Below are 144,179 nucleotides of genomic sequence, written 5' to 3'. Positions count from 1 at the left end.
TCCAGCAAGACTAGGGCCCTGCAGGATTTGACACAGTTCTACAGGACCTGTTTATACCATGCAAAGAACAAAAAAGCTCATGCCCACCCACTTTTCTCACATCATGCCCAGGCCCCAACATGGCCCTTAGAAAGAAACATATCACGACGTATCAACTGTGAACTCTTTTTGGGAAAATAATATTTTTTCATGCAAAATTCGACTTATGAGATGGCAGCTGGTGAATGTTGTTTTGCTGATACGTGACATCCTTTCTGACACCCACAGCATGGCGACTCCGTGCCAAACGGAATGCCAAGCTCCCACAATGCCAATAGCTCCAAGGCTGACATTTCCAAAGTGTAGTGGAAGTCAACAGGAGGTTTAGAAAGACTATTTCACTTTGCACTTTCCTACCGCAAACATTGTCCCACACCGTGGGATCTTAGACGGTAATGCTAGTAGAAGCCAAGGAGAACTGAGCTCTATTGTTCCTTTTGAAATACTGTTTTAGCATCTTGAATGACTGTGTCGTTCCAGGCAGCTATTCTTTATGGGTACACAATGGAAGCAGTGAAAGCCAGCACCGGGCCGGCTTCCTCACCGTTTCACCTCTACACATTTGGAAGTCCCAAACACAAATTCTAATGTGTGTACATCCCAATCTATTGGACAGTTTGGAGTCTACAGTGTGGTGTAGTGTGGTGTAGTGGTTTAGTCTACAGCGTGGTGTAGTGGTTAAGAGCGGTGGTTTGGAGCAGTGGACTCTGATCTGGAGAACTGGGTTTGATTCCCCGCTCCACAGGAGTGGCAGAGGCTAAGCTAGTGAACTGAGTTGGTTTCCCCATTCCTCCACATGAGCGGTGGACTCTAACCTGGTGAACCAGGTTGGTTTCCCCACTCCTCCACATGAAGCCAGGTGGGTGGCCTTCCAGGAGTAAACCAGGATGCTTTAACACTCATTTGAAATATCCATTTACTTTAGGGCAATGGTCTATGGTCAGCCAGAGTATAATGCGTGCTCAGAGAGTATGGTGTACCCAATTTTGGGGTATCCTTCCAACTTTGTGAACCCCAGCTTATTTTAGCAACCTAACACTCCCTTGTTACTGTAGAGCTTTTATGCTTGCTCGCCTGAATGCCGCTCCTTTGGTGGTGCTAAATGAAAGATATGCTAACTTACCTTATTCAGATAGATTTTGTCTATGAGACCTGAAGAGAGTTGACACACTATCTCATATGATATTGAAATGTCCTCTATACAATACTTACTGTGATCAGAGGATTACCGCTATTTTAATTAAATTACCTGCCTCTGTACCAAAACACAAAGTAGTCCCCTTTCTGCTGGTGGACAGAGATGCAAAAATAACACTGGCAGTGGCCAAGTAACTCTGTACCATATTTTCCTTCAAGCAATAAAGGCTCCCCATTTACTACTGAAGATCTTTGGGTCACGGGAGCTTGAAAGGAAAGTGATTTTTTTTTTTAAAGAAAGAAAAAGCCTGGATGTATCCAAATGTTATGGAGGGGTATCCCTCCATCCGCCTGGTGGGGGCGGGGGTATCCCCTCCTCTCCACACCACCCCCCGTTGACCAACACAGCTTTGTGCTGCAGCAATAGAAAAAAACCCAGGGCTGCATGTGGCACTACATCACTTACAGTAAAAAAAAGCGGGGGAGGACAGTGGAATCACTACAAATCTATGGTTTTACCATAGAGCTTCTGGTGATTCCAAGAGCTACCTACTGACTTCCTTTTTTTTTTTTACCCAGAAGTGACATGGCACTACAGCAGATGTTGTGCCCGCCCCCATCTACAACCCTCCTGCCAATTGTCAGGCATGCTAGATATAGTTATACAAGGGCTAGGGTTGCCAGGTCCCTCATCACCACCGGCAGGAGGTTTTTCACGGGGAGCCTGAAGAGGGTGGTGTTTGGGGAGGGGAGGGACTTCAATGCCATAGAGTCCAATTGCCAAAATGGCCATTTCCTCCAGGGGAACGGATCTCTAACAGCTGGAGATCAGTTGTAATAGCAGGAGATCTCCCGCTAGTACCTGGAAGTTGGCAACCCTAGCCTGGTGCCTTAATATGAAGTAACTGAAATGTAATGCGAGCGTTAAATGTGATAAACCTTTCAGATACCGTTTCTCAGCAAGCCTCTCTCTGCTTGGCTTGTGCAGAGGCCTTTTTTCTGCGCCGGATTGCGGGTCGCTCCCGGTTACCCATGCAACCTCAAGATTGTGTCAGCTTCATTTATTCCTATTGGCAAAGCAGTTAAGAGCTCGTAACAGGGTGACAGGTTGGGTTGACCTAGTCTGCTAGCGAGTGCTACGGCCCTGGGAAAAAAAAACACAGGAGGGGAAAAGCTGTCAGGCTAATTGGGGTGGCTGCCACAAACATGTGATGTAGCAGCCAGAAGGGACTTGGCATGGTTGCCTAGGAAAAGGGCCAACCTGGAGAGAAGGCTGAGGAAACTTAACAAACTGCCTGAAGACCAAACACTCCAAACTTTCCCCAAAAGAGTAAAGGTTGGACGGAAGGACATGTGCTAATTCTCTCCTAGAACTTGTTTTGGGATAATCCCTTCCTAACAAAAAAATTCCTCTGAGCAGGGTTGCCAACCTCCAGGTATTAGCTGGAGATCTCCCTCTCTTTGCTTAAAATCCTCCAAGGAAGGTTCTTCATTTATTCACACCTCATTTTACTTTCCAAAGTGACAATAACAGTCTTACAGTATTTTCGTTTATTTAACAGTCTTTGATAATTAACTCCTCAAGAGCGGGCGGGGGGGAAAGCTGCCTCGGCTGGCTCACGGGCCGGATAACAGTCCTCAAGGGGCCGGATCTGGTCCCCCGGGCCTTGTGTTTGACACCCCTGCTCTAGCACGTATAATGCTATTAGAGAATCTCATAGGTCTACAGTTTCTTTCAGAGAGAAAGTAGCATTTTCAAGGCCAACCCAGCAGCTGCGAACGAAAACTCAGTCGCCCAGTTAATTTCGTAAGCCAGTCCTCAAAACTGCTCAGACACAAAGATAATCCATTCATTTTACATCACCAGGCTCACCATTTTGTTTCATCCGCAAACCTCCCCTCTATGGCGTTTCCCCCCCTTTTCCTGTTTAGGATTGCATCCTAGTAGACGAGAACCCCATTAAGCTACACACCTGCCGTGGCTTTATAAAAAGAACACTTTATCACAGATTACCTTGCATATAGAGCAGCGGAGTGGAGCTGGAGGACGGATTGGCGCTGGAGAATTTATGCAAGGATATTAAGCAAAGGCGCTTAGTGCTGGGTTGTGCGATTTCCCCCCTCCCCATCTTTACAACTTGCAAATCCATCAGCGAAACTGATTAATAATGACGAGTGCAAGGCAACCGTTTAGATGCCGCCCCTCAATAGCGAACAATAAATATGATCACCAACTGTAAAGCAAAGAAGCGTCAAAAGCAAATGGACACCAATAAAACTAGGGTTAAACCATTCTCTAAGAGGGAATGCGGACAACATGGTAAATGGCTTCTGCATAGGGTTGCCAACCTCCAGGTGGTTGCTGGAGATCTGCTATTACAACTGATCTCCAGCCAATAGAGATCAGTTCACCTGGAGAAAATGGCCGCTTTGGCCATTGGACTCTATATGGCATTGAGGTCCCTCCCCTCTCCAAACCCCGCCCTCCTCTGGATCCAGAGAGCATGATTAATGGCTTCTGCATAGGGTTGCCAACCTCCAGGTGGTAGCTGGAGATCTCCTGTTATTACAACTGATCTCCAGCCAATAGAGATCAGTTCACCTGGAGAAAATGGCCGCATTGGCAATAGGATTCTGTGGCATTGAAGTCCCTCCCCTCCCCAAACCCCGCCCTCCTCAGGCTCCACCCCCAAAAACACCCACCGGTGGCAACCTTAAACCCCACCCTCCTCAGGCTCCACCCCAAAAATCTCCAGGTATTTCCCAACCTGGAGCTGGCAACTCTACTTCTGCTGGAGGCAGAGCCAGCCACAAAATGTCAGAGTGAGGTTATGGATAACTGTAATGGGAACTCTTCAACATTTCAGGCATAAGTGCTGTTTAACCCACTACCTTTTAAAATGAACATATTGTTTAAAAATATTTTCCTGCTTTCATTCAGTCACACAGTAAAGAGCCTCATCCTATGGGCGGCAGCTGCTGCTGAAGCAAAGTTTGAAAAGTCTGCATAGCCGAATGGCTCTCCAATGGCCAATCAGAAGCCCTGCTGAGCAAAAGCCCCACCTGACCCCGCCCGTTTTTTGAGAGGGGAGGGACTTCAATGCCATACAGTCCAATCGCCAAAGCGGCCATTTCCCCCCGGCGAACGGATCTCTATCGGCTGGTGATCAGTTGTAATAGCAGGAGATCTCCAGCTAGTACCTGGAGGTTGGCAACCCTCGCAACAGGAAAAGTGTTAGCGGGCGCCACATTTGGGACCCCTGCTCTTCTGGGCCTCTGCACATGCCTAGTCGGTTGTGTTGTTTGGCTTGATGGGTTTCAGGTTTAGCAGGCGTGAAGTCAGGTCCGTCTGCACGTTCTACTCCTTTCGCCTTCTGCTTTTCAAACATGCCGAGCGGTTATAAATAAACATACCAGCCGTGCAATCTGGCCCGTGTGGGAGTTTCACATTGTGTTTCCTGTATGCCAATATAACAGAAACCCTGGATTTATGTGGGGACAGAAGAGATTCCCTTCTGCCTCGATCTTTCTCGTTCCAGTAGTGATAGGGATCTCTCCCCCCCCCCCCACATCCTCACCACATCATAATTTACCGGGGATTAAATATTGTGGGGTTTCAAATAAACCATCCATTTTATTTGCCCCGGTGGTACCAAAGGAAACTCGCCCGCTCTCTTCTTTGCCAACACATTGCATTCAAAGCGAGCAGATTAATGATGCTTATAAATAAATAAGAATCTTCCATTTACTGTTAATGGAAGACCAGCTGGCATCCTACTGTTGAGCCGGAGGGGCAGGAAGGGCCGACAGAGATTGGTGATCAGTTGCTGAGTCATTTGTCATTTTCTCTCGCCGCTCCTAGATTTCCGCTGCAGTCGGGACGCATAGATCTCCCCCCCCCATGTTAGTTATCACACCCGCCTCACCGAGAAAGAAGTAATTAAAGTTTCATATGCAACATTTAGACTATCTATGTCTCTCTAGAGGCCGTTCAAAGGAAATTAGGGAAGAATGAAGCAAGACACACACACCCCAAAAAAAGAGAGAGAGCATTTGATAGCCAATTCTAATCTTGTCAAGTCTGTATGGAAAATTGAAAAGGAACCTCTTGGGGTGGGAGCTGCGCACTTCCGACGGATTTCGGTTTAATTAAATGGGACACACGGAAAATTGTGGAGTTGTTCGGTGGAAAAGCTGCAGTTTTGGTTGATTTGTTCAGTATTTACACTGTTCGCTCAACTGAGCCAGCATGGTGTAGTGGATTAAGAGCCTTGGACTCTAATCTGGAGAACAGGGTTTGTTTCCCCACTCCTCCACATGAGCAGTGGAGGCTGATCTGGTGAACAAGGCTGGTTTCCCCACTCCTCCACATGAAGCCAGCTGGGTGACCTTGGGCTAGTCACAGCTCTCTTAGAGCTCTCTCAGCCCCACCTACCTCACAGGGAAACAGAATGGAGCAGATGCAGATTTGAGCAACAAGTAGGTTGCCAACCTCCAGGTACTAGCTGGAGATCTCCTGCTATTACAGCTGATCTCCAGCCGATAGAGATCAGTTCACCTGGAGAAAATGGCCGCTTTGGCCATTGGACTCTATGGCATTGAAGTCCCTCCCCAAACCCCGCCCCCCTCAGGCTCCACCCCCAAAATCTCCAAGTATTTCCCAACCTGTTTTTGGCAGCCCTACAAGGGCCCCAGGTTACTTCTGGGCAACGTTGGGCCACAGCATAGACTTGCTCACACTAATGGAGCAGAAACGAACCAGGCTGTAGCATTTGCTAAAATAATGATTTGAGCTGCTTCTTTAGAATAGGAAAGAAAATCTCCTACTGTCTTTCCCCCCAAGAATAAATGGAATGGAATAGTCTTCCAATTGTCACCTGAGATGGCTTGCCAACCCTAATGGGTTATTTTCTAGGTTCTGTAAGGGCCTCTGTTAAATTTTCCTCTCCCAAGAGAATGTACAATACTTTCTAAAAAATCATATGCTGGGACTTCTTAGAATTCAAACCTGCTGGTGCTCTCCCTACTACTCCTGGATGAGTTCAAACCATCACAAAGTCCTCCAGGCAACTGTGAGAGTCTCCAGGGACACATTAAATTGGAGAAAGTAGCACGTGCCCTTCTCTTAGGAATGGATACAAAAATAATAATGAAAAGAAGAGTTGTTTTTTATACCCCAATTTTCTCTACATTTATGGAGTCTCAAACCAGCTTACAATTGTCTTCCCTTACAATTGTCTTCCCTTACAATTGTCTTCCCATGGCTAGTAGCCATGAATCTGTCTAATCCCCTTTCAAAGCCATTTATGGCTGTGACCATCACTACGTCCTCCAGCAGCAAAATCCACATTCTAATCACTCGCTGTGTAAAGAAGTGTTTCCATTTGTCTGCCCTAAAACTACTTCCCATCAGCTTCTCAGCATTACTACGCAAAATGTAGTAGTAATTACTACTCATTAATTACTACTCACTAATTTTTGACATTTTAACAAAAGGTATTAAAACAGTTGCTGGTTTTAGATTTGCTGCAATGGACCGATATGGCTGTCTACATTTTTGGGGAATATTTTTTCATGTTTTCTACCTAGAAAGCCAAGTTAGTTTCTGTGGATTCATTTGAAAGACCCATATATGTAGAATTAACATAATAATTCATGATTGACACGTTTCAAGAAGAATGAACTGCAATTTTTTTTTAAAAAAAAACACCAAATGGCATATATTGTCTATGGAGTCACAGAAATATCTGGGGCCGTAATCCACAAGAACTTCCGTTCTTTTGCCCCCCCCCTCCCACTAGTCCTCTAAAAAACGGTAATAAACAATATTTGAATGCCTTTTATTTCCTGTATTTATCTAATGGGGTATTAATGTGTGTTGTTTTGTGTATTTAAATAAAGCTGGGGATTACCCTATTTAGAAAATAAATTGGTTTTTTTTTAAATATTCATAACATGAAATAATAATTTCCCCCCTACAGCAGTTATTGCTTTTAGATCATGTTTTTAAACAGGTAGGATAATTGTATCCATTGCTATCCAATCAGATCTAGGTAAGAATGCATTATTGAAACAAGTAATATGAATGTAAATGGTTCCCATTGAATTTTTTTTCATAATGAGCATGACGTTAAAATACTGTATCTCATTACCCAGATCTCCCTAAATACAAAAATATGAATATTGCAGTCATATATTTAAAGATGCTCTCATGTTCCCAAATGAATATCACAATTGCTTTTCATAATCTCAGAGCATTTCCGCTGTTTAAAAGCCATCTTTCATCGTAACGGTGACTAAATAATCTCTAGGAAATATTCAGCAATGTGATACATGAAACCAATTATCCCCCCCAAACTATTCACTTTTCCTTTTATCTGCCTACCGAGTCCACCGAATGAATCCTAACAACGCCTCTTCTTAGTCAGATTATTATTGTCTGTTGTGTGTTCGCTTTTCAACAGATTTCTAGTTGCAAAAAAAGCAAAAAAAGGGCGTTGTGTAGTACCTTGCCAATTTATTCTAATATACTAGGAGGAAAGCAAGAGGGAGGGGCTGTGGCTCAGCAGTAGAGCATCTGCTTGGCATGCAGAAGGTCCCACGTTCAATCCCCGGCATCTCCAGTTAAAGGGACTAGGCACGTAGGTGATGTGAAAGACGTCTGCCTGAAACCCTGGAGAGCCACTGCCGGTCTGAGTAGACAATACTGACTTTGATGGACCAAGGGTCTGATTCAGTATAATATACACCAGCATGGTGTAGTGGTTAAGAGTGGTGGTTTGGAGCAGTGGACTCTGATCTGGAGAACCGGGTTTGATTCCCCACTCCTCCACATGAGCGGCGGAGGAGGGTAATCTGGTGAACTGGATTTGTTTCCCTCTTCATTACACATGAAGGCTGCTGGGTGACCTTGGGCAAGTTACAGCTCTTTTAGAACTCTCTCAGCCCCACCTACCTCACGGGGTGTCTGTTGTGGGGGGGAAGTGAAGGTGATTGTAAGCCAGTTTGATTCTCCCTTAAGTGGTAGAGAAATTTGGTATATAAAAACCAACTCTTCTTCTTCTTCTTCTTCTTCTTCTTCTTCTTCTTCTTCTTCTTCTTCTTCTTCTTCTTCGCATGCAGGAGGTCCCATGTTCAATCCCCAGCATCTCCAGTTAAAGGGACTAGGCAGGTAGGTGATGTGAAAGACCTCTGCCTGAGACCCTGGAGAGCCACTGTCTACTTAGGCAGTATTGACTCTGATGGATGAAGGGCCTGATTCAATATAAGGCAGATTCATATGTTCATATGAGAGCCACTTAAACACCTACAGAGGTTGAAGGTTCCAGTCCTGACGCCGAGTCTTTAAGAAATGCAACATTCTGTTGGACAGAAAATTTATGCCGGGATTCAGATGCAATTCAATAACATAGGTTGGGTGCCAATTTGAAATGGATGGCACTCAAAATTGGGGGGGGGGATTGGTTTTCAAATGTTGCGATACTATCGAGCCCCCTATGTTTGGCTGCTATTTCCATAAGCTTTCGTTTTGGAATTGAGTGTTCTTCCTTTGTTGCTGAGACACTGTTGGAAACCAGCTCGTCTCCAGTCCAGTAGATTTCCGGGGTGTGAGCTTTTGAGAGTCAACAGTTCTTTTACCAGATTTTATTGGAAATTGCCGCATGATTTTAGAAATACCACTTCCACCCTTCTGTAACGTGGCTAAGGCTACATCAGGGAGGCAGTGTATGGATATCTGGTCTTTCCCCAAGTGTAAGGTGCCTTCTTCCAGCCATTTTGATTTATGGTAAGAAGCAAATGCACCATTTGGTAAGGGGGGGGGGGAGAAGAAGAAGAAGAATAGCTTTTTATATGCTGACTTTCTCTACCACTTAAGGAAGAATCAAACCGGCTCACAATTGCCTTCCCTTTCCCTCCCACAACAGACACCCTGTGAGGTAGGTGAGGCTGAGAGAGCTGTGACTAGCCCAAGGTCACCCAGCTGGCTTCATGTGTAGGAGTGGGGAATCAAGCCCAGTTCTACAGATTAGAGTCCACTGCTCTTAACCACTACACCATGGTGGCTCTGTTGAAGTGCCATCTTCAAGTACAAGTACACCTTCTAGAGAAAACAGGGACATACCAAAGGAGGAGGAGGAGGAGGAGGAGGTTTTTATATGTCGACTTTCTATGCTACTTAAGGGAGAATCAAACTGGCTTACAATCACCTTCCCTTCCTCCCCACAACAGACATCCTATCAGGTAGGTGGGGCTGAGAGTGTGTGACTAGCCCAAGGTCACCCAGCTGGCTTCATGTGTAGGTGTGGGGAAACAAATCCAGTCTTCTTCTTCGTCTTCTCAAAAGGACTTTCACACTCAAGAGTTTTGATTATTGAGTAGAAGGTTTTCTGTAGTATATCATAACGTGACCAATGCTTACATCATCTTAAGGTATCCAGGCACAAAATCTGGACGGACGAAGTCTCACGTTGCCGCACACCTGGTGGAGCACACCGCTCTCTGTCTAGCCCACCGCTCTGTTGTCGTTGGTTCTTGGGTGAAGAAGACCAAGGCTTCGAAAAATAACTTTTGCAAAGGGCAAGAGTATGTTGTTTGCTACCGTTCACCAAACTGTAATTACCCAGGCCATTGAACGGCTTTTAAAATTAGAAGCGAGTGCATAATTAAACAGCCGGGCTGTTATCTGAGCCAGTAATGGAGTGTCGGAGACTTCAGTGCCAAGCACACTTACTTGGAAGTAAATCCCTTTAAAATCAATAGAAATTGCCTCCAAGGAAACTCTGGGGCCCAGGCTGTTGCAAGGCTAATGTCGAGGTTGCTCACAATTGTGCGTGCACCCTTCAAACCCTCTCTAGAGGACTGTGGAGGTTTACATAAGTTGCTGACCTTAGTAGAGAATTCGGCTTAACCGTGCCGGGAAGAAGATGAAACCATCTTTAAACAACTTTGCGCTCTTGAGGAATAATACTGGGAAGAAAATGTCTTCCCATTCACTCTGTGTGAATTGACTTTGCTGTTTCCCTGCTAGGGTTGCCATCTCTGGGTTGGGAAATACCTGGAGCTTTGGGGGGGCAGAGCCTGAGGAGGGCAGGATTTGGGAAGGGGAGGGACTTCAATGGGGTATAAAAAGGGTTGCCAGCTCCTGGTTGGGAAATACCTGGAGATTTTTGGGGCGGAGCCTAAAGAGGGTGGGGTTTGGGAAGGGAAGGGACTTCAATGCCATAGAGTCCAATGGTCAAAGCAGCCATTTTCTCCAGGTGAACTCATCTTTATTGGCTGGAGATCAGTTGTAATAGCTTGAGATCTCCAGCTAGTACCTGGAGGTTGGCAACCCTAGGTATAATGCCATAGAGTCCACCTTCCAAACTGGCCATTTTCTCCAGGGGGACTAATCTCCGTCACCTGGAGATCAGTTGTAATAGCAGATCTCCAGCCACCACCTGGAGGTTATTCAAGAATAGTGCAGTCACTATGGCTTTTAAAGAATAAGAGATTTTTTTCACCAATGACACACCAATGTGTGTCCATATTCATGGAGGAGAGGGGTATTCATGGCTGTTAGTTAAAATGGATACTAGTCATGCTGCATACCTATTCTCTCTAGTATCAGAGGAGCATGCCTATTATTTTGGGTGCGGTGGAACACAGGCAGGGTTAATGCTGCTGCAGTCGCCTTGTTTGTGGGCTTCCTAGAGGCACCTGGTTGGCCACCGTGTGAACAGACTGCTGGACTTGATGGGCCTTGGTCTGATCCAGCAGGGCCTTTCGTATGTTCTTATGTTCTTAATGTGTAAACAAGATTGATTAATATGTATTGTTCATAGACTGCCTCAGCAGCATAATGAAAATCATACAAATAAACAGCAATGTCCGATATGTTGTATGCACATATGGCAGAAAAATATATCATTCATCAAAAAAATAACAATAACCATCAACAACAAGACAGGATTCCGGTATGTACCCTGTTTCAAAATAAATTTCCTCAGTTGGTGAGTATAATAGTCCCATAAATAATAATTTTTTAAGGTTTCTTTTCTTTTGCAGGTTGCTTGCTTCGGCGTTGGGTTTTTGACCACCTGGAGGTTGGCAACCCTATCTGGGAGGGGCAGAAACATCATTTGGCAAAAACAGCAAGGATAAGACATTAAAAATTGTCCCAATGTGGGAGAAGCTCCCCAAGGCGATAGTTCAAGGCCTAACGTCTCCTTCTGGAAATTTGGAATTCACACAGTGTTTCTGACTTTTCATTCATTTGTTTGCTTTTAAGGTTATTGTTGTAGCAGTGTTATTTTATATGTATGTTTTCCAGTTTCAACCTTTTTTTTTTTTAACATCACATGTATATTGTACAAGATTTTTACTAATTGGTGGCGAGCAGCCTTTAGCTCTGGGGATGATATGAGAGATGAACAAACACGGCCGCCTGTCTGGGATTTGCCAGGGAGGCTCCGGGGCTGCTCTTGCTGTAAGCGACGTGTTGGCCCGACGAATACGCTTCTCGGAGAATACAAATGAGGGGGACATTGCAGATGAATGTGGGAGAACGGTGAGCTTGCGGCTATTAAAGTCCCTTCACCATTCGACAGTATTCATGGCAAGAAAACCAAGACAAAATCCCCACTGTCTCAGCCGGCGTTTAGCTATTTTCCAAGGAAAGGTTGGTCCAAGAAAAGTGTGCACGGACACTTTTTGAATCAGGAAAGCCAATTCCTATTGTCACTTCCTCCCCCCCACCTACTGTAGTCACATCACTTTCCCTGTATCAGATAGGGTTGCCAGCCTTCATTTGGCGGCTGGAAATCTCCCACTATTACAACTGATCTCCAGGCGATAGAGATCAGTTCATTTGGTGAAAAGGGCCACTTTGGCAATTTGGGTGAAAACGCATGTTGGCTTTAGCCTCCTTTATTCCCTGTTTCAGCCAGGATTCAGCCAGGATCGAACACATGCATTTCGCCAAACGTGCATTCGATCCTGGCTAAATCCTGGCTGAAACAGGGAATAAAGGAGGCTAAAGCGACTATGTGTTTACACCCTATGGCATTGAAGTCCTTCCCCTCCCCAAACCCCGCCCTCCTCAGGCTCCGCCCCAAAAACCTCCCACTGGTATGTTATATGTTGATATGTTAAGGGAGAGTTCAACCCCAACTAAAGTTGAGAAAGCCAACCCTACTGGGGCTCCTACTTGGGGCTCCCCAATCCCCATAAATCAGACCCATACTCCACTCCCTCTCCACCCCTTCTTGTCTGATGATCCACTGACAAAAGATATGTAGCTCTGGTTTAAGAAATACCTGGAGATTTTGGGGGTGGAGCCTGGGGAGGATGGGGCTTGGGGAGCAGAGGGACCTCCACGGATTATAATGCCATAGAGTCTTCCCTCCAAAACAGCTGTTTTCTCCAAGGGAACTTCTTGATTGCCTGGAAATCAATTGTAATCACGGGAGATCTCCAGGTCTCTTCCTGGTGGTCCCTTCCAACTCTAGCCAGCGTGGTGTAGTGGTTAAGAGCAGTGGTTTAGAATGATGGAGTCTGATCTGGAGAACTGGGTTTGATTCCCCACTCCTCCACATGTGTGGCAGCTGGGTGACCTTGGGCAAATCATTCTCTCTCAGCCTCACCTAACTCACAGGGTGTCTGTTGTGGGGAGGGGAAGGGAAGGTGACTGTAAGCTGGTTTGATTCTGCCTTAAGTGGTAGAGAAAAACCAACTTTTCTTCTTCTTCTTCTTCTTCTTTGATTCCATGATTTTAGGTGCCACCTGGAGATTGGCAACCCTACTTCACAGCCAAATGATTTGCAAACCCCTGCATTTCAGGGAGGGGCTATGGCTCAGTGGTAGAACCTCTGCTTGGCATGCAGAAGGTCCCAGTTTCAATCCCCGGCAACTCCAATTACAGGGACTAGGAAAGTGACTGGAAAGACCTTTCTCTGCCTGAGACCCTGGAGAACCACTGTCGGTCTGAGTACACCATACTGACTTTGATGGGCCAAGGGTCTGATTCGGTATAAGGCAGCTTCATGTGTTCATGTGTTCCCCACTTAGGCATGCAACTACGATATTATTCAAGAGCCATTTGCATGAGGATTTAGCCTTCCATTATCCGATCAACCTGCGCTTAGAAAGGCACATTTTTTAAAAATTTAGTTTGCAAGATCCATCTTCTGGACACTGGAGGTTGGGTGGGGGAGGTAGTTGTGAATTTCCTGCATTGTGCAGGGGGTTGGACTAGATGACCTGGTGGTCTTTTCCAACTCTATGATTCTATGATGTGAACATACTCACTCTTGCAGCGTGAAGCTTATCCTATTCAGGAACCTAATAAAGCATCTGTATGTTACAAGATGATGGTGCTCGTTGGAGAAGGATTCTCAAAAGTGACGTTGGCTTCTGCAGCATGGCTAATTCGCTTCTCCCCCACCCCCATTCCCCTGGGTGGAGAAAGCCATTGATATTCAGGATTGTGCTGAACGTTTCTCACTTTGCAACATTTGCTGTGTTTGTTTTTGCCATTGATCTAACTGCATGTCGGCAAAGGAAAACACAGTTGTTTGGCCTTGCTTTCCCACAGTGGGGAGATTAATATCACAGCGGCAAGAGAGAGACGGCCGCCATCTCAGAAACTGCAGAGGAACGTAATCGATAATGAACTTTGGATGCAGGCCTGTGTCCTTTTGGAGTAGGAGAGGCGGAAGGTTAGCGGCGAGAGGAGAAACCCTGAGCATGACAAAAAAAACCAACCCTTGCATGTCTTATCCTTCCCCCTTCTCCTAGGCCAATTTTAGGCACAGGGCCAAGCAAGGGATGGCCCCTTGCCCTGTGCCAGGTAGGCAGGAGTTGCCACTGCTGCCAAAAGCCAGCTGCCTGAATTCCACACGAAGCAAGCACAAGCAGTGGCAGGAACCTGCTCTTCTTATTTCCTCCCCTTGTTGGGGGGGGGGGGCAGGGCCTTGAGAAGTTGGGGCCCCACCCAGCATGAGTAGGGTTGCCCTCTTCGCCACCAGTGGGATGTTTTTGGGGCAGAGCCTGAGGAGGGTGGGATTTAGGGTTGTCAAGTGCCTGGTGGTGGTGGGTAAAATCCCCCCAATCCACCGGGCCTCCTGCTGACCAGCTGAGGGCCAGCGGGCACCCCGGGCACGCACGCACAATGAGCCTACGTTGCTTCAGGGTTTACCCGGAAGCGATGTGGACACTTTAGCAACTTCGGCCGAAACTCTTTCAGCCAATATTGATAGAGCATCCGCATCACTTCCGAGTAAACTGGAAGTGACAGAGACGCGTGGGCACGTGGGCGCATTGTGCCAGGAGCGCGCGTGCACCGCATGCTCCAAGAAACCTCCCACCCATGGACTAACAGGAGCTGGTAAGCCTAGTGGGGTTTGGAGAGGGGAGGGACTTCAATGCCATAGAGTCCAATGGCCAAAGTGGCCATTTTCTCCAGGTGAACTGATCTCTCTCGGATGGAGATCAGTTGTAATAGCAGGAGATCTCCAGCTAGTACCTGGAGGTTGGCAACCCTAAGCATGAGGCCTAGGTTGGCTGGCAGCTGACACATTGCCCATTGGCTAAGACCAGCCCTGACTAGGGTTGCCAGGTCCCCCCTCACCACCGGCAGGATCTTCACTGTGGTGGTGCTGTGTGCGTATGGGGGGCGGGGGGCGTTGATAGGTCCAATACTGTCACTTCAGGGTTTACCCCGGAAGTGATGGGGACGCTCTAGCACATTCCTCCCAAAACTCTGCGGTTTTGACAATGCTATCCTGAACGTTTCCCTAACAATGATTCCTATAGTCGCCAACTCTAGGTTGGGAAACTCCTGGAGATTTGGGGATGGAGCCTGGGGAGGACAGGGACCTCAGTGGGGTACATTGCCATAGAGTCCACCCTCCAAAGCATCCATTTTCTCCAGGGGAACTGATCTCTGCAGTCTGGCAATGAGCTGTAATCCCAAGGGATCCTCAGGTCCTACCTGGAAGTTGGCGTCACTGATTCTCCAGTAATATAAAGAAAGTCTAGGGAAATGCACCGTACCGTGTAGCTGGTCAGATTTGCAAAACCAAAACAGAAAGGGGAAGAAAAATTGTCAGCCCAGAAAAACCAGGTAACCAAGAAGGCCTACATAAAGCTAATAACAGAATGAATCCTAATAGACCACACATGTTAAATTAACAAAGATTTAATGCATAACGAATAATTTAAAAATTCATTCAAACCAGACCTGTTTCAGCTGCAATGCCTTCCTCAGTGGTACAAATTATTAAACTATGCACCATAAAGTGAAATTATTCAAAGTACAAAATTTCTGACCTAATTATTTTGTGAATTATGTATAAAATTTAATAATGTACTCTACAAAATTATTAATCTGTAATCTGTAAATACCAATGAATAAGGCCTGGAGGCCGAAAGGTGTTTTGTTTTAATGGAATGTTTTTTTACTATTTGTTATGCATGAAAATTTAATTTCACATATGTCGCTCATTAGTATTTATTCTGTTATTAGGCCTTTTGTCAAACTTCCCGTGCTAGTCAGATTTGGCCATCAGAAACTATACGGGTGGCACCCCAGGAAAGGGCCTTCACGATCGTGGCACCCAAACTTTGGAACTCCCTGCCCAGGGAGACTGGTCTGCCTCTTTCTATCAGCAGACTTTTTTCTTCTGTTTAGCAATCTCTCACTCACTTTTATTAGCCCCCTCCGTTTGTATTTTTGTATGTATTTATGCTTTTGTTTGTATTATATTTTGTTTGTTTAAAATATTTGATGTGTTGATATTATGTTTTGTTTGTTTTAATTTATATCTATATCTATATATCTATATCTATATATATGTATTTGAAATGCTTTTTAACATCTGAAACCTTTTAATGTTTCTTTCAATGTCCTCTTTTTCAGGGACCCTAAATTGGGTGAAAAGGTGGCCCAGAAATGTTTCAAATAAATAAATATAGTCACATGAACACATGAAGCTGCTTTATGCTGAACCAGACCATCAATGCCAGTATTGTCTACTCAGACTGGCAGCAGCTCTCCAGGGTCTCAGGTGGAGGTCTTTCACATCACCTACTTGCCTAGCCCCTTTAACTGGAGATGCCAGTGATTTAGCCTGGGACCTTCTGCATGCCTCACTCCTACACATGAAGCTTGCTGGGTGATCTTGGGCTAGCCATAGTTCTCTCTGAACTTTCTCAGCCCCACCTACCTCACAAGGTGTCTGTTGTGGGGAGAGGAAGGGAAAGGAATTTTAAGCTGCTTTAAGACTCCTTAAAGGTGGAGAAAATCGGGGTATACAAACCAACTCTTCTTCTTTAAACACACATGAAGTTTCCTTATACTGAATCAGGCCCTTGGTCCATCAAAGTCAGCATTGTCTACTCAGACTGGCAGCGGCTCTCCAGGGTCTCAGGCGGAGGCCTTTCACATCACCTAATTGCCTAGTCCTTTTAACTGGAGATACCAGGGATTGAACCTGGGACCTTCTGCATGCCAAGCAGATGCTCTACCACTGAGCTTTGGCCCATCCCCTGTAGTCAGGGTGTTATCATTCACCATATGATCACTGATAGGCTGGTATCGTGTGATGAAAGAAAAAAGAGGGTGAGGGAGGAAGGGAGGGAGTAGGGAAAGAAAGAAAGAAAGAAAGAAAGAAAGAAAGAAAGAAAGAAAGAAAGAAAGAAAGAAAGAAAGAAAGAAAGAAAGAAAGAAAGAAAGAAAGAAAGAAAGGAAGGAAGGAAGGAAGGAAGGAAGGAAGGAAGGAAGGAAGGAAGGAAGGAAGGAAGAAAGAAAGAAAGAAAGAAAGAAAGAAAGAAAGAAAGAAAGAAAGAAAGAAAGAAAGAAAGAAAGAAAGAAAGAAAGATGCATCAGATAGGAGACCAATGTCAGCAAAAGGAATTTTAAAATCAAATTAAGGGATTGGAGGTAAACATTTGTCACACACTTGCAAAAATATGACATTTGCCACAAACAAAATGGCAACAGGTGAATATTTAATCCAGCCCTGTTTCCCCCAAATTTCCAAGTGTTGGCTTCTACAGAAGCCCTCCTTGACTCCACCTCTCCTCTTGTCATTGTGATGTTTGCTCAGATGAATCCAACGGACCGTGGAAGTTATGTGTTCTGTGCCTTCTCTTCCGGAGCCAGCATTAACCATATGTTCCTACTATGAAAAGCTGTCGTTAGACATTTTAGAGGTACCGATATTCGTTAAGGTCTGTTGTTATTCTTTCTCAATGGAATTATGATCAGATGGCCAGGGGAGAATGGAGCTAAAAAAATCAAAGGGACCTGTCAGAGATTAGTTCTGGAAATTTTTAAAAGCTGGTCTTGAAATACAAACTTTTTGACCCTCACAACAGTGTGACTGTTTCTCCTTGTTCTTTAGGGTTTTAATTTTTTTAAAAAAAAAAATCTTAACATTAATTAATCCAGCTACTGTTAGAAAGAACATACGACTTTCCCCCTTGTGCACCGCATTGCGCAAATGATAAAGTTTGGAATTTTGGATTTCCCTCAATACAAGCAACACTGTCTGAGAGTCAGGGGTCATCATGAGTCATCTGTACTGTTGTCCCAGTCTCATAAGAGCATAAGAAAAGCCCTGCTGGATAGGGTTGTGCAAAAAAAAAGAATTAGGTAAATTTCTGGTTCAGGTTTATTGGGCCTGATTTTTTTGGTAAACCCAAAATAAGCCGAATACCCATACCAGTAAATATCAGTATTCACCTTATTTCCGGGTTTACCAAAAAGAATTGAGCCTATTATAGTTTTTATGGGGATTTTTTGAAGCTCCCGAGGAGGCATTTTTGGAGGTAGAGTCCCCAAATTTGCAGCTTGGCTGCAAGGGACTCTCCCTAGATGGACACCGAAGTTTGATGAACTTGGGACCGGAGATCCAATTTTACGGCCCCGCAAAGGGATCACCCCATCCTCCAGGCTTTTGCAAGCCAATCAGTTTTCAGGTTCAGAAGTTCAGCGTTGCTGAGGACTGGTGGAAAGAGCCGATTGCCAGGCTGGTGCCTCAAGGTCTGGGGGCTGCCTTCATTCCTGGGGCGTATAGCATGAAGTCCATGCAAATTATCTTCCAAATTATGGGAAAAGGCTTAAATGCAAGAAAAATAAGCAACGGAAGACATTTCTTTTGGTAGCAAATGACATCCTGTGAACAGTCCTTTACTGTAGTAATCAAAAATCTGTCACTGTGCAGGGAAATGAAGCCTCTACTTGGGGTGACGTTCTTTTACAAAGCAGGTTTTCATGGAGGGTGGTTTGATATTGGAGCCAGCCAAAGTCTCGACCATGGGGGCTGTCTGAAGGAGATTGCTCATCCACGTGGATGAAGAAATCTCCTTTGGAAGCCTGGTGGTAGCAGCAGTCGAAGCTGGCACCTCTGTTCTTGGAGGTTATATCCCTCCAGAAGGGACTGGGTGAGCCCCATCTTTTAAATGACTCTTCTGCTATGCAAACTAGTCTTCTGTTGGGTGATATACCTGGAAAGTTGGTCAGACCAAGTTGGCTCCAATTACTTGATCCCCATCTCAACAGGGCCCTAACTATGGGGCCCTAACAAAACCAGATTAAAAAAGAGATAGAAAAATGGGAGAAAACACAGAGTTGTGCCTTGAGCAAAGGTGAATAGCTTAACCCAAAAAAGTCGAATATTTATTTGGCTTTTTCAGGAATTGCGTATTTGGCTTCGGGAAGATGTCCAGTAAACCCAAAGCCTAAAAATTACAGAAACAGCTAATTTCAGGTTTATCAATACGCACAACCCTACTGCTGGATCAGACCAAGTCCCATCAAGTCCAGCTGTCTGTCCACACAGTGGCCGACCAGGTGCCTCTCGGAAGCCCACAAACAAAACAACTGCAGCAGCATCCTGCCCTGTGTTCCACAGTACCTCATATAATAGGCATGCTCCTCTGATCCTGGAGAGAATAGGTATGTGTCATGACTAGTATTCATTTTGACTAGTAGCCATGGATAGCCCTCTCCTCCATGAACATGTTCAATCCCCTCTTCAAGCTTTCCAAGTTGGCAGCCATCACCACAACCCGGGGCAGGGCGTTCCACAATTTAACTATGTATTGTGTGAAGAAATGCTTCCTTTTATCTGTTTTGAATCTCTCACCCTCCAGTTTCAGCAGATGACCCTGTATTCTAGTATTATGAGTGATGGAGAAAAGCTTCTCCCTGTCCACCCTCTCCATACCATGCATAATTTTATAGACCTCTATCATTTCTCCCCTTAACAATCCTAAGTGTTTTAACTGCTCCTCATAGGGCGATTGCTCTAGGCCCCTGATCATTTTGGTTGCTTTTTTTTGCACCTTCTCAAGCTCTGCAATATCCTTTTTTAGGTGTGGTGACCAGAACTGTACGCAGTTTTCCAAGTGTGGTCTCACCATAGATTTGTACAAGGGCAATATGATAGCAGCAGTTTTATTCTCTATTCCTTGTCTAATTATGGCCAACATGGACTTTGCCTTTTTCACAGCAGCTGCACAGTGGGTTGACATTTGTACTGAGCTATCCACTACCACCCCAAGATCCCTTTCTTGGTCTGTCACTGCCAGCACAGATCCCATTCCATTGTTATTGGTGTTGTTGGTTTAATAACAGATTATATTATTACACAAATATCTTTTTTTTAAAAAATGCTGATGGCTGAGATCAGCTCTTGTTCCCTGAGCTGTGCAACTAAAACGCTTCTGTGCACTCCGGTGTTGCCTTGAGAGCATGGAAGCTTGTGACGTAATGAAAAAGACAACTAACTCTATTTGAAATCAGTCTTTCCAAGGCCCCAGCGCAGGAGAAAAGCACAGTCACACCGGCTTCAGTGTGTCATGACAGTGAATGGGCAGATCGAATTTGGCGGAGAGATTCAGCGGTGGAGAATTTCGTGAGCGCACCTAATGACTTGGAGTGGACCCTTCTCTCCTGCATAACTGGAGTTCTAAGCAATGCAAATGAACATCACCCTTATTCCTCCGCATTCCTCAGAGCTGAAATCCTCGGCCTTCTTCTGCTAGTCTGGGAAGGCAGCCCATCTGCTTCTTAATTATCCTTTATTTCCCCCTTGCGGTTTTCAAATCTGAGCCAAGCCACTTCTCGGAATTCCCTTAAAACTTGGCTGTTCAGCTATTTTTTCTTATGTTTTCATTAATGCTCCCCCCCCTCCCTGTAAGTTTCTTATCCACTTTCCTGTTAAAATGGAAGAAAATGTATTGGACAATTTAATAGGATCTTTGTCAGGATTAATTAAATGGGTTCTGATTTGGGGGCTATAAATTCAATGGACTGAATCCAACCTTGAGGGCACAGAATGCAGTTTTTCTTTCATTCCTATCCATTCCAGTAGCCCCCACTCCCTGAATGATCATTCCTGGGGTCATGACATCCACACAGAGAAAGAAGTTAAGAAACAGGAGAGTCATACCTATTCTCTCTAAGATCAGAGGAGCATGCCTATTATTTTAGGTGCTGTGGAACACAGGTAGGATAATGCTGCTGCAGTCTTCTTCTTCTTCTTCATTACCATCTGGTTGCAACAACAACAAAAGAATTAATTCAGATGGCATTAAATCACAATTCTCAATTCCTTCCTTTGTAACTCTTCCAAAGGAACTATGGATGATGGATGGCCTTGCTTTAGGATTAATAGAACGTCTTATAGATAGTCTTATAGCACTGGTGACTAGATCCATCACGGGTGCTAAGACATTGTAATGACGAGCATGGAATAAATATCTAGCAAGATAATAGATTAAAAGGCGCTTGTACTTCTTTGTCTTTCAATCAGCATGCCCACCCCCCAAAATGACACAGGCAGGTATATTCCCTGTTTAATTTATCTGCATATTCATAATCGTCTCAGGCTTATGAAATTGTCAGCGCATATGCACTGCCAGGAACATTATTTGTAGGTAAAGAACATTGACTTCTGCACAACCAAGTACCCATCTCCAGGTGTTGCCCAACCCAGAGCTGGCAACTCTGCTTAAGGACCGCTTCCTTTCATATGAAGAAGAATAAGAGTTGGTTTTTGTATGCCAACTTTCTCTACCACTTGAGGAATAATCAAACCGGCTTACAATCACCTTCCCTTCCCCTCCCCACAGCAAACACCCTGTGAGGTAGGTGGGGCTGAGAGAGCTGTGACTAGCCCAAGGTGACCCAGCTGGCTTCGTGTGTAGGGGTGGGGAAACAAATCTAGTTCACCAGATTAGCATCAGCCGCTCATGTGGAGGAGTGAGGAATCAAACCCGGTTCTCCAGATCAGAGTCCACCGCTCCAAACCACTGCTCTTAACCACTACACCATGCTGGCCCTCCTACACAACCATTGCAGTAATCTCTGGGGACTTGGCTTCAGATGACCCCATCATCTGGTGACAACCTGAGAAAAGGGCCTTCTTGGTTGTGGCACCAAATCTGTGGAATTCCCTTCTTCAGAGATTTGTCTGTTCCCCTCTGACACTATGTTTTACTGGTGGGTGAAGACTTTTTTGTATCATTAACGGTTTGCTGATGGACCCTCCTTCCTTTAAGCTGTTGGTGGTGGAAGTGATGCACATTTGACTACTCCCCCTATGAGTGGGATGTCAAGAAGCAGCATGCCAAGAAAAAGGACTCAGCCTAACGTGGTGTGCCAGTTTTCTTCATGCGTGGTGCCTTTAAAAAAAAACTGAGCCAATCCAGCTGTCCATTTAGCCCATTAATTTTCTCCTCTGATTAGCACCACTAACCAACAGAGTTCCTTCACAGCCCTGCTAATGGAGGTCTTCTCACCAGAGATGCTCAGAAGTCAACCTCTGATCTTCTGCATGCATCATGTATTAATGCTATTCCCGGAGGTACAAAGTGGGCTGCCGCTACACAGAAGCAAAAATGGTTTGCAATGCTGCATACACATTTTGAGTCACAAACAAATCTTGGAGGCCATCGAAAGAGAGCCTTTTACTCAACAACAACCAAACGACAGATGTTTTGAACATGGCGAATTCAGGTTTCTGTTGCATCTTTGGTAACATTTGCAGTATCCCTGCTCCAAAGAAGGAGGAGGAATTGGTTTTTATATGCCGACTTTTTTGCTTCCTTTAAGAAGTCTCAAAGTAGCTTACAATCACCTCTCCTTCCCCTTCCCACAACAAACACCTTGTGAGATAGGTGGGGCTGAGAGGGTTTGGAGAGAACTGTGACTAGCCCAAAGTCATCCAGCAGACTTCATATGTAGGGGTGGGGAATCAAACCTGGTTCTCAACATTAGAGTCCGCTGCTCATGTGGAGGAGGGAGGGATGAAACCCCCTTCACCAGATTAGAGTCCGCCTCTCATGTGGAGGAATGGGGAATCAAACCCGGTTCACCAGAGTAGAGTCCGCCGGTCATGTGGAGGAGTGGAGAATCACCGCTCCTAACCACGACATCATGCTGGCTCTCTGAGCCATGGCCTCAAAGACAATACTTACCAGCAACAGACTTTTACACCTATGTCCTTTCATTACATGTTCATTCAGGAACAATTTGAGGGACTGGTTAACTCCCCTCCCCACTGATCCGGCCTTCTTCTTCACCTACACAGCAGTGCATCATTTCTGGACCATCGCTTCTATTATTAAAAATGTTCTGTCTCCGAAAGTAATCTCTCCAGTCTAGGTAGTGCTTTCCCGGGACTATTTCTGGCGACTTGCAATAAGGTGTCGGTGATGATGAAGCACCGTATCCATCGGCAGCAGCACTTCCCTAAACAAATGGATCGCAGGAGGTGACAGAACCAAAATGCTATGTTTTCTAAATATGATGACTAAATAAAGTGAAGCCACTGGTCTTCAGAAGCGGGTTTATGAGTCCCATGGGGTTGTCCACAACCACAACCATATTAATCATCTCTCTTCTCCTGTTCATTCCTCCCCACCCCCACCCCATCCCTTTAGGGTGTCCTTCATACCTTTCAAAGATCACGCTGTTATTTCCCATTGTGTCGCTGGGAACACTTATGTGACTGACATTATCTTTCTAACCAGAGAGCATTGAGTAATTGGAGACAGTATAATCCAATGCAAAGATCATTACTGTGTGGGCTCACAACGCTCCGAAGGGCTGTCCAACGCTTCGGGCTGTTTAGCTTGGAAAGAAGGTGGTTAAGGGGAGACATGATGGAGGTCTCTAAACTATGCATGGTATGGAGGGAGTGGACAGGGAGAAGCTTTTCTCCCTCTCCCATAATACTAGAGCACGGGGTCATCTGCTGAAGCTGGAGGGTGAGAGAAAAGGAAGCATTTCTTCACACAACGCATAGTGAAACTGTGGAACTCCCTGCCCCAGGATGTGGTGATGGCTGCCAACTTGGAAGGCTTGAAGAGGGGAGAGGGCATGTTCATGGAGGAGAGGGCTATCCATGGCTACTAGTCAAAATGGATACTAGTCATGATGCATGCCTTTTCTCTTCAGTATCAGAGGAGCATACCTATTATATTAGGTGCTTAATAGGGTTGCCAGCTCCGGGTTGGGAAATACCTAGAGATTTTAGGGTGGAGCCTTAGGAGGGTGGGGTTTGGAGAGGGGAGGGACTTCAATGCCATAGAGTCCAATTGCCAAAGTGGCCATTTTCTGCAGGTGAACTGATCTCCATCGGCTGGAGATCAGTTGTAATAGCATGAGATCTCCAGCTAGTACATGGAGATTGGCAACCCTAGTGTTTAGCCACCTTATTTCTAAGATCAACAGCTAAATATCAGCACATAGTAACTTGCACTTGAACTGTGAAGCAGTGTACAAAGTGCCATCAAGTTGCAGCCAACTCCAGGCGACCTCCATGGGGGTTTTAAGGCAAGAGGCATTGAGAGGTGGATTGCTATTGCCTGCCTCTGTACATCAACCCTGGACTTCCGTGGTGGTCTCCCATCCAAGTACTAACCAGGGCCGACCCTTCTTAACTTCTGACTGCTGACCACATCAGGCTAGCCTGGGCCACCCAGGTCAAAGCATCCAGGCCTGAAGTAGTACTCTCCATTTTATCATCCCTGGAATTGATAACTGCATGTTGTTGCATGTGCAAATTAGGCCTTGTCAAATGGCTCTCAGATAGGGTTTCCAGGTGCCCCCTCACCACTGGTGGGAGCTTCGTTGTAGTGGGGCTGGAGGGGTGATCAGCACAATAATGTCACTTTGTGGGTAAACCCAGATGTGACTGGGACGTTCTAGTACATCCCTCCAAAAACTCTAGGGCCATTTATGTAGGGTCGATTCTGATGCTTGCTCAAAGCTCTTTTTTTAAATGTGACCTTTAAAAAGCCTATTCACGGTCCCCAATGCAAAAGGAGAAATTCCACACACACCCGGTCACCTGCTGCTTTTCTCCTTCGTTTGCATAGCCACTGGCAGTGGTCATTTGCATAGCTAAGCTGTGCTTGTGATTCTGCATGCTTCCTTCAGTGAATGCTTTGATGCGGGGGCGGAGCAAAGACAAAAGACAAAACATTAAGAAATGTGAAGCAGGTATTGTTGTGACCCAATTATCCGTACAGTCCAATGAAGACAATAGGGAGGAAGTTGGGTTAATGCGCCGGCTTCACAGTCACTTCCTGAATGATGATTCAGCGTGACAAACTAAAACTAAAAATAAAAAATGCGGGGCACTTCAGCCTGGAACATGCTGCTAATTACCAATCATAAATGGCCTATGGAAACCATAGAGTTTTTTGGGGGGACGTGCTAGAGCGTCCCTGTCACTTTGAAGTTTACACTGGAAGTGACGTTAATCATCCCCTCTTCAGCTGGCCTGCTTCTGCCCGCCACTAGCTGAGGGGCGGCGGGCAGCCCCCTTAATTGCCCACCGTTTAAACTGGCAAAAATGGATTTTACTACTTTAATTAGTGAGTTATAGAAACTAGTTTTAATATTTTCATATTTTACTGTTAATAGATATTTTTAAAACTGTTAAGACACTTCTTCGGAAGTCGGGTGATGGGTCACTTTTTTAAGGTGGGTGGTGGGTCGAAGGGGTATCTTTTTGGTTTTCATGATTTTGTAACTACGAATGTATGAATAAGTATGTATAAATACTCTTTTGTATTTTCTTATGTTGATTTTCTTTTTATTGAATTTGTTTGTTTTTGTTTTATGTGTTATGTTATAAAATTAATAAAAATGTATTAAAAAAATTGCCCACCGTTACCTGGTATCTGGCAACAATGTGTGGGCTGAGTCCTCCAGAAACATCTACAAAGCACTGTGGAGGTCGTCCTGAGTCAGCAGTTTTGCTTTGTGGCCTGTGTGATTTGTCTTTACAGCAGAGACGCCGCTAGGGCAGTTGTGAAGCAGCGAACCGGTGGTTTTGCTGAACATCGCTTACAGCTGCGACTTGAACGCATTCGCCACGTTGTACTAGACAAAGAGAAACTATTAGGAACATTTTCTTCATGAGCCAGTGTGGTGTAGTGGTTAAGAGCAGTGGTTTGGAGCGGCGGAGTCTACCCTGGAGAACCGGGTTTGATTCCCCACTCCTCCACATAAGCAGCGAAAGCTAATCTGGTGAACTGGATTTGTTTCCCCACTCCTACACATGAAGCCTGCTGGGTGACCTTGGGCAAGTCACAGCTCTCTTAGAGCTCTCTCAGCCTCACCTACCACATAGGGTGTCTGTTGTGGGAAGAGGAAGGAAGGTGATTGTAAGCAAGTTTGATTCTTCCTTAAGTGGTAGAGAAAGTCGGCATATAAAAACCAACGCTGCTGTTGCTGCTGCTGCTGCTGCTTCTTCTTCTTCTTCTTCTTCTTCTTCTTCTTCTTCTTCTTCTTCTTCTTCTTCTTCTTCTTCTTCCCCACCCTGGCAAGCAAACAATGGGGCATGTCAGTTTGTTTTCCTGATGCACACCCAGTTGTCTTTTATGTTCTCTCTGTGTGTATATGTTAAATTTGTACACTGGTAGGTCAGTGCTAAGTGTGTAGTGGCTAAGTTTCCATTGTGGCAGTTGTTTGGTCCTAACTTGGGTCATGAAAAATCAAACTTTTAATGTCCTGACATCTGGGATGAGGATGTGCTCGTCTCCCCCCCCCAAAAAAAAAACCCGTTTCCAGTTAATAGTTCCAAAGTTCCCGTTAATAGTTCCGAATAATAGTTCCCGTTAATAGACCCATCCTTTGTCAGAAGCATTTCCACACAAGGGGCTGAAAATGGCCTCTGAGAGTCTTTTGCATTGTTTATGTTAACATCTGCTGGTTCACGCGGAAGAGGAAGAAAGGAGAGGAACCGCATTCTGCACAATGTGCGTTTTGTAGTTGCTTGAAAGAGTCACTGTAAGCCTCATTTGTGAAAACACCCTGAGTATAGCAGACTTTGCTGGGATTTTCATAGGGGTTTTCATGCCCTGACCTGGATGGTCCAGGATAATCCAATCTTGTCAGATCTCAGAAGCTGAGCAGGTTCAGCCCTGGTTAGTACTTGGATGGGAGACCACCAAGGAAGTCCAGGGTCACTATGCAGAGGCAGGCAAGGGCAAACCACCTCTGAACATCTCTTGCCTTGAAAACTCTATGGGTTCAGCATAGGGTTGCCAGGTGCCTCTTTGCTACCAGTGGAAGGTTTTTGGGGCGGAGCCTGAGAAGGGCAGAGTTTGGGGAGGGGAGGGACTTCAATGTCATAGAGTCCAATTGCCAAAGCGGCTATTTTCTCCAGGTGAACTGATCTCCGTCAGCTGGAGATCAGTTGTAATAGCGGGAGATCTCCAGCTAGTACCTGGAGGTTGGCACCCTAGTTCACCATAAGTATGCACTTTCCACTACCACCATTCATGGTCAGCAGCCTGATAGCTCACCCTCACCCAGTCTTGTCAGAGCTTCAGGGTCAGCCTTGGTTAGTACTTGGATGGGAGACCATCAAGGAAGACTGGGCCTGCTATGCAGAGAAAGGCAATGGCAAAACCACCTCTGTTCATCTCTTGCCTGGAAACCCCCATGGTCCTGGGGTTGCCATGACTCAATTGCGTTTTGACAGCACACACTTACTCTTATTCATCGCCATCACACTGTGGAGTCTAAGTTATGAGCTGATCTTCAAGCAGGTTTCTAGTTTACATCGGGACAACAAAATGGGACAAGTTTACATCGGGACAACAAAACGCAGCATACAAACAAGGATAAAAGAACATGAAAGATACTGCAGACTTGGCCAGCCTGAGAAATCAGCAGTGGCTGAACATGGACTGACACAAACAGGACACAGGGTCTTATTCCAAGACACTGAAAGACTGGACAATTCTACCAACTATTTTGTCAGATTGCACAGAGAAGCCATTGAAATTCATAAACATCAGCACAACTTTAACAGAAAAGAAGAGAGTTTAAGAATGAATAAGGCTTGGCTTCCTGTCCTGAAAACCTCCAGACTAACAAAGACTACAGTCCACAATAGCCATGCAGATTAGCTTTGGATTGCACACATTATCAGATCACTTCAGGATACAATGGTTCCATATTAACATACCACACCCTCATTAGCACATTATCTTGATACTTACAGGATAATGATTAGCACATTACCTTTGATACTTTTTGCAGGACAATGATTCAGCTCAACCCAACCCCTTTCTGACTATATATTACTCTTCCTACACACTTGACACTGAGAGACACTGTCCTTCAGTGTTACTCCTCTGAAGATGCCTGCCACAGCTGCTGGCGAAACGTCAGGAAAGAAAATACCAAGACTACGGTTACATAGCCCAGATAACCCACAAGAACCACAAGAACCAAAGGACCATAACATCTGAAATTCACCTAAAAAGGACAGCCCAAAATGGTTATCCTAAATTCCATTCACGTTGTTTACAGTCTGTACTTTCATGGTGGTGGTGGTGGTGGTGGAAAGTGCCATAAAATCACAGCTGACTTATGGCGATCCTGTAGGGTCATCAAGGCAAGAGACGTCCGAAGGTACCAGTGCCTGCCTCTGCGTAGTGAGCCAAGACTTCCTTGGAGGTCTCCCATCCAAATACTGATCGTGGCTGACCCTGCTTAGCTTCTGAGATCTGACAAGTTTGGGCTATCCTGGGCCATCTGAGAGAACTGTGGCTGGCCCAAGGTCACCCATCAGGCTTCATGTGGAGGAGAAGGGAATCGAACCTGGTTCTCCAGATTAGAGTCCACCCCTCTTTACCACTACACCACGCCAGCTCCTCTGTACTTGCATAGCTCTTCCAAATTTGTAGTTAGCAAGAAAAGCCAAGGGAGTCAAAATACTGTGAAATGTGTTAACTCCGCTTTGCATTTATACAATAGATGCAGCCAATTTCTGCAGCCCAGCAGGTAAGGAGCCTCCAGCTCCAGCTGCGTTAAATCCAAAAAGTATTAGCAAAAAATGCAAACTAAAATCATTAGAAGTTTGCACCACTCCATGGCACATCGTATATTATCCCCTGTAGTGTCGGATCAAGTAGCCGAGATTTAGCACACTGTTAGAACTTATTTTCATTCTCCTACACCCATCATATTCTCTCCTCCCGTTATACCAATTAGCGGTAATTATATAATTACATTCCATAAAAGTCATGCAAAGATGAGAACTTAGCTGCTTGGGACCCATTAGCCACTTTTTAAAACTTGTTTATTACAGTTTTTTATTTCTGACCACACAGGGGGCAGAAGACAAAGAGTCCTCAAGCAGCGTTTTTAAAAAAATATCCTACATTATTTACTATACCGAGCTCAGATGCCTTTTGTCAAAAAGCATATTGGCTTTTATTTTGGTTCAGCTGCAATATAACAGGTGGTAGGATGAGATTAAAGCTCCTTATCTCTTCCATACAATCCATAGACCGCTAAGTACGGTAGGTTTACATTTGTTTCTGTGTTGTCCACAAATCTATCGAGCCCATCACCAGTCTCCCGTTTAATAGACATGAAGCATATTTATATGCCTGAACTATGAAACAGTCTGGTGAGCAAAAATATGAGGAAGACCCAGCTAAGCACGGGACAGAAAGGCCTTTTATGCAAGGCTGTTACCCTCGCAGTCACCCCGCCGATTGCTTTGAGGCTTTGCTTTGATTAGGCTTGCATTTTCTGACCATCAGAGGTTGCCTCGCTGTCCCCGCACATTTCCGTACACTTTGGCGGTGTTTTCTGGATGCTGTTTCAGCCAGCATCCAGAAAACATGACCAAAACACGATCAAATGCACAGGGAGAGCAAGGTGACCTCTAACGGATGGGAAAGGCGTGCATAATCAAAGCAAAGCCCTGAAGCAGCCATGAGGGTGACAGCGAGGGAGCCACGCATAAAAGGCCAAAGCGCTGTGATAAGAAAGGGAGCCTTAATAGTCCCACATGTTGTGTCCCAGGGTAAAGTTGGAGTGTACAGAATATAGCAACCTTGCTAAAGCAGAGTCCTCATTACATGTTACACAACCCTTGTATCAGCATTATCCTTTGTAACTGCTCCTGGCACTAGGATTGCCAGCCTCCAAGTACTAAGAAACACAGAAACAGCACTGATGGCTAACTGGAAATATAATCAATACCCAAAGGCAATGAATGACAAGAAAATGAAATGTACAATCGCCCAGTCATAAAAAGGCACAAAAATCAAGGAACAGTACAAGGTCCAAAAAAATAAGTCCACACTATTGGTGAAGCACTCAAGGCGAGGTACGTGTAGCTCTGCTCCAGGTGTAAACATCTACCAGAGCACAGGTGCAGATGGAGTCGGAAACATCCAACGGTGACTGGAACAAAAGCAAGCATCACAAAGATGGTGATCAGATAGAAGAATCCCCAAGATGGGAACCCGGTATAAATCCCATTTTGCTGTTGCTTTGTCTATTGGGAATTAATCGCAATGGATGAAAATCTATCACATTGCTAGGTGTGTATACATGCTATATTCAAACGGAAGGCCTTATTTTTCTGGACCTTGTATTGTTCCTTGATTTTTGTGCCTTTTTGTGATTGTGCTATTGTACATTTCATTTTCTTGTCATTCATTGCCTTTGGGTATTGATTATATTTCCAGTTAGCCATCAGTGCTGTTTCTGTGTTTCTTACAACCTCCAGGTACTAGCTGAAGATCTCCTGCTATTACAACTGATCTCCAGCCAATAGAGATCAGTTTCCCTGGAGAAAAAGGCTGCTTTGGCAATTGGACTCTATGGCATTGAAGTCCTCTCCAAACCCTGCCCTCCTCAGGCTCTGCCCCAAAAACCTCCCGCCGATGGTGAAGAGGGACCTGGGAACCCTACCTGGCACTGCATCTGTCTTGGTGTTTGGAAGAACTTGAGGAATGAGTGATCCAGTGTGACCAACTTGTGCTTGGTCTGCAACTGAACATTAGCTAGTTGGTGCCATCACCATTTTAACTACTCTCTGATTACCAGTCAATGAGCGACATTGAGAGGATGCTACCAGAGGTCTTACATTTTTGGATGCAAAACATTATCTTCTGTAAAATAAAAATCGTGTTTACAGTTTTTTAAAGTATCTGTATGTGATATCTCTATCACTTTACATTTGCTGCTAAAAACCTGCCTCTCTTCATAGATTACTCTTTTAGCGTATCGCTCTTTCAGCTTCAGCTCAGCAAGCAATTTTTTTATCTGTGGGAGGAGACAACTGGGAGGATTGCCTTCCTGCTACCATTACCCTTTTTATGTGAATATAGTGTGACTCCACTCTTCTCTCCACCTGTCTCACAGGGCCAAAAAAAGAGAAAAAGGTTGACAGAAAACTCATGGGTCATTTATGCAGGGGAAGTTTGTGTTTGGTTTGTTGCACAACGTTCTGATACGAATTCTCAAACATCATATGCATGAGGGCTCCCCCCCCCCAAGAAATTCCAGTAGTACCTTGTGATTAATTATCCATCCCCAGTGAATCATGGAGTCCCTTCCCCTGAAAACGCAGTCTTGTTGCAGTTTACTTGGAGGGGGCAGGCCAGCTCCTAAAGGGACTGCTCCCTGTCTGTGCATGGGCTTTTGCAAAGCTAACGATTCCTCCCCTCCTTTCTTCCACAGCTCCCTGCCAGGAGCTGTCTTCCAGCCTCTCTTTGGTTGGGGCCTTCCTGCACATTTCATGAAGGTTTCACTCCCTCTTTTGTGCTTTGCTTTGATGGAAGGGGTTGGATGGGAGGGCCAGACATGTGGGAGGGAGAAGCCAGAATGGGAGTGGGGAGAGAAACCCCAAAGTTAGGACTATGCATGGAAATGGCGGGGATTTGCCTCGCTCTTGCCTCAAAGCAGAATTTAAATTTGTTATAAAACAGCATCCTAGAACTGTGGGGGAAGAACGATGCTGGAGCAAAGTGACATTTAAAAGTTGGTACAATCATGAATAATGCAAAGGAAACCTCGAAGCAGTCCAGCAGGGATGGCGAGCTAAATACCCCTGCATAAATGGCCATGGATTGAATAATGAAGCCCTAAGGAGGCGTGGTTCTGCTGAATGCCTGTATGAGGAAACCCCTTATGTTATCCTAGGCAAGCTATCTTTAGTTCCATCCTGGAAGGAAGACAAGGTATAAATTTAATAAATACTGCAAAGGAATCAATGCAGCCAGGTACCGTGCCATCTTACAGCTCAATGCTAGGCGGGCCACTAAAATCAGAGCTTCTTACCCTCCTGGGTTAAACTGAGGCTATCGTATTTTGGTCACATTATAAGAAGACAAGAGTCACTGGAAAAGACAGTCATGCTAGGAAAAGTTGAGGGCAGCAGGAAAAGAGGAAGACCCAACAAGAGATGGATTGACTCAATAAAGGAAGCCACAGCCCTCAATTTGCAAGATCTGAAGGCTGTCAAAGGTAGGACATTTTGGAGGACTTTGATTCATAGGGTCACCATGAGTCGGAAGTGACTTGGCGGCACTTAACACACACACACACAACCCTCCCGGATCCCTCCATCCCTTTCTAGACATCTTCCTACCGAAATGCAGCTCTGATTTGATTTTCATTTGTGAAACACGAGTCAATGAGGATGCTATTTGTAAACACCCCACCAATTTCCGCCTTCGTTAGCATATATCCGATCTGCCGCTAATTAAAGTGGCCTACAGTGTTTAGACGGAAATGCTAGAAGTGTTGCTCCATGTATCCCCATTCTCTGACATCCTTTGTACCGCCATTACATAACTGGCTAAAAGGCATGAGCTTTGCATACTTTCAGACTATCAATGGCAGTATTGGGTTGAGGAAAGATAATTTTTAATAAGACCCTTTCCAACGCAATAACAGTCCCCGCTCTTCCTGCTCTTGGATGGGAGCTCTACCAGTCTAATGATAGGCTGCTGCTAAAGGGGTGGTTAGATCAATCAAAGATCGATACAAGAGCTCTGTTTCACAGTTTGGACGATTATGCTCTCTGTCAGCTGAGGAGAGAGGTTGATTTCGATTGATTCATTAGACCTTTGTGTGCTCAAAGGCAAGTCGCCCTACTGTAGGCGTCGGCTCACTCCAAGCTCTGAACTTAACAAAGGGAGCGAATGTCACAGCTGTTATTTTGGAATTGGATTGTAGCTGCTTGATTTGAGCCTCCCTAAAGCTGCCTCCCAGGTAACGTAGCTTAATCTTGCGCTTGGAGGATTACAAAGGCGATTTATTTATGAGATGGGTACCGAAAGCGAGTGAACATGCAGGGGTACTGTGGAGGGTGGAAGACCATAGGCCAGAAAGCTGAGAGCATGGGGAATCCAGCACTGTGTGGGACGGCTGCATTTCAGATACTGACAATTTCACACATTGATCTACACTCATTAGCCACATCGTTGGCTGCAGGTCTCTAAAATGAAAGGTTTAGAATAGAAATTCTCTTCACCAATTGCAGTTTGGAAAACAAGCTGGAGGCCTCCAATGAAATGCCATAGGGAGGGAACAAGCTGGGACTCCACCGTCCCCACAAAAGTTTCCCTTTCTAGAATTCTCTAAGCTTGTTGCTTTAACTGACAGTCAACAGCTCTCAATATTCTGTGCCTCCTGGGGTATATTGAGATCTCATCAGACCTTTCTCCAATTTTCTTTTTGTTTTGTCCCCCAAGTGTATCAAAACCCTGTCTATTAATAATAACAATAAATGTCTATTTATATCCTGCCCTCTCCCAGCAAGGCCAGGCTCAGAGCGGCTAACATCACAGCTTAATTGCTAGGGTTGCCAGGTTTGGGGGGGCAGAGCCTGAGGAGGGGAGGGGAGGGACTTCAATGCCATAGAGTCCAATTGCCAAAGCAGCCATTTTCTCCAGGGGAACTGATCTCCGTCGGCTGGGGATCAGTTTTAATAGCAGAAGATCTCCAGCTACTACCTGGAGGTTGGCAACCCTATTAATTGCATGTTAAATACACTCAACCATGCAAAAGTTAAAACATTCTAAAGCAACACTGAATATCAAAAATTCTCTCTAAAGCTATGGCGCCATATTAATTCCCTGCAGGGAGAGTTGGTACTATGGTGGTAGGGTTGCCAACCTCCAGGTACTAGCGGGAGATCTCTCACTATTACAAGTGATCTCCAGCAGACAGAGATCAGTTCCCCTGGAAAAAATGGCCTCTTTGGTCATTGGACTCTATGGCACTGAGATCCCTCCCCTCCCTGAACCCCACCCTCCTCAGGCTCTGCCCAAAAAACCTCCCGCTAGTGGTGAAGAGGGACCTGACAACCCTATATGGCGGCCACCATCCAAACATGATGCCATATATTGGTGGGAGGAGACGGACACAGAACAAAATGTATGGTAGAAACACACACGAGGAAAGGAAGGGGAAGGCATAGGGGATGGTCAATAAAACAAAGGGGTAAGGGAAAGAATGGAAAAGAGGGGGAGAGGAGGCCAGCTGCTAGATGAAACCATCGTTGGCTTCAACCATGCCTGGTGGAACATCTCTGCCTTGAAGGCCCAGAGGAACTGAGCTAAGTCCCTCAGGGCACAGGTCTCATTAGACAGAGAGTTCCACCAGCCTGGGGCCAAGGCCGAGAAAGCCCTGGCCGAGGACAGCCAGACACTTTTTGGGCCACTCTTAATGGCCTGTTTTGCTGTTGTCATGGCAATAACAGAGACCAGGATCTTTTCTATTAGAACTGATTATACTCCCCATTTCAGAAGAAACAGCAGGAGCAAACCCCTGACTTTATATCAGAGATGCCTGCATAATCCCAAAGAAGCAGAGGTTATTGTTCATAGCAGCTCTCCTGTTCTTTCGTTATGCAATCATGTGTTGGAGAATTACTGCCTTTTGTAGTCCCTGACTCCTGAAATAAAGTCTAGTAGAGTTCTAAGGACAGTTGACTGGATGACTGACACTCCTTTGACAGGATAAGGAAGGAAACCCACTTTCTCCCAAAAGAGCTGGGAGATGAGTGGGTTTGCCAGCTCCAGGTTGAGAAATACTTGGAGATTTTTGGGGCACAACCTGAGGAGGGTGGGGTTTGGGGAGGGGAGGGACTACAATGGAGTATAATGCTATACCTAGGGTTGCCAACCTCCAGGTAGTAGCTGGAGATCCCCTGTTATTGCAACTGATCTCCAGCTGATAGAGAACAGTTCACATGAAGAAAATGGCCACTTTGGCAATTGGACTCTAAGGCATTTAAGTCGCTCCCCTCCCCAAACCCCACCCTCAGTAGGCTCCGCCCCCAAAATCTCCCGCCATGGCGAAGAGGGACCTGGCAACCCTACTTGGGTGCTTTCTGCTGCCACTGTGCTGGGGTGTGGGAGAAAAATGAGCCAGGAAATCAGGGATGCCAGTCAGCATGCTGATATGCTGACATCACTGTCGGGATATTGGAAGCCCAGTTAAACCACAGAGTTTTTCCCAAATGCTGCAGTGTCCTTGATGATGCACTGAAGTCTAGGGCTGTTGGAAAAAAAAATCGGTAAAGTTCAGCTTCGGCAAAATTCGGCCCTTTAAAATTCAGGCCGTGCCGAAGTCCAAACTCCCCCGCTTCGGATCCGTGAAATTCGGTGCGAGATCCGGAGTTCAGGGGAAAATTCGGCCCCCTGCGCGCCTTCATGGGCTTCCATGAAGGCACGCGGGGTGGGGGGGACAGATCTGCGCCTCCCAGCTGGGGGGCGCAGATCTGTTTAAAGAGCCCCCCGTGCGCCTTCACGGGGCTTCCAGGGAAGCCCCAGGAAGGCACGCGCGGGGGGGGGCGAACCCCAAATCTGCTGAATTTATTCGCCGAACACCCTGAAGTCGGCGAATTCGGCTCCCCCGTTTCCCGCCTTTTTTTTAGTTCGGTTCGTCCCAAACTAAAAACCGCCGAATCGGGGGAAATTCAGCTGTTTTTCGGTTCAGCACGAACCGAATCAACAGCCCTACTGATGTCTCTATGCATTGTGTGAAGAAATACTTCCTTATATCAGTTTTGAATTTCTCACCTTCCAGCATCAGCAGATGAACCCACATTCTAGTATTATGACAGAACATGTCCACCCCCCTCTTCAAGCCTTCCAAGTTGGCAGCCATCACCACATTCTGGGGCAGGGAGTTCCACAGTTTCACTATGCGCTGTGTGAAGAAATACTTCCTTTTCTCTGCTCTGAATCTCTCATCCTCCATCTTCAGGAGATGACCCCACGTTCTAGTATTATGAGAGAGGGAAAAAAGCTTCTCCCTGTCCACTCTCTCCATACCATGCTTAATTTTATAGACCTCTATCATGTCTCCCCTTAACCGCCTTAACCAGCTCCGGGCCTGAGAAGGCTTTCTTTGCACTATGCAATTCCAGTAGCTTCACAGCATTGCACCCATTGCTTGGAAACATGCAATGGCATTAATCTTTATTTCGTGTTTAAATTCAGATGACCGAGAATCAGTAAGAGACCTCTGGGGCAACAGGACTGTTCCCTACTTCACCTATCTAAAGCAGAGGCATTTATTCACCCTTAGTAGCTAAAGCACAGTTAATCAGGATAATTGTGTTGACACTACCCAAGCTCAGGCCATTTATTATAGTCCATTACTACATCAAACAGTTGGTAGATAATAGCTTCCTATACCATATACATTAAAGCCAGAATTAGAAATGTTGAGACCTGGAAAATTTGAGCCATCGACGATGACGATTAAAATGCCTTGCTGTCATACAGCACTTTTGGTGTTGAAATCGCTCCCGTACTTTGTAAAAATTCTCACAACAGTCTTGTAAGGTAGGTCACATTTTAATCTCCATATTAAGGGCATGAGAGAGGGCCAAGGTGGAGAAGCAGTGACTTGCCAAAGAAGAAGAGGTGTATTTTATAGGCAGACTTTTTCTACCACTTAAGGAAGAATCAAAGTAGCTTACAATCGCCTTCTCTTCCCCATCCCCACAACAGACACCCTGTGAGGTAGGTGGGGCTGAGATAGTGTGACTGGCCTAAGGTCACCCAGCTGGCTTCATGTATAGGAGTGGGGAAACAAACCCAGTTCACCAGATTAGCCTCCGTCGCTCATGTGGAGGAGTGGGGAATCAAACCCAGTTCTCCAGATCAGAGTCCACCGCTCCAAACCACCGCTCTTAACCACTTCACCAAGCTAGCTCTCAGTGTCGTGCGTTCTTGAAATATCTCTACCTGAGTATATTTGTTTGTTCAGCTATCTGTTAGGAGGCTGGTAATTTCTCCCTGCGACATTGCTCTTGTCAAAAGCAAGAAACAATGATCCCCTCGAAATTAGCAAACAGACTGTGACACTCCGAAATTTCATTCCAACGAGCCAGTACTTCCTGTGTGGGTTTTATGTATGCACGACATTTGAGCTGGCAAGTAATAAAACTGACAGAGCAGCCTACAAAATGAAAGTTATACACTCAAAAATAACATGCAGCCAGTAGTGAGGCTCAGTGTAGCTTAGGGAACCGCCAAGAGCAAGAAAAATGAAGGAGCCGTGATGCAGTCCTTGTAAGAATTTGAAGATAAGAACACAAGAACATAAGAAAAGTCCGGATGGATCAGACCAAGGTCCATCAAATCCAGCAGTCTGTTCACACACTGGCCAACCAGGTGCCTCTAGGAAGCCCACAAACAAGACAACTGCAGCAGCATTATCCTGCCTGCGTTTCACAGCATCTCATATAATAGGCATGCTCCTCTGATCCTGGAGAGAAAATAGGTATGCATCATGACTAGTAGCCATTTTGACTAGTAGCCATGAATACCCCTCTCCTCCATGAAAATGTCCACTCCCCTCTTAAAGCCTTAAATTTGATATTTTCCTTAGGAATCTCTCCAAGATGAAATCAGTGACTTCAGGTTGATTACCAGCAATGGTCCTGGGAGAGTCCCATTTGGCCCATTGGGGAAATCCACATGTACACTGGTGGGTTCCCCCAATGGGTAAGGTTGCCATCCTCCAGCTGGTGGCTGGAGATCTCCTGGGATTACAACCGATCCCCCAGGCGCCCCAGATTAGTTCACCTGGGGAAAATGACCATTTGGAAGGTGGACTCTACTATACCACATTGAAGTCCCTCCCCTCCCCAAACTCCACTCTCCTCAGGCTCCACCCCCAAAATCTCCAAGTATTTCCCAGCACAGAGCTGTCAATTCTACCAAAAGGTAGGGTTGCCAACCTCCAGGTGGTGGCTGAAGATCTCCCGATATTGCAACTGACCTCCAGGCAACAGAGTTCAGTTCCCCTGAAGAAAATGGCTGCTTTAGAGGGTGGACTCTATGGGATTATACCACATTTATGTCCCTTCCCTCTCCAAACCCTGCCCTCCCTACCCGCCCCCCAATATTTAATGTCAGAAAAGGATGCAGGAGGTGGAGACCTGGTTGGCCACAGTGTGAACAGACTGCTGGACTTGATGGACCTTGGTCTGATCCAGTAGGGCCTTTCTTACATTCGTATGTGCTCCAAATCAGGCATAGGAATTGGGAAGAAGGTGCAATTCATATGTGCCTGCTGTGCTCAGGACAGAGGGTGCAGACCCCAGACTCAGCCTGTGTACCCAGTAATGTGCATACTAGAAATTCATGAAAACACCAGTATGGAGTGGATTGCAGCACTAGCCTTGAGGCATCATGCGTGTCATCAAGTCAAAGCTGATTTAAGGTGACACTGTAGAGTTTTCAAGGCAAGAGATGCTCAGAGGTGGTTTGCCATTGCCTGCCTCCATTTGGGCTAAGGGAGTTCTGAGAGAACTGTGACTGGGCCAAGGTTGACCAGCAGGCTTCATGTTGAGGAGTGGAGAATCAAACCTGGTTCTCCAGATTAGAGTCCACCACTCATGTTGAGGAGTGGGGAATCGAACCTGTTTCTCTAGATTAGAGTCTGCCGCTCATGTGGAAGAGTGGGGAATCAAACCCTGTTCTCCAGATTAGAGTCCACCACTCATGTTGAGGAGTGGGGAATCGAACCTGTTTCTCCAGATTAGAGTCTGCCGCTCATGTGGAAGAGTGGGGAATCGAACCCGGTTCTCCAGATTAGAGTCCACCACTCTTAACCACTACCCCGTGCTGGCTCTCAAGCCATGTTAAAATAGAAATGTAATTAATGTGGATTGTTATACATACACTATCCCCAAAGCTGTTGCTAAAGAAAGAAATATGTGATGGGGGATTTGAGGTATGAAATAGAATGGTGTGAATTACCAAAAATAAACCATTTTTAAAAAGCAGAGCAATATTTTTGTTTGTTTGGCTTTTACAAGTAATCATCAGGGGAAATTCCTAAACGAGCTCACACAAGATTAAATGGGAACAAAACCAAACCATTTTAAATAGCCATTTTAAAACACACACACACACACACACACATAAATACACAAACAAGCTATTGCTGTGATCTCTTCAGACAAAATGAAACCATTTCTGCATAATATCTAATTGACATAATGTAGCTGTAAGCCAATTAAGATTGATTCCAAGTCATCAATATTCCAAAACAGCTAATGAATGTGAACACTATTAAGGCTGAGCATGAAAGCGTAGTTGGTTTCCTAAATGAAAAGCTCTGAATTTATATTTCAAGGTATCTGTCACAGTAGGGGCTGTAGCCAAAGGGGAGGCATGAATGCATGAAGCTGCCTTATACCCTTGGGCCATCTAGGTCAGTATTGTCTACTCAGACTGGCAGAAGCTCTCCAGGGTCTCAGGCAGAGGTCTTTCACATCACCTTCTTGCCTAGTCCCTTCAACTGGAGATGCCGGGGATTGAACCTGGGACCTTCTGCATGCCAAGTAGATGCTCTACCACTGAGCCCCAGACCCTCCTCACAATCGGTCCATCAAGGTCAGCACCTTCTACTCAGACTGGTAGCCTCTCTCCAAGCTCTTAGGGAAAGGCCTTTCACCTCACCTACTACTAGGGTTGCCAACCTCTAGGTACTAGCTGGAGATCTTCTGCTATTACAACTGATCTCCAGCTGTTAGAGATCAGTTCACCTGGAGAAAATGGCCCTCTCCTCCCCAAACCACACCCTCCTCATGCTCTACCCCAAAAACCTCCCTCCGGTGGCAAAGAGGGAACTGGCAACCCTACTTATTACCAGATCACTTTTAATTGAAGCTTCCAGGGGTGGGGGGACTTGGGACCTTCTGCATGCCAAGGCGATACTTTACCACTGAGCCACACCCCTCTCCTACCATTGGTCCATCAAGGTCAGTATGGACTACTCTGACAGGCAGCAGACCTCCAAGCATTTAGGGAAAGGTCTTTCACATCACCTACTACCTGATCCTTTTTAGTATGGCTCTATTTGTTTGAGCAAGCAGGATATGCCACTTCCAAAGACTTTCCTCTGAAGCAGCGGCTTCCTGTACTACATCCTGCTATTCCTACATCCCTGGTTTGTGGACAGTTTAGGAGGGTTTGGAAACTAGAAGAAAGGAAGAAAGTTGCATCCTATGCCTTTGCTCATTTTCTTTCTTTCTTTCTTTCTTTCTTTCTTTCTTTCTTTCTTTCTTTCTTTCTTTCTTTCTTTCTTTCTTTCTTTCTTTCTTTCTTTCTTTCTTTCTTTCTTTCTTCCAGCGTGGTGTAGTGGTGGACTCTAATCTGGAGAATCAGGTTGGTTTCCCCACTCCTCCACATGAAGCCAGCTGGGTGATCTTGGGCTAGTCACAGTTCTCTCTGAACTGTCTCAGCCCTGCCTACCTCACAAGGTGTCTATTCTGGGAAAAGGAAGGGAAGAAGATTGTAAACTGGTATGATTCTCCTTTAAAAGGCAGAGAAAGTCGGTGTATAAAAACCAACTGTTCTTCTCTTTCTTTCTTTCTTTCTTTCTTTCTTTCTTTCTTTCTTTCTTTCTTTCTTTCTTTCTTTCTTTCTTTCTTTCTTTCTTTCTTTCTTTCTTTCTTTCTTTCTTTTTCTTTTGATGCAGGCCAGCATCCAAAATTTGGCTGTTGCTGACATTCACATGGGAATGCTAACAATACCAGTTATGTTGAGTGAATGTCCAAAAATCCATTGAGCTATCTCTGAACCCTAAATAGGGCTGCCAACCTCCAGGTACTATCTGGAGATCTCCTGCTATTACAGCTTATTTCCAGCCGATAGAGATCAGTTCCCCTGGAGAAAATGGCCGCTTTGGCCATTGGACTCGATGGCATTGAAGTCCCTCCCCTCCCCAAAGCCTGCCCCCCTCGGGCTTCGCCCCAAAAACCTCCCGTCGGAGGCGAAGAGGGACCTGGCAACCCTCACCTTGAACATTGCTTCACTATGGCTGGTGGTGTTTATTTGTGCGTAGGTCAAAATGGTGACGTGTACGTATGTATCTATTTGGGGGCATGCTTCAATGAATATATAGAAACATAATGCTATTTGTTATAATAATATACATATTAGATATTAATGAAGCCACTGGAAATATAATTAGTTCTTGCTTGAGTGTGCATCGGTGTTGCATTAACTTGTTTATGATCCTTTTTCTCTCCTCCCCTTAGAAGGGGTATGTGGCTAGCTGAAGTGCATGCTTCTGCCTTTTAGACACTTGAAAGGCAAAAAGCTCATTTTCCAGCACATTAGAGTGTTTATTGTTCAAGCAGATGCTATTCAATGCGAACAAATAAAAACGTCAGAAAAAAAATCTATTTTCTTCTGTTGATCAACTATTAGCCATGGCTTAAAACCACTTAAATACTGTAGAAAGGAACATATTGTTAATGTTAACATGGGCAGTTGAGTGCCGGCTGGTTTTGCCATTCAGGAAATAATGGTAGCAGAGAGCAACAAAACTAATCTTCCCGAATCTTTCGGCCCCATGCATGTTTAAGCTTCCATTTGTTGAGTAATGCATTGTAAGGGCGGGGGGAGGGGGGACAGTTACAATCCTTTATTGCAAAATCAATACAAAATTACTTTTGCAAAAGCAAGATCTCTCTCTCTTGCTGCTCGGGCTGCAAGCTTTGATTGATTTAATCGGGTCGGGTAATCAAATAAATTTCCGTGATCCATCTGTGAATGGCAAATTCTCATGGCAAGGCAGGAGCACACAGCTGCACTTTCTGACCAAGAGCTGTTGCAATAGTTCCTTCAAGAAGAAGAAGAAGAAGAGTTGGATTTTATATGCCGACTTTATCACTTAAGGAAGACTCAAACCGGCTTACAATCTCCTTCCCTTCCCCTCCCCACAACAGACACCCTGTGAGGTAAGCGGGGCTGAGAGAGTGTGACTGGCCCAAAGTCACCCAGCTGTCTTCATGTGTAGGAGCAGGAAAACCAACCCGGTTCACCAGATTAGAGTCCATTGCTCATGTGGAGGAGTGGGGAATCAAGCCCGGTTCTACAGATTAGAGTCCACCACTCTTAACCACTACACCACACTGGCTCTGAAGTGCCGTCTTCAAGTACAAGTACATCTTCTGGGGAAAACAGGGACACACCTAAGAAGAAGATGAAGAAGAGTTGGGTTTTTATGACGACTTTCTCCACCACTTAAGGAAGAAATTCTTAGAGTGTTGCTATGACATCACTTCCAGGTATGTAACTGGAAGGAACATTGGAGCGAAACCTCTTTTTGCCTCATTTTGCTCCTGGGCAGGGTATAGAAGGAGACTTGGCCACCTTAGTGGCATCCTAAGCAGAGAGACATACTCAGCTAAGTCAACTGAAGACAACTGGCTTTGAAGGGAGCAACTCTGTTCAGGATTGCATGGTTAGAGGCTACATTTTGGCTGTTCCACAGCAGCTCTTCGAAACTATGTTTCCGTAAGGTGTGGAAATTCACTGGTCACACAGTGAATTGCTTGGCAACATTATCCAATCCCTCCTTTTTATAACTTACGCCAATGATACCCCTCATTCTGTTATTTTCATAATTTAACAGTGTGAGTTCAATTAAATATTTGTTTAAAGAGTATTATGCGCACCAAGACAATCGTGCTTCTGTTTTTAAAACTGACAATTAATAAGGTGTGCAATTACGGGGAGGGGGGAGACAAGGAACAATGTAATTAATTTGAGTCACTTCATAAATAAAGTATTTTTTTTTGCATTGTTCCCTGAATAAAGGCATGTTGGGACCATTTCAATGAACTGCTAATAATGTACGTGCAAGGAACAACTCGTTCTAAAAACACTGTAGATTTATATAATGGTAATTAAAAAGAAACTGTCAAGACTGTGCTATTTTCTTGTGATTTCCGTGAAAACAATAAACCACTGGATTTAAAAATACTTTTTTTTTTGTTCGTTATGAGCGTCTAGTTTCAGTCGTCAAGTCGCAGGAATGATGGCGGCACAATAAAGCATTTAAATTACTGTGGTTACAGAGGATTCTGGAGAAAAGCTTCAGAGGGTAGCCATGTTGGTCTGCAGTTAAAGAGCTAGATCTGAGTTGAGACCAACAAGATTTTTGGGGTATACACTTTCGAGAGTCCAAGCATCCTTGGTGAGAAGAAAGAGAGAAGGAGGAGGAGGAGGAGGGGAAGGAGATGGAGGAGGAGGAGGAGGAGGAAAGAAGAAGGAGGAGAAGGATAAGGGGAAGGGGAAGGAGAAGAAGAGTTGTTTTTTATATGCACATTTCTCTACCACTTAAGTAAGAATCAAACTGGCTTACGATCACCTTCACTTCCCCACAACAGACACCCTGTGAAGTGGGTGGGGCTGAGAGAGTGTGACTAGCTTAAAGTCATCCAGCTGGCTTCATTTGTAGGAGTGGAGAAACAAATCCAGTTCACCAGATTAGCTTTCGCTGCTCCTGTGGAGGAGTGGTGAATCAAACCCGGTTCTCCAGATCAGAGTCCACTGCTCCAAACCACTGCTCTTAACCGCTACACCATGCTGGCTCTCTGTGTATCTTCTTGCAAAAATAGAGCCTGTTTATTTTAATGGTTTTCCTCTATCAATAGTGATGGAGAATCAGGGTATAAAAACCAGCTCTTCTTCTTCTAGCTGCTCCATCCATTGAAATGAATTAAGAAAGTCCAACAGGCAAGGGAGCTCCATGTGTACATAGGAGCTCTTAGACCCCTAAAACTACCTTGGAGCTTCATAGAGACATCATCATGACCTACAGCATGGTGTCATGGTTAAGAGCAGCAGACTCTAATCTGAAGAATTGGGCTTGATTCCCCACTCCTCCACATGAGCAGCGGACTCTAATCTGGAGAGCCGAGTTTGATTCCCCACTCCTACACATGCAGCCTGTTTAGGGTTGCCAACTTCCAGGTACTGGCATTCACATGGGAATGCTAACAATACCAGCTATGTTGAGTGAAAGTCCAAAAATCCATTGAGCTATCTCTGAACCCTAAATAGGGCTGCCAACCTCCAGGTACTAGCTGGAGATCGCCTGCTATTACAACTGATCTCCAGCTGATAGAGATCAGTTCCCCTGGAGGAAATGTCTGCTTTGGCTATTGGACTCAGTGGCATTCAAGTCCCTCCCCTCCCCAAACCCCACCCTCCTCAGGCTCCGCTCCCCATAACCTCCCGCTAGTGGCAAAAGGGGACCTAGCAACCCTAAGCCTGCTGGGTGACCTTGGGCTAGTCACAGTTCCCTCTGAACTCTCTCAGCCACACCTACCTCACAAGGTGTCTGTTGTGGGGAGAGGAAGGGAAGGTGATTGTAAGCTGGTTTGATTCTCCTTATAAAAGTAGAGAAAATTGGCATATCAAAACCAACTCTTCTTCTTTCCCGTCCAAACCCTTCAAGGCCTTTTGTATGGAAGGTCCCTCACTGCAGATCTTACACAGCAGTTTCTCCTTTATGAAACCATTTGCTGAACACAATTCCAAGGGCCTCGAGTCCTTCAAAAGAAACCCTTCCTTTTGAATAAATCCTCTCTTTTTTTACCCTGCCGTTCAGAGCTTTGTTTGCCATGCAAAGACACAGATTAGTAACCGAAAGCATGACAACCGACAGGACCTGACATCCATTATGGATTTCCATTCAATCCTGACTCCAACTGGCTTGGCATTGAAACAGACTTGATCCAAAGTGTCCTCGCAGGGAACAGCGAAGCTTGATAGATTCAGAATTAAACACACGCTTTTCCTGCAAGCAAGAACAGAGTTTCTCCGCGAGACCTCTGTGCTGCTTTGAAGGAAGAATCGCTCAAATCAAACAAGGACAATTAAGTCCAAAATATAGCTATTGAAATTGGTATACCGCAAGAATGGCATATTGAGTCAACGTCAAATGCTGAGCTTAGGTCTACTGGGTGTGTGTCGAGACAGTAAGCCATTAAAAACCCAGATGTCCTATTGCTTAATATAATGATACCTACAGATGTGACGTCAAGTTGCAACTGAATTATGAACTGCCAGATTCAAGCGCCGTAGAGACCGACAAGATTTTCAGGGTGTAAGCTTTCAAGAGCCACTGTTCCCTTCATCAGCACTGACTCTCGAAAGCTGAAACCCCGAAAATCTTGTTGGACTCTAAGGTGCTTATGGACTCGACCCTAGCTGTTCTACTGCAGACCAAAATTGGCAACCCTCTGAACTGACCACAGTGAAATAAAGTATGGGGAAAGGTATGGTTTAGCTGTGTTCTCCAATAAACCCTTAATCCCTGCGGTGTTTTTTTTGTTTTTTTTTAACAAGCAGAAACATATAAATATCTGATCTACAGTTCTCAGGGATTGTACCAACGTGGTGTAGTGATTAAGAGTGGTGGTCTGGAGTGGTGGACCGGGTTTGATTCCCCACTCCTCCACATGAGCAGTGGACACTAATCTGGTGAGCTGGGTTGGTTTCCCCACTACTCCACATGAAGCCAGCTGGGTGACCTTGGGCTAGTCACAGTTCTCTTAGAGCTCTCTCCGCCCCACCTACCTCACAGGGTGTCTGTTGTGGGGAGGGGAAGGGAAGGCGATTGTAAGCCGGTTTGATTCTTCCTTAAGTGGTAGAGAAAGTCGGCATATAAAAACCAACTCTTCTTCTTCTAAGGAATCCATCCTGCCACAGTGTAGGGAGAGGGATGCCAACTTCTCGTACACATATTGGCTTCCTGACCTCCAATTTGTTCATGGGGCTGCAATTTGCCTTCTTGAAACAAAAAACCCTGGTCCCAATATAGGGCAGAAGGAAAGACGGAAAACAGAGATCTTTTATGCATGGCTGTTTCACTCACCATCACCCCTCCGATGACTTCGGGTCTTCGTTTGGATTATGCATGCTGTTTCTGACCGTCAAAGGTCACCTCGCTCTCCCCCTGCATTCACCCACATTCTGCCTGCATTTTCAAACTCGAGATACAACACGGGCAAAACGCAGGGAAACGCAGGGGGAGAGCGAGGTGATCTCTGAATCGGAAACGGCATTCACAATCCAAAGAAAGACCCGAGGTCATTGGAGGGGTGACGGCAAGTTAAACAGCCATGCATAAAAGACGAGAGAGAAAGAAGACGAGCTAAAGCCTGGGGTTAGTCCTCTTTCAAACACACCATATTCCAGTAATAGTCTTTTATTTGAGAGGTCTTGGGAATTCTTTAAAGAGCATAGTTGAATGGGCTTTATAGATAAAAGAAGTGCCCAGACTTAGATGAGATGGTTAAAATGATTCCACTGCTTGCTGGTTTCCAACTGATCACGGTCTATTTAATACAAAGGCCGAAGGTGAGGAGCCACACTGTGGAATTTCTGCAGTGAAATACATTCCAACGAGAAAAGAGACTAGAAAGTATTATTAAGAACATAAGAATGTAAGAACATAAGAAAAGCTTTGCTGGATCAGACCAAGGCCCATCAAGTCCAGCAGTCTGTTCACACAGTGGCCAACCAGGTGCCTCTAGGAAGCCCACAAGCAAGATGACTGCAGCAGCATTGTCCTGCCTGTGTTCCACAGCACCAAAGATAATAGGCATGCTCCTCTGATCCTGGAGACTATAGGTATGTGTCATGACTAAGACCATAAGAACATAAGAAAGGTCATGCTGGAACAGACCAAGGTCCATCAAGTCCAGCAGTCCTCTGATCACACAGTGGCCAACCAGGTACCTCTAGGAAGCCCACAAGCAAGACGACTGTAGCATTGTCCTGCCTGTGTTCCACAGCATCTAATATAATAGGCATGCTCCATGGATACTGGAGAGAATAGGTATGCACGTGGATTGTCTGAGGTTATGTCATTGCAGTTTTCCTCAGATATGCTCCGTCTTAGGACTATGTGGCCCTTCCCCAACCCTACTGTTCCATTTCTGTAGCCAAAGTCGATATATGGGTTCGGGTCTAATGTTAGATTCTCTGTTGCTTCACTTCGCTAATTAGAATAACAAATCTTCACAGCAGCCCTCCTTGGATTCATTCTTATCACCATCAACTAATTAAAACAACACAACTGGGGGAAACTCATTAAACATCAGCTATATTTTCTGTATAATTATAACCCTAAAAGGGGGGGGGACCTCAGACGTTCCCCAGAGGAACTGTTGCCTCTTCCACCGACTTCATAAAATTTGAGTGTGCTGGATGTTGGCCACATTTCTCCTCTTGCCTTTTGGCCAGGAGGGATAGCCAGAGGAGCATATCCCTGAGAATGACCATTCAAACTAGAGTTGTCAGGTCCCCCCTCTGGCCACTGGTGGGAGATGGGGGTAGGGTTGCCAGATCCAGGTTGGGAAACTTCTGGAGATTTGGGGGTGGAGCTTGGAGAGGACAGGGACTTCAGTGGGGTACAAGGCCACAAAGTCCACCCTCCAAAGCATCCATTTTCTTCAGAGGAACTGATAGAGAGCCACCGTGGTGTAGTGGTTAAGAGTGATGGACTCTAATCTGGAGAACTGGGTTTGATTCCCCACTCTTCCACTATGTGGCAGAGGCTAATCTTGTGAACCGGGTTGGTTTTCTTACTCCTACATATGAAGCTAGTTGGGTGACCTTGGGCCAGTCACATCTCTTAGAGCTCTCTCAGCCCCACCTACCTCACAGGGTTCCTGTTGTGGGAAAGGGAAGGGAAGGTGATTGTAAGCTGGTTTGATTCTCCCTTAAGTGGTAGAGAAAGTCAGCATATAACAACCAACTCTTCTTCTGCTTCTTCTTCTTCTTCTGTCTGGGGATGAGCTGTAATTCCAGAGGATCCCGAGGTGGCAAAAGGGGACCTAGCAACCCTAAGCCTGCTGGGTAACCTTGGACTAGTCACAGTTCCCTCTGAACTCTCTCAGCCCCACCTACCCCACAAGGTGTCTGTTGTGGGAGAGGCTTCAATGCCATAGAGTCCAATCGCCAAAGCAGCCACTTTCTCCAGGTGAACGTATCTCTGTCGGCTGGAGATCAGTTGTAATAGCAAGAGATCTCCAGCTAGTACCTGGAGGTTGGCAACTCTACTTGGAAGGGAGTGGGATGGATATTGGTTATAAAACAGAGCCCTATAAAAATAGACCTTTGCAAAAATAGGAACTGAGGCCAGCTCAGAATGGTCAAGGTAAAACTTGCAAGAAAAGAAGCACAAGAAAGAACCAATTAGAGCAAAGGCTTTGCAGTAAATAAATCATTAAATATACTTCAAAACATTGTAGGAACATTATTTCCTGAGATGCATATTAACGGAGAGTGGAAAGGAGGGGGGTTACCACACTTTGTATTCCCAGCGATGTATTAAGAGTTTGAAAATGTTGTAAAAAACATCGCTTTAAAAGGGTTTTTGGATACCACGGCTTATAAATGGTTGGAAGACGTCTTCACAGCTAAAGGGGCCAAACAAAGTGCGAACAGTATTTTTTATAACGTTTTCAAACTCTTAATACATCGGTGGGAATACAAGTGTGGTAACAGCCGAGAACTTCAGCAAGCTATCAAAGTAGATCCCCCCCACCCCCGGCGTTTAAAAATAAAATAAAATAAAATCTGTCTCCAGTCATTACATAAAGGAGATACAAAGCTTACTAATGTGCCTGCATGGGTTCTCTCCCTCTCTTAGAACAGATGTAGACCTTTTGGGTTTGTAAGCAAGGTAATTTTAAAGATTGATTTAGATGAGATGATAAGGTTGGTTCATACATGCTGCACCAACAACAAAGGGGAAAATACTTAACCCTAAACTTCAGAATTAAACTGTTCTCTTCCAGGAACCAGACTAGTGCTAACTAATTCAGTTTAGCTGTCAAGCTCTGTTAATTATTATCATTATTATTAACTTTAGATGCTCACTGCACATGAATAGAATGAACTAATTTAAAGTGGTCCCTTTAAAATTTCGTCGGGTCAGTAAACTGATGAAGATTTCGAAACAGGTCCTTGCTAGCCCGCCTTGGACCTGGTCATTGACTCCAGCTTTGACTACCTTTTCTTCGTGATCATTTGGATACACTATGTATTGATACACTTTGTATTTATGCAATGTAATAAGCCCTAGTGGCCATTGTAAATGTATAATATTTTTTTCAGGTTGTTATTATTGGCTTTCAGCCTTGTGAGGCTAATTGTGTGAGCTATAACACAATATCAGCTAACTCTTTATCATTTGGGTCTTAAGCCCTGCGAGGCAAATCGTGTGTATCTCAACACAATATCGATAAATTTTGGTTTGGTTTTGGTTACATAAAAACAGCCCAGTCTCAATTGGAATTGTTTATTTATTTATTTTTCATAAATCGATTATTATGAGCCACGCGCTGCCGCCTTTCATAACCTCCAGGTACTAGCTGGAGATCTATCTCCTGCTTTTACAACTGATCTCCAGCCGATAGAGATCAGTACCCCTGGAGAAAATGGCTGCTTTGGCAATTGGACTCTATGGCATACCTCATTGAAGCCTCTCCTCTCCCCAAACCTTGCCCTCCTCAGGCTCCACCCCCCAAATCTCCAGGCATTTCCCACCTTGGAGCTGGCAACCCTACCAGAGAATCTGGGATATGGATGCCAACCTCCAGGTACTATCTGGAGATCTCCTGCTATTACAACTGATCTCCAGCAGATAGAGAGCAGTTCCCCTGGAGAAAATGGCCACTTGGGCAACTGGACTCTATGGCATCGATCTCCCTCCCCTCCCCAAACTCCAACTTCCTAAAGCTCCGCCACAAAACTCTCCAGGTATTTTCCAACCTGGAGCTGGCAACCCTAGCCTAGGAAAAACCTAGGACTTCCCTGGGACTGTGTTGGAGACCACCTTTCCAGATAATGCACACCTCTTTTCAGCTCAGATACTGGTGGTGTGGGCGTGGAGTCCCGTGTGCCATGTCTTCAGGCACCCAGGCTGAAGGGGTAACCTCTGCCGTTTGTTCAAAGGCAGGCCCAAAGCCAGAATTAAGTCACTTTGAACTGTGTTTTGCCCTGCAATTATGTTGTGTCGTGCACAAATTGGATAATTGCTCACACAAATGGCATTTTCACACCCATCCTCCAGCCTCCATTAGTGATGCCTAATTACCCCCATTCTGAATGGTCAATTAAGTGAGTGTTGGGTGCAGACATGGGATGCTGTGACTTGCACACACCTAATTGTATGTAGCAGACTCTGACTCATTTATGTACAATATGACGTGTGGTAGGTACATGTACGAATGAGAGGGGAGCCCTGTAATTATTGGTGAAAGGCTGGAATTACATTTTACAAGTACTTGGTACTTGTTCGACACATAATTCTCTTGTTTTGTTAGCAAATTGTATCAGATTGTGGAGCGAAGAAGAAGAAGAAGTGGTTTTTATAGGCCGACTTTCGCCACCACTTAAGGAAGAATCAAACCAGCTTACTATCCCCTTCCCTTCCCCTCCCCACAACAGACACCCTGTGAGGTAGGTGGGGCTGAGAGAGTTCAGAGAGAGCTGTGACTAGCCCAAGGTCACCCAGCTGGCTTCATGTGTAGGAGTGGGAAAACAAATCCAGTTCACCAGATCAGCCTCCACCGCTCATGTGGAGGAGTGGGGAATCAAATCCCTCCAGATCAGAGTCCACCGCTCCAAACCACCGCTCCAAACCACTACACCACATTGGCTCTCCTTTATAGATCTTTAACTAGGAGGGAAAAAAAATACATATCTCTATATATCCCATTTCACTTATAATGGTAGGATCCCATTTATCTGGCCCAGAGTGGGGAATTACCAGCCCTCATCCTCAATTTCCCAGCTCCGAGGAACTAAAGAGCAGGAGAAAAACTGGCCTCCATAAAGTGCCACTCTAGGAATTTTCCATAGTCTCTATGGTATGGACCATAGAGACTAGGTGAGGGAGTCTAGAGCATCATCAGGAAGTAGGACCACAATCTCCTCAAACTCCACCATCCTGAGGCACCACCTCCCAGATCTCCCAGCATTTGCCTGAGAAGTGTGGGTATCTCTACCACTTCCTTTTAGTGTGTGGGTTATTGCGATAAAGGGAAAGATACCCTTACTCTGTTGTTTTCTTTGTTGATTTCTATGTTACAAAACAGACTGCATATCTGATTTTTAAAACCTGGATGAATAAAAGATTAATAAAAGGGGTCAATTAAATTGATCTTCTTGCTTTCACATGTAATGATCAATAGGGTTACCAACCTCCAGGTGGTGGGTGGAGATCTCCTGCTATTACAACTGATCTCCAGGTGCTAGAAATCAGTTCACCTGGAGAAAATGGCCACTTTGGAAATTGGACTCTATGGCACTGAAGTCCCTCCCCTCCCCAACCCCCGCCCTCCTCAGAGTCCACCCCAAAACCCTCCCACCGGTGGCAAAGAGGGACCTGGCAACCCTATTGAGATCTGAAGCTAGTACCTGGAGATTGGCAACCCTATTGACACCCCTGATCTAGACCACGTTCAGAATGGCACCACAAGCCAGCTATCAGCTAACCTGCATGAATCCTGTGTATTATTATATTAGCAATGAATAGAATTTGGCTTTACTAACCCCCTGTCTTACATGCAACTATGGCATCAGAATACCGGCGTCTTTTCTGCTCTGTTTTATGATTCTGTGTGATCATCCATACTTTTTAAGGAGTTCTTCAGTGTAAGAAGTAGCCTTGGATGGGTTTGGCGTCTCTTCAGACTATTGGTCCTGTGATTTCATTATGACACAAGTAAAACCTTAATGTTTGCCTGAACAATGCCAACAAACTCCACTTGCAGTCGAGGGTGTGTATATCCTGACAGAATTCATTAAAACGGGGTTTATTAAGATAACATTCCTAGTAGAAAATGTGCCTTCTGATGCTCGTCTCATTCACCTTCACAACAAACTTGTGAAGAAGGTCATTACTATTCATACGTTAACAAAATATTTATATCCCGCCTTTCTCCAGGGAGTCCAGGTGATTAACGAACTGCCAACAGGCAAAGAATTCAATAAACCAGCAAAAAAAAAGTAATTATAGGAACCCAGGCTGCAAAGGACCTACGATAATATATCCGGTTTCGCTCTTCAGGAGAGCCATATTGGGGCAAAAAATCCCAACTTCACATATATACTGATGGGACCTGTGATGGCAGTGACAGATCAAGAAAGGGATCTTGGGGTGACAGAGGATAGCTCAATAAAAATGTCAACCCAGTGTGCAGCTGCTGTGAAAAAGGCAAATTCCATGCTGGCCATAATTAGACAAGGAACAGAGGATAAAACTGCTGCTATCAATTAGGGTCTATGCCCATTTAAGTCCCTCCCCTCCCCAAACCCCAGCCTCCCCAGGCTCCACCCCCAAATCTCCAGGAATTTCCCAACCCAGAGTCGGCAACCCTATAAAACAGATAGATTATTATTATTGGCCATGTTCCTCATAAAAAAAAAAGAAACAAATCATTCCCCCCTCATTTTTATGCATTCAAATTATTGCTGTAATTAAATTTTTCACAAGCTGACAAATAGGCAAACGTGTGCAACAGTGTTTGTTTTGTTTTTAAGCTCGGTAGAGGAATTAAACTTAGGAGCTGACAATGATTCCGCAGGCATTTCCATTGTGTTTTGTGCTCCGTAAGGAAAACTAGCAGCTTGAGTGTATCCTGACAGCTTTGTTGTGTGTTCTTTGTGAAAACAGGAGCTCTGTGAAACGCAAACTCAAAGCAAAGTGCTCGGCGACAGCATTGTGTTTTGCCGCAAATAGGAGCAAGAGAATATTGTCGGCATGTGCATTCAGAATTCAGAATGAACAAATCAAATTCAGATCTCTGTATTTGGAGATAGAGAGAGAGCAGGCAGACAGACAGACAGACAGACAGACAGACAGACAGACAGACAGACAGACAGAAGCTGGAGGGTGAGAGATTCAAAACTGATAAAAGCAAATATTTGTTTACACAAAACCTACTTAAGTTGTGGAATTGTGGAACTCCCTGCCCCAGGATGTGGGAATGGCTGCCAACTTGGAAGGCTTGAAGAGGGGAATGGACATGTTCATGGAGGAGAGGGCTATCCATGGCTACTAGTTAAAATGGATACTAGTCATGCTGCATACCTATTCTCTCTAGTCTCAGAGGAGCATGCCTATTATTTTGGGTGCGGTGGAACACAGGCAGGATGGTGGTGCTGCAGTCGTCTTGTTTGTGGGCTTCCTAGAGGCACCTGGTTGGCCACTGTGTGAACAGACTGCTGGACTTGATGGACCTTGGTCTGATCCAGCAGGGCCTTTCTTATGTTCTTAGATGGATGGATGGATGGATGGATGTGTGTGTGTGTGTGTAAAGTGCTGTCAAGCCTCAGCTGACTTATGGTGACCCCATCAAGGGGCTTTCAAGGCAAGTGAGAGGAATTGATGCCATTCCACTGGCTTATATACTTTAGTTATTGTGGTAAGTATTAATCGATTTAGAATTCCATAATTTCTTTGAAGTACGATTGGGGTTACAACACATATTACATTAGGTATGTTTATTCTTCTCTGTTTAAAGCAGTCCTTGTTCTGAATTCGCTTGATATCTTTTTGTGTAGTAGTAATCTCAGTTTTTTTTTCCTTTTTATGTTTTCCAATTTTTCTGTTTTAATTATTTTATCAGTATTTGTATCTATCATTATCTAAAAATAAATAAATATAATAGGGGGGAAAGGCAAGTGAGAACCAAAGGTGGTTTGCCCTTGCCTTCCTCTGCAGAGTGGTTGCCTTCCTCTGCAAAGGTAGTTTGCCATTGCCTTCCTCCGCAGTGTGGCTGCCTTTCTCTGTAAAGGTGGTTTGCTGTTGTTGCCTTCCTCTGCAGAGTGGTTGCCTTCCTCTGTAATGGTGGTTTGCCATTGCCTTCCTCTGCAGAGTCTTCCTTGGTGGATACACACACACACACATATATATATATACAAATATACATATGTACCTAATCTGCTTTGCTAAAAATAACAGCTGTTGGTAAGCTGTGGAAATCTTTGGAAATAACTGGCACTTTGGTTCCTCACTGTCAGCTTTTCACAGCTGCACAAGGCAAGGACAGTAAAGGAGGATGGAGAGAAAGACTCCTCAAATCTGACAGGAGTGTCTTCCAGCCAGAAGAGCTAACAGGTGTTCTCACCAAGGAGAAGAGCTAACAGGTGTTGTCACTGAAGAGAACTGTCCTGGGAGGCATTTCTGAGCACAGGGCTTCCACCTCCTGCCAATGCTTTCGCTGCCTCGCCGACTCCAGGAGGGTTTTCTGGGTCTATCCAGTCCCAGTGCAAAAAGAGCGCCGGTATGCAAGTGAGCATTTAGGCGTAATTTGATTATAACTTTCGGCGTATCTTCAAAGCGGCTGTTAAGTAGTAAACTACTGATAGAGTAACAGTCTTATAAAGCCATAAAGTCCATCCTCCAAAGCAGCCATTTTTCTCCAGGGGGAACTGATCTATGTCGCCTGGAGATCAGTTGTAATAGTGGGAGATCTCTTAGCCACCACCTGGGGGTTGGCAACCCTATGTCTACCCCATGATCTAAAAGGACTATAAAAATAACACACACACACACACACACACACACACACATATGAAGTACATATATAGTGAGCCCAGTTATATATACATACACACACACATCAAATGTTTCCCGGAACATCTAATACAATTATGCTTGACTATCTTCTATCAGATAAGAACCACCATACGACACGATTGGTTGCCCGGTTTTGCACCCTGGTCTGTAATCCTAAAAAAAGTGGAAAGGGCCTTCAACGCTGAAGAGTGGCAGTGATTTTCAGTCACTGAAATGACTTAATTTTTAGTATTTCCCCAGGAGAGTGTCCAAGTGCCAATTTGTAGTCAGACATCTGTAGTTTTAGCTGGTATCCATTAGGACTATCTTGTGTTTATTAATGAATTTTTGTATATTACTTTTATCCCTTTTGTAATTAATGTTTCCTTTATTTATATACTGGTTGTGGACTGTAATAATAAAGAACCTATATCGTATCTTGTATGGACTTCATCCGGTTGTCTACCAAAGGCTATAATTACCTCATTAACAAGGTGCAACTTGCCAGGGTCCAGGTACCAATTACCCTTGGAAGTACTTCAGCTGACGTTGGGTGGTAGCCCTAGCACTCAAGAATAAGCCCCAGGTACGAGCGAGCTGTTGGAAATAAATCCTTCCCTCGTTAAAAAGCAAAAACAGGTGATTGTTTAGATACCCGCACTGGATGATTCAGATTTCCTTCTACTCAGAAGAGACAGCAATGTCCCATTTGCCATTCATATGCATTAGTTGCTCTCAGCCATTCGCCAAGAGTGCATCAGAGGTCTGCACTCATTAACATGCTAATTGGGCAGTCCCTCCCAGTGGAGTTTCTAAGACTAGTAGTAAACAGATCTGGATAGCTCCACAGCTTTGCATTCCTCGCTCAACGGTAGATGTTCTGTAGCGATGGAATAGGTGTCTCCTACCGTTCACCAACCCAGGGGAGCAGATGCTAGCTCCCTTTCTGGACCATGCGCATTAATTGGTTGTCCCCTAATGAACCAATTCAAATATGTATTTTTCCCCCAAAATAATATGCCACCTTTCATAAGAACATAAGAAAACCCATGCTGGATCAGACCAAGGCCCATCAAGTCCAGCAATCTGATCACACAGTGGCCAACCAGGTGCCTCTAGGAAGCCCACAAACAAGGTGACTGCAGCAGCATTTATCCTACCTGTGTTCCGCAACAACTAATATAATGGGCATGCTCCTCTGATCCTGGAGAGAATAGGGTTGCATGATGCATCATGACTAGTATCCATTTTGACTAGTAGCCATGGATAGCCCTCTCCTCCATGAACGTGTCCACTCCCCTCTTAAAGCCTTCCAAGTTGGAAGCCATCACCACATCCTGGGGCAGGGAGTTCCATTTCCATCAATACTGGCTTATAAGGCAACTTATAAATACCATTGCAGTACAAAGCCACCCTGGCAACCAGTGGGAGTGATGGGGGATGGAGCATGGGAGGGCATGTGACATCAGCTGGAAATTCTATGATAAAACCATAGAGATTTGGGTGTAAACTGGAAGTGTCGTGCGTGTGCACGTGTGCATACATTTGCCTGCCTATCCTCAGGTGGTTGGCGGCCAGAGGAGCGAATTGCCCGCCACCACCGGGCACCTGGCAACCCTACACCGGTGGGAGATTTTGGGGCGGAGCCTGAGGAGGGCAAGGTTTGGGGAGGGGAGGGACTTCGTTTTCGGAACCTCTGTCCATTATTTTTGAAAAGTCTTGGCAAACAGGTGAGGTGCCAGAAGATTGGAGGCGGGCGAATGTTATCCCCATCTTCAAGAAGGGGAAAAAGGAGGATCCAGGTAACTACCGACCCATCCGCTTGACTTCTATACCAGGAAAAGTGTTCGAACAAATCATCAAACAGTCCGTCCTTGAGCATTTAGAAAGGATGGATCTGATCACTAAGAGCCAGCATGGGTTTCTCAAGAATAAGTCATGTCAGATTAATCTTATCTCCTTTTTTGAGAAAGTTACTACCTTGCTGGATCAGGGGAATGCTGTAGACATAGTTTATCTAGATTTCAGTAAGGCTTTTGATAAGGTTCCACATAGTATTCTAGTTGACAAATTGGGAAAATGTGGATTAGATCCTATTATTGTTAGATGGATCTGCAACTGGTTGACAGATCGTACCCAAAGAGTGCTAGTTAATGGTTCCTCGTCCATTTGGAGAGAAGTGACTAGTGGAGTTCCTCAGGGATCTGTGCTGGTCCCTGTGTTGTTCAACATCTTTATAAATGATTTGGATGAAGGAATAGAGGGGATGCTTATTAAATTTGCAGATGATACTAAATTGGGAGGGGTAGCAAATAGGGCTGTCAAAAAAAAAAATTCGGTACAGTTCGGATTCGGCCGAATTTGCAGATGAGTTTAAAGGACAGCTGCGCCTCTCCAGCGGAGCCCGCTGGAGAGGCGCAGCTGTCATTTAAACTCATCTGCGCCTCCCGGTCGGGGCCCGCTGGAGAGGCGCGGCTGTCCTTTAAACTCATCTGTGCCTCCCGGCCGGGAGGCGCAGATGAGTTTAAAGGGCAGCCCGCCCCCCTTCAGCGGGCTCCGCTGAAGGGGGGCTGGCTGCCCTTTAAACTCATCAGAGCCTCCCAGCTGGGAGGCGCAGATGAGTTTAAACGACAGCCGCGCCTCTCCAGCGGGCTCCGCCGGGAGGCGCAGATGAGTTTAAATGACAGCCCGCCTCCCTTCAGCGGAGCCCGCTGAAGGGAGGCGGGCTGCCCTTTAAACTGATCTGAGCCTCCCAGCTGGGAGGCGCAGATCAGTTTAAAGGGCAGCCCGCGCCTTTCAGCGGGCTCCCCTGAAGGGGGGGCCGAATTTATTCGCGAACTCCCGAACTCGCTGAATTCGGCCCCCCCGGTTGCCCCCCAGATTTGAGTTCGGATCCGTCCGAACTGAAAATCACCGAATCAGGGGAAATTCGGTTGATTTTCAGTTCGGACCGAACCGAATTGACAGCCCTAGTAGCAAATACGGTAGAAGACAGAGCCAAGATGCAGGATGATCTTGACAGGCTGGAGAAATGGGCTAGAACTAATAAAATGCACTTCAACAAAGACAAATGTAAAGTTCTGCATTTAGGTAGGAAAAATCAAATGCATAATTATAGGATGGGGGAGACTCGTTTGAGCAGTAGTGTGTATGAAAAGGATCTTGGGGTCTTAATAGACCAAACACTGAACATGAATCAGCAGTGTGATGCTGTAACTAAAAAGGCAAATGCAGTCTTGGGCTGCATCAACAGAAGTATAGTGTCCAGATCACGCAAAGTGATGGTATTGCTTTACTCTGCTCTGGTTAGACCTCAACTAGAGTACTGTGTTCAGTTTTGGGCACCACAATTTAAGAAAGATGTAGACAAGCTGGAACGTGTCCAGAGAAGGGCAACAAAGATGGTGAGGGGTCTGGAGACCAAGTCCTATGAGGAAAAGTTGAAGGAGCTGGGTATGTTTAGCCTGGAGAGGAGAAGACTGAGAGGGGATACGATAACCATGTTCATGTACTTGAAGGGCTGTCATATAGAGGAGGGTGCCGAGTTGTTTTCTGTTGCTCAAGAAGGTCAGACCAGAACCTACGGGTTGAAATTAAATCAAAAGAGTTTCCGTCTAGACATAAGGAAGAATTTTCTAATAGTTAGAGCGGTTCCTCAGTGGAACAGGCTTCCTCTGGAGGTGGTAAGCTTTCCTTCCCTGGAGGTTTTTAAGAAGAGGTTAGATGGCCATCTGTCAGCAATGCTGATTCTGTGACCTTAGGCAGATGATGAGAAGGAGGGCATCTTGGCCATCTTCTGTTCACTAGGGGTGTGGAGGGGGGAGGTAGTTGTGAAATTCCTGCATTGTGCAGGGGGTTGGACTTGATGGCCCTGGTGGTCCTTTCCAACTCTATGATTCTATGATTCTATGATTCTATGATTCAATGCCATAGAGTCCAATTGCCAAAGTGGCCATTTTCTCCAGGTGAACTAATATCTATTGGCTGAAGATCAGTTGAAATAGCAGGAGATCTCCAGCGAGTACCTGGAGGTTGGCAACCCTACCTATGGCCATGCACAATAAACATGACTGACTGACACAGGGAAGCTAATCACATGTGCTATGTGATTGTATTGGATTCCCAGAATAAACCTCATGCAAATGTACACTTCCATGTTCCTACCATAAGATTATGTTATCGGTTTTAACCCGACAAAGCTTCTATGAAAGTAAGACCTCAATATGAAGAGGAAGGTAGTTTTTATGCTCCAAAATCCTTTTAGTCTTAAAGGATTTGTTTGATGCCTGACACACAGATATTTCAGAAATATCTGAGAAATCTTAAACTCCTAATATTCATGCCATTTCTAGGCTCTTTTTCCATTGTGGAGAATGCAATTGAAATCTGACATGTAAAATTGATCTTAAACAGCCAAGCCTGACATTCAGCGCTGTTTCATTTTTTATTTATCTATATATAAAAAAATCTAGATTCCAAGCAACCCATAGTAGTCATTTGGTAGCAACGCAACGCTTGGCAATAATCTACTGGGGGAGGGGGGACAATTTCACTCAGCATTATCACTAGGCATAGTCAACGAAATATTTGATTCTGAGAGAACTGCCACCAGAAATCCACTCAAGATATCCTTCAAGCCGCGAGAAGATAGATTCAAGGGGATGTGAAATAGAGAAATAAGATGTTGAGGTCGGACTTTGATACTTGCTTAGTGTGATAGAGTAATTTACTCGCTATATGGATCTCACAGCGTAAGAGGAAAGGATGGGGGGGGGAGGAAGCCGTAATGTGTCACCTTATCTAAATAAGGTAGCTGTCATTCCTGAAGTACTCTTTAAATTATGATAGATGTTCTGAGTTGAGAAAAAAAGAGATTTTGCCCCAGTGAAACCGGGCTCTTTTTAAATAGAAAGGGATGCAATAAGTCCATGAACACGTGAAGCTGCCTTATACTGCCTTATACTGCCCTTGGTCCATCAAAACCGGTATTGTCTACTCAGACCAGCAGTGGCTCTCCAGGGTCTCAGGCAGAGGACTTTCACATCACCTGCTCGCCTAGTCCCTTTAACTGGAGATGCTGGGGATTGAACCTGGGACCTTCTGCATGCCGTGCAGATGCTCTACCACTGAGCTTCCCCTTCCATATTTCTTAGCTACAGAGGAACACAAATAACAGAGCCGGTGCTGGATATGATTTAGAAAGGAGACCTTAGAACTCTTTGCTGACTCCGTCAGTTTTGCCTTTCAATGGACTCACGGGGTTGCCAGCATACAAATTCCAAATAGGGGTCAGTTCGAATCAAGCTCAAGGGCCACAAGTCCTTAATAGCCGTTGCTGATATGATGCCCTTTGAGCAGTGATGCCACTCTGGTTTAGAACTAGGCTTGCCAGCCTCCAGGCGGTGGCTAGAGATCTCCCACTATTACAACTGATTGCCAGGTGACAGGGATCAGTTCCCTTGGAGAAAATGGTTGCTTTGGAAGGTGGACTCTATGGCATTACACTAGGATTGCCAGATCCAAGTTGGGAAATACCTGGAGTTTTTTGGAGGGGAGCCTGAGAAGGGTGGGGTTTGGGGAGGGGCTTCAATGGGGTATAATGCCAATGAGTCTACCTTGCAAAGCAGCCATTTTCTCCAGGTGAACTGATCTCTGTCACCTGGAGATCAGTTGTCCCTCATACTATAACCCACTGATACTCCCCCCCCAAAAAAAAATCTCTTCCTGAGGAACAGGGGACTGCTGTAAACAGAATGGAATGGACCAGCAGTTGGAGGGGGAATTGGCTAAAATCACCCCCCCCACACACACACACACGTACACCAATGGAGATGCCACCAAACCAGAGTGTCTGGGTCATTAGGAAGTGGTTATTATTTATATTGGTTTCTGGGATGAAAATAAGCAGTTATCAAATGGAAATGGCTGGAACTGTGTTATTTCACTTTCATTATCTGGCTGGCTGTCCTCCACCGCTCGATGAAAGTGTCCTTTAAATGGTAGCTTACGAAAAAAGAGTCAATATTATGTTTCTCCGCTCTGGATCTCATCAGCATGTCTGTCTTCGGGAGGTACTACAAGGGGTCGATCAGATGCTTCAAGGGGCATTGCGTGCGGACTTTCCGTGCCGGCAACTCCGATGGGAACGCCACAGCAATGGCTGTTCAGCAGTTGAACTTCTGTACAGCGCTTTGGAGCAACTGAAATGGCCATTCTTCAAAGGAAACACTTCTACGGCAGTCAGTCTTCCCAAGGAATATGGCTATTGAGCTGTTGAGGCGCTCATTCTAATACCATTATTCAAATAAGGGTTGCTAGGTCCCTCTTCACTACTGGTGAGAGTTTTTCAAAGCAGCGCCTGAGGAGGGCGGGGTTTGGGGAGGGGAGGGATGTCAATGCCATAGAGTCCAGTTTCCAAAGCGGCCATTTTCTCCAGGTGAATTGATCTCTATTGGCCGGAGTTCAACTGTAATAGCGGGAGATCTCCAGCTAGTACCTGGAAGCTGGCAACCCTAGCCTCACTTCAAAAAGGATGTGGACAGAATGGAGTGGGTGCAGACAAGAGACAACAAAGATTATCAGGGGCATGGAGACCAAGCCCCACGAGGAAAGGCTAAGGGAGTTAGTTGTCCTAGTTGGCCGCTGTGTGAACAGACTGCTGGACTTGATGGGACTTGGTCTGATCCAGCAGGGCCTTTCTTATGTTCTTATGAGTTGGGAATGCTTAGTCTGGAGGAGGCTGAGGGGGACATGATTGCTCTCTTGAAGTATTGGAAGGGCTGTCACTTCGAGGAGAGCAGGGAGCTGCTCCTGTTGGCAGCAGAGGATAGGACTTGCAATAATGGGTTTAAATTGCAGCAGGAAAGTGGAATCAGCTACCTGGGGAGGTGGTGAGCTCCCCCTCACTGGCACTCTTTAAGCAGCGGCTGGACAAGCACTTGTCAGGGATGCTCTAGGCTGATCCTGCATTAAGCAGGGGGTTGGACTAGACGGCCTGCATGGCTCCTTCCAACTCTATGATCCTGTGATCTCAAGGACAACATTCAGTCATCCAAAAATTTAATAGTTTCCGTGGGATGCTTTTTAACTTAAAAAAATATGAAATGTTGTGAACCAAAACAATTATCTTTGGAACGTATCAATTAAAGGACTGTATAGGCCATTGTTTGAGATTCTCGGGACATTGCTTATTGCAAGCCTGAGATGCTGGCATGCCCCAGATGTGTGAAGGCAATTGTCTAAATCCCCAGCGGGAATTACCTGTACATAACTAGGTCAAGGATTTCTTCCTTGGCTGTGGAACAGTTAATTTATAGCAACATAATTTTTTCCCAAGTATATATTGAATATCTAACATATGGTGTAGATATTTATTCCATCAAGCCCACAATGTGAGGAGGAGGAAGGGGGAGCAGATGGACATAAATAAGCATGCTGCAATGGAAAAATATTTGTCTTTTAACATACCATTCCTTAGCCTTTTTTTTCCCTCAGTGAGCCTGGCTGAGAAATAGAAAAAGCAATAGCTCGAGAGGTACATTTTCAATCATCTTGAAATGCCCTTTTACCCTGGTAATTTACTTCCCGACAGAGCACGCATTTTAAATGAATACTTTGCTAACATAAAAAAAGGGGGGGAAAGTGGTTAAAAAGTGAAATGAACACATCGTGTTCCAAAGATAAATGAGGGGGGGAAACACAGAGGTCATTTAAATTATATGTAACAGATCTATAACTCATGATGATGATCGCTGAGACAATGAAATAATGGCAGGGAAGCAGGGGCAAGTGACAGGTGGAGAACTCCCAGGGACACAAAGTCACATCACCAATACGGCAAAATGTTTTCTGGGGAAGGAGACAACTTTGCAAACCAGTGGTTACCAACATAGAGTTGCCAGGTTCCCCCTCTCCTCCGGTGGGAGGTTTTTTGGGGGGGCTGAGGCAGGGATCGCGTACGCGCGGCCACGCCAACGTGATCACGTCACTTCCGGTTTACACCCAGAAGTGCCGCATCACAACGAGCCTTTTACTGTTCGAGTGCTCAAAGGCCCATTGAGATGTGGCGCTTCCAGGTGTAAACTGGAAGTGACGCGATTGAGTTGGTGTGGCCACGCGCACAAGTGATCCCCACTTCCAAGCCAGGCAATGGATTGGCAACCCTATACCAATGCGATCCAGTTCCCTCTTTGCCACCGGTGGGAGGTTTTGGGGGTGGAGCCTGAGAAGGGCGGGTTTTGGGGAGAGGAGGGACTTCGATGCCATAGGTCCAATAGCCAAAGTGGCCATTTTCTCCAGGGGAAATGATCTCTATCGGCTGGAGGTCAGTTGTAATAGCAGGGGATCTCTGGCTACTACCCGGAGGTTGGCAACCCTAATATTATATATTTTCTCATCATTCCCTCCTCTCTCATACTGTCATCTGTACTGGAAGGAAGGGGCAGAAAAATGTGGTGAAGTTCTAGAACTATAGATGTCCAGGTCATGAGCTAGATGTCATGTTGGTTTTCTGTGGACAAGGATTTCCTTTAAGAGACAGAGAGGCTCATTCACTCATGAGATTTCCTCCCTGTCAATAGTCCAAAAATGGCAGAAGGCAGATGCAGGGGTACCACACATCGTTCTCCCTAGGGACTATCTTCCTTCCTAAATTTTCAAGGCAAGCACATCTCTCTCTTTTTTTTTGTTTAACTCCAAAGGACAACTTTCTACTTTCAACTGCATTATCTCCTTGTCTTGGTTCTGGCTTTTAAAATACATTAGATGGTGCAGCCCTTGCCATGTTACATAAACTCTTTTCTGGGTCACCTTACCCTGTAACTGAAGAGGCTATTCTCAAATGTTTTTCTTCAGCATACAGCAGTCTTTGGATGTATTCCAGGAATGTTTTGTAACGGGTCAAGCAAGCTGTAAACATGAAGAGCCAAATCCTTCTTGACCTGTATGCAAGGTACATTTCTTTTTTAAAAACATCTACCAGGGTCAACAAAGAATGGAAAAGCATTCGTTGCATCGTCTTGTAAAAGTCAGACCAGAATGCAACCGGATTGTTTGACGGCAAGTCAATAAACCACTCTGAATGAGTATTATGTTTCAAGCATATGAGTTAAAGAAATCTCGGTTGATTCACCAGGGATGCCAGTCTCCAGGTACTAGCTGGAGATCTCTTGCTGTTACAACTGATCTCCAGACAATAGAGATAAGTTCCCCTGGGAAAAATGGCTGCTTTGGCAATTGGACTCTGTGGCATTGAAGTCCCTCCCCTCCCCAAACCCTGCCCTCCTCAGGCCCCACCCCCAAAACCTCCCACTGGTAGCAAAGAGGAACCTGGCAACCCTATTATTAACTGTATTAGTTCATTAACTAATCACTTAATGCTGAACAATAATGTCAGCTCCGGGTTAGGAAATACCTGGAGATTTTGAGGGTGGAGCCTGAGAAGGGTGGGTTTGGGGAAGGGGAGGGACTTCTGTGTTGTATACTACCATAGAGTCCAACTTCCAATGTAAAACCATAGCATTTCCAGGAATTCCTAGAGCTTCCCGGGTTTTCCCTCAAAGAGACTTCATGGCATAGACAAAGCCATTTTTTTAAAAATCCTGCTGCCACTCAAAGCGGTGGCAGGCAACATGGACTGCCATTTGGAGGCCTCCGGCCTTGTGGGAGGTCGGGCAGCCCTCCAGGGAGTTCTACTCATTCCACTTCTTCTTGGGCTGGTTCTCTTTGTCTCTGTCTCTGTCTCTGTCTCTCTGCCTGCCTGCCTGCCTGCCTGACTGTCTGTCTCTCTCTATTTGCTAGGAGCTTTAAACACAGAGAATAATTTAAAAACAGAATTTCATACCTGAAGTTTGAAGTAGCCAAGTCTGTTCTATTGTCCATGAGCATCTCATTCTGCAGCATGTAGAGTCATAGAGTTGGAAGGGACCACCATGGTCATCTAGTCCCACCCCCTGAACAATGCAGGAAATCCACAACTATCTCCCCCCCACACCCCCAGTGACCACTACTCCATGCCAAGAAGATGGCCAAGGTGCCCTCCCTCTCATGATCTGCCTAAGGTCATAGAATCGGCATTGCTGACAGATGGCCATCTAGCCTCTGCTTAAAAACCTCCAGGGAAGGAGAGCCCACCTCCTCCCAAGGAAGCTTGTTCCACTGAGGAACCACTTGAACTGTTAGAAAGTTCTTCCTAATGTCTAGACGGAAACTCTTTTGATCCAATTTCAACCCAATGGTTCTGGTCCGACCTTCTGGGGCAACAGAAAATAACTCAGCACCATCCTCTTTATGACAGCCCCTCAAGTACTTGAACATGGTTATCATATCACCTTTCAGTCTTCTCCTCTTCAGGCTAAACATACCAAGCTCCTTCAACCTTTCCTCATAGGACTTGGTCTCCAGACCCCCTCACCATCTTTGTTGCCTTGCTCTGGATTCTTTCCAGATTGTCTACATCGTTCTTAAATTGCGGTGCCCAAAACTGAACACAATTCTCTAAGTGAGGTCTAATCAGAGCAGAATAAAGCAATACCATCACTTCGAGTGATCTGGACACTATACTTCTGTTGATGCTGCCCAAGATCACATTTGCCTTTTTAGCTACCACATCACACTGCTGATTCATGTTCAGTGTTTGGTCTACTAAGACCCAAAGATCCTTTTTGCACACACTACTGCTAAGACAAGTCTCCCCCATCCTATAATTATGCATTTGATTTTTCCTACCTTAAATGCATATAAAGATTGGATTAATGAAAATTAGAATTCCCCTAATTTCTGTAAGCTTACAATGAGAGGGTCTGTGAAACCGCAGGAGCTGGGTATATCACACCCAATACCAGAATCATTCCTTCATCATCCCTCCATATTGTTGCAGATTTCATAGTGGTTCAATGTTTGCTCAGTGAATACCTACAAAAGTCGCTATTTACTTTATTTAAACCAGCCCAGATCAGGTGACGTCGTTCTCTTGCCCTCCATTTTTATCCTCACAACCACTCTGTGAGGTAGGTTGGCTGAGAGGGTATGACTCGCCCCAGGGCTACCCAGGGAGCTTCCACTGCAGAGTCAGGATTCGAACCTGGGTCTCCCAGATCTTAGTCATACATTTCAAGCACTGCCCCACATTGGCTCTTTTTGTGGTCCGTTAAAGTGTAAATGAAGTATAAAAGATCATTCACCTTCAGAGATGAATATGCCATGTCGAAGTTCATGGAGGTGAATCTAAAGCAGTTCCCAACGTAGCATTTAAAGAGAATTGATAGGAAGATTAATAGAAAATTACAGCTTTTCTAATGGGCCTTTTTAGTGCTATTAACAGAGACTTAGATGTCAGCATTGAAACCATTCAGGTTCTTGCAGAAAGGGATGTTACATATGAAATGAATCCAGATGTAATTTAACTTCTGGGGGGGGGGGTGAGAAAACCCTGTTAGCTTCTTCCTTATTAAGGGCAGCCTACAAGACTTTTCTATAAGGCTGCGGGCTGTGTTAGAATGCTATTGGCTTGGTGCATTTTTATTCCTGACACTTACTTTGGCTCCAGATTTGCAGGAAATTAAAAAAAAAGTAAAATGCAAGAGTGGAGAGCCAGGGTAATTTATAACAGCCTCCCGCAAAATGTCAGCATGCCAAAGAGTATCAGCGCTGTGGTAATGGAGATCGGCTTAAAATGGAGGGAAGGCCTGGCTTTGAAATTACAATAGCGTACCCTGTATTTCAGAATAAACAGACATGACCGGGGCTCCGGGACTGTGCTAAGTTAGGCAGCTCCAATGAAGGACCAGGAAGGGTAACACCTTTCAAAGCCTACTGACTTCAAAGGACCCAGAAGGGTGTAAATCTGTTTAGGACTCCACTGTTAAATCCCATGGAACATAGGGTTGCCAGCTCTGGGTTGGGAAATACCCGGAGATTTTGGGGGTGGAGCCTGAGGAGAGCAGGGCGGGATTTCGATGGGTAGGGTTGCCAACTTCCAGGTACTTAGGAAATCAGTACAGGGGCGACAAAAATGTACAATAACAATTACTGTTAAGTGTAACCAATGTTTATCCTATGGTGTCTAAATACAACTATACATATAAACATACAGTGTTATGTACAAGCATACAAAAATAACAAGCACAACCAAACAAGTCCACATGGATGGTGACACAGACACTAACAAAATTCACAAAAATGCAAGGTCTTTGGCAAGGTGCTGCATTCTTCTATAAGTCCCATGCAGGTAAGTGTGCAAATCTAGCAGAAATACCAATTTTAGAGGAGTAACTTGATGGAGGATATGGCCGTTTCAAATTCTTATGGGTAGAATTCTTCATCAGTCCTTCATATAGATTCCTCTAATATTGCACATCTTAAAGATTAAATTTCAAAATACTGGATGCATGTTAGTTCCCACGAAGGGTAGTTATCATTAAGGCAGCCATCATGATAATGATAACTACCCATCAGCTGACTACGGAGGAGCCCAGTGCTTATACAACACAGAGGATTGCAGCAAGTGAATGTATTGCTGTAGAGACTTGTGTGACTCTGATGAACAGTAATTCGATCCTGTCTCTTTATAGTTATTTGATAAGCTTGTGTTAGTTGTAATATTACAAGGTTTCTTTGTTTATAATGATGATTCTGTGAACTGGAAGTACTTGTCTATGTGAGCATAAGAAAAATACTTATAAAAATAACAAAAGGAATTTTTGTGGCTGCGTGTTGAAATACTGTGTGATAACAGGAGATTTAGCCAGTACCTGGCAGTTGGCAACCCTACTGGCAACCCTGATCTGGCTCCTAAGGCCTTCTCTAGAGGTCAGAACATGAGCATTTAGAATAGGGGCATCAGCATGCCAGTGTCTGTAAGGGACACTTTTGTCCTCTGCTGCAGATAGGTGGTTAAAAAGGAAACTAATTTACTCTAGGACTGTTCCCTAGAGTCCTTAGGCCAGTCGCTACCTGACCGAAGATCTAGGTTTCCTGTCAAATCCAGAAGATGTGGTCTACTTGTCAGTGTTCAGGCTCCACTTTTCAGCTCCCTTAAATCGCTGCCACTTTTCGGGATAAACCCCCCCCCCCAAAAAATACCGATAAGGTATTTTTCGGGTTTTCCCAGTTTGGCTTTGCTGAATGCACAGACCCCTACTTTGTACCGGCCCAAATCAGCTTAGTTTCAGCCCTACATTAGGACTGCCGATTCGGTTCCATCTGAACTGAAAAACAGCCGAATTTCCCCCGATTCGGCAATTTCTAGTTCGGATAGAACCAAAGTCAAAAACGACGAGCCGAAAACGACGAGCCGAATCGTACAAATTTGGCGCCCCCGAATCAGCATTCTCCTGCAGCCAATAGGTGGCCAAGCTGGGTCTTCTTCTGGCCAATCAGTTGTGGATGAGTGTGTGTGTGAGAGAGAGAGATCCCCGTGCAGGGGGGGGGGTGCGTGTGCATGGTCCCGGTTTTGCTGCGCATGCCAGCTGCACATGTGACCTTCTGCAGGCCAAGCAGATGCTCTACTACTGAGCCACAGCCCCTCTTCTCCTGTGTAACACAAGAGCACTTTTCTTTCTGATCTTAGCAATAAAACCAAGGATCACAAATTTTGCTTTTTCTGTGCCCTGTTTTTTCCCCTTTCCTTGTACCTAGTATGCCATCACCATGAAAATGTAAGAATACTAGCCAGTCAAACGGTAATATTAGACTTGGAAAGGTCATGTTTAGAGTTCATCTCTTCAATTGTGTAAAATCTATGCAGTTTTGTCCTACCTATGTTTATGTGATAGATCACAATGGGTAGCCATGTTTGTCTGTCTGTAGCAGCAGAAAAGAGCAAGAGTCCAGTACACTAGATGGGTATGTTTAGCCTGAAGAGGAGGACTGTGATATGATAACCATCTTCAAGTACTTGAAGGGCTATCTTGTAGACAATGGTGCCGAGTTGTTTTCTGTTGCCCCAGAAGGGCAAACCAAAACCAATGGGTTGAAATTAAATCAAAAGAGATTCCGTCTAGACATCAGGAAGAATTTCCTAACAGTTAGATGGGTTCCTTAGTGGAACAGGCTTCCTCAGGAAGTGGTAAGCTCTCCTTCTCTGGAGGTTTTTAAGCCAAGGCTAAATGGCCATCAGTCAGCAATGCTGATTCTATGTCCTTAGGCAGATCATGAAAGGGAGGGCATCTTGGCCATCTTCTGGGCATGGAGTAACGGTCACTGGGGTGTGTGGGGAAGGTGGTTGTGAATTTCCTGCATTGTGCAGGGGGTTGGACTGGATGACCCTGGGGTCCCTTCCAACTCTATCATTCTGTGAGAAATATGGAAGCCACCTTGGGTCCCCATTTGGGAGATAAGTGAGGTTTGAAGTAAATAAATACAAACGAGTCCCTCTCTTGAACGCAAATGAAGCCAAGTTGAATATTTTTCATTACCAATAATGGGTTAAATAAGGCAAACAAACAAATAGAATGAACTTCTAGCATGCAATATTCCACCTTTTATTTCATTTGCAAGCCCAATCAATAAATAATTTATTTGTTACATTTCTAACATGCATGATTTATAATTAAGTTAGCTATGCTGAGATATATTATTTTAAGTTCATTTAGAGGAAAATAATCAATTTGATTAGATAAATGCACCGGTTGATATTGATACACTATATTATTCCAACATTAGCTCATCCGGGCCTTTGTTCTTTTTTTTGGTTTCTTGGTCCAGGCACAAAACCGCTTTCCCAATACGCTGATGGTGAATTTCACACCACTTTATTATTCCTCTGTATTTTATAAACAGACTTTAATAAACCACCTGGTTTTTCAACTCCATGAGAGCCTCAGTCCATGAGGAAACATTATATGGGAGGATTCGGTGCTTTTATGAGGGGAAATCTCCGCACATGTAGCCCCAACCGCCTTTACTTTAGTAGTATGGAATCTCTTGAGGTGGGTCTCCCTGCTGTTAGGGTTGCCACCCTCCAGGTAATAGCTGGAGATCTCCTGCTATTACAACTGATCTCCAGCAGATGAAGTTCATTTCACCTGCAGAAAATGACCGCTTTGGCCATTGGACTCTATGGCATTGACATCCCTCCCCTCCCCAAACCCCACCCTCCTCAGGCTCCGCCCCAAAAACCTCCCGCCAGTGGCAAAGAGGGACCTGGCAACCCTGCCTGCTGTGGTCATTTAAAACATTTATTTAATTGGTTCTCGTAGGTTATCCGGGCTGTGTGACCGTGGTCTTGGTATTTTCTTTCCTGACGTTTCGCCCGCAGCTATGGCAGGTATATCCAGAGGACAGTGTCTCTCAGTGTCAAGTGTGTAGGAAGAGTAATATATAGTCAGAAAGGGGTTGGGTTTGAGCTGAATCATTGCCCTGCAAAAAGTATCAAAGGTAATGTGCTAACCATTGTCCTGTAAGTATCAAGATAATATGCTAATGAGGGTGTGGTATGTTAATGTGGAACCATTGTATCCTGAAGTGATCTGTTAACATGTGAAATCCAAAGCTAATCTGCATGGCTATTATGGACTGTAGTCTTTGTTAGTCTGGAGGTTTTCAGGACAGGAAGCCAAGCCTTACTATATTTGGGTGATCATGGGCTAGTCACTGTTCTCTCAGAACTCTCTCAGCCTCACCTATTTCACAAGGTGTCTGTTGTGGGGTGGGGAAGGGAAGGTGATTGTAAGCCGGTTTGATTCTTCCTTAAGTGGTAGAGAAAGTCGGCATATAAAAGCCAACACTTTCTTCTTCTTCTTCTTCTTCTTCTTCTTCTTCTTCTTCTTCTTCTTCTTCTTCTTCTTCTTCTTCTTCTTCTTCTTCTGTACTATTTAATTTTAGTTTGAAAATGCCAGTTGCATCTTCAGCCAGGTGTAAAAACAAAACAAAAAAGGAATGTCTACTTTTCCTTATTCTTGGGATTTTTGTAAAAAAAAAAAAAAATTGAGATGTCGGATATCATTTGCCAGTATGATAGTTTGCACTGGTGGTCACTGAACAATTTACAAGCCTTCATCTTATTAGATTAGCAACCACACATATGTATATACATCTAGCAGAAGGCACCAGCCATAATAATAATAAAAAATAATCCTGGCTCATGCTTAACAATATAGGACTTAAATCTTTTCAGCCTAGTTTGTGGAAAGCTTTTTATACTTTGATAAACCACCACATTTAGAGGTTAAATAGGTACTTGTAACTCCACTTGAATGAATGAGATGTAAAAGCCATTTCTTCCGACTCTTGGATATATCACAAGCCTGGCGCGGGGCTCAGTTCTCTCGAAACAAATGAAATGATATGATCCATATAATAGAATTTCAGAAGTGTAAAACTCACTGGCCTGTCTGCTAATGCAAAGAGCAGGGAAAGGACTTGCAAAACTGAGACCAGAGGCCGAACAGAATCTCTGTAATTCCCCTCGAAGAGAGACCATTCCAATTAAAAGAGACGCCAGTAAAAAAAAAATGGGAGAGGAAAAATTGAAAACCATATTATCAATAAAACGGGCTAATTCATGTGTACCCGAACAATGTAATGCAGTCTGATTGCCTTGCGGTGTAATTTCCTTGTGGACGTTTTTGTCACTTGAAGACTCTTCTAATAGCCTTGAATTTCACTTTACTGTTTGCTAAGAAAAGAACATTGTCTCGGTGGTACATATTAACTCAAGGTGGCATGCATTCAGGTTAAAAGGAGCAGGGGGCGTCCCAGTGTAGCAGCAAGATTTGGTCCTTTTTGTGTCATCGAAGGCAAAGCTTCCTGTCTGGTCTTCCTACGTAAAACAGAGCCTCGTTGTTTAATCTAGTTGAATGATCCATCTTTCTATTGACTTCAGGCCAAGCTAGACGTGTAGAGTTGCCAGGTCCCTCTTCGCCACCGACAGGAGGTTTTGGGGGCAGAGCCTGAGGAGGGCGGGGTTTGGGGAGGGGAGGAACTTCAATGCCATAGAGTCCAATGGCCAAAGCGGCCATTTTCTCCAGGTGAACTGATCTCTATCAGCTGGAGATCAGTTGTAATAGCAGGAGATCTCCAGCTAGTACCTGGAGGCTGGCAACCCTATAGACGTGGCCTGGGTGATCCACAGGGGGAAGAAGAAGAAGAAACAATGTTGATTCTATGACCTTAAACAGATGATGAGAGGGAAGGCATCTTGGCCATCTTCTGGACATGGAGTAGGGGTCACTGGGGGTAGGGGGGAGGTAGTTGTGAATTGCCTGCACTGTGCAGGGGGTTGGACTAGATGACCCTGGTGGTCCCTTCCAACTCTATGATTCTATGATGTTTATACCCCACTTTTCTCAAATTTTTAAGGAGTCTCAAACAGGTTTACAATCGCCTTCCCTTTCGCTCCTGACAACAGACACCTTGTGAGGTAGGTGGGGCTGAGAGAGTCCGGAGAGATCTGTGACTGGCCCAAGGTCACCTAGCAGGCTACATGTGGAGGAGTGGGGGAACCAACCTGGTTCACCAGATTGAAGTCTGCCGCTCATGTGGAAGAGTGGGGAATAGAAGCCAGTTCTCCAGATTAGAGTCCACTGCTGCTAACCACTACACCACGCTGGCTCTCTGCCATGCGAAATGCAATCGTATACAATTCAACTCTAATTACAAAAATCACAGAGACAAATCACTAGCTATTCAAAGAGAGTTAACACGTGTAATGGTGGGAAAGTAAAGGGGCCATGAAATGCAATTGGGCAAAATGCAAATCTAATCTAGGAAAATATCGAGACCAATCACTTATGATGCTATGCTGGTTATCACCTACAGTATAACGGGATTCTGAAGTTTGCAAGATAATTAACACCTAGAGTGGGATAAAAATATCAACTACCTGTTCAATCCCATCCCTGGGCAGGGGCCGGGGAGAGGGGGAGATACTGTGAAACCTATCAGCATCTCAAGGAAGACTTCATCAAGTAGGATGAAGTGGAACAATATTTGATAAATGAACGTCTCTTATATGTCTCCCAGGATCTGTATCGAAAGTGTGGTGTAGTGGTTAAGAGCAGTGGTTTGGAGCGGTGGAGTCTGATCTGGAGAACGGGGTTTGATTCCCCACTCCTCCACATGAGCAATGGAGGCTAATCTGGTGAACTGGATTTGTTTCCCCACTCCTACACACGAAGCCAGCTGGGTGACCTTGGGCTAGTCACAGCTCTCTTAGAGCTCTCTCAGCCCCACCTAGGGTGGCTGTTGTGGGGAGAAGAAGGGAAGGTGATTGTAAGCAGGTTTGAGTCTCCCTTATGTTAGCCGAATTGCTTAGAGAAAGTCGGCATATAAAAAACCAACTCTTCTTCTTCTTCTTCTCTTTGTATCTCCAGCATACAGCCACTGTGGTGTAGTGGTTAAGAGTGGTGGTTAGGAGCAGTGGAGAACCAGGTTTGATTTCCCCACTCCTCCACATGAGCGGCGGATGCTAATCTGGTGAACTGGATTTGTTTCCCCACTCCTACACGTGAAGCCAGCTGGATGGCCTTGGGCAAGTCACACACTCTCAGCCACACCTACCTCATAGGGTGTCTGTTGTGGGAAAAAGAAGGAATAGTGATTGTAAGCCGGTTTGAGTCTTCCTTAAGGGGTAGAGAAAGTCGGCATATAAAATCCAACTCTTCTTCTATTCTGCTACGAGCCTTTTGTCTATTTAATATACATCATTTACTGTAGGAAATCCATTTCTGGATAAGATAAAGGGGGTTACACCACTTGTATTTCCAGCGATGTATTAAGAGTTTGAAAACGTTTTAAAAAATACTGTTTGCACTTTCTATGTATTCCCACCGATGTATTAAGAGTTTGAAAACGTTATTAAAAATACTGTTCGCACTTTGTTTGGCCCCTTTAGCTGTGAAGACATTTTCCAACCATTTATAAGCTGTAGTATCTAAAAACCCTTTTAAAGCGATGTTTTTATAACATTTTCAGACTCTTAATACATCGCTGGGAATACAAAGTGTGGTAACCCCCAAAGTATAGTTGCCTATCTATTCTAACTAACTAGGATGGAGGGAGATCCAGGACATGTGTCCTTCCCTCATGGTGGCAAGATGGAGAAGAGGTGCCAGTGTGTGTGAGGAGGTGGGGAAGAAACAGGAAGGAAGGAAGTTTCCCTAAGAGTAGCAATCTACGTATTAAAGGGATAGGTCAGATCAGTAGAGAAAAGGATGCCCCAGTGTCTTGTCCCCTCTATCTCTCTGACTCACTAGTCTTGTCGCCCTCTGGAGTCTGAGGTTAAGAGACAGTGCAAAGTCCTTCACTTCCAACAAAATTTACCCAAAGTAGGGGTCAGATGATTTTTCTGGCTCTGCTCTTTTATCATTTGGGAAGTTTACTTGACACTGATCTCAGTTCTCCTTTTTTCTGGCTTCGCTAGGGGTGGGGATGTGAAATTTATTCTGGAAATCTGTGTATGTGCAATTTGCCGCAACGTTCCTTGATTCCCTCGCATCTCCCCACCCCAGTCCACTCCTGCTTCTGATCTGCATCTGTGCATTGATAAAACACCACCAAAAAACTCCTTCTGAGTGTGATTCATTAATGTTTGCATCAATGTATGGAGCCAGAAATGCCAGGACCTTTGCTCTTTGTACAACATTTTCTCCAGCATCGCTAATCAATCTTTTCCTGACTGTGCATAAACTGGGCGATCAATTCCATTTCCTGAATGAAGAACTTCACACAATACATAAGTCAAAAAGGGCAAGAGTCCAGTAGCACCTTAAAGACTAACAAAAATATTTTCTGGTAGGGTATGAGCTTTCGTGAGCCACAGCTCACTTCTTCAGATACCTGAAGAAGAAGGTATCTGAAGAAGTGAGCTGTGGCTCACGAAAGCTCATACCCTACCAGAAAATATTTTTGTTAGTCTTTAAGGTGCTACTGGACTCTTGCCCTTTTTGACTACTGCAAACAGACTAACACGGCTACCCACTGTGAATTACACAATACATAGTTACTCTATTTATTTTTTGCATTTCTGTCTTGGGTTCTCTGCATTTCTGTCTTTTGGGGTTTCCCCCCCTTCAGTTAACAACTACTGGCCCAAGTTGATACCAGCGATCCCCAATAATCTCTGTGCATGAACAGATGAGATGGCATCCCTTTAAGTAAAACACTCATCTCTCTGGTGTCAGAGAAAGCCTTTAAATATGAAGGAATGCCTTTCATTCATTTCATGCTTACATGGTCGGGCTCATGGCCCTGCATATAAATGAAGCATTAACAAAAATCCGTCCAACACCTATTATCCTCTGCCGTACGTTGAAAGGGAAGAAGAGTTTTTGGCATAATCACCAAAGTACAAGACAGTCTGTTTTAGCAGGAAGGAGTAGCCATGCCTTAGCATGGAGACAGATGTCTGGAAATGTCCCTGAAAGTTAGCTTGTTGAATACAAAAAAGAGAGAGAAATGGCAAATCCAGATAGCTTGTTTCAACCCATTGCAGCACGGATGATAAATGAAGGACGAGGGTATTTCACATCACCTACTGCCTGATCCTTTTAAACTGGAGATGCCAGGGATTGAACCCAGGGCCTTCTGCATGCAAAGTAGATTCTCTAGCACTGAGGCACATCAACAGCTCCCACAAGGACTTCTGCGAGGAGCAGAACCAGGGAAAAAATCCATATCTTCTTCTGACAGATTGTTGGATCCAACCATACACTTTGAATGTTTTGACTTTCCCTACATTTCCCCGCAAAAAATCTCACCATTTCTTTCTGCTCAATAATATTGCCTACTGGGAGTCCTTTTTCTGTTTCTGTCTAGTCAACAACCCTTCTTAGTTGATAAAAATCCTGACAAATGCTAGGGCTTTTGGACATCCGCTGCAAAAGAATTCTAAACACATTTGCAGAGTGAGTTTTCTTTTTTACTTTTGCTTATCAAGTATTGTTTGGCAGACTGTCTAAACTAAATATTGAATAGTTTGCTGCTAACTGCTGTGTGAAAAGAAGCAATAAAAAGAAAATCATGGCAGGTTGTGATTAATAAATATATATATATATATATATCTTCATTCCCACAACAATTGAACTATAATAATAATTTCAGAGATCTGTTTCTGAAAAGCATTTTAATTGCAAAAACATTACTGGAAAAAAGAGTGTTTAGAATTCAACAGATATCACAGAAAAGAGAGCAACCAACACAATATTCATCTACTAAAGCATCAGTGCCCTAACTGGGATGCCCCAAACAAACCTGATCTCATCAGATCTTGGAAGCTAAGCAGGGTCGGCCCTGATTAGAACTTGGATGGGAGACCACCAAGGAAGTCCAGGGTCTCTACGCAGAGGCAGGCAATGGCAAAGGATCTCTGTTCATCTCTTGCCTTGACCTGGATGGCTCAGGCTATCCCGGCTTCCTCAGATCTTGGAAGCTAAGCAGGGTCAGCCCTGGTTAGTAATTGGATGGGGGACCACCATGGAAGTCCAGGGTTGCTATGCAGAGGAAGGCAATGGCAAACTACCTCTGTTTGTCTCCTGCCTTGAAAACCCTAGAGGGTCATCATAAGTCAACTGCAACTTGACAGCACTTTCCACCACCAATTAGTAGCAACGTTGATTACAACTGCCACTACAATGAAAACCACATGGCTTCTGATCTAAAGTGGGTCCAGGCATTTATTTAGGGTTGTTCACCAACATAAATGTGACCCACATAAATGTGATCTGCTGGATTCATGACACGCGCAGAAATCATCAGTACTAGAGATGTGTAAACTCTGACCTGGGTAGCCGCAGGCTAGCCCGATCTCATCAGATCTCAGAAGCTAAGCAGGATTGCCCCTGGCTAGTATTTGAATGGGAAACCTCCAAGGAATACCAGGGTAGTGACATGGAGGCAAGCAATGGCAAACCACTTCTGAACATCTCTTGCCTTGAAGACCTACGGGGTGGCCATAGGTCAAGCTGTGACTTGATTGCACTTGATGGGGGCTTAACTGGTAAAGGAGCCTGTTATAATTGGGCACTTCCAGGTGTAAACCGGAAGTGACATAAGCGCATCGGCGCAGCTGCATGCATGTGCAATCCCCACTCCTGAGCCAGCCGATGGATCCAAACGACCTGGCAACTGTAGGTTAAGGGTAGGGTTGCCAACCTTCAGGTGGTGGCTGGAGATATCCTGCTATTATTTAATAGTTTTCTGCTAACTGCTATGTGAAAAGAAGCAATAAAAAAAATCGTGACAGGTTGTGATTAGCAAAAAAAAAACCTTCATTCTCTCAACAATTAAACTATAATAATAATTTCAGAGATCTGTTTCTGAAAGAATTTTCATTGCAAAAACATTACTGGAAAAAAAGAGTGTTTAGAATTTAAGAGCAACCAACACAATATAGGGTTGCCAACTTCATAGGGTTGCCAACCTCCAGGCACTAGCTGGAGATCTCCTGCTATTCCAACTGATCTCCAGCCGATAGAGATCAGTTCGCCTGGAGAAAATGGCAGCTTTGGCAACTGGACTCCATGGCATTGAAGTCCCTCCCCTCCCCGAACCCTGCCCTCCTCAGGCTCCATCCCAAAAATCTCCCACCGATGGCAAAGAGGGACCTGGCAACCCTAGTCAAGGGTCAAGACCCCGCACCACTGGCCAAGGCGAAGGGAACTTTCCTGGTAAGTTCAATAGCCAGTCTGGTCCTGGATAAAACTCTGAGATAATTTGGTATCCTGTATTATACCCACAAACAGTCCAGCTCCTCTATGTACTTAAGGCTATAGAATGAGTGCTCTGACTTCAGTCCCTCAGAACCCACTAAATTCCAGTGCTGTTGCATAGAAGATTGAAGGGCTACTCCTAAAGAAGCAAGTTTCTTGAGAAACACAGCCCCAAATGTCTCCTGCTAGACTAAACCCCCCCCCCAGTCATTAAGCTGAATATTCCACTCAGAAGTAGAGGAAGGTGAAAGCCGCATTGCAGGGAGCATAAAAACTTTAATGGCACCCATTATGTATAGTTATGAAGCAATTTGAGATCCATGGAGATGAAAGGTGCCAGGGGAAGTGTAAGGTGAAACGATATTATCTCAAGATTTCTTACATTTTTAATATCACCTGACTTCCTTCTACCTCAAAGGATCCCCAGGCATTTTATGAACTCCCCTTGGTTCAAGGGCAGTGATTAATGGGACAGTTACCTGCCCACAAGCAGAAGAAAAATGGCAGGTGATTAGCAGTTTCCCTGTCGTGGAGAGCAAAATGGCTCTCACAGTGCAAGGAGGCCTCGACCACGCAGACACAGAGTGCAGTGGAATGAAGCAGTTTCCCATTGGGTAATCCCATGCCACTAGTTAGTAACATGAGAATTTGTTGGCTGGTTTATGGCACATTTGCCCATCCTTATAGGGTTGCCAACTTCCAGGTACTAGCTGGAGATCTCCTGCTATTACAACCGATCTCTAGCCAATAGAGATCAGTTCACCTGGAGAAAATGGCTGCTTTGGCCATTGGACTCTATGGCATTGGAGTCCCTCCCCTCTCTAAACCCCGCCCTCCTCAGGCTCCACCCAAAAACCTCCCGCTGGTGGTGAAGAGGGACCTGGCAACTCTATCCATGGAGTTGAGGGTTTACATAATTCCTCCCTCTTCCATTTTACCCTCCGAACAACCCTGTGAAGTTGCGTAGGTTGAAGCCAGTCAAAGGGGTGCCAGCCTCCAGGTGGGACCCCCTGGAATTATACCTCATCTCCAGATAGGGCTGCCAACTTCTGGGTAACAGCTAGCAATCTCCAACTATTACAACGGCAACAGAGATCAGTTCACCTGGAGAAAATGGCCTCTGTGGAAGTTAGGATTCTATTGCATTATACCTCCTTATACCCTCTCTAAACCCCACCCTCCTCAAGCTCCACCCCCAAAATCTCCAGGTATTTCTCAATTCAGAGCTGGCAACCCTATCTCCAGACTACAGAGATCAGTTCACCTGGAGAAAATGTTTGGAGGGCGGACTCTGTGGCATTGTACCCCGCTGAGGTCCCTGTCCTCCCCAGGCTCCATCCTCAAATATCCAAGAATTTCCCAACCTGGATCTGGCAATCCTACCCCCCCATCCCCTCCCTGGTAGCCAGGGGGGAACTGGCAACCAGAGCCAGTCACTGTGGCTCAAAGTCTCCCAGTGAGTTACAGGCTGAGTGAGCATTTCAGTCTGAGTATCCACAGACCCAGTACAAGGTTCCTGCACTTTGCTGGCTTTTAAGCAAAACAGATGAGAGGCTAGGGTTGCCAGCCTCCAGGTACTAGCTGCAGATTTGCTCCTACAACTGATCTCCAGCCCATAGAAATCAGTTCACCTGGAGAAAATGGCCGCTCTGGCAATTGGACTCTATGGCATTGAAGTCCCTCCCCTCCCCAAACCCCGCCCTCCTCAGGCTCCACCCCCAAAATCTCCAGGTATTTCTCAACCCGGAACTGGCAAACCTACACCCGCCTAAGAGCCAGCGTGGTGTAGTGGTTAAGAGCAGTGGTTTGGAGTGGTGGAGTCTGATCTGGAGATCCGGGTTTGATTCCCCACACCTCCACATGACCGGTGGAGGCTAATCTGGTGAACTGAATTTATTTCCCCACTCCTACACACGAAGCCAACTGGGTGACCTTGGGCAAGTCATGCTCTCTTAGCCTCACCCACCTCACAGGGTGTCTGTTGTAGGGAGGGGAAAGGAAGGCAATTGTAAGCCGGTTTGATTCTGCCTTAAGTGGTAGAGAAAGTCGGCATATAAAAACCACCTCTTCTTCTTCTTCTAACCTCAGAAGGTGGAGGCATCTGAACTGAGGCCTCCAAAGATGACCATAATGATCAGTTGGGTTCATACGGGATTAGGGTTTCTTTCAGGTATGCTGGTCCCAAAACAGATGGTGCTTTCTACTCCCACAAGCACAGGATCCCATCCAGTGAAGATCTGCAAAGCTTTTTGCAAAGTAAAAGTAAAAACATAATACAGAACATTCTGTTTGAGACTCTACCCGTGCATTCCTGAGGGGAATGTCTGTGCCGGGCTTAGGAGGCAACGCAGCAGGTGGCATATCTCAACAAAAGAAGGGGGTGTTCATGAGCCGTAACGGCTTAGGAGGCCGCCTAACAGCAGCCCTGCTCAAAGGCTGGCGCTGTGACACCCCAGGAACGCCTCCCGGGATGCTGCCACGGCCTTTGCCGGTGTCTGGAAGCCGGCGAAAGGTTCTGTTGGCGTCCCAGCCCAGCGCTGCTGCGCCCGTGGCCAGCAGCCGGCATCCAGGCCTTCACAGCGGCGTTGGAGCCACAAACACCAGCATACGCTGCCTGGGTGCCAGCGTTGTGGGCCCTTGCACCAGCGCAGACTTTCGCCGGCCTCCAAAGGCCTTTCATCCTGGCCACCGGTGTGGCTCAGGAATGCACAGTAAATGCTCTAAACATCTATGTTTAGATGTTTAAGTTGTAGCTTTTAGAACATACTGGAAGTTCAAGCCATAGTGTAGTTGGGGGATTATTTTTATTTAATTTGCATCTTTAAGCAAAATGAGCTTATGCTGGAATTAGGCAACATGCACAGACTCCAGAGGCCTTTTCCTTTTAGTTTCTTGAAGAAATTAACAGCTCAGACAGGAGCAGGACTAATTTAAATAGCTTTTTGCTTAAAATCTCTTGGAATATTAATGGGACCTTCGTCTGCTTGCCTGAGCTATGGAATCTGTGCCAAGCCCATAAAAATGTAAAAGTTTCCTCATTCAACTATGGAGTCTTGTTATCTCTGTTTAATTTAAATAATGTGTCTGCTGGAAGACTCCATGCAGATCCTCTGAAATCAACTAAATGATCGGAATGTGTGCCATAATAATAAAAGAGGATTCAGAATCCTAGGTGAAATATTATTCTTAAAAAAGATTTCTAAGTAGAGCAACTGTTTGTGGTTTAACTGTGACTGGTAACTGGTGGGAGGTTTGGGAGTATGGACATCCCTAAAAGTATCTAAAAGAGGCCACAGTTAGAACAGAATATGGAGAAACGGAATGGTTTCCAAATTCAAATTCAAATTCAAAAACCTTTATTGGCATAGCGAGTCAAAGTCAAAATCATTTATTGTGGTCAAAAGACCAGTTCAACACAAATTTTAAAACTCTACAACATTCAGTTTTCCCCATATGAAATGTACAAATCCACTATTATTTAAAATTCATGCACTTCTTAACAAACAAACAGATATTAATTCTAAAAGGACTGCCTATTAAAACAATAAGGCCCTATCCGGCTCAGGTGTAAAAGTGTGACTCAATTGGCCTTTCTAATGATACACCCGTCTGCAAGACCTGGCCACTTGTTTTATTATCTCTATTGGGGCATTGAGGAGAAAATTTACTCTGTTTCATTAAAACCTGTTCTTACCTCTAAAAGGGGGCCAAATAAAGGAAGAGGGAGGAAATTTTGTTGAGACACCGCGGTTTTTTAAAAAAAACTTAATAAAATTATTTGCATTTCATAAATATAACTTAATTAAAAGGTACAAAATGCAGTACAAGTTCGTTAAATTGGAAGGCATAGCGAGTCATTCAGGACATTCCATGGTTAATCAGATAATAAAATATCAATAGACATAGATAAAATGGAGTATGCCGAAATAAAATGAATTTGGAATACATATAAAATAGGTATCTAAAATAGACAAATGGTGATGTCAGCTATTGTATTTTTGATTTAATCTTAATCATTGAGGCGTACTTCAGAAACACAGCTACTGTTTCTGAAATTTCTGAATCGTAACCATTCATTAGGAATCTAAAAAGGGAATGAGGAGAAGAGTTCCTGTTTACAATTAACGGCATTAAAAGTTTGGTGCGTAAATCGACTAACATTTCACACTCCAATAAAATATGATGAATGGAATCTATCTGATTCATGCCGCAACAGCAGGTTCTCCTTTCCAAGGGGGTATTATTAAATCTCCCAAATAAGACCTCCGATGGGAAAGCATTTAGTCTTGCTAGCGTAAAAGCCCTATGAAGGGAGGGATCACTTAAAGAGTAGAAATAGCCCTGGAGCAAACCAAAATTGGAAGATAGACCTAATTTGGATGGAGGACAAGATGGAGGCATTGCAGGCAAGATTTTTTGTCTTTCATGGTCAAACTGTCTTTGTTTAATTACTCGGAAAATGGTTTGACTGTCCAGCATCAATTGGTTTCCAATTGGCAAAGGAGTCAGACAAGGATGTATTTTATCTCCCTAGCTCTTCAATCTATATGCAGAACATATAATTAGGAAAGCTGGATTAGATTTAGATAAGGAGGAGTGAAAATTGGAGGGAGGAACATTAATAATTTGAGATATGCCGATGACACTACATTATTGGCAGAAAATAGTGAAGATTTGAAACGTCTACTGCTGAAAGTTAAAAGAGAAAGTGCCAAAGCAGGACTACAGCTGAACATCAAGAAAACAAAAGTAATGACTACAGGAGAATTATACAACTTTAAGGTTGACAATGAGGAAATTGAAATTGTTGAAGACTTTCTATTCCTTGGCTCCACCATCAACCAAAAGGGAGACTGCAGCCAAGAAATCAGAAGGAGATTGAGACTGGGAAGGGCAGCCATGAAGGAGCTAGAAAATATTTTAAAGTGTAAGGATGTGTCACTGGCCACCAAGACTAGATTAATTCATGCCATCGTATTCCCTATTACTATGTATGGGTGTGAAAGCTGGACAGTGAAGAAAGCTGACAAGGAAGAAAATAGATTCCTTTGAAATGTGGTGTTGGGTGGAGAGTGTTACGGATACTGTGAACTGCCAAAAAAAACAAAAACAAATCAGTGGGTTATAGATCAAATCAAGCCTGAACTGACCCTAGAAGCTAAAATGACTAAACTGAGGCTATCGTATTTTGGCCACATCATGAGACGACAAAAGTCACTGGAAAAGACAGTCATGCTAGGAAAAGTTGAGGGCAGCAAGAAAAGAGGAAGACCCAACAAGAGATGGACTGACTCAATAAAGGAAGCCACAGCCTTCAGTTTGCAAGATCTGAGCAAGGCTGTCAAGGATAGGACATTTTGGAGGACTTTCATTCATAGGGTCGCCATGAGTCGGAAGCGACTTGACGGCACTTAACACACACACAAAAGTATCTGGAAAGTTGGGGGTGGAGCCTGGGGAGGGCAGGGTTTGGGGAAGAGTAGGGACCTCACTTGGGTATCATATAGGGAGGGCAGCCTCTAGGTGGAACCTGGGGATCCCCTGGAATCACAGCTCAGTTCAGACTACAGAAATTAGTTCCCCTGGATAAAATGGACGAGAAGAAGAAGAAGAAGAAGAAGAAGAAGAAGAAGAAGAAGAAGAAGAAGAAGAAGAAGAAGAAGAAGAAGAAGAAGAAGAAGAGTTGGTTTTTATATGCTGACTTTCTCTACCACTTAAGGAAGAATCAAACTGGCTGAGAATCACTTTCCCCTTACCTTGTGAGGTATATGGGGCTGAGAGAGTTTGCAAAGAACTGTGACAAGCCCAAGGTCACCCAGCTGGCTTTACGTGTAGTAGTGGGAAAACCAAACGGTTCACCAGATTAGTGTCCACCGCTCATGTGGAAGAGTGGGGAATCAAACCTGATTCTCCAGATTAGAGTCCACCCCTCCAAACCACCGCTCTTAACCACTACACCACACTAGCTATCTCTTTGGACACTGGACTCTATGACATTGTGACACTAGAATCCAGTTCTTTGGGTTACCACCTGTTCATAATTTTTACGGACATTAAGTAAGTAAGTAAAATTAAGTAAGTAAAATGATGTAAGAACTTCAAAGCTGCTTTTTATTGGTGGTCAACAGGTGTAAGCCTTTGCACATAGGGTTCCCAATCTGGTTTGGAAAATATATGGAGATTTTGGGGTTGGAGCCTGGGGAGGGTGGAGTTTGGGGAAGGGAGGGACCTCAGTGGGGTACAATGCCACAGAGTTCACCTTCCAAAGCTGCCATTTTCTCCAAGTGAACTGATCTTGGTCGCCTGGACATCAACTGCAATAGTGGGAGATCTCCAGGTGCCGCCTGGAGGTTGGCAACCCTAGACTGTAGAAACTTGTGATGTAATTGGAAGCGGTTTGAAATTTAGTTTAATCGTAGCTCTATGGCATGTATATCCACATTCAGGAACCAAAAATACGCCTTGTACCACAGACCAGAAGAAAACCAGTAGTTTAGTCTCACCAGATTATGGACCAACCGGTACCCGATTCAATGTACTCCCATCTGCCCTTGTTGAAGGGAGATACGCATGTATTCCATACACCCAGCGATTCTGTCCCTGCCAGTCAGGCAGGAAAGAAACCATTGGACATGTCTTACTGGATTGCTGCTTTTATCAGGAAATTAGATCTAGGTTTATCAGCCCAATATTGTGCAAATATCCAGGTAGACTAAATTCCTTTTATACTGATCTCCTCCTTGCTGACTGCTCCAATGAAACCACACTTAAGGTGGCAAAATTTTGTGCACTGGCATGCTCAATAAGACAGAAGAGGGTAGCTTAAATTTTAAACACTCTTATTAATTATAATTAATGTATAGATATTTAGGTGTTTTAAATAGACTTTTTGCTAATGCAATATATTAACAAATTGTGTGCAGATGTGTGCTGTATTATTGTAATGGTGATATTCGATAATTTTAATATGGCTGGAACTATGTTGTTGCTGGTCTTTGACCGTAAATAAACTTGATACACTGACCAACCGGTCTGTTCTCATCCAATTCTCTGTTAAGAAAAGCCAAAGATGATTCATCTAAAGAAAAAGCATATGTACTGAGGCAACAGGATGCTATCAAATTGCATCAATAGCTAGAGAGAACATTATCTTTCCCACCCTGGCATGTCAAAAAATGATCAATCATAACTTGCTTCCCTTTGGGCATATTTTTTTTCTTTACAAACAGCTGCTAATTCTTCAGCACAGGTTATGAAGAATCGAAGAGACAAGAGGGTGATTTATTGTGGTTTAAAATTGAAATTATTTCCTACTCGTCTCAGATTGGAATACTTAAAAATGGCAGCTGCTCGTAGATCCGGTATTTCTCTTTTCCGCCTCCCTCCCTCCCTGCTTCCACCTCTTTTCCTAAAGTGCCTACTCTGGGGAGAGCAAAGAGAATTATGGCATTTATATGAAACCCGTGAATGGATATCTCCTAGGTTTTTCTTGTGGGAAGTGCAGGAAAAGAATTGCTTATAGGATATTGAGGCCATCTCTAATTAGAGATCAAAACGTTCCTTCCGAACGTTTCATCAAAAACGTAAACAGCTAATGAATACCAGTCCGATGGCTTTTTTTTTAATTAGCCCCATGCAAAGATGCCTTGAAGCTGGATGACAGTTCGGTCCCCTGCCTCCGATTTCACCACCCAACCAATAGCTTCAAGCTGATGGTCTCTTTGAACTGCTTTTTTCCCCAGGAAAACATTTCCAATGGCCTAAATGTTACATTTACATTTCTTATTCTTCACCGCTGATAGCATACAAAGCGGTGAGGATTGACAAAGGGGTCGCTGACGTAAGGAAAGTTAGTAATAAATATTGTAGAAGGAGGAGAAAATTAGAATTATGACGCTAACTTGTTTTTTTCCCCTTCCCCGCCATAGAAGGTTATATGATGTTTTTTGTTTGTTTTTCTGAAGATGAATTTCAATCCCACATAACTAAAACATTCTATGCCATTAAAGGTTTATGGAATGGAATGGAACTAAAAGACAATTATAAATTTGGAGTTGGCCAGAAATGCTTGGGACATTTAATTATTTATTTATCCATTTATTTATTTATTTATTTATGCATTCATTCATTCAAGTCACCACCGGAGTATGGCGACCCTGTAGGGTTTTCTAGGCAAGAGACATGCAGAGGTGGTTTGCCATTGCCTTCCTCAGCATAGAGACCCTGGCCATCTATGCATGGCTGTTTCCTTCGTGGTCACCCCGTCGATTACTTCGGGGCTTTGCTTACATTATGCTGGCATTTTCTGGCTGACAGCGGTCGCCTCAATCTCCCCATGCGGTTTCGCATGTTTTGCCCTTGTTTTCTGGATGTTGGCTAAACACAAATTGAGAAAACGAGGGCAAAATGCGTGGAAAGGTGCAGGGAGAATGAGGCGACGTCTGACAGTCGAAAAATGCAAGCATAATCAAAGCAAAGCCCCAAAGTAGTCGGTGGGGTGACCGCGAGGAAACAGCCATGCATAAATGCCCCCTAATATTCCTTGGTGATCTCTCATCCAAATACTAACCAGGGCCCATCCTGCTTAGCTTCTGAGATCTGATGAGATCAGGCTAGCCTGTGCCATCCAGGTTTACAGTCATATAAAAGGAAAAGGTAGCACAGTTGACATATTTCTTGGTCATGCAATATGGCTATCATCTTTAGTGGGAAAAATGAAATTTCCAGTATTTGTGTTTATTCCTGGTGGTAGAGAGGCAAAAGATCTTGCACATAGTGGAGATGAGGAAAAGGAAAAGTGTGCCTTGTGCTTCCTGTTCCTTAACTCATGATGTTCAAAAGTGATGTCAGGTGTTTTTTTGGGGGGGAAGGGGGTTGCCCTTAAGTCACAGCCTACTTATAGCTATTCCATAGGGTTGTCAAGGAAAGAGACAAATAGATATCTGCATAGGGGTATGCACCAAATTCTTTGGTATTTTTCAGGTTCGGGTTTGTTAATCCTGAATATTTTAATTTAAGGCTGAGTCAACCTGAAATCGACTTCCATTGGGATTGAACTCAGGTCGTGAGCAGAGCTTGGGCTGCAGTACTGCAGTTTACCTCTCTGCTATCAACATGGGGCTATCAACTGGAATCAATTGTGCCAAATTTGGGACAGCTTGGGCCATGAATAGCAAATTTGGGGTACCATTAAAGATTGGCAAACTGTCAGTTATTTAAATTATATCTTTGCCTAGGGCTGTGGACCTCCAGGTGGGACCCGGAGTGCTCCTGGAATTACAACTGATCTCCAGAGATCAGTTGATCTGGAGAAAATGGCTGCTTTGGATGGTGGAATCTATGACACTGTACTTGCTGTGGTTCCTCTGCTCCCCAAACTCTCCCCTCCCCAGCCTCCACACTCCAAATCCCCAGGAATTTCCCAATCCAGAGATGCCAACTCTATCTTTGCCTCAGGAAGGCTGACTTTTTAAAAAAAAAATCTGCTTCAAGCGTCAAAACGGCCTGGCCCAGTGGCCTTGATAATCATAGTTCTGTAAAAGAGAGTAACTATAATTCTAGATATGCACAAGAAAAGCACTGAACTGAAAGCATGTAACGGGTGGAAAAAAGAGAGAAACCATTCCTATCTCCAGTTGCCACTCAAGCGTTATAGCAGGAGACATGGGCTTCCAGCGACTACGAGGTAATATGGCAGTGCTTTCAGGACAGAAATGATGTGTATGGGGCTCTATTCATTGCCGATTTCTCCTTATAAAATCATAGTCACTGAATGTAGAAGTGTTTTTCTCCAACTTTAAACAATGAAAACCATACTTCTGGTGTGAAGGGGTAAAAATGATTCAGTCTCACTCTCGACTGGAGCCGTGCACATAACAGGCTATTGATCTCTCTGTCGTGTTATATTTACAGCCTCTATGATCAATATGCTGTTTCTGATCCAACCCTCCTACGGTTTATATGGTTAAGATATTTTATAGGGAGATTATCCAGCACATGGCAGACTTATAAAAATTTCAGGGCGAAATACTGCCAGCAACTGAAATACTCAGATCGGTACAATTTCGACCGATTATAAATTGAGCAAATTACAGGAGGCAATCTTGTGCTCGGAACCCAGTATAAATATTGTGAAACGCATTATCTCCCACAATGGGTTTATCACCCAGGACAAGAATCATGGGAACACATGCCCAAAGGCATTCAAGAACACAAGGTGACTGGAGAATCTGAGATTCACCTGATCAGAGCAATGAAGGGTAACCCCACAGAGAACATCTCACCGTGCCCAGAGGTCCATGTGCAAATGGAATTTCTTTCCTGTATCTCCTCCTTCCCCAAAATGAGCATCCCAAAAGCGCATAGGCTGTGAAAAGGGACTAATCAAGCCTGAACCGACCCTAGAAGCTAAAATGACTAAACTGAGGCTATCGTATTTTGGTCACGTCATGAGACGACAAGAGTCACTGGAAAAGACAGTCATGCTAGGAAAAGTTGAGGGCAGCAGGAAAAGAGGAAGACCCAACAAGAGATGGATTGACTCAATAAAGGAAGCCACAGCCTTCAGTTTGCAAGATCTGAGCAAGGCTGTCAAGGATAGGACATTTTGGAGGACTTTCATTCATAGGGTCGCCATGAGTCGGAAGCGACTTGACGGCACTTAACACACACACACAGTCAAAATGTAGTGGCGTAGTGGTTAAGAATGGTGGTTTGGAGCAGTGGACTCTGATCTGGAGAAACGGGTTTGATTCCCCACTCCTCCACATGAGCGGTGGAGGCTAATCTAGTGAACCAGGTTGGTTTCCCTACTCTTCCACATGAAGCCAGCTGGGTGACCTTGGGCTAGTCACAGCTCTCTTAGAGCTCTCTCAGCCTCACCTACCTCACAAGGTGTCTGTTGTGGGGAGGGGAAGGCAAGGCGATTGTAAGCAGGTTTGGTTCTTCCTTAAGTGGAAGAGAAAGTCAGCATTTAAAAACCAACGCCGCCTCCTCCGCCTCCGCCTCCTCTTCTTCTTCTTCTTCTTCCTCTTCTTCTTCTTCTTCTTCTTCTTCTTCTTCTTCTTCTTCTTCTTCTTCTGGATCTTTAGATCACATAGGCCATTTATGCATGGCTGTTTCGTCGGGGTCACCTTGATGACTACTTCGGGGCTTTGCTTTGATTATGTTTGCATTTTCCAACATTTAGAGGTTCCCTCGCTCTCCCTGCACATTTCTACACATTTTGCCTGGCAAATGCAAGCATAATCAAAGCAAAGCCCCGAATTAGTCGGCAGGGTGACCGCAAGGAAACAGCCATGAATAAATGGCCATAGAATTGATGCAACCGCTGCCTATGAGTTCATAAGTGAATTGGTAATACAAAGTGGTCCAAAGGCCTAGCCTTTGGAGGGAGAAGTTCTGTTCCTTTAAGAAACACTTTGCTCTCCTTCCAAACCTAGTGCTTCAGGCAAGGACGGCTGTAGCGGCAACTGGAGAAACTTGAAGTCTCCCAGGAATTGCCGCTGCAGTCCAGAAATTAGAACTTAACAAGAACAGTATATTGCTACCTACGGCCATTGTTTGAACCAATACAGAGTACCTGAACGCTGCCAGTCCAATAAAGAAAGAGACAGCGGTTAAGAGGGACAGGGATATATGTGTTGGATTTCCACAGTATGAGATAGAAGCTGCAAATATGTAAGTAAATAACGGAACAAGGGGGGAAGGTTTATTATAGAGAATCTCTCTCAAGGTTGTGTTCCCCCCAAGGTTGCCAACCTCCAGGTACTAGCTGGAGATATCCTGCTATTACAAACTGATCTCCGGCCAATAGAGATCAGTTCCCCTGGAGAAAATGGCCACTTTGGCCGCTTTGGCAACTGGACTCCATGGCATTGAAGCCCCTCCCCAAACCCCACCCTCACCAGGCTCTACCCCAAAAACCTCCCGCCGATAGCAAAGAGGGACCTGGCAACCCTAGTCGAAGGGAAGCTTTGAGAATACAACGGGTTCCGGTGTCTAATATAGATGGCTAGATCAGAATTACGGGGAAATCCATGACATATATTTCCGAGTAAACACACTCAAGATTCATTTCAAAATCTTGGAAACGGCCTGCTGAAGAGGATGTTCTGTTTTAAGCAAATGCTGGAACGAGAATATCCAACAAAGCATTTGGGTAGTGTGAACTGGAGCCCTTTGGGATTCTCCACAGTACACAGCACTTTACAACTTCACTGCCATATGCTCCATAACCCCTCTCCCCTTCCCACTTTACATTGCACACATTAACAAATGAACTGAGTGTAAAAGTGGGTTTAAGGAGCTGCAATCGCTGTCTCCATCCATGTAATAGACACTCTCAGTAATCCCTCCCCTCCCCATCTCAGAACTTTCCTCAGCCCAGGTGGTCACCAGGATGTTTACTAGGGTTGCCAACTGCCAGGTAGTAGCAGGAGATGTCCTGCTAATTCAACTGATCTCCAGCCGATAGAGATCAGATCACCTGGAGCAAACTGGCCGCTTTGGCAATTGAACTCTATGGCATTGAAGTCCCTCCCCTCCCCAAACCCCGCCCTCTTCAGGCTCCGCCTCCAAAATCTCCCACCGGTTGCAAAGGGGGACGTGGCAACCCTTATGTTTACAGAGCCCCTGGTGGGCCTAGGGTTGCCAGATCTCCACTTGTCACCGGTGGGAGGTTCAGTGTGTGTGTGTGTGTGTGGGGGGGGTGTTTACTATACTTGCCAGCTCCAGGTTGGGAATTTCCTGGAGATTTCGGGGGTGGAGCCTGAGAAGAAGAAGAAGAGTTGGTTTTTATATGCCGACTTTCTCTACCACTTAAGGAAGAATCAAACCTGCTTACAATCACCTTCCCTTCTCCTCCCCACAACAGAAACCCTATGAGCTAGGTGGGGCTGAGAGAGCTCTAAGAGAGCTGTGACTAGCCCAAGGTCACCCAGCTGGCTTCATGTGGAGGAGTGGGGAAACAAATCCAGCTCACCAGATTATCCTCCGCCACTCATGAGGAGGAGTGGGGAATCAAACCCGATTCTCCAGAACAGAGTCCACCACTCCAAGCCACTGCTCTTTAATGCCATAGAGTCCAATGGTCAAAGTGGCCATTTTCTCCAGGAGAACTGATCTCTGTCAGCTTGCGGAATTTGTGGAGGAATATGCTAGAGCATCCCCGTCGCTTCCTGGTTTGCCCCAAAAGTGAAGGGAACACTCTAGCACATTTCTCCCAGAACTCTAGAGGGTTCCTGTCACTTCTGCGGTAAACCCGGAAAGGACATTATTTTGTCGTGCTCCACTGCTTGGACAAACCACCCCTTTCAGCTGGCCAGCTTCCTCCCACCAGCCAACTGAAGGGTGGCAGGCAGGCCTACAACTGATGCCCATTAACAGTCACCTGGAAACCCTAGGTGCCCCCCCACCCACAGATGTGGCGAACTGTTTTTGTCTAGGTGAGTCAAAAGATTTGCAAACCTGCTATAAACTGGGCTGGGATGTGCAATAGTTTGGTTAGGGGAGACAGGTAACCCCTGGGAACTGGCGGGGGAGGGATGGGGGTTAGGGTTGCTAACCTCCTGGTACTAGCTGGAGATCTCCTGCTATTACAACTGATGTCCAGCCGATAGAGATCAGTTCCCCTGGAGAAAATGACCACTTTTGCAATTGGACTCTGTGGCATTGAAGTCCCTCCCCTCTCCAAGCCCCACCCTCCTCAGGCTCCACCCCCAAAATCTCCAGGTATTTCCCAACCCAGAGCTGGCAACCCTTATGGGGGTGCAAAATGAGGCCTAGGCCTCGACACTGTCAGTGCATTGAAGTCACTTCCGGAAGTGATATCATCACATCACGGACAACATGGGAGAAGCTCTGGTATTAGGGCAAAAACTCTATGGTGGAAACTGTTTGCCCAAATACTAGAGTGTCTCCCACATCGTTGGCAGCGTGATGATGTCACGTCCGGAAGTGACATCAGTGGGCAATAGAGTTGCCAGGTTCCTCTTCACCACCAGTGGGAGGTTTTGGGGGCAGAGCCTGAGGAGGACGGGGTTTGGGGAGGGGAGAGACTTCAATGCCATAGAATCCCATTGCCAAAGTGACCCTTTTTCTCCAAGTGAGCCGATCTCTGTTGGCTGGAGATCAGTTGTAATAGCAGGAGATCTCCAGCTAATACCTGGAGGTTGGCAACCCTATATATAAACCCAATCATGTCAGATCTTGGAAGATAAACAGGGTCACTACTTGGATGGGGGACCACCAAGGCAGGCTCTGCAGAGGCAGGCAATGGCCAACCACCTCTCCTTCTCATTTGCCTTGGAAGCCGCTTGCTGGGGTTGCCATAAGTTGGTTATGACTTGACAACACTTGCATACATATTAACTAGGCTACAGTGAAATGGAGTTTTCAAGGATCTAGACTGGTTGCACTGGCTTGTCCTCCAGTTTTGCATGACTTGGACTTGGGACATCTGTAGTCACCTTTAAAAGCAATGTGGGGCCCATTTTACACCCACACATCACCTAATTTAAAAGCGAAAATATCAGCAATGGTGGCTTGCTTCTCATGGTTATTGGGCAGCAAATGTTTACTCAAAAGTAGGAATCCGCACTTCAACCATTCTGTAGAATATGCAAGACAGAAAAGATCAGGGGGACGTTTTTTATAAAGGGATCCAAGTTGCAATATAGTGGACCACTCCAGGAGGGCGCTTTTATAAGAGAATAATAATTGCAACTGATTGCAATATTTCATTCTAGGTATCATCTTACCAATTTACTGCAATATCTTGTACCTTGTAGTCCTCACATCACACTGTTTATAAAATCTTTCAGATACAACAGGGATTTAAATTTCAGTATCTTTTGCATTTCATCATGCATCATTATCCAATATTTTCTTGCTTTCTTACATGTCAACCAGATATAATAAAATGTTGCATCTGGGTTATGACATTTCCAAGATGACTGGGGAAGGCACTGGCAAACCACCCCGCAAACAAAGTCTGCTTAGGAAACGCTGGGATGTGACATCACCCCATGGGTCAGGAATGCCCCGATGCTTGCACAGGGAACCTTTACCTTACCTACACATGAAGCCAGCTGGGTGACCTTGGGTTAGTCACACTCTCTCAGCCTCACCCACCTCACAGGGTGTCTGTTGTGGGGAGTGGAAGGGAAGGAGATTGTAAACTGGATTGATTCTTCCTTAAGTGGTAGAGAAAGTCAGCATGTAAAAACCAACTCTTCTTCTTCTTCTTCTTCTTCTTCTTCTTCTTCTTCTTCTTCTTCTTCTTCTTCTTCTAGCAATTTATAATTTTTCTCTAATAAATATCTTAAGTCTCCAGGAAATATTCATTCATAAGTTGCCTTCTCTCTTGTATCCGCCTTCTTTTGTTATTTGTTCTCTCAAGTTTGAAGACGATGAAAATAACCATAGAATATTCCATCTTTTGGACTTTGTTGACCGGTCACTATTGGAAAAAGAATGCTGGACTAGATGAACCGTTGGTCCCATCCAGTCCCTTACGACATGTTGAGCTCCTTAGAGGAAAGTCACAGTAAAAATGTAATAATTACGTGAAGAAAGCCAATAAACCATACTGATTTTACATATCAGTAGTGCAAAGGCCTTTGGGGTCTAATGTAAATCAAGGACAAAACACAGTTGCTCTTTAGAAGAAAGTACATACATTTAACAGCTACCGCACTGATTATTTTAACCTTCAAGTTGTAATTGCCACGAAATGTTAGCTTATAATTCGTTGGCAAATATGATGTGAAAGATCACAGGAGAGTATGTGACTGGCTCAACAGAGATTTTTGCAAGTGGCACAAAAATCTGGATCAGTGATTCTTGGCAGGGGGCATAAGACCATAAGGACATAAGAAAGGCCCTGCTGGATCAGACCAAGGCCTATCAAGTCCAGCAGTCTGTTCACACAGTGGCCAACCTGGTGCCTCCAGGAAGCCCACAAACAAGACAAGTGCAGCAACTTTGTCCTACCTGTGTTCCACAGCACCTAGTATCATAGGCATGGTCCTCCCATCTTGGAGAGAATAGGTATGCATCATGACTAGTACTCATTTTGACTAGTAGCCATGAATACCCCTCTCCTCTATGAACATGTCCACTCCCCTCTTAAAGCCTTCCAAGTTGGCAGCCATCACCACATCCTGGGGCAGGGAGTTTCACAATTGAACTATGTGTTGTGTGAAGAAATATTTTCATCAGTTTTGAATCTCTCACCCTCCAGCTTCAGCAGATGACCCCGCGTTCTAGCATTATGAGAGAGGGAGAAAAGCTTCCCCCTGACCACTCTCTGTGTACCATACATAATTTTATAGACCTCTATCATGCCTCCCCTTAACTGCCTTCTTTCCAAGATAAACAGCCTTCATCCAGGGACAATCTACAAATCTTGGGGGGCCTTTAGAACTTTGTGTGGCAAATGGAGGGCTTTCAGAAATTTGGGATTTTAGGCAGCCCCTTCTTCCCACCCACTTCCAATGGCTTCTGACAGTCATCAGAAGAGACATGTTTTATACATTACTTGGTGACACCAACCAGATTCCACCAGGGTATCACCTCTTTACTGTGTTCTAGCTACTGAATAACTATGTCATGAAATAGATTCTTGGCGGTCTCTTTTGCTAGCCCAATGGACTTATTGTTGTAGACACCACAGCGCTAGTTCCCCTGAATTAATTTACAAGATGGTTCATCATTCTTTCATTGGCTTGGGGGTCACCTTTCTCTTTATAGTTCCGGTGGGTAGCGGTGTTGTTCTGCACTAGAAGAGCAAGATTCCCATCCAGTAGCAGCTGAAAGACCTACCAGATTTCCAGGGTATGCTTTTTTGAGAGTCAAAGCTCCCTTTGTCAGATACAAGTAGGAATGGAGGCAACGCGAGATTGCTGAAATTGAGTTCATTCCCAAATTCAAAAAAATGAACCCCTTCCCCCAGGGCTAAATATGGACATAGGACTCTTATCTCATGTGTGTGTGTGTGTGTGTGTGCCATCAATAGGGTTGCCAACCTCCAGGTACTAGGTGGAGCTCTCCTGTTATTACAACTGATCTCCAGCTAATAAGAGATCAATTCACCTGAAGAAAATGGCTGCTTTGGCAATTGGACTCTATGGCATTGAAATCCCTCCCCAAACCCCGCCCTCCTCAGGCTCTCATCCAAAAACCTCTCGCCAGTGACAAAGAGGGACCTGGCAACCCTAACCATCAAGTCACAACCCCCATAGGGTTTTCAAGGCAAGAGACATTCAGAGGTGGTTTGCCATGCCCCTGGTATTCCTTGGAGGTCACCCATCTAAATACTCGTCAAGACAAGCCCTGCTTAGCTTCTGAGATCTGACAGGATCAGGCTAGCCTGGGGCTATCCAGCTGAGGGCCTTATCTCACTACAATAGCTAATTTTCCGCAGTCTTCAGCCCAGATACCAGGTATTAACTAGTTAATACCAGTTAATACAAACTTTGCAATGATTGTCAATGGAGGAGAGGGGCGACCCCTGCCAAACCCCATAAAATGGGACCCCTGACCCAATCTTCACCAAAATGTGGTGATGGCTGCCAACTTGGAAGGCTTTAAGAGGGGAGTGGACATGTTCATGGAGGAAAGGGGTATTCATGGCTACTAGTTAAAATGAATACTCATCATGATACATACCTGTTATCTCCAGGATCAGAGGAGCATGCCTGTTATCTTAGGTGCTGTGGAACACAGGCAGGATAAATGCTGCTGCAGTCATCTTGTTTGGGGGCTTCCTGGAGGCCCCTGGTTGGCCACTGTGTGAACAGACTGCTGGACTTGATGGGCCTTGGTCTGATCCAGCAGGGCTTTTCTTATGTTCTTAAACTTTGGGGTTTGTGCAAGAACAGTCCCTTCAAGCTATGCTGTGAATCTGGGGGCTTTACCTCCAAAAATGACCCCCCCACAGGGCCGAATTTTTTCAGGAAACCCGGAAATAAGCCGAATGCACATATTTACTGGTATGGGTATTCGGCTTATATCAGGTTTCCTGGAAAAAATAAGGCCCAATAAACCCGAACCTGAAATTTAACTTTTTTTTTTTTTTTGCACAGCCCTAGTTATCTTGTTTGTGGGCTTCCTAGAGGCACCTGGTTGGCCTCTGTGTGAACAGACTGCTGGACTTGATGGACCTTCATCTGATTCAGCGGGGGCTTTCTTATGTTCTTCTGTTACCACCGTCTTAAACAACCTTTCCACTTAGAAAGTCATTCTCGTGCTCAGCTTAAATCTATTTCTGTTAAAGTTTCATTTTGAGACCATTATTTGTTGTTTGTCCAACGTGAGTAAGGAAAACGACGGTGCCCTGTTCTCCTTAAGGCATCAGTTTGAAGAATATTGTCAGGTCTCCTTTCATGCAGGGATAATAGCTTTTCAGGGACTGGAGGGTAGAATTACCAAGCTGTTTCTGCCTGCAGTACAGACAATTGCCTGCAGTTCACTGTTTGTGCCATGCCATGGTTGCATATCGCTATTGCCTGTATCCTTCTCAAAAGTCAAATATCATCCTTGGGAGCATGAGTGGCTCTGCTATATTAGGCCCGTATAGGGATTTTCCTGCGGTTGTTGGGCAGGCAACAATTAGGAAACATTGGAAGAAGAAGTACAAAAACAAAAAGAAGAACAAGAACAAGTGTTGGTTTTTATATGCCGACTTTCTCTGCCACTTAAGAAAGAATCAAACTGGCTTACAATCACCTTCCCTTCCTCTCCCCACAACAGACACCCTGAGAGGTAATTGGGGCTGAGAGAGCTCTAAGAGAGCTGTGACTAGCCCAAGGTCACTCAGCTGGCTTCATGTGTAGGAGTGGGGAAACCAACCCGGTTCACCAGATTAGCACCACTGCTCATGCGGAGGAATGGGAAATCAAACCCGGTTCTCCAGAGTACAGCAAGTAATCACATGGGAATTTGGTCATCTGTAGCATTCGGTCACATGGTAAGGAAAGCTTTCCCACCCATTCTCACCTAATCAGAAATCCGGACAAGCAGGAAAGTGGTAATGTTCTCTTCATCATGTGAAAACATCACTGTCATAACTTACCGCCTGGTGAAAATTTGTCTTTATTCAGCAACCATCATACAACATCTTCTTTCTAGGGTTGCGAGGTCTCCCCTGCCCACCGGTGGGGGTTTGGGGGGTAGGGTTGCCAGTTCCAGGTTTGGAAACTTCTGGAGATTTGGGAATGGAGCCTGGGCAGGACAGGGACCTCAGTAAGGTACAATTCCATAGAGCCAGGGGAACTGATCTCTGTAGTCTGGAGATGAGCTGTAATTCCAGGGAATCCCCAGGTCCCATCTGGGGGCTGGCATCCCTACCTCTTTCTCTGCTTCCATTTCCTGCCTCCAAAGCATGACCCATGGATGCTTCTTTCCAACAGTGGTTGAACAATGAAAGACAGTGACCTTTTTGAGAGTTGCATTTTTTATATTGCCCTGACCTGGATAGGCCCAGGCTAGCCCGATCTCGTCAGATCTCAGAAGCTAAGCAGGGTCAGTCCTGACTAGTATTTGGATGGGAGACCTGCAAGTAATATCAGTGTCATGACATGCAAGCAGGCAATGGCAAACCACTTCTGAACATCTCTTGCCTTGAAAAGAGGAAGAGTTGGTTTTTATATGCCGACTTTCTGTACCACTTAAGGAAGAATCAAACCAGCTTACAATCACCTTCCTTTTCCCTCCCCACAACAGACACCCTGTGAGGTAGGTGGGGCTGAGAGAGTGTGACTAGCCCAAGGTCACCTAGCTGGCTTCATGTGGAAAAGTGGGGAAACCAACCCAGTTCACCAGATTAGCCTCTGCCGCTCATGTGGAGGAGTGGGGAATCAAACCCGGTTCTCCAAATCAGAGACCACCACACCAAACCACCTCTCTTAACCACTACACCATGCTGGCTCTCCCTACAGGGTCACCATAAGTCATCTGTGTTTTGATGGGGGGGAAATGTTTTATATTGCTCGTCTATGACCACCATAAACAACTGATGGACTGGCCCTTTTTGAAAAATATCTTGAAACAAATAGGTAGATCATGCTGTAGGGGAAAAAATGAGAAAGAAAGTGAGAACAAATGAGATGACTAATTTTTTGCACTTGTCATGATTCAACAACACTTGGCTACCCAAGAGTCACAACGAGGGGCGGAAATAAAAGTTCATTCTGTGGGTACCAAATTGTTCAACAGATGGGTTCCTGTTTTCCCCAAATCCATCATTTATTTGGGGACTGTACTGTGAAAAACAATTCCCACTCTCCTCTCAGTTATGCATGGACAAGAGTGCAAACTCTGTGCTTAGGCTCATCTTGAACAGGCTTCCTCGAGAGGTGGTAGGTTCTCCGTCCCTGGAGGTATTTAAGCAGAGGCTAGGTGGCCATCTGTCAGCAATGCTGATTTTATTACCTTAGGCAGATCATGAGCGGGAGGGCATCTTGGCCATCTTCTGGGCATGGAGTAAGGGTCACTGGGTGTGTGTGGGGGAGGTAGTTGTGACTTTCCTGCAGTGTGCAGGGTGTTGGACTAAATGACCCTGGTGGTTCCTTCCAATTCTATGATTCTATGAATACAAGAGGTTCTCCTAAGTATAATAATGGACAGGGACGGAGAAGATCAAGGGGTGATATTAAGATAATTTCCATTCCCTTCCTGGAAATCTTACAAATAACCCTTTTATTTAAATAACAGAAAATGAAAGACAGGTGAATTCTCCGGCATGGTGGATAATGATAAATAATTACTGCTTTCTTCTCCAAGAATATCCAGCAAAGCACTAAAGAGGCTGGCAGGGAACGGAGACAGCTGTAACTAGCCAACGAGAAAGGAATACATCACAGGCAGTACACAAAAAAACACAGGAAAATATTCCAGCACAATAATGTCTCAAAAATCTTGAATCCCTGTGGGGTAACATGACATTTCACCCCCAGTATCTGTGGAAGAAAAAAACTTCAGCTTTTCAAGGTTGGTATAGAATTAGATTTTATGTGAATGCTCAAGGAAGACCAATGGTCTTCTGAGAAGAAGAAGAAGAAGAAGAAGAAGAAGAAGAAGAAGAAGAAGAAGAAGAAGAAGAAGAAGAGTTGGTTTTTATATGCCGACTTTCTGTACCACTTAAGGAAGAATCAAAGCAGCTTACAATCACCTTCCCTTCCCATCCCCAAAACAGGCACTTCATTTTTCTATCTGTGTAGACCGGGACTGAAGAGGTGGTTGGGCAATGGTCAGAGACTTAGGGCTGCCAACCTCAAGGTACTAAGTGGAGATCTCCTGCTATTACAACTGATCTCCAGCCGATAGAGATCAGTTCACCTGGAGAAAATGGCCACTTTGGCAATTGGACTCTATGGCATTGAAGTCCCTTCCCTACCCAAACCTGCCCTCCTCAGGCTCCACCCCAAAAACCTCCCAATGGTGGTGAAGAGGGACCTGGCAACCCTGCAGATAATTATCTTGGGACTTTTCAGCTCTCTGCCCACTTACCCTGGTCACACAAGGTAGGCTAGCATTACTGATTCCTCTGTAAATAAACTTACAATCTTGTTCACCGACCATGCATTCCTGGTGAACCTCTGCTGATAAAATAAATATTGAATTACAGAGTACAGACTGAGCAGAAAACAGATAAAAGATTAATGTAATTTTCCCCTTTGGAGGTGAAGGATATGTTTCCAGACACAAAGCATCAAGTATAGTCTGAACGTGAGCACCCTTTTGAGTTTGAATACATATGTTTGATTAATTTTTTCATTGTTCCCTTTCATTTTACTGTTTCCTTTTATTTTTTGGGCTGTATTCCTTTGATTTGCTCATAATTTCTTCAGCATTTGTCTGTTCATTTGTGCCAGGCTTCAGCGACTGAATACTTTGAGTTGCATTTTTGGAGATTTTTGCCTTTGGCTTTTCCAGTCTGAATGCTATCATGGAACCACAGTAGGGTTGCCAACCTCCAGGTAGTGGAAAAGATCCAAACAGCACTACAAAATAATTTTAACCAGAAATAAGTTTATCTAAGTGCAGAAGTGCAAAAAAGTGAAACTATATACAAAGGAAACACAAACAGCAATATCTATACAGTAAGCAAAACAGTCCAGCAAAATATGCAATATGACAGAAAAATTTGTTCAATGAGTCATTTAGGAACAATGTCACTGTCCATGGGAGACTTTCCTGTGCTTCAAAGTAGCTGGACACGAGATGTCAAAAAGAGGACCACAACAAGGAGGTGCCAAGAGGAGGTGTCCGGACGTGTCGTCTAGATCCTACACACGTTTTGCACGTGGCTTCATCAGCTAAGCATATCTGCATATCATAATATACAAGAAATACCCTGCTAGTACAAAAAACTTTTTTCCAATGAATAACAATGTAATAATATTATTAAAAATTAAGCACTTATTTCACAATAATTCTTTATAATAAAACAACTATACCATCAAGAATATAAATATATAATTATATAAAATGTCTTACCAGAAAGATTTGTAATAATCATATCAATTTCAAAAAGGACCGAAGGAATTTCTATCAAGGTCTCCAAAGCTTGTAATGAAACTTGCCAAATTACCAGGATTATGGGTGTGGGGAAGGGTTTGGGGAAGGGAGGGGCTTCAGTGGGGTATAATGCCTTAGAGTCCACCTTCCAAAGTGGCCATTGCTCCAGGGGAACTGATCTCTGTCGCCTGGGGATCAGTTGTAATCCCAGGTGATCTCCAGCCACCACCTGGAGGTTGGCAAACCTGGTTTAACCAGGAAAAGAGATAGGAGAATAAGATGGGGGGGGGGTAATTCATAATATTTCACCATACAACAAGATTCACAATACCTAACAAGTTAACAAATTCATAGTTTCTCCATTTAAACGTTTAACAATATGATAGTTTCCTCAGATATATGTATATAAAATATAACATTAGGAAGATATATTAATTCACATTGGAGTACCATTAAAGATATGAAAGATAAGATGAATTAACATGAAATGCATGTGTAACAACTCTGCCGGCCTACTCAAAATCCCACTCAGGTGAACACAATGGGGCTGGCTCCCAGAAAAGCATTCTTAGGATTACGCTGTGTAACTTTGAAAGATGACTTTTCCCCTTTCCTTCCAAATAGTGCCTTTTTCCACTCAAGAATTTCAGGGTAGTTAGTATTTATATATTCCCCCAACTTTGCTGAAGTAGTCAATAAAGCATGAGAATCGGCACGCTGGGTTTCCTGCTTTCTCTTACATAGAAGGGCTTTCTGTTTATGCATGTGCATGCATCAACATACTCAAATCGCCTCCGGAATCCTTTCCTTTCCCCTCGGATCAGAGCAATAAAAGTCCAAACACATCTGAGAGGTAATGGACTTGTCAAGCTCTGTTAGGAATTCGCGCACCGCCGCTCGCATCCTGCCTAATCTGGTTACCGATTCTGAACACAGATCTACCAGTTTCACTGCACAGGAGTTGCAGAAATAATTGAAACCTGCAACCATTTTCAAATTATTATCCTATCGTCTTTTTTTTAAAGAAATCGATAACGCCTAACGTTCCTGGATATTGCCTAATGAGACTCTAACGGAGGCACCACAGATGAGTGTTGCCAGTTCTCCTCTTCACTTCTTTTCGGCACATCAACATCAGTCTGTCTTGTCTGTTGAAGTGAAAATCACAGCTCAGTGAACTGCACAGGGGAGTGGAGATGGCAGACACCATTTCTGTTTGGGGACTGGGAGGGCAGAAAGTGGGGGAGGGTGAAATATCCGCCCTGACGTTAACTTGGTCAGGGAATGAAGCCAATTAAGCCATTCACACATGTGCATACCTGAAGCTGATTTACACTGAATTGGACCTTTGGTTTATCAAGGTCAGTATTGTCTACTCAGTAGGGTTGCCAGGTCCCTTTGCTCCACCGGCAGGAGCTTTGCATGGCTGGGAGCTTTGCATGGCTGGGAGCGCATGATACCCGTGGACACCCTGCACAACGCGCGTATGCCCCGCATGACATGCTGACATCGCTTCTGGGTTTACCCAGAAGTGATGCGGACGCTGTAGCAACCTCCACTGAAACTCTTTGGTATTCATAGAATTTTGCCAAAGGTTGCTAGAGCTTCCGCGTCGCTTCTGGGTAAACCTGGAAGCAATGTTGACGCAGCACACAAGTCGCACATGCGCACATAATGTGCCTCCCCCTCTTTTGCCCGCTGACCCTCAGCTGGTCAGTGGGCAGCCTGGTAGATTGGCGGGCTTTTGCCTGCCCCCACCTGGCAATTGATAAGCCTACTACTCAGACTGGCAGCGGCTCTTAGACGAAGGTCTTTCATATTAACTATTACCTGGTCCTTTTAACTGGAGAGGCCAGGGATTGAACCTGGAACCTTCTGCAAGCCAAGCAGATAATCTGCCACTGAGCCACAGGCCCTCCCCACCATCCGTTTTGTTTTTGTTCTTTTTTTTTTTTTTAATGCGGCAATTGGGTTTAATGCGGCAATTGGGTTTCGGAGAGGGGACTTTTCTCTCACTACAGCCAATTACAAAGCAGCATTTTAAGGGGCAGGGACTCAAGTGCTTCTTGATTTGAGCTTGGAGACCACTGGTACATAGACTCCCAACAGGAAAGTGTGAGTCCAGCGAGCAATGAACTTCAGGTAAAGCTCCCATGCAAAAACGACCTCAGTCAGAGGTCTTTCACATCCAGAGTAAAATAGTGTGGTTCAGTAGTAGAAGGGCCATGATTCAGTGGAGAACATCTGCTTGGCATGCAGAAGGTCCCAGGTTCAATCCCCGGCACCTCCAGTTAACAGGACTAGGCAGGTAGGTGATGTGAAAAACCTTGATGAACCAGTGGTCTGATTCAGTATAAGGCAGCTTCACATGTTTTATTGCATTTCTGCAGGTGCTACTTAGGATCCTAGCCTTAAGCTTTTCATTATATTTTGAGCCGTACTTTGATTTTTGTAGCAAATGGCAATATAGAATTTGGTGAGCGTTTCTCTCTGTCTCCTCTCATGTGCCTCTTCCAGCCCAAAGTGACAATCGAGAACATCAAAGTTTCATCGGAATGGTGAATGCAGAAAATGTGCTCTAATTGTGCTGTTCTGTAACACGCTTAGGTAGCAGTCCTTTCGAAAGCACAGAATTATTCTTATCTCTCCCCCTGCGTCTGTCCCCCCAACCTAGGGTTGCCAGGTCCCTCTTTGCCACCGGCAGGTGGTTTTGGGGGGCAGAGCCTGAGGAGGACGGGGTTTGGGGAGGGGATGGACTTCAGTGCCGTAGAGTCTAATTGCATTTAAAAACACAGGGCCTAAAATGCAGGCTTCCTAAAAAGCACAAAGAATAAATCATTACAAATATTACAAACACATGCACAGTTGATGCTAATACAGATAATGACCAAAATCTGACCAAATGCATTTGGGCCTTTTAGAGGTAGGGTTGCCAAGTCCCTCTTTGCCACCGGCAGGAGGTTTTTGGGGGGCAGAGCCTGAGGAGGACGGGGTTTGGGGAGGGGATGGACTTCAGTGCCATAGAGTCTAATTGCATTTAAAAACACAGGGCCTAAAATGCAGGCTTCCTAAAAAGCACAAAGAATAAATCATTACAAATATTACAAACACATACACAGTTGATGCTAATACAGATGCTAATACGGGGTTTGGGGAGGGGAGGGACTTCAATGCCATAGAATCCAATTGCCAAAGCGGCCATTTTATCCAGGGGAACTGATCTCTATTGGCTGGAGCTCAGTTGTAATAGCAGGAGATCTCCAGCTAGTACCTGGAGGTTGGCCACCTTACTCCAACCGCATTTCTGTAGATGGCATCACCTGCTAATGGCTATGCCGGGATGGGAAATTAATTGAGAGAACTTTTCTGCTCGGCCGTAATTCTATCAGACCTCCCATTGTCTGCTATTAGCAGGAATCCGAATCCCCAGGGGTGCTTCAAGCAAATCTCTCTCTAAGCAGAACGTAGAGTCTAGAGGTCGGGGTGTTAGCTCCTTCCATCAGCCGGGTGTCAAATCATTGTCAAAAAGAAAGTGCTGGTGTATTCATTTCTTTCTCTCTCTTTTTTCATCTTCTAGCTTTGGGCTATGTCACAGGAGATGATTTGTAGTTCGCCATTAGGGACAGGAGAGTGCTAAGGGCCAACTGAGACTCTTTTCTCAGAGGTACTTAGTGGAATCGTTACGTGTTAACTGGTACCCATGCAGCTGCGTCAGTGATTGAGTGCCCATTATGAATGTTGAAGTGGCATAAGCAATCTCGGCTTCGGCGTCATCAGAATGGCAGCTCTCGCTTACCACCACACTATAACTTATCAAAAAGGAGAAGGGAGGGAGAAAGAGACTTGGGTTCAGTGTCAGGTTGCCAAACCCCGGTGGGACCTGGAGATCTCCCACTATTACAGTGGATCTCCAGGCAATAGAGACCAGTTCCCCTGGAGAAAATGGCTCCTTTGGAGGTAGGGTTACCAGATCCTTCTTCGCCACTGGCGGGAGGTTTTGGGGGTGGGGCCTGAGGAAGGCGGGGTTTGGGAAGGGACTTCAATGCCATAGAGTCCACTGGCCAAAGTGACCATTTTCTCCAGGTGAACTGATCTCTGTCTGCTGGAGATCAGTTGTAATAGCCTGGGCCACCTCCCTATTCCAGAAAGCGGTCAGAGCCTGCACAGAATTGTCAGCAACCGAGGTGGGAAAATCCCCAAGTGCTGACAGGAACCCATCAGGAACCATTAGGTGCCTGGGGCGCACCCTCTTAATGAGAGATAAGTTGTTGTGATCGTTCCTGCCCCGTCTCAGTATGGAGGCTTAAGGATGTGAAATCTGTAGCAGCATTTGCCCTTTGCACTGTTGACATCTAAAGGGTTGCCAGGTCCCTCTTTGCCACCGGCGGGTGGTTTTTGAGGCAGAGCCTGAGGAGGGCGGGGTTTGGGGAGGGGAGGGACTTCAATGCCATAGAGTCCAATTGGCAAAGCAGCCCTTTTCTCCAGGTGAACTGATCTCTATCGGCTGGAGATCTCCAGCTAGTACCTGGAGGTTGGCAACCCTTATTTGTACACCAGCTGTGATGCACCCCTGTTGCTAATATTGTGCCACTGTATAATGTAATGCTCCCTGGGCAACTGCCCTTTTAATGCCAGCTACTGACACTGAATATTAATGGCAAGGGTTGATACATTAGTATAGTGGGCACGTGTTTAATAAAAGCGGCAATAGCGGGATAAATATTGACCTACGACATAAAACGGCATTGTACGCAAGCTCAGGGGCACACCCCATCTTTCTTTCATTATTAGACAACACTCTCCTTCTATGAAGATTTCTCTCCAAGGAAGGTCAGCTCGAAATACTTTTATTTCCCATGTTCTTAATTTGCAACACATTTATGAGATTTTTCATGTGTTCCTTTCCATTTGTTGTATCCTCTGTCAACTTATCATCACGCAGTTTCCCTGGAGGGGGAGAGCAAACTTCATATAATTCCCTTACACAGCACAGTATGAATATAAGAGTCACTGCGATCCCTTTGGCAGGCAGGGAATACTTCGAATGAAAGTTGAAAATATAATTGGACGAAAAACCAGGGTTTGCCCCATCTTTGTGGCACTTGGCCTTTAGAAAGCAACTAGGACTGACTTAAATCATTGAGCCTGGCAACCAGTGAGAGGGTTGGGGGTGGGGACACGGTAGGGGTGAGCATGATGATGTCACTTCTGGGAAGAACCCAGACGTGACAGTGGTAGCTCTAGGAAACACCAGAAACTCTGTGGTAAAAAGCCAGAAGTAACGTCATCATGCTCATGATTAGGGCTGCCAGCTCCAGGTTGGGAACTACCTGGCAAATTTGGGGGCGGAGCCTGAGGAGGGACAGGTTTGGGGAGGGGAGGGACTTCAACAGGGTATAATGCCACAGAGTCCACATTCCAAAACAGCCATTTTCTCCAGGGGAACTGATCTCTGTCACCTGGAGATCAGTTGTCATCCCAGGAGATCTCCAGCCACAACCTGGTAGAGACTGAGCAGGAGTCGAGCAGCACTTTAGAGGAACATTTATTGAGAGCCAGCGTGATGTAGTGGTTAAGAGCGTCGGATTCTAATCTGGAGAACCGGGTTCGATTCCCCACTCCTCCACATGAAGCCTGCTGGGTGACCTTGGGCCAGTCACGGTTCTCTCCAAACTCTCTCAGCCCACGCAGAGGCAGGTGATGGCAAACCACCTCCAAACTTCTCTTGCCTTGAAAACCCTATGGGGTCGCCATAAGTCAGCTGTGACTTGGCGGTATTTTGCAACTTCTACTCCAGCAACCCATGAAGGAAAGCATCAATGAAACTGTTACGTATGCAGCAGAAGGCAAGGCTGATGTTGAGCTTGAAGTCTGCTCCAGGCTCCTCGCCTGTGTGTTCCTACTGGACAGTGGTCTAAAGCTACCCAATCACAGACTTTGCTTGCTCCTGAGCTCCCATTGGACGATGGATTTACAACCAGCCAATCATGGACTTGCGGGCGTGGCTCCTGGTGGTTGGGTGAGCATATAAGCCAGGGTGTTGGGAGGGTTCAGTTCAGAGTTCCAGTTCAAATCACTTCTAGTTGTCAATAAAGCAGTTGTGTTGGAACGCCGTCTCCAGTCTCATGCATCGCCCACGTGTATATTATAGCAAAACCAGAAAGTTTTCAATGATTCCTAGAGAGGCAGGATGTCACTTCTGGGTTTCTCTAGAAATGATGTCACGCCATCATTGATGGCTCTGATCCCAGCTTGCCGGGATGAGGGCGGGCTATAAATGCAAGAAATACAATAAATAAACACAAACACATAAACAAACAAACAAATAAAGCCAGAGAAATGCTGCATTGGAATTCCATCGATATGTACCAGACAAAATAATTTAAACTTCCAACTGATTACCAGAAACTTTTTCGTATACCAAAATATTCAGGGAAAATAGCTCTATCTTTACAGACTCCTTCACAGGCTTGTTATTACATCCATCTTGCTTCCCCCCCTCTTTCTTCTGTATAAAACCTAATGTCTCTTGAAATGTACAGGATAGATGAATGACTTCAAAATTATACGAAAGAGCACATCTCAAGCTTGAACTGGTATATAATACTATATAATTCCAAGATGTACTGGAGCCCAAACAAGTTGTGATGTTTTTTAAAAATGCAATATCGTAGCCAAAGCAATAATGTTTTTTTTCATGGCATGGTTTTATACACTGATTGTCTTAATAAAACATTTAAAGTACACTTTTATGAATATGTTGAAGTACAGAACATAATCCAAGCGATAATTTCTTCCAGCAAAATCCAAGAAGCATTATATCACTGTAGACCATGGAAGATTCCTTTTCCAGAATACTTGCTGCAGATCACTATCTCAATGTATGGATAGAGAACACCTACTCCAGGGGTCCCCAGCATGGTGCCTGTGGGCACCAAGATGCCCGCTGACACCTTTTCTGGCACCCACCAAGTGTTTTAAAAAGTGGGCATGGCCAACTAGGGATTTTGACCAGCAAGGTTTCTGACTGAGCATTGGAGATTTGATTAGCTCAGCAGATTTTATAAACGGTGCCTTGGAAGAGGCTGTCACCACAAGATCTTTTCTGCGTGGTTGAAAGTGGCAGCCATTTTGTGGCTGGCTCCACCTCCTTTGGCAGCCATTTTATGTCGGCCAGTTTGTGGGTGCACCCACCCTGTTGTGTCAGAATTCGAAAAGTGCCCATAGCTGAAAAAGGTCAGGAACCCCTGATCAATTCATTTCATTTTCAGGATAACAAAATAGGCTGTTTATTACAGAAATAGTACTTTTCAGATAATAATACTTTTCCTGTCTCAAAGCAGGATTACCAGGCCCGGCGTGGCAACCATTGGAAAACCAGGGTGGGGGGGACACGGGGAGCTGGCAGTCAGGGATAGAGTGACATATCGGTTTCTGGGTTTCCCAGAAGTGACGTCACGTCTTTCTAGGAATCGCCAGAAACTCTAGGGTAAAACCATAAAGTTGCCAATGATTCCTAGAGAGGTATGATGTCACTTCTGGGTTTCCCCAGAAAAAATGTCACGTCATCACTGATAGCATACTTTTTTTTAATGTTCACTCTCCCGCCAGCCACTGGAGTGCCACAGAGCATGTGGCAACCTTAGCGCAAAGCCATCCAGTTATTTTATTGCTGCACTTCAAAGCATCCAGATTGGTAAAACTTTAGTCCCCTGTCCTTGATGGCCCAGAATACGGATTCAATGTTTAATCCCACAATGCTTTGGAGACCCTCTCCCCGGTGTAGGGTTGCCAGGTCCTTCTTCGCTATCGAGGTTTGGGGTTGAGCTTGAGGAGGGTGGGGTTCAGGGAGGGAAGGGACTTCAATGCCATAGAGTCTAATTGCCAAAGCGGCCATTTCCTCCAGGTGAACTGATCTCTGTTGGCTGGAGATCAGTTGTAATGGTGGGAGAACTCCAGTGAGTACCTGGAGGTTGGCAGCCCTACCCTGTTGCCCTTCAGCCAGCAACAAACTGAGCCCGAGGCCTCTGTCACTACTGACATGTCAATGTCACTTCCAGCCCTCACCATAAGTAATGTCATCACACCACCAGTGACGTGGGTACTCTCTGGAATTTGGGCAAAAACTCTATGGTAAAAAAAATGGCTGTTATCATAGAGTTTTTGCCCAAATACCAGAGAGTACCCATGTCATTGCCTCTGTGATGGTGTCACTTCCAGTGCACCCCGGAAGTGACGTCAACTCGTCACCTAGGTCTGTCATAGGTGACAGTTGCCAGGGGATACCTGACAACCCCATTCCCAACAAAGCATCCTAGCAGCACCAGCTAGGGTTACCAGGTCCCTCTTCACTAACGGCGGGAGGTTTTGGGGGCGGAGCCTTAGGAGGGCGGGGTTTGGGGAGGAAAGGGGCTTCAAATCCATAGAGTCTAACAGCCAAAGCGGCCATTTTCTCCAGGGGAACTGATCTCTATCAGCTGGAGATCCATTGTAATAGCAGGAGATCTCTAGGTATTACCTGGAGGTTGGCAACTCTAGTACCAACTAATAGACAGGCTAGTGTAAAGGTCGGGTTTAAATGCTATTTAAAAAAGGGGTAGTGTGCTGTGTAGTTTGACCTGTGTGGTCTCGACTCCAACCTCTGCCTGACGGACAAGCTCTAAATAGTTTCTGAAAGCGTAAATTCCCAGCTGAGGCTTGAAGTCTTGGATTGAATAAAAGGTTATCCTGCAAAGAGAGTTGAAACTATATGCAGGTAAAAACAGAGAATTTGCTGGGCTCACGCAGTTAGAACATGTATAAATCACATTCTTTTTGAGTTAGGTTACAGGAGGGCTTTTTTACACATGTATTAGATAGGGTTGGGAAATACCTGGAGATTTTTGGGGCGGAGCTTGAGGAGGGTGGGGATTGGGGAGGGGAGGGACTTCCATGCCATAGAGTCCAATTGCCAAAGCGGCTGTTTTATCCAGGGGAACTCATCTCTATCAGCTGGAGATCAGTTGTAATGGCAGGAGACCTCCAGCTAGTACCTGGAGGTTGGCAACCCTATGGCAGTAGCACTAGAAACAGGGCCTCTGAATATCACGGGAGTTATGGGTAGGTTCCTTCAGCAGTAGGCAGTCCTTCAGATTGTTTATTGGATGTCCATCGACCTACACTGTGTATTCCTCCTTGAGTCTCAGGGAGAAAGGCAGATTATACAGTATTAAAATAAAATAAAATAAAATAGAAAGAAATCTTTTTCATGCCCAACTACAGAAATTGTAAGGGGGAAGGAATCTGAAGCCATTTTTGAGAGAATTTTCGTTAAGAACGTTTTGGAGCTTATCCTTCCTGCCTTTTCAACTACAAACGGCCTTTCTTAAAATAGAAAAGGTTACTGCTTAAGAAAGTTCACAAACACCCGGCAGTTTTATCAAGATTTGCTTTGTATTTTTTTATCATGCAGCAGGAGAGAAATTCCTGACACAACTATATTATTTAGACATTACCATCCTTGAGTATCAACAGGGGAGAGGCTTTGGCTCAATGGTAGAGTCTCTGCTTGGCATGCAGAAGGTCCAGGTTCAATCCCCGACGTCTCCAGTTAAAGGGACTAGGCGAGTAGGCGAAGTGAAAGACCTCTCTGCCTGAGACCCCGAAGAGTCGCTGCCAGTCTGAGTAGACCATACTGGCTTTGATGGACCACGGGCCTGATTCAGTTCAAGGCAGCTTCATGTGTTCTTGGGTTCAACAATATGTGGTGATGTGTTTCTTCACACAACGCATAGTTAAATTGTGGAACTCCCTGCCCCAGGATGTGGTGATGGCTGCCAACTTGCAAGGCTTTAAGAGGGGAGTGGACATGTTCATGGAGGAGAGAGGTATTCATGGCTACTAGTAATTCAATTCAATTTATTACGGTCCTTGACCAGCAAACTACTAGTAAAAATGGATACCAGTCATGATGCATCCCTATTCTCTCCAGGATCAGAGGAGCATGCCTATTGTATTAGGTGCTGTGGAACATAGGCAGGATAATGCTGCTGCAGTCATTTTCTTTCTGGGCTTCCTAGGGGACCCTGGTTGGCCGCTGTGTGATAAGACGATGGGCCTGGGTCTGATCCAGCAGGGCTTTTCTTATGTGCTTATGCCCAGGATGCATCTGTAGCAAACAGCTTCCTTCATCATTGGAGGATGCTTGTCTTGGAACCATCCGACCTTTTGTGATTGGCCCCTCTTTCTATGGTCGCCATTTTGTGGCAGCACCCGCTACATTTACTCAACATTTGGGAAGTGCCCACAGTAGGGCTGCCAGGTCCCTCTTTGCCTGGGTGGGAGGTTTTTTGGGCGGAGCCTGAGGAGGGTGGGGTTTGGGGAAGGGAGGGATTTCAATGCCATAGAGCCCAATTGCCATAACGGCCATTTTCTTCAAGTGAACTGATCTCTATCGGCTGGACATCAGTTGTAACAGCAGGAGATCTCCAACTAGTACTTGGAGTTTGGCAACCCTAGCCCACAGGCTTATAGAGATTTGATTTCCCTGGGACAGCGCTACTAAAACACAGTTCTGTAGAGCTTTTCTGAAGTAGGAATTCATTTTGTTTGTTTTTTCGCTCAGATTTTTATTCCATGCTTCCATCCAGGAGCCTAGAATGGCATGCATTTTCTCCTCACAATAACCCCATGGGGTAGGTTCATCTGAGATCGAGGGACAGGCTCTGCCTTAAATAAGGGACCATACCCTTATATTTACCAGCCTCCCCTTCTATTTCTTTCTTTTTCTGGGTTCCCCCCCCCCATTGAACTCTTAAATAGCTAGCACCAGCTGTTCTAGACAGATAAACACATGGACAGTTCTCTTCACCCCACTTAAAGAACTATTTCCCAAGATAAAATGAAGTAGAATTATCCACACTTAAGTTTTTTAAAGGAAGAAGAGAAGAGTTGGTTTTTATATGCCAATTTTCTCTACCTTTAAGAAGCCTCAAAGAGGCTTACAATTGCCTTCCCTTCCTCTCCCCACAACAAACACCTTGTGAGGTAGGTGGGGCTGAGACAGTTCGGAGAGAACTGTGATTGGCCCAAGGTCACCCAGCAGGCTTCATGAAGAGGAGTGGGGAAACCAACCCAGTTCACCAGATTAGAGTCCACTGCTCATGTGGAGGAGTGGAGAATCAAACCCAGTTCTTCAGATTAGAGTCCCCCACTCTTAACCACTACACCATACTTTCATAATTCATTACTTTTGTTTCATCTATACATTTTATTTTTATATCAGGTTCGCAATGTGCAGTTCACACCAGGGACAACCAGACCCCCCTATTTTAAATATTTCCACAGAGCAGTAATACAGCTAGGATGAGGGGCGCCCCAATCGACTGGTCTGCTTGAGAATGAACTTGTGCAAAGAGCATTTTCTACTGTACTGCTTTGCACTCTTAAGAAAGGAATACAGTGAAGCAACCTGCCAAACAGCAAGAAGAAGAAGAAGAAGAAGAAGAAGAAGAAGAAGAAGAAGAAGAAGAAGAAGAAGAAGAAGAAGAAGAAGAAGAAGAAGAAGAGTTGGTTTTTATATGCTGACTTTCTCTACCACTTAAGGAAGAATCAGAGCCGGCTTACAATCTCCTTCCCCTTCCCACAACAGACACCCTGTGAGGTAGGTGAGGCTGAGAGAGCTGTGACTAGCCCAAGGTCACCCAACCAGCTTATATGTAGGAGTGAGGAAACCAAACCGGTTCACCAGATTAGCGTCTGCCACTCTTGTGAAGGGGTGGGGAATCAAACCCAGTTCTCCAGATCAGAGTCCACCACTCCAAACCACTGCTCTTAACCACTACACCATGCTGGCTCTCAGGTCACCAAACAAACAGACCATTGAAAAATCGGCTCTTTGTTTGTGGCTGGTGAATAGGATGCGAGCCAAACTGGTGGGAGTTCACGTGTCTCTACTGCTTCCACTTGACCTGGTCCCATGGCATTTTATAGAAAGAGATCGTGTTTTGATCACATTATGAGAAGACAAGAATCACTGGAAAAGACAGTCATGCTAGGAAAAGTTGAGGACAACAGGAAAAGAGGAAGGCCCAACAAGAGATGGATTGACTCGATAAAGGAAGCCACAGCACTCAATTTGCAAGATCTGAGCAAGGCTGTCAAAGATAGGACGTTTTGGAGAACCATTGATTCATAGGGTCGCCATGAGTTGGAAGCAACTTGACGGCACTTAACACACACACAAGCATGGGGCCAGGACTGTTGGCAACCCTGTCTGCAGAGGTGTGCTGGGTGGCCACCAGAAAGAAGCAGGGCTTTGTTAGTAGTAGCACCTTGCCTTTGGATACCTTTCCCATTGAAGCTCACCTGATCCCTTACTGTTCTCAGGCTTTAAACTGAGGGGTTCCATCTTTCTTTGGTGGTTAAGAGCCAGAGTGGTGTAATGGTTAAGAGTGGTGAACTGTAATCTGGAGAACTGGGTTTGATTCCTCACTCTGGTTTCTCCGCTCCTCCACATGAAGCCAGCTGGGTGACCTTGGGCCAGTCACAGTTCTCTCTGAACTCTCTCAGCCTCACCAACCTCACAAGGTGTCTGTTGTGGGGAGAGGAAGAGACGGCGATTGTAAGTTGGTTTGATTCTCCTTAAAAGGTAGTGAAAGTCAGCATATAAAAACCAACCCTTTTCTTCTTGTAGCCTGTGGATCATTTTAGGGATACTGTTTCAGGCTGCTGTGTGTTGTTTTATGCCTTTGGCTTGCTTCTAATGGCTTGATTTATTATTCACAGTTTGTATGCAATTTTTTATAACTATTGTGTTGTTTGCATTTTGTGAACTGCCTTCAGCAAGTCTCTAGAGCCCCAGTGTATACATATTCCATATAACAATAATGATATTATAATGTGAATTTAGGAAGATCCTCCGGGTTCCCCAAAGAACTGATCCCAGCTGCTTGTGAAAGAACTCAATGGGTTTATTTACATTTTATAGACCTTGGGGCTCAGGGCCCCAATGGCATCAACCCAGGTAGCCATCTTAAGAATTCCTTCTTCCTCAACACCACAAGGAGGCAGAGAGCCTGTCCTTCAGACATTAACACTTTATTAACAGTATCGTCATAGGGTTGCCAGCCCAAAGCTGGCAACAGGAGAGAACTTCACCCTGGTGAAATCACTTCCGGTGCCACCTGGAAATAACATCATGGCAGGGGGTGACACTCTAGCATGTGCCCCCAAACTCTATGGTATTTGCTGGAAATGACATAATGGCATCGCCATAGGGTTGCCAGGTCCAGGTTGGGAAACTCCTGGAGATTTGGAGATGGAGCCTGAGGAGAACAGGGACCGCAGTGGGATACAATGCCATAGATTCCATCCTCCAAAGCAGGGGAACTGATCTCTGTAGTCTAGAGATGAGCTGCAATTCGGGGAGATCCCCAGGTCCCACCTGGAGGCTGGCATCCCTACATCACCACATAATCTAAGAGGAAAAAACATTTCTTTCATCCCGGTTGGATACTCTTTCTAACCCAATGGTCTTCCATCTCGCCAGACCCAGGACTGACCATTACCCCCAGGTCATGTGGCAATAGGGTTGCCAGGTCCCTCTTTGCTGCCAGCAGGAGATTTTGGGGTAGAGCCTAGGGTTGTCATGTCTCTCCTCATCTCCGGAGGAAGGTTTTTGGGGTGGAGCCTGAGGAGGGCAGGGTTTGGGGAGGGGCTTCAATGCCATAGAGTCTAATTGCCAAAGTGGCCATTTTCTCCACGTGACCCCTGCTCCATGCCCAGAAGATGACCCCCCCCAAAAATCCTTCAGGATCCTTGAAGGAAAATTACTTCCTGACTCCCAAGTGGCAATCGGCATTACCCTGGGCATGTAAAAAAGGGACACGAGAGCCAAACACTGACGTAACCCTTCCTGCCCTCCCTCTCATGATCTGCCTGAGGTCACAGAATCAGCATTGCTGACAGATGGCCATCTAGCCTCTGCTTAAAAACCTCCCAAGGAGAGCCCACCACCTTTCCAGGAAGCCTGTTCCACTGAAGAACCCCTCTAACGGTCTGGAAGTCCTTCCTTAAAACAATCCTACTGAATACATATTATTAGCAAGTAATGTGGGTACCAAGGAGCCCCGTGGCGCAGAGTGTTAAGCTGCAGGACTGCAGTCAAAAGCTCTGCTCATGACCTGAGTTCGATCACAACAGAAGTCGGTTTCAGGTAGCCGGCTCGAGGTTGACTCAGCCTTCCATCCTTCTGAGGTCGGTAAAATGAGTACCCAGCTTGCTAGGGGTAAAGGGAAGATGACTGGGGAAGGCACTGGCAAACCACCCCGCAAACAAAGTCTGCCTTGGAAACGTCAGGATGTGACGTCACCCCATGGGTCAGGAATGACCCGGTGCTTGCACAGGGGACCTTTACCTATAATGTGAGTACCAGCTTTCAGTTTTCAAGCCCTTTAAAAACATTATTTAGTATTTTTTCACATTTATTTATGTATTTATTCTGTTTTTTTTTATCCCGCCCTCCTTCCAAGGAGGACAGGGCACCATATGTGTGTGTGTGTGTGGTGGGGGCTGTTCTGCCACTTCTCTCCCCCCTTTTTTTGGTCTCAAAATAACCTTTCAGAGTACAGTACAGTGACTTGCTCAAAGTCACAGAATGAGGCTTCCAGATGAGCAAAGACATGAACTTGGGTCTCTCAGGTTCAAATCCGACAATCTGTTCCCCACATCGCTGCGTTATGTTGTGCATTCAGCCAACAGGCATGGGAAATGCGACCAATGTATCATATTCAGGGGAAATGAGAAACATATTTGACTCTGAAATATACACAATTTGTTTTGCTGTGTGCAAACCGTTGTCCCTGGACACTGAATCGAGTTCAAACAAACTGGCTCTTTCTAGGCCTTTTTTCCTCCCCGAAAGAACATGAAATCCTTTGCTTGCTACAAGCTGTATGTGATCATCTCCCCAAATTGTCTCATTTGTGTTCTCTCGAACCTCTAGAGTGTTAAAATGGATAGTGAAACACTTTTGTCTTCTCATCTGACAAGGGGTTTTTTTTTTGATTAAATATTTATCATCTTCATCATAGATTTACTAAAAAAAAATACAGATGTTCACTTACTCAGTACATATTGCGGGTTTGTCAAAAGTAATATTTAATCACGCCAGTGCAGGATATCTGTCTCTGGTTGTAACTGGTGGATTAGATGCAAATTAGCAACGTCAGAGACAAAACAGTTTTGACAATGCTGCAGAATTTCCTTAATCCTTCTGGTTCATTTGCATGGCACGCCAGTGGGGCAGACAGCTTGACAGTAATTCTTTGTTTTTCAGGTATTCTGGCAATTGTATTTTTGGGGCAGAGAGCTTGTGATCTTTGACAACAAACGTGAAGGACTTCACAATACAAATCCCATAATCCTTTGGCAGAAGTCCAAAGAGTTAAACTGGTATGATATCTAGGATTGCCAACGCCAGGTTGTGGCTGGAGATCTCTTGTTATTACATCTGATCTTCAGGCGACAGATATCAGACAGTTCACCTGGAGAAAATGGCTGCTTTGGCAGGTGGACTCTATGGCATTATACCCCATGCAAGTCCCTCCCCTCCCCAAACCCCACCCGCCTCAAGCTCCACGCACAAAATCTCCAGGTATTTCCCAAGCCGGAGCTGTTAATCCTAGTGACAATGAGGGTTGCCAACCTCTAGGTGGCACCTGAAGATCTCCTGCTATTACAGTTGATCTCCAGGTAGGCATGCTAGCCTCCAGGTACTAGCTGGAGATCTCCTGCTATTACAATTGATCTCCAGGTGATAGAGATGAATTCACCTGGAGAAAATGGTCACCTTGGCAATTGGACTCTATGGCATTGAAGTCCTTCCCGACTCCAAACCCTGCCCTCCTCAGGCTCCACCCCCAAAATCTCCAGGTATTTCCCAACCCAGAGCTGGCAACCCTAGTGACATCATCTCTTCCTTTCCCTCAATAGCAAACTGACCCTCTGCACTGACATGGGAAATGTGAGAGATTCTAGTTGCCATTGAGATTGAGCAGAATTTTGGGGAGGTTTTCTTCAGATTGACTTTGAAAAGGACATTTTTTTTTTACCTGTTCCACACTGTTATTGTTGGGAATCTGAATAATTAGACCTAGTTCTTAGAAGTTTATTTATTTATAAAATTTAAAGCCTTCCTTTTTGCCCCGTGGCACAGAGTGGTAAAGCTGTGGTACTGCAGTCCAAGCTCTACTCATGGCCTGAGATTGATCCTGACGGAAGTTGGTTTCAGGTAGACGGCTCAAGGTTGACTCAGCCTTCCATCCGAGGTCGGTCAAATGAGTACCCAGCTTGCTGGGGTAGACAACTACAGAAGGCACTGGCAAACCACCCCGTAAACAAAGTCTGCCTAGTAAACGTCGGGATGTGACGTCACCCATGGGTCAGGAATGACCCGGTGCTTGTACAGGGGACCTTTACCTTTACCTTTTTTTTTTTTTACCCCATCAGGGACAACAAGGAGGCTAACAGATTCAAAAATATACATCATAAAAACATGTCATATATAAGGAAGGCCGCTTGCTAAGCAAACCCTTTTTCGAATGCAGCGTTTAAAATAAAAAAACTCATAAGATTATGGTAAACTCAGTCTGTGAAGAAGCTGGCTGTGATGTCAGTAGGTGTTCTGCAAGTTGATCGAAGGCCATATATAACAGGTTTTATTGAATTTCACAGCTGTGTGCCTTTGCTTCGTTTAAACAAGACAGTGTGCACTTTTCAGACGGAAGCCCTGGAAAGGAATGAAGGAAACTGCATAAATTAGGCGATAAACTTAAAAAACTGGGAGAAGAAGGGGAAGATCGTATCATCTTACGGGGTTCTTCCTCTTTATGAGAAAGAATGCCATCATTAAAGCAAATATTGGAGCATTTATTTATTAACCCGCATGTATATTCTAAGAAACAGCTTAAAATGTTGTATGTAGACTATCTTATATCTAATTCCCATGGTGGCCCTGCTTTGGAAATGAAAAACACCCGAGGGTAGAGTAGTAGTTTTTGTGAGCCTGGAGTAAACCGCGGATTTGCAGAGAAATATAAAATGGTGCATATGTGTTTATACTAAGGTTGCCAGTAGGGTTGCCAGGTCCCTCTTCGCCACCAGCGGGAGGTTTTTGGGGCGGAGCCTGAGGAGGGCGGGGTTTGGGGAGGGACTTTAATGCCATAGAGTCCAATTGCCAAAGCAGCCCTTTTCTCCAGGTGAACTGATCTCTATCGACTGGAGATCAGTTGTAATAGCAGGAGATCTCCAGCTAGTACCTGGAGGTTGACAACCGTAGGTTATGGAAATACCTAGAGACTTTGGGGATGGAGTCTGAGGAGGGCATGGTTTGGGGAGGAGCTTCAATGGGGTATGATGTCATAGCATCCCGGCAGATCTCCAGCTACTGCCTGGACATTGGCAATCCTGCTTTTGTGGTTGTGGGGAAAAAGAGTTGTCTGAGGGGAAAAAATATCATGTCCAGCCTTCAGTCTGCTTGTTTGCACTTATTGATTGATCAGTGGTGTTCTTAAGTGCTTATAGACATGCCTGTAGCTAATAAGCTACAATTTCTGCTGGGTGGTTGTGATCCAGCTATCACAGTTCCAGTAGTGAAATTTATTTTGGGTTTATTTGAATTTAAGAGACACGAGAATAATTTAAAGAACATATATAAAGGTAAAGGTCCCCTGTGCAAGCACCGGGTCATTCCTGACCCATGGGGTGATGTCACATCCTGACGTTTACTAGGCAGACTTTGTTTATGGGGTGGTTTGCCAGTGCCTTCCCCAGTCATCTTCCCTTTACTCCCAGCAAGCTGGGTACTCCTTTTACCGACCTCAGAAGGATGGAAGGCTGAGTTGACCTTGCGTCGGCTCCCTGAAGTCGACTTCCGTCGAGATCGAACTCAGGTCGTGAGCAGAGCTTGGACTGCAGTACTGCAGCTTACCACTCTGTGCCACGGGGCTCCTAAAGAACATATATACAATGAAATAAATTATATAAAATAAAAGGATTTGAAAAACTCTGCCTGGCAGTTCAGTGTGGTTAGCTCACATCCTATTGGCTAGGAGTTGTACCATTAAAGGAAGAAGGAAATATTGATTGATTTCCCACAATTCACACCATTCCTGTGGGAAGAGCAATAAGCGAACCACCTTTCCCACACAGCTTTCATTCTGACCCTATCCTTCTTTGCTCTGAAGTAAGTCCTAATCTTTTTTGCTTCACTGTGCTGAACAGGATGTAAAAATCACTGCTTGGCTGAAACAGAACCACCATCGCTTTCAACGATGGGAAAGTTTGCCAGGCTCCTCCATAGAGAAGCATAGAGAAGTTCATAATAGAGAATCTGACCGCAGCCACCTCACTATTTCTTCTCTATGGAGGAGGATGGGGACAACCCCACCCAGACCCCATAAAACTGGACCCCCAGACCCAATCTTCACCAAACTTGGGGGTTAAGGCAAGGAGAGTCCCTTGCAGCTATTCTGCAGATTTGGGGGCTCTACCTCAAAAAAATGCCCCCCAGGAGCTTCACAAATCCTGGAGAAAGCCAAATCTGAAAAAGTTGAATAAACACCTGGTTTTTTTCGGGAATGGCCAATTCGGCTTTGGCTTTCTCCCCAGGTTTTGGCATTTGGTAAACCTGAACCTGAAATTTACCAAAATGGCATTTTTGGGGTTTATTTTTGGTTCATGTTTATCAATAGGCACAAGCCCACCCACTGGGCCTGGTAGATGCCAGGTTTGACCCTCTGGAGGGGCTGAGAATGGGGGGGGGGTATCGCCTCCACTTCTCCCAACACCAGATTTTCCCAGTAACATTTGAGTCACCACATTATTCAATGTCTTGCACAAATGGGAGTGGGTGTGCATTTATATATGTGTATACTTGTGCTTTCCTTTTTTGAAATAAAACAAAACCCCGTTTCCCTCACAATGCTCATCTGCAATAAAACAATGTAATTTAAGCGATCTGTCCTTCATTATTACCCGAGACTCATTAATTTCCTTTACAATAAAAAATAATAGAATGCATTTCTCAGAATTGTCTACCAGCTTGCCCGCACTGGGTTATTGTTTCTTTCATGGGCATGTCACCACAGTAATCTTCTTCTAATTAAAATTCATTTTATTTTCCCCAAGTTGTTCGAGACAAAAGATAACCTTTCCCATTCTGCAAAAGAAATTGGATTAAAAACTCAGAGCAGACTGACTTTTTTTCCTGTCTAGTAGAGTTTATCACACTGTTTTGTGTAATCATTCTCATTGGAAAATGCAATCTCCCGTATTAACCAAGCTGCCCACCAGAAATCTGAGACCTCTTCAGGCCCTTATCGTCACGCCCTGAAAACAAATACTTCTCAGGAGCAAGATGGCATATTTATTTGGCGCAGCAACCTTTATTTAGAGTGAGTCATTTGTTAAGTCAGCCCCCAATTTCCATGGGCTCAGGCCTGAACAGACATGGCACAGGCAATTACTGTGTACAGCAGATTTTCTTCCCTTTTTAGACCGGCTTTTAAACAAAGGTTTCTGCTATTATTAAAATGAACAAAAGCGTGCACAAGATGGTATTTTCATTACACTTTGGGTACAATGCATCTTTAGCGCTGAATACTGGCATGCCGATAGGCAGTGGGTAGCAAGTTTCCTGTAACAAAAAGACATGCACTTCTTTCATTTCAATAAATCATCCCAAACAAGTCAGCCCAAAAAAAGCGGCTTTATGTTCTCAAAGACAGGGTTCCAAAGGTCCAAAGAATAATAATAATAAGAGTTGGTTTTTTATACACATCTTTTCTCTACCTTTAAAGAGTCTCAAAGTGGCTTACAATCATCTTCCCTCCCCCTCTCCACAACAGACCCCTCATGAGGTAGGTGGGGCTGAGAAAGTTCAGAGAAAACTGTGACTGGCCTAAGGTCACCTAGCAGGCTTCACATGGAGGAGTTCTCCAGATTAGAGTCCGCTGCTCTTAACCACTACACAACTCTGGCTCTCCATAGGATTAAGGTGAATGCTACCGTTCTTAAAACTCAAGCGCAAAGCAGGCCCTGAACTAGGGATGCTAAAGTATTCTCTAGTTCTGCTCACATTCTGTTCTCCGGTTATGAGCAGGGGGTCAATTTTTCCTTGGGCAGTTTGACTGTGATCAAACTGTGAGAGCCAGCATGGTATAGTGGTTAAGAGTGGTGGTTTGGAGCAGTGGACTCTGATCTGGAGAACCGGGTTCGATTCCCCACTCCTCCACATGACCAGCGGATGCTAATCTGGTGAACTGGATTAGTTTCCCCACCCCTGCACATGAAGCCAGCTGTGTGACCTTGGGCTAGTCACAGCTCTCTCAACCCCATCTACTTCACAGGGTGTCTGTTGTGGGGAGATCTTCCAGAATTATTATTGATCTCCAGTCAACAGAGATCAGTTCCCCTAAAGAAAATGACTGCTTTGGAGGATGGACCCTGTGGCATTATACCCTGCTGAGGTCCCTCCCCTCCCAAAATTCCACTTTCCACAGGCTCTACCCCCAGAATCTCCAGGAATTTCCTAATTGGCAATCCTAGGTTGGTCTTTTTAGCTCACCTATCAATTCTACTGCACTCCTCATATGCCATGGCCAGTGAATCATAAGAAGTATAACGTGCAATTGATAATATTGATTGACCAGTCTTATTTCTGGGTCAGACAAATTTCACTTACCCCAAATTCAGTTAGATTTACTGATTACGTCTTCTGCTTGTTGTAGATCAGGCCCCCAGCTTATCAGGAATGCAGTAGGGTATGCTCCTAGGCATGAGCCCCCAGGGAAACCAACTCTCTGCCACTCATAGCTCTCCGCCACTCACAAAGACTCTCCTTTGTGCAAATATTTTGTGTTAAATACCACATACACAAATCATGCAAGATTTTCAGAAAGCACATGAACACATGAAGCTGCCTTATACTGAATCAGACCTTTGGTCCATCAAAGTCAGTATTGTCTACACAGACCACCAGTGGCTCTCCAGGGTCTCAGGTAGAGGTCTTTCCCATCACCTACTTGCCTAGTCCCTTTAACTGGAGATGCCAAGTATTGAACCTGGGTCCTTCTGCATGCCAAGCAGATGCTCTACCAGTGAGCAACAGCCCCTCCCCATCTAAATCAGCAGAAATCTAAATGTGCGGGGTGGGGGCATCTTCAATTTATGTTTGCTTGCCCACATAATAATTTGTATGAGCAATTATCCACTCAGCACAGGCAAATAATTGGACAATTTGAACCACTGTCTGCTTCAATGGACATGATTCTACCCACCATTTCAACAAAGGACAGCAGTGATCTCCAAAGGAGAAAATGCAAAAGCATGGAGTAAGCATTCAAAAGAAAAAGCCGCCAGATTCATGCATAATGTGGTTTAATAACATCTTCTTCCTTAATTTAATGCTGCCAAGTGCCCATCAAGTCCCACTGCTAGCACTAAGAAGTGATAGAATTAGAGCGGCTCTTATGAATATTATCTTTACATTAAGGTATTTCCTTTCTCTTATCAGGTTAAGGTGCAAAATGCAAGGGGACTGCATTATACTAAGTGTAGGTCCCCCTTTTTCCACCAGTTGCCGACAGTTTAGATTTAGAAAACAAATTATTTCTTTTCCCTTTGCGGCATTCTGTATACAATGTGTTGTTTTAAGGCCTGGATTTGGCATTGAAAAATAATAATGATAAAAATAAAATGTTCCCTTCCCCTACTTCCCCTATGAAACTATTTTCTGTAGAGCTTTCTCCACACCCTTGCATCCTTCTTCACCTTTTAATTTTAAAGTCAATATTGGTCGTTTATGCATAGAAATTTTACCTGAGGTTCGTTATTCGCTGGACCCACACTTTCCTGTTGGGAGTCTATGCACCCAACAGCCGTCTCCAAGCTCAAATTAGGAAGTATTTGAATCCCCGCCCCTTGACATGCTGCTTTGTAATTGGCTGTAGTGAGAGAAAAGTCCCCAAAACCCAATTGCCGCATAAAAAAGCATGTTAAGTGCATTTTAAGAACAAAAACAAAAATAGAGCTATCTGAAAGGGGGGGGGAGAAACCCAAGCCTCATTTTTAAAAGCCTTCTGCTCAGAAAGAACTCCAAGGAAGCAGGAAGGATTTGAATCCCCACCCCTTGACATGCTGCTTTGTAATTGGTTGTACTACTTGCTGTGAGAGAAACCAAGTTTCTGTGTCCCGCACTTATGCATGGGGATTTCAAGTGGGCTGAGCTCAGGAGAGAGGGAAGAATAGGGTTACTAAAGGGACGGGAAGTTTTGGGACTTGTGAGGGCTGGCAGCGAGGTCATCTCTTATGGAGGGAAAACTCATGCATAACTCCAAGGAACGACCAAGATAGACAGGGGGTGAACATGTGGGAAAGTACCCATGTATAAACGACCATACTTTAAGAAAGCTTGATGTAAGATGGATGTTATATCAAAATGTATTGTTATTTAAAATGTAATAAAGTTTTTAAAAGACATTATTTTCTTCAAAGGATTTTCATTTTCCTTAATTGTGATGTACAATATTTTGAAGAAATGTATTGTTATTTAGAATGTAATAAAGTTTTTAAAAGACATTATTTTCTTCAAAGGATTTATCATTTTCCTTAATTGTAATGTACAATATTTTGCTTGGAGGAAGGGGCTGGTGTGTTTATAACCTTCAAGTGTATGTATAAATGAAATCCAATCAAAGAAACACACACAACTGAAAATGAATTTAATTACAAAGCCAGTTTGCTTCAGTGGCATAAATAAAATTAATCTCACGTCACTTTGAAATATATGCTGCCTATGCTAAGTCCCAAGGCAGGGCGATGTTGAAAAGCATGATGGGGCAGCTTCTTCCCCCACAAGAGAGCATCTCCAGAAAACTTCCTGGAGCACTTACTGCTCTACGCAACATGAAATGTTCGCTGAGAGGTCATTAGGAGCGTCTCTTTCAGACAGATGCATTATGAATTAATGGCGAGGAGACGGGGGAAGGGCTCAGCAGAGCCGCTTTAAAAACAGCAGGAGACAGAGGAAGAACGGTCACCGCTTGCAGCACAAAGATGCAAATCACTAATCTTTTAACACGGCCAAATGTTAAAAGGGGAAATTCAGGTGTTTCCATCTGAGTCGAGCTCAAGATTGCTCTCAAAATCCCTTCCAGCCCAGCCCAGCCCAGCCCAGCCCCTCTTAAGAACCTAAGAAGAATCCTGCTGCGTGCAGTGGTCCATCTATTTATTTATTTATTTATTTAAACATTTATTTATTCCTCTTACAACTAGAGTTGTGCATATTGATAAACCCAAACTGAAAATAAAACCGAAATTAGCTGTGTCAGTAATTTTCGGTTTTGGGTTTACCGAACACCAAAACCTGGGGATCTGCCTGAAGCCGAATAGGCAATTCCGAAAAAAGCCAAATGCTTATTTGCCTTTGCTCAGATGCACAACCCTACTTACAACATAAATAAAACGTATAAAATACTTTAAAAACATACAAAACTAAAACTGAGGAAGTTTTCCATAATTGTGGGGCTGCCACTGAAGAGGCCCTTTCTCGTGCACCCACCAAATGAGCTTCCATGATTGATGGGACAGTCAGGAGAGCCTCTCCTTATGATCTTAACTCCAAGGCAGGAAAGTATGGGAGAAGATGGTCCTTCAGATACCCTGGTTCCAGGCCATGTAGGGCTTTTACACTATGAATTGGACTCAGGAGTTGATCAGTAGCCAGTGTAATTGTTGTAATATCGGGGTCACGTGCTCCCAATAGCTGGCTCCAACCAGCAGTCTAGCCACAGCATTCTGCACTAGCTGCAGCCTCTGAACACCTATCAAGAGAACACTTATCCAAGAGGAGCAAATGGCAGTTGTCCACTTTGGATGAAACTAAGGCTTGGATCACTTTGACTGGATCTGACTGAACCAGGAATGAATGCAGTTGAGGCACTAGCTGAAACTGGTAAAAACACTCAAAACCACTGCAGACACCTGGTTTTCTACGGTGACCATTTTGTCTCCCTCTTTCCTGAAGCTGGAGGGTGAGAGATTCAAAATAGAGAAAAGGAAGTATTTCTTCACACAACACACAGTTAAATTTTGGAACTCCCTGCCCCAGGATGTAGTGATGGGCTCCAACCTGGAAGGCTTTGAGAGGGGAGTGGACATGTTCTCGCATAATACTAGCTCTACCATGCTTTCCTCCCTCTCTCATAATACTAGAATGCGGGGTCATTTACTGAAGCTGGAGGGTGAGAGATTCAAAACAGATAAAAGGAAGTGTTTCTTCACACATTGCATAGTTAAATTGTGGAACTCCCTGCACCAAGATGTGGTGACGTCCACCAACCTGGAAGGCTTTAAGAGGGGAGTGGACATGTTCATGGAGGAGAGGTGTATCCATGGCTACTAGGCAAAATGCATGGGTACTAGCCATGATGCATGAACTAGTCATGAACATGGGACATATCTGCGATCCTTTTTGTCTGCCAATCCTTAGATCCAACCCGTTCTCTACATCCCTTTGTTTCTTGGAAGACGTGCGGTATAAAAAAAATAGTTACAAGTAGAATCAAAATGGTTTAAAAACACAGTTTGTGGTTTGCGGGGAATACTTTGAGAAACTCCAGATCACTCCTATATGTATGCATATACATCCTTTTAATTTTCTCTGAAGTACCCTTCCAATCGTATTTATGAAATGGCCCTACAAGCAGCAATAAACAATTTTATAATACCATCATTACGGCAACAATAAAATAGCATTTTCCTACAAGTACCTGTAATCAAATTTTAGTCCTTCAATCACAGCCGACGGCTTCCAAATCAAAAAAAGCTCCATAAGGGCCACTGAAGGGAAATCGACTCGTTCTCCCCACTGAAGTTGGGAGTCTTCATTGCTCGAGAGGATTCTTTCCAAAATATACAATGTGTAGTTTATATTTTGGGGTGCCAGATATCTGGTGATGGCAGGCAATTGCCTGGCAATTAAGAGCGTGGCCCACCACCCCTCAGCTGGCTGGTGGGAGGGAAGCAGGCCAGCGGAAGGAGAGGTGATTAATGTCTCTTCCAGGTTTACCCCGGAAGTGACAGGGACACTGTAACACACCCCTCCAAAAAACTCTTTGGTTTCCATAGAGTTTTTGGAGGAATGTGCTCGAGTGTCCTCGTCGCTTCCAAGGTATACCCATAAGTGATGCTATTGCACTGATCACCCCCTCCATCCCCACCACAACAAAGCCTTGCTTGGCAAAAACCCCTACTAGGCCCTGACCACTTCCTAAAAACACTTGGCAAGCATCAGAAAAGGTGTTGGCAGGTGCCATGGCACCCACAGGTGCCACGTTGGGGACCCCTGCTTTACACTGATTTCAACCACAGGGGCCATCATTCCACTCTGGGAACTGGCGCTCTGGCCCAGAACATATCTGCTACTCCCAGGGGCTGTCATTCCGGTGGATTCCTCTGGACTCCCTCCTTCACTTACAAGAAACTGCACAGCTTTCATTGGTCAGCAAGTGACCAGCTAAGCCTGTCCCTGGTGTTGACTGTGCAGTGAGGATACAAAACCTAAGGTAAGCCATGCTGACCATCAGAGTTCTGAACATGAACATCAAGACCCCATATAAATAGGGGTGCTAGGTCCCAGCTTGTTAGGGTTGCTAGGTCGCTTAGATTGGCAGTCAATTGCCCGCCAATCCAGTGCCCAGCTTGGAAGCAGGCATTGTGTGAGCCGCCAATTTTCCACTCTGGGACCTGGCATGTTCAGACTGTGCTAGGAAACACCAGGAATTCATATACCTCTGCCTGTACCTTTGATGGTGAAAAGTTGACACAGAGATGAGATGGCTTGGTGGTAGTGGGTGGTAGTGGATTGCTCGATGAAGATATCAACCCAATGTGCAGCTGCTGTGAAAAAGGCAAATTCCGTGCTGGCCATAATTAGACGAGGAATAAAGAATAAAACTGCTGTTATCATACTGCCCTTGTACAAATCTATGGTGAGACCACACTTGGAAAACTGTGTTCACTTCTGGTCACCACACCAATAAAAGGATATTGCAGAGCTTGAGAAGGTGTAGAAAAGAGCAACCAAAACGATCAGAGGGATAGAGCAACAACCCTCTGAGGAGCGGTTACAATCACTTAGGGCTGTTTAGCTTGGAAAGAAGGCAGTTAAGGGGAGTCTATAAAATTATGCATGGTATGGAGAAAACGGACAGGGAGAAGCTTTTCTCCCTCTCTCATAATACCAGTATGTGGACTCATCTGCTTAAGATGGAAGGTGAGAGATTCAAAACAAGAAAAGGAAGGATTCACACAACTCATAGTTAAATGGTGGAACTCCCTGCCCCAGGATGTGGTGTTGGCTGCCAACTTGGAAGGCTTGAAGAGGGGGGTGGGCATGTTCATGGAGGAGAGGGCTATCCATGGCTACTAGTCAAAATGGATACTAGTCATGATGCATCCCTAGTCTCTCCAGGATCAGACAAGCATGCCTAATATATTAGGTGCTTTGGACCACTGGCAGGGTAATGCTGTTGCAGTCATCTTGTTTGTGGGCTTCCTAGAGGCACCTGGTTGGCCACGGTGTGAACAGAGTGACATAATTTTGAGGTGGCAGAATGGATTGTGTCTCTCCATCCCTGTAAATAAGAGATTCAACCTGCTAGGAGACCAGCAATTCTCCACCAACCTGATGCCTGCTGTCCTCATTTCCTTCTTGGTGGGAAGTTTCTTTGAGTATGCAGGAGAGCATTTTTTTAAAAAAACATTTGATTAAAAATATTTGCATCCTTCCTCTCCACGTAGAGTTCTCACGGCAGCTTCCAACAATCCTAAAAATACAATACCTCCCCAAATAAATAGGAACTAATAAAACCCTATCGTTCGCAACAAAACAGCAGTGGCGACAGCCAAATCAGAGTTGATTGAAAAGCAGCGGAAAGCAAATTTAAACATCACCAAGAGCTTGAGGGGAAAAAATTAAAATGTTCACCTGGAATTAAAACTCAACAGAGTCAGTAAGGGAAAAACAGGTATCAGTTCTGTGATTGCCCAGTGGCGCCCTGAAGAGAAATCTGCTAATCTGTTCCCTGTGCTGGACATACCAATAAACCCAAACTGAAAATAAACCCATAAAAGGCTTTTTTGGCTTCTTTCAGATTTAACCCAAATATTAAAACTGGGAGTAAAGCCGAAGCCACATAGCCGATAGCCGAATCAGCTGAATAGGTATTCGGCTTTTTTCGGCTTCAGCTTTCCCCAGGCTTTTCCCTATGGGAATGTTTTGTTATGAGCTCTGGTGGAGGCATTTTTGGAGGTAGAGTTCCCAGATTTTCTGGGTAGCCTCAAGGGACTATCCTTGCATGAACCGCAACATTTGGTGAAGATTGGGTCAGGGGATCCAATTTTATGGTGTTCCCAAAGGGGTGCGCCTCTCCATAGAAAAGCAAAGAGAGTCCCTTGAATCTAACCAGAACGTTTGGGAACTCTACCTCTAAAAATGCCCCCACAGGAGCTTTGAAAGAAATCCCCGCTTTGGCCATTGGACTCTGGCAATGAAGTCCCTCACCTCTCCAAACCCTGCCCTCCTCAGACTCCACCCCCAAAATCTTCAGGTATTTCCCAACTCAGAGAACGACCACAGAGAATCCCTCAGAAAACAGGGAGGTTGGATGGGCGGATAGATTCCATTATGAAATGGCAGATGTCGCCAGCTTTGGTGTTGGGGACAGAGGTGGGAATAGAAGAGATTTCAAAGGCAAAGCAGATATAGGTAAGAAGAATATTCCTACAACACTTACTATTTTTTCTGCAATATTTTTATCTTTTCTGTACACCATTGCTCTTATGTGAAATCAAAAATCTGTGGATATGATGCAGTGGCTTACTTGCAGTTGAAGGGTGTGTTGTAGAATAGAATCGTAGAGTTGGAAGGGACCACCAGGGTCATCAAGTCCAACCCCCTGCACAATGCAGGAAATTCACAACTACCTCCCCCTCCCACAGACCCCCAGTGACCAGAAGATGGCCAAGATGCCCTCCCTCTCATCATCTGCCTACAGTCACAGAATCAGCATTGCTGACAGATGGCCATCTAACCTCTTCTTAAAAACCTCCATGGAAGGAGAGCTTATCACCTCCTGAGGATACCTGGCTTGATCTTTTTTAGAAAATAATATCTACCCCGCACTGAAACCCTCTCTCACCTCAGACAGTATTTATTCATTTTGAATCCCCAGCCATTTATGCTGGGATTTCTTTGTAGGATCGCAAATGTTCTGTTATATATATATATATATATATATATATATATATATATATATATATATATATATATATATATATATTGCACTGTGCTTGTCTGTATCAGCACCAAGTGTCACTAATTATTAACTGTTCATAGTGAGGAACCTACTGTGGAAAGACAATAATCCTTCTATTCACACCACTAATTGTGTGAAGAACCCATTTCAGCAGTAAAATGTCACAGCTGTTAAGGAGTGAGATTACACTCATGGAAATAGAATAAATACAGTTTCCACTTTTTTTTCCTCCCTAGGTAACTTTTGAGTCATTCTGGAGAGAATAAGTGTGTGGGGGGGAGAGAGAGAGAAGTTTTGACAGTCGCAACGGCTTCTTCTTGCTGACTGAAACTGGCGAGCTGATTTCGGTGTGAGTCGCGGCGAAAACCCATCTGACTGTAGCCTTCTAGAAATTTCCATCACCACGAACTCGAAAGGGATGAGACACCAATTTTCCCGGGGCTGGAGGAACAGTCCTTAAGGATTCACACACATACACACATGCACAAATGCAAAGATGCTTTCCACAAGACTCAAAAATCTGTCACAGGGTTAGGTCTGATATCTAGCAATCAGAAATTCATTCTTGTATTCCAGCATATATACTTTCTTTTTTTCCTGAAAAGGGGGGGGGGGGTTCCATTCCTTCAGGTCTTCCATCACCTCCATGATATTGCTCAGTAATTACTATCCATCCACATCAACTGGAATCAATAATATCACTGGAGCAAATTTTTTTAAAGCTCTGCTGACACAGACGTACACCACAGTCATGTGTGAAGAAGTAAATAGCAATCTTTTGAAAGGAAAGGTTTTGTAAATTATTTCAGCCTCGGGGCAACAGTAACTTCCATACTGACAATCCACTGCATGAGAATTTTATACTCTTATTTACTTCGCCCTTAAAAGGAGGAAGGAGTGTTACCGTAGCAACTGTCACATCAAATGGAATTTGGATAGGAGAGATACACACTTCTTAAAGTAAAGGTACAAGGCAATATATACAGTGTGCTTTCCAGGATTTCTTTTAAAAAAACTGTAAAGGGGGGAAATGAAATCCAATACTTGAACATTTACTGGGTGCTTTTCACTTTCCCTCACTCAAATCAAAACCCAGTACAATCTTCTACTGATGCTGGCTTTCAGCGTCTTTGGGGTTCACTTCGTAATCAGACTTGGATTTAGGGTTGCCAGCTCCAGGTTGGGAAATACCTGGAGATTTTGGAGGTGGAGCCTGAGGAGTGTGGGGTTTGGGGAGGGGAGGGACTCCAATGCCATAGAGTCCAATTGCCAAAGCAGCCATGTTCTCCACCGCTCTTATCCACTACACCATGCTGGCTCTCTCTTCAGGCCCTTGTTATTATTTTCAGAAGGTAGTCGTGTTGGATCTAGCACTTCTACTGCAGACCAGGTCCAGGAGAACCTTAGAGACAAAGAAGATTTTCGGGATATAAGCTTTCGAGAGTCAAAGCTCTCTTTTTCAGAGACCAATAAGATCTTCAGGAGGAAAGTTTTCAAAAGTCAAAGCTGAGATATCTGACGAAGCGAGCTTTGCCTCTCAAAAGCTCATACCTCGAAAACGTGCTCCTGGGCTCGAATCTAGCTTTAATTAATATTTTATTGCTAACATTCAGCACCTTTCTAAAAATTATGAACAGCCCCGAACTTTCTTTTCTTTGACATTACATTCAATAAGTTTGACTGCATGCGGCCATCTCGGTTTTGAGCAGGTGGCTTTGATCTTTGTGTAATGCTTCGCCCAGTAAACAAAAGCTCAGGAAAATTGGATTGCGGCCTTTTAATAGGTCCAAATACACCATTCGAGTTCAGACTTATCAGAGCCACCACATGTAATCAAAAAAGAGATTAAAAACAGTGAAAGAGATGTTACTGTAAAAGAACACCTCGGGAGCCTCGACGCTTGAGTTCATTTAATCAGAATCCATACAAAGTTACTAGAGGGAGAAAAAGAGCATTACTCAGCATGGTGTAAGATGCAGAAGTTTAGTCCCAGTTAGTGCTGGGAATAGCCACCTGTTTAAGCTACGTCCTGCAGAGAATGTTAAAAATCTTTTCTGTGACTTAAATCACATTGCCACCCTTCCTCTAACAAGCTCATCAGAGATTGCCTTGCTCTCCCTGCATGTTTTCCTTGCTTTTTCTGGATGCCGGCTAAACACAAATCCAGAAAACGTGGGCAAACACACGGGGAGAGCAAGGCGACCTCTGACGGTCGAAAAGGCAAGCATAATCAAAGCAAAACTCCGAAGTAGTCGGCGGGGTGACCGCGAGGAAACAGCCACGCATAAATGGCCTAGGAGCTTTCCCTAATGTCTATAGCAGGGGTGGGGAACGTCAGGCCCGGGGGCCGTATAAGGCCTGCGAATTCATTTGGTCTGGCCCTTCGTGGGTCTTGGCAGATCTCTAACTCAGAAGGATCTAAGACTGGTGATCCGCCCCCTCCCAAGGACAGGAATAGCCTCTATTCAAGATGGATGTGAGTTTGTTTTGCCGAGAAAAGGAACCTTCCCCCCCCCTTTAAGAAGAGTCGTTAGCTATGGAGCTGCTAGGACCGCCCAAGAATATAGCAGGCTAATTTTTAAGTTGATAATCTTCTTTGGCCCGCAAATGATATTATAAATATTCAAATGGCCCTTGGCAGAAAAAAGGCTCCCCACCCCTGGTCTATAGTAAAGCCCGTAGAGACATGGAAAAATTCCTAGAGTGTCACTATCAAGGCCATTTTACTCCCTGCTGCTCAATTTGCCGTGGGGGACTTGTGCTAAGGGCAGGGGTTCACCCCCTGCAGGCAGACAAATGGCAAGTCTAGTTTCTACCAGTCTCTTACTATGCCCCTCCCCCTCTCCATTCAGTTTGTCGTCTATCAGAGTCCGCACATGAATGATTTACAAATAGTTATCTCAATGGTGGTTGCTCGGCCAGCATTTCTGAGAAAAACCTCACCGCCTTCTCCACAAACATACCTTCTCAAACATCATTCATGTGAGTGCTTGGGCAAAATGAAAGGGAAAAATTATATCAGAGCAATCACACGGGAAGAAAAGCCGGAAAAATGTGGAACTCCCTGCCCCAGGATGTGGTAATGGCTGCCATCTTGGAAAGCTGTAAGAGAGGAGTGGACATGTTCATGGAGGAGAGGGCTATCCATGGCTACTGGTCAAAATGAATACTAGTCATGATGTATACATATACTCTCTAGTATCAGAAGAGCATGCCTATTATATCAGGTGCTGTGGAACACAGAAGAAGAAGAAGAAGAAGAAGAAGAAGAAGAAGAAGAAGAAGAAGAAGAAGAAGAAGAAGAAGAAGAAGAAGAAGGAGGAGGAGGAGGAGGAGGAGGAGGAGGAGGAGTTGGTTTTTATATGCCGACTTTCTCTACCACTTAAGGAAGAATGAAACTGGCTTACAATCACCTTCCCTTCCCCTCCCCACAACAGACACCCTGTGAGGTACGTGGGACTGAGAGAGCTCTAAGAGAACTGTGACTAGCCCAAGATCATCCAGCTGGCTTGATGTGTAGGAGTGGGGAATTAAACCCGGTTCTCCAGATCAGAGTCCACTGTTCCAAGTTCAAACCACAGCTCTTAACCACTACACCACAGGCAGGACAATGCTGCTGCAGTTGTCTTGTTTGTGGGCTTCCAAGAGGCACCTGGTTGGCCTCTGTGTGAACAAACTGCTGGACTTGATGGGCCTGGGTCTGATCCAGCAGGGCTTTTCTTATGTCCTTATGATCCCGGACACTCTTGGAATGCCACTGAGCATCTGCAAAGCACAGCACAACAAAGGCCTTTGGAAAAGCAGAGACGACCGTCAGGGAAACCCAGCAAATGGTCGGGCGAAGCAACGTCCCCGTCTGGTGACCTTCTGTTAAGATCACGCCAAGCACACCCAGTGCGGACCGTTCAAAATAAATGATAGGGAATTGGTAAGCCAATCCCCGAGGGACTAAACAATGTGGTGTCGTGTTGTTTGTAACAGCGCCGGCATTTGTCACCGCATCCTGCATGAAGGACACACGCTGTGACAACATTTATTAATGTCTTCCATCACTTCGGGTGCGGAATGCTGTTGCTAGGGGTTCCTCCCTGACCCCCCCCCCATAACCATTATGTAAAGCAGTCTGCTACTGGGTATTTGTGCATTAATAGCGTCTGCAGTCAAGTATGCAAATTCTTAATTATCGCGGCACACACCTACACGTTACAGCTTTATGAATTTTCTTTGACATCTAAATTACCTCAGCGTGGCCTCCCCTCAAGGTACGATCAGGGCGCGTGCCTGAGGAAAGAGCCGCGGCGTTAGAAAGACGACGACAGGGGCCTCCATTCGCTGTCTAGCCGGCACCTCTGAAGAACCCAGGAGTGCATTATTGATCAAAGATATTTCTGGCGAGATGGGGACAATGGACACTTCTTTTAATTATTCTTCCGTTTCCTCGGCCTTATTGACATGGGGATTTTGACAAGAATAAAGCTGCTTTCTTTCAAGAAGTCTGAAAGGAAAGAAGTTCGGCTTGCCACAATTCAGGACCAAAGTTTCCTCTTAAGGTCTATATGGGAAATCTGTGATCCGATAGCCAGCTGTCTTATAGTGCTGGCAACTATGGGTTGGGAAATCCCTGGAGATTTGGAGGTGGAGCTTGGGGAGGCTGGGGTTTGGGGAGAGACCTCAGCGGGGTGTATTGCCATAGGCTTAAGCTTACCAGGTCCTGTTGGTCCATGGGCGGGAGGTTTCTTTGAGCGTGTGGTGCACACGTGCGCCTGGCACAATGCGCCCGTGTGTCTACGTCACTTCCGATTTACTCAGAAGTGATTCAGACGCTCTATCAATCTTGGCCAAAACTCTAAAGAAACCAGAGTTTCGGCCGAAGTTGCTAGAGCATCCACGTTGCTTCTGGGTAAACCCTGAAGCGACGTAGGCTCGTAGTGCGTGCACGCGTGCACGTGGTGCCTGCCTGCCCTCAGCTGGTCAGCAGGAAGCCCGGTGGATTGGCAGGATTTTACCCACCACCACTGGGCACTTGGCAACCCTACATAGGCTCCACCCTCCAAAGTAGCCATATTCTCCAGGGGAACTGATCTCTGCAGTCTGGAGATGAGTTGTGATTCAGGAGATCTCCAGGCCCCACCTGGAGGTTGGTTGGCAACCCTAGATGTCTATTACATGGACTACGCCAAGGTGGACATTAAAGAGGCCACACTGATTACCCAGGAAGAAGTTCAAGCTCTTTTTAAAACACTATGGCACTTTGAAGACATGCCGAATAATGCAGCTGGATTTTATTGTGTGAAACTGCAAAATTCACTTGCAAATACTCATTAAAGTGTTGTCGAAGGCTTTCACGGTCAGAGTTCATCGGTTCTTGTAGGTTATCCGGGCTGTGGACTACAGTATTGTGGACTACAGTCCACAATAGCCATGCAGATTAGCTTTGGATTCCACATGTTAACAGATCACTTCAGGATACAATGGTTCCACATTAACATACCACACCCTCATTAGCACATTATCTTGATACTTACAGGACAATGATTAGCACATTACCTTTGATACTTTTTGCAGGACAATGATTCAGCTCAATCCAACCCCTTTCTGACTGTATATTACTCTTCCTACACACTTGACACTGAGAGACACTGTCCTTCAGTGTTACTCCTCTGAAGATGCCTGCCACAGCTGCTGGCGAAACGTCAGGAAAGAAAATACCAAGACCATGGTCACACAGCCCGGATAACCTACAAGAACTCATTAAAGTGCTTTGAAAGTGGATTGAAAGTGCATTATTCAGTTTGTGTGAAAATACCCTCAGTGAATATTTGCTTGAAAATTAGAATTTGATGTGGAGAATAATGGTTTTTAATATGTGAGAGCCAGAATGGTGCAGTGGTTAGGAGCGGAGGACTCTAATCTAGAGAACCAGGTTAGATTCCCCACTCCTCCACATGAAGCCAGCTGGGTGACCTTCGGCTAGTCACAGTTCTCTTCGAACTCTCTCAGTCTAACCTACCTCACCAGGTGCCTGTTGTGGGCAGAGGAAGGGAAGGAGGTTGTAAACCCATTTGATTCTCCTAAAAAGTTAGAGAAAATCAGCATATTAAAACCAACTCTTCTTCTTCTTGTTTCCGAACTATTTTTTAAAAGAATTTTTTAAAAACTCTCATATTTATTGAGGTGTAACAATGAACCAGTGAATACAAGTTTGGCGAATTCATTTTCTTTGCGCTGCTTTGCAGCAGCTGCCCCCACAGCACTAAAACAAGGTGTTGTGATAGGTGACTTGTCTAGTTGCCTTGTGAAAGGGGGTTAAACCAATAGGGTTGCCATCTCCAGATGAGGCCTGGAGATCTTTTGGAATTACAGCCAACCTCCAGACAACAAAGATCGTGAGGGGTCTGGTGACCAAGTCCTATGAGGAAAGGTTGAAGGAGCTAGAGATGTTTAGCCTGAAGAGGAGAAGACTGAGAGGGGATATGATAACCATCTTCAAGTACTTGAAGGGCTGCCATAGAGAGGGTGGTGCCGAGTTGTTTTCTGTTGCCCCAGAAGGTCGGACCAGAACCGACAGGTTGAAATTAAATCAAAAGAGTTTCCGTCTAGACATTAGGAAGAACTTTCTAACAGAGCAGTTCCTCAATGGAACAGGCTTCCTCGGGAGGTGGTCAGCTCTCCTTCCCTGGAGGTTTTTAAGCAGAGGCTAGATGGCCATCTGTCAGCAATGCTGATTCTATTACCTTAGGCAGTTCATGAGAGGGAGGGCACCTTGGCCATCTTCTGGGCATGGAGTAGGGGCCACTGGGTGTGTGGAGGGGAGGTAGTTGTGAATTTTCTGCATCGTGCAGGGGGTTGGACTAGATGACCCTGGAGGTCCCTTCCAACTCTATAATTCTATGATATCAGTTCACCTGGCAAAAAGAGCTACTTTGGAGGGTGGACTCTGTGGCTGAGGTCTCTCCCCTCCCAAACCCCACCCTCCCCAGGATCCACCCTCCAAATCTCCAAGAATTTTCCAACCAAGAGTTAACAACCCTAAGGACAGGTGTATTTAATGGCTGTTAGGTGCAGTGGCTAACTAGAACCTCCCTGTTCAGGGGCAGTAACCCTTTCAAAACAAATTCACAGAGGAGTAACAGGGGAAGGCTTCAAGATCCTGATTATAACTAATTTAGCTGGTCCACTGGTTCGATCCAGCATGGCTACTGTTGTGATTAGGGTTGTGCAAAAAAAATTTTTTCAGTAAATTTTGGGTTTGGATTTATTGGGCTGAATGAGCTGAATACCCACACCGGTCAATTTCGGTATTTGACTTATTTTCAGGTTTGTGATGCAACATGACAGTTCTTCTCAAAATAAGAAAGGAACTGATAGAAGACCGGTGAAGAAAGTCCACAACAAGGATTAGAAATATTTGCTCGGTTTGAACAGTACATAACAAAGTAGCTATGGTTACCAGAGAAATGTTTCCCAGTGTGGGAGTCTAGAACCAGTCCTTCTATGCAAATAAGACTAATTTCATCTCACAAAATAGTAGAGCAAGTGATTAATTTGCACTTCATAATTTACGAACCAAAAAAAGAGATGCGGGGAAGAGGTTCTCATTATTAGCAACACTACCAATTTGACATCTGTTGCAGTTTGCTTTGCTGTGATCTGCCCCTGTGTAAAGCAGTATCTAGCTATATTTCTCCATTCCTTCATTTCATGCCGTGAAGCAAGATCAGGAAAGCACCCATTTGAAGAGCTTAAACTTCTAGGCCAAAGCCAAGTTTCTGCAGGTGCCGAAATCATTTGCTGCTTGTATAATGAAAAAGTTGTGCATTCTTCTAGGGAATTGCAAGCAGGGTGCAAATTAAGGACTTTGTTTCCTTGCTCTGATTGATAATATAGTTCTACGAATCATTTCAATGAATGCCAATGTGAACTTTCAGTTTTTAGGAAAGTTGCCCTAACAATTATACAGATGTAGTGGAACGTATCTGTGGTATAAGAGAGCTATACGGACTGAAATAAGGGTTCTCCCATTATCTGCTCTACCTGCTTTAGAGTTGTTAACCTCCAGGGAGCCAGTGTGGTCTAGTGGTTAAGAGCGGTGGTTTGGAGCGGTGGCCTCTGATCCCGAGAACCAGGTTTGATTCCCCACTCCTCCACGTGAGCGGCGGAGGCAAATCTGGTGAACTGGATTTGTTTCCCCCACTCCTACACACGAAGACAGCTGGGTGACCTTGGGGTAGTCACAGCTCTCTCAGCCCCACCTACCTCACAGGGGGTCTGTTGTGGGGAGAGGAAGGGAAGGTGATAATAATCTAGTTTGATTCTTCCTTAAGTGGTAGAGAAAGTCAGCATATAAAAACCAATTCTTCTTCTTCTTCTCCTTCTCCTTCTCCCAATCAGCTGAGGGTTAGCAGGCAGAGCAGTCAATTGGCGTGAATACCAGGAAGTGGCAAGCCTAAGAATGAGCATGAGGCACCTTTGCTTTCTAATGCTATTTCCTGAGTTCAAGCTGATCTCCAGATGAGTTTCCCTGGTGAAAATGACTGCTTTGGAGGGTGGACTCTATGCCACTGAAGTCCCTCCCCTCCCCTCCCCAAACCCTTCCCTCCTCAGGCTCCACCCCAACATCCTCCAGGTATTTCCCAATCCAGAGCTGTCAACCCTACTGTAGTCTAGAGTTCGGTTTTAAATCTGAGAGATCCGTCCCCAAGCCCCACCTGGAGGTTGGCAACCTTAGCAAGGGCTATAAAAATGACAGAAGGATAAAACTTGGTGTTAAAAGTGCTGCCTGTGTTATCCCCTTGCCTGCCCCAAGCTAAACAACAGGCTTGCATAGATCACAACAGTCTCCAAGCCACTACACTGCAGGAACAATTTTTAAAATTAAAGACAAATGCAAAACAAAAAAACCCTAACAAATTATTTTAAAATACATTAGCAACCATAAAAAACAAACTTTGGTTATCTTCCCATTGCTAAAAGCAGTAATATGCTAAAAAATCGTGTCTCCCGTGTTTGCAGCTCCTAAGTAGCACCAAGTTTAAGTACGAGGACAGGATTCGCCCCTGTCCTGCCTGGAGCAAATTGCAGGCATCTGATGCCAGCCTGTGCTGCCAAGGAGCGAATTACCCAGAGTTCCCCGATTCCTGCTGAATAGCATCAACTGGGGGATACTTAAATTAGCCACAGGTGAGCTGGCGAGAGTCTTCCAGCCGCCAATTACATGGAAGGTGCTGACAGATTGAGTCTATTTTTTTTCCTGGTTCAAAACCAAAAAGGTTGGGGAGGGAGCTCTCTCAGCCCCACCTCCATCACTGGGTGTCTCTTGCGGGGAGGGAAGGGGAAGGTGACTGTAAGCCGGTTTGCTTCTTCCTTAAGCGGTAGAGAAAGTCAGCATATAAAAACCAACCCTCCTCCTCCTCCTCCTCCTTCTTCTTCGTCTACTTCTTCTTCTTCTCCTTCTTCGTCTTCGTTGTCGTCGTCTTCGTCTTCATCGTCTCCGTCTCCGTCTCCTCCTCCTCCTCTTCCTCCTCCTCCTCCTTTGGCACTGTTTACAACCAGTGTATAGACACTACATGCCACCAACTGACTGTCCTTTTATATCAGGACTTTTTGAAAGACAAGGGGGGATGCACCTCAATGAATATGGTGTGATGGAACTGGGAACAAAGTGGTTCTTTATTTTTTAAGCTGGGAATCCCGGGCTTCGCATTTGTCCCCTTCCCCTTGCTTTCCCTCCGGCAATTAGCCAGCAAACGGACCCCACCTCAATAACCTGCATCCCCACCTGCCCTTTATTTGCTGCGAGGAACAGATCGTCAATCCACAAGAACCTGTACAAACTCTCGACCCGCCTCGCTCCGGCCTAGGGAGGAATGAAACAAACAGAAGTTTTCCTCTGGGTTCCAGATGGCCTCATCTTTCTCAATCACCTGTCGCAAGAATAAAAAGGATGCGAGCCAGAAGAGAAAAATTGTCCGGGTCACTGTGTCGAGAGGTGACGGATGGAGCTCCCGTTTTCCAATAAGATCCTCATAAGCAGGTACCTTTGCCCTTCGCGGGGAGTCTGAGAATTAACGGGTCAGAAGAAAGAGCATCCTGGCACCGCATCTTTTCAAAGCAGGCCTAACCTCTGCTCTCTGCCTCTGTTACTTCACCTCTGAGTTTTGCATGCTGGTTTCTCAGAGCAGCGATTAGTCCCGGGTTTCTTTTCTTCTTCGCTCCTCGGAAGATGAGGAGGAGGGGCTGTGGCTCAGTGGTAGAGCATCTCCTTGGCATGCAGAAGGTCCCAGGTTCAATCCCCGGCAGACCCTGGACGGCCGCTGCCAGTCTGAGTAGACAATACTGACTTTGATGGACCAAGGGTCTGGTTCAGTATAAGGCAGCTTCATGTGTTCAATCGTTGTCCCTGGAGGTCACACAGGGATAGAGAAAGGGATGATGAGTTTCTGATCATAAATTTCTTATCCAGCGATCAACATGGTAACTGGTTGATAACATGGTATGATTGATAACATGGTAACTGGTAACATGGGGTATGATTATGAAGAAGAACAGTTGGTTTTTATATGCCGACTCTCTCTACCAGTTAAGGCAGAATCAAACCGGCTTACAATCACCTTCCCTTCCCCTCCCCACAACAGATACCCTGCGAGGTAGGTGGGGCTGAGAGAGTGTGACTAGCCCAAGGCCACCCAGCTGGCTTCATGTGTAGGAGTGGGGAAACAAATCCAGTTCACCAGATTAGCCTCCGCCGCTCATGTGGAGGAGAGGGGAATCAAACCCGGTTGTCCAGATTAAAGTCCCCCGCTCCAAACCACCGCTCTTAACCACTACACCTTGTGAGTTAGGCGGGACTGAGAGTGTTCAGAGAGAACTCTGACTGGCCAAAAGGCACCCAGCAGGCTTCATGCGTAGGGGATCAAACCCATTTCTCCAGACTGGAGTCTGCTGTTCATGTGGACAAATGAGGGATCCAACCCGGTTATCCAGTTTAGAGTCCGCCGCTCTTAACCACTACACCACACTATATCTCTACACCACTACACTCTCTTAACCATGACCCCAGGCCTGGCTGGTGGAAGAAGCTGAAGGAAGTTGACTCGGCAAAAGGCTAGCAATGCAATTTTCCAAGATGTGAACACTGATACTAAGAACTCCTCTCACTGCTGCATCTTCTCTTCTGTTATGCTAGGGGACTTGAAAAAGAAACGCAGCTGCTCGTAATTCTAACAGCCCAGAATTAATTTCCATGTTTTTGAATTCTCCTGTCCCCAATCGATTAAAGTCAAAACAACAAAAAAGGAAGCTTCTCTCAGGCACTGGCAAAGAGCATTTGTAATTAATTAATTCGTGATGTTTTTATGTTGGTCTTTCTCCCCTCCCCCTTTTCCTTTTGCAGTTAGTCAGATTAAAACATACCCGGGTTTAATTAAAAGACAATCCTTTTTTTAAAAAAATGCCGTTATAATAAGTAGGTATTATGACAAGCTGGCGTGTATAATGGAGTTTAATGGGGCTGCAAGATAACGTAATGTATTTTTTTGCAAAAGTATTATAAAAGGGAAACAAAACGAACAGCCGAAAGAGCTCCCAGTGAAGGGAACCAGCAGTCATCTTTGAAAAGTCATCCTGTCACTTAGAGCAGTGTGTAGAGCTAGTGTGGTGTAGTGGTTAAGAGCGGTGGTTCGGAGCGGTGGAGTCTGATCTGGAGAACCGGGTTTGATTCCCTACTCCTCCACATGAGCAGCGGAGGCTAATCTGGTGAACAAGGTTGGTTTCCCCCTCCTCCACGTGAAGCCAGCTAGGTGACCTTGGGCAAGTCACATTCTCTCAGCCCCATCTACCTCACAGGGTGTCTATTGTGGGGAGGAGAAGGGGAGGAGACTGTAAGCCGGTTTGAGTCTCCCTTAAGTGGTAGAGAAAGTTGGCATATAAAAACCAACTCTTCTTCTTCTTCTTCTGTACCAGAGGACTGGAGAATGGCCAATGTAACACCCATTTATAAAAAAAAGGTTCCAGGGGGGACCCAGGAAATTACAGGCCAGTTAGCTTAACCTCTGTTCCAGGTAAATTAATGGAAAGCACAATTAAAGATAGAATTGTCAAGCATATAGAAGGGCAAGCCCTGCTGAGCAAAACCCAACATGGCTTCTGAAAAGGTAGGTCCTGTCTCACTAACCTTTTAGAGTTTTTTGAAAGTGTCAATAAGCATGTGTGGACAGGAATGAGCCTGTGGACATTGTGTATTTGGATTTCCAAAAGGCTTTTGACAAAGTCCCCTACCAAAGACTGCTAATCAAACTTCATAGCCATGGGATGAGAGGTCAAGTACTCTTATGGATTGAGGGCTATTCGTGGCTACTAGTCCAAATGGATACAAGTCATGATGCATCCCTATTCTCTCCAGGATCAGAGGAGCATGCCTATTATATCAAGTGCTTTGGAACACAGGCAGGATAATGCTGATGCAGTTGTCTTATTTGTGGGCTTCCTAGAGGCACCTGGTTGGCCACTGTGTGATCAGACTGCTGGACTTGATGGACCTTGGTCTGATCCAACATGGCCTTTTTTATGTTCTTATGAGGCCTTCCGCACATCATGGCATGCATATGCTTCTCATGGTCGGCTTGCACTGAGTTTCCCAAACACCCTTAGATGTCATATTTGTCTGACATCCTGGCTGAAAATCTCTGTCTATTAGGCTATTTTTTCCCATGGAAGGTTTTCAGGGCAAAAGACGTTCAGAGATGACTGGCCATTGCCTGCCTCCAGGTTATGCCCCTGGTAATCCTTGGTGGTCTCCCATCCAAATACTTGCCAAGGTCAAGGTTGAGAGTGCGTAACTTGCCCTATGTGCATCAACTGAGTGGCAAATGGGCACAGATCGCAAGAACTGTGCACATTTACACGAAGACACAAAGAGGTCGTTTTTGCATGTCAGTTTTAGTTGGGTTTGATGCTCGCTCGACCCACACTTTTGTGTTACGAATCCAAAAGTTGCCATGCACCAGTAAAATCACCAAGCTCAAATCTGGAAGTGTCTGAGTCCCCGCCCCTTGAAAATTCTGCTTTGTAATTGGCTGTAGTGCTTACTGCGAGAAAAAACATCCAGTTCCCCTCCCTCCCGGCGGAATCCCAAGTGTCATTTTAAAACCCATTTTATGAGACAATGTCTGTCTCCATGTGGGAGACAAAAAGCAGGAAGCATTTGAGTCCCTGCCCCTTGAAACACTGGTTTGTAATTGGCTGTAGTGCCAACTATGAGAAAACGTCACACACACACACACACACAGCTCCCCTGTCCCGCACTTTGCCTTACGCATGGAGATTTCACCAGGGCTGATCACAGGGGAGATTGAAGAACTGGGTTATAATAGGAACAGGAAGACCCAGGATTTGTGAGGGCTGGGCACGAGGTCATCACTAAAGGACAGAAAACTCATGCATAACTCCAAGGAACAACTGAGTCAGTCCAGGGATGAACATGAGTGAAAGAACCGATGCATAAAGGACCATAATCTAAACACATGCTAGCAGAATGAAAGAGGGGTTGTCTGGTGCTTAAGGGAACTTGGAGACTGTGTACAACCAGGCAATGCATTCACAGGACATTCAATGCATATATTTTGCACCTGAGGATCAGTCATATTCCACATCATTAGGAAACTACGAATATTAACCAGGCATTGTATGAAACATTTTGTTTCATACGTATTCTCCATCTTGTGTTGGTGAATCTTCATTTTGCATGCAATGTGCGAAACCCTGTTAATTGGTGTTCTTTGTCCTCCACACCTTCTAGTGGGCGTGCATTGTTTTAAACATGGTGCTTATGCCAGTCATGGTAGACACACATTTGAGACAGATATTTTTTTTAAGTAACCAGTTTGATTTAGATCTGATAGACTTTGCAAGACTGCCTCCTCTCTCTCTCTCTCTTTCTATATATATATATATATATATATAAGAAATCATCTCTTTTGTACAGACCTGGGAACGTTTGATCTGGAAATCATTGAAAGACAATAAACACAAGATCCCGCGTTGCTCATTTTTTACCATCACTTTTTCCAACTGGAGCTGCAGTTGATGAAATGAACAGGCATTACAGCTTCAATAAAAAGTTAATTAAGAAAATGAGAAATGTCCTTTACTCTGCACAAGTATTTTGTCATTTTGAAGAGGACAATATATTTTCACGACATTTAAAGTGAGATTGGTCAGAGGGGCTTAGGGAGAGTCTAAATGACTCTGTACCACCAGGCCATAAAAGAACTATAAAGGAAGACCCATAAAAGAAAAAAAAAGAAATGAAAAAAATGTGAAAAATATATTGAACACCGCTAGGTCATATAAACCTGGAAAACAGATGTATAGAAATGGCAAAGTATGTCTCTGTGTGTGTAAAATCTTTTTTTCTTTCTTTCAGGAATGTTAGCAAAGTATCATACAGTTCCTTTCATCAGTAATTGAAAAAGTTTGAAAAGGCGGGCGGGAAGATGACATAGATGAAAAAAGATGTTATAAAACTCAAGTTTCAAATATTCCAGTCACCAGTAGTTGCAACATTTTTTTCATTCATCCAAGTCTGAAATAATGATCATGCCTTTAGTAAAAGAAGTCAGTAAATAAGAGTATCAAAGAGAGAACAATGAAAAGAAAATACCCGAAGAAAGAAGTTCAGTGAACTGAAGTGGATAAGTCTGAGTCACATACACAAAAACTGCACAGAAGGGGAATTAAAGATTAAAGGATTCTGGGTTCCTCACAAGTAGAGGTACATGAAAGACAGAAGCAATCCAAAGGCCTCTGGTGGACTGTTAAATAAGAAAGTTAAAGAGGAGCACCTGAAAATATCAAGCTTTGATTTGTGTGTGCGAAGGTTCATTAGTGCTCGGAAAACATGGGGAGAAAGACATACAATTATCAGAAGGAAATTGGACCACAACCTAGGCGGAAGCATACGCGGGCCATTATCGCATGGCCATTTTGTTTGGCGAATCTCCCGGACATGTTGTGAATCGCCCCAGTCAACACGCATGGCCGTCTCTGGCCAACATGTTTGACCCACCCAATCCCGGAACTTCCCCGTGTTTTGGGGACTTGGTTTATTGCCACTTTAAACCAAGCCCCGTAGAAAACGTGAGAGCTCGCCAGAACGTTAAGCATCTGAGTCGACTCCCGCTGGAAGAAGCAGCTGGCCGGCCCAAGGGCAGCAATGGTGGCTCCTTTTGCCCCCCCCAGACCCATGCTTCTCTCCCCCTCTTCCCCCATGCCCCCTCTCAACGTTTCCTCTCACCTAAAACAATAAAATACAGTGTACACAGCATCGTAGGTGGAGACTGAAAGCCTGCCATTGTGAGTTTGTTTGCCGCTTGTTGTTGCTCTTGTTTAACAGCTGCTATGCAGGAATTCTGGTGAGATAGTTACACCTTTGCTTTCTGATGGTTCAGTGTACACAAAATTATTTTAAAAATATGGTTTTAAATTACATTCAGGCTATGTGTAGAAAGAGTATATAAAAACATAAATGAATTTGGGTCCCATCTCCAAGATATCTCATTACATATATGCAAAAATTCCAAAATATTCCAATATACGAAAAGATCCTGTATTCTGCATTGGTCAGACCTCACTTAGAATACTGTGTCCAGTTTGGGGCTCCACAATTTAAGAAGGATGTTGACAAGTTGGAGCGTGTCCAGAGAAGAGTGACCAGAATGGTCAAAGGTCTGGAATCCATGCCCTATGAGGAGAGACTTAAGGAGTTGGGTTTGTTTAGTCTGGAGAAGAGAAGGTTAAGGGGTGCCATGATAGCCATGTTTAAATATTTGAAGGGATGCCATGTTAATGAGGGAACTAGATTGTTCTCTGTTGCTTCAGAGACTAGGACACGGAGTAATGGATTTAAACTAAGAGAAAAGTGATTCCACTTAAACATTAGGAAGAACTTTCTGACAGTGAGGGCTGTTCAACGGTGGAATGCCCTGCCTCGGGGGGAGGGGGGGGGAGTCCCCGTCTTTGGAGGTCTTTAAGCAGAGGTTGGATGGCCATCTGTCGGGAGCACTTTGATTGTGGGATCCTGCATGGCAGGGGATTGGACTGGATGGCCCTTGTGGTCTCTTCCAACCTTGTGTGATTTTGTGATCCGAAATATGGGTGGCTTCTGGTCCCAAGAGTCCAGATAAGGGATACTCAACCTGTAGTAGGATCCTACTTACAGCAAGCTATACACAATAGCCCCTGAATACATGAACACATGAAGCTGCCTTATACTGAACCAGACCCTTGGTCCATCCAAGTCAGTAT

Source organism: Euleptes europaea, chromosome 15 (assembly GCF_029931775.1).
Source record: "Euleptes europaea isolate rEulEur1 chromosome 15, rEulEur1.hap1, whole genome shotgun sequence".
Classification (NCBI taxonomy): domain Eukaryota; kingdom Metazoa; phylum Chordata; class Lepidosauria; order Squamata; family Sphaerodactylidae; genus Euleptes; species Euleptes europaea.
The sequence above is the reverse complement of the archived record's forward strand: the minus strand, read 5'-3'. Positions refer to the sequence as shown.